At 47.8% G+C, this 105,868-nt stretch overlaps 2 protein-coding genes across 2 annotated transcripts in view; both read left to right on the top strand.

Annotated features, from left to right (window-relative positions):
* Nucleotides 1-1,645, top strand: part of RBX1 (ring-box 1) — a 3,964-nt gene extending 2,319 nt beyond the window's left edge. Inside the window, exons 3-5 of the mRNA XM_078605014.1 lie at nucleotides 100-170; nucleotides 598-683; nucleotides 1,460-1,645. Coding sequence (XP_078461140.1) covers nucleotides 100-170; nucleotides 598-683; nucleotides 1,460-1,472 — 170 coding nt within the window. The 3' untranslated portion in view covers nucleotides 1,473-1,645. The remainder of the gene's footprint in view (nucleotides 1-99; nucleotides 171-597; nucleotides 684-1,459) is intronic.
* A 9,869-nt stretch (nucleotides 1,646-11,514) lies between these two features.
* Nucleotides 11,515-88,191, top strand: ADCY9 (adenylate cyclase 9). Its single transcript, XM_078605015.1, has 12 exons — nucleotides 11,515-11,750; nucleotides 13,782-15,477; nucleotides 52,920-53,077; nucleotides 55,906-56,088; nucleotides 57,240-57,407; nucleotides 63,104-63,312; nucleotides 65,344-65,446; nucleotides 67,578-67,783; nucleotides 70,345-70,504; nucleotides 74,281-74,444; nucleotides 75,792-76,581; nucleotides 77,197-88,191. The coding sequence occupies exons 2-12, from the start codon at nucleotides 13,788-13,790 to the stop codon at nucleotides 78,025-78,027; spliced, it is 4,662 nt and encodes a 1,553-aa protein (XP_078461141.1). The 5' UTR covers nucleotides 11,515-11,750; nucleotides 13,782-13,787; the 3' UTR covers nucleotides 78,028-88,191.
* Nucleotides 88,192-105,868: the final 17,677 nt, after the last annotated feature.

Here is a 105,868-nt window from a genome sequence, read left to right on the forward strand (position 1 = left end):
TTTCCATGAACGAGTAAAACCTTGATTTATGAAATAAAATTGAGCAGTAATGGAAAGATGTTGTCCTCTCTGAATATTCCCTTTTTTGTTGCACCACAGGCATCGAGTGTCAGGCGAACCAAGCATCAGCCACCTCGGAGGAATGTACAGTGGCTTGGGGCGTCTGCAATGTAAGCTTCTTTTCTCGGCATCTAACTGGCTTATGGAAGCTTACCTTGATAACTGCTGACAATTTGTTTGTCTAATTTAGGTTTTTTTTTGGTTATCAATTTGCAAATAATTTGGCGATCACTTGAAAAGTGAATAGGTTAGTCTTCTCGATAGATCTGTTCTCCACCTGAGGACGGCTACTTTGGTTGTGGCCGAAACGTCGTGAGAATTATTTCATTCTGTTTTATTTTAATTATTTTATTATTTACATTCTACGTGACTTTACCGAAATAACCAAGAAGATGAATCCCTGCAGTCACGAAAGCTTTAAATTGAAATGAATATGTTTGCTTAATGTTGGTTAGCTGTATCAACCTTGGCAAATTAAAATATACAATGTGGAGATTGCTGGGTGACGGTCGTTGTTGTCTGTGTTGGTTTTTTCAGCATGCATTCCACTTCCACTGCATCTCACGCTGGCTTAAAACCCGGCAGGTCTGTCCCCTCGACAATCGTGAGTGGGAATTCCAGAAGTGAGTAACGGCGTACACCAATTAGATTTGCGACACAATATACAAAAATTAAGAACAGCGCACCTTACAAAAGTAAAGCGGTTTAACAAAAATGGTTGCAAGTACCAATCACTGGACGGCAAGGATGCATGTTATACGATATGCATGCCACAGGTGTAATTATGCATCATAGATATAATATTGATTCTTCAGATAATTATATATGCATCATTATTACGTGTAAACATTGATGTCTTTCGGTATGTGCTGATGATCAAATAACGAGGAATATGCCCAATCCTGTCAGATGTTGGACGCTAAATCGGGTTGAGCCTGGATAATACTTGGATGAGTGAGCACTTTGCACAAAACAGGTGTAGTAGGGATTGTGAGCAGGAGAGGACAGTGTGGCAAAATACATTGTTCTGTATCTCCCCCCAACTCCATCGGTGTGCACTGAACAGAGTGGTCAAGTATGAAGAAACAACCCAATATGACTGATGACGTAGGGATACCGTCATCCAGCAGTGGCTTGACAAAACGGGCTGTACATGTGCATATTTTGTATGTAATGGGTTCACTTCATCCCTCCAGCCACCGGAGGCTCCTACAGTCACAACAATGTGGATTCTTGAATCATGACCCTGAATTGAATCGTGACTAATCATGAAACATTGTTCAGTCACGAGGTGGGGGGGGGGGTAAATCATTAAACTCATTAGGCGTACATGCATGCATATGTACAAAATTCTGGTGCCTTTCCTGACTGCCACCCTGTTGTACCTCCCTGTGCCTAGGTATGGACATTAAACTTCATTCGCCCAAGGATGCCCTCCCTTCATGAAGCACTGTCCTTCGCCACCCTGCTCTTCAGTTTTTTTTTTATTGTTACTTGTTGGAAGTGTGTTTATGCCTGTGTTGCTGTTTTCTGGCAGAAGTAGATTGATGTTTGGCATGATTTCAATAAAGTTATGTGGATTCTGTTGATGCTTTCTTGCCTGCCATAAATGGTCTGAGAAGGTATGTCCAATTCCATGTCAAAAGCAGCCGGGAATATCTACTGTAATTTCTACCTTGTAAAACAAGCAATGCACTTGACTTTGAGCAACAGTTTATCGGTGGTTGAAAGAAGAGACTGCTTGATTGAGTTTTTATTAGACAATTGCTTAGAAGTCTCAACGTCAATCGGCCAACAATAAACAAAACTATTAAAGTTGCAGTAACTGTTAACATGTGTCTTGAATTAACCTCTGAATAAGAGATGAGTGAATGTCATGCGCTTGACTCTATTCATTTTGCTGTGCGTGGTTGTAATGAAGTTAAACAACGCTTACTCTTAACCTTAAATTCACACCGCACCAGACCCTCTGTTTGCCACTGGTGGATGCGAGTACGACATAGAGGTAGTTGGCCAACTCAACGTTAGCCTTTTACTGGTAGGAACCTCCTGGTTACACCAGCCCACAGGGGATTATTGTGTCCGTCCGTCGTGCAGGGAGGGGCTGGGTGGAGAGGGCTGAGTGGGGAGGGGCTGGTCACCCCGTAGTGCCCTTATAAAACTCAACGTTTAACCTACTCACGCCAGCTTGTGCCCGCCCTCAGTCGGGCATATTTGCGGAATACACCACGCCGCAATTGACCGAGCAACCCAACGTTCCTACCAGCTCCCTCCACAGGAATGTGTTCCCAAATATTGCTCACAACATACCATAGTGGTACCATCTGGCACCACGATAAGAATGGGGGTTATTTTGACTGATCTATGGGTGTGGTCTATGGATGGCTCCCCACTGGTTAGTCACATGTATCCTGATCAAGTAATTGCTGTTCACTACGAGAATTGGAGGCTGCTGAAAAACCGGGAGCTTTCCTATCAGTCTCACCGTATGAAACACCGGCGCGGGTGCTTTGTCATCAAACACTGTAACCCTCGGTTCTACACTATGAGTGGCTGTCGAGAGGATGGATGCGTTCCCAAACCTGCGCATCCACGGAATGGGTTGACTGGAATTTTTTCACGAGCTGCACAGTGCCGTGCAGAAGCTGCCTGCCATGTCACTCCACATGAAGCTTCCACAGGTCTTGGGAACAATCGTGCCATTTCTGTGCTTGTGAAGCGTCGTCCCTTTCCATAAACATGCCTACTTTGAAACATTTAGACTAGCTTCGAGTTGATCCATCCTCTGAACTGGTTTGTGAGGAATGCAGAGATCCTTGAAAGATCGAGACAGTCCCGTTAATGGGCTGCGCTTCGGCCACGATGTGTTTGGATTATAGAGCCAACATGCCCCTCGCCAAAGAAGCTTCTGTTTTGCTGGAGAGAGGGGGCGAAATAGGATATAAAAGAGATGGGCTGATGTGGTGCAAAGTGTTTTGAATGTGTGATTGAACTTGCCGACGTCTGATACGAATGATGTCAAGAACGGCCTCTGTCGAGGAGGCTTGTTGAAGATGCGACTGGGCATTTGGGAGCAGGCGCCCTCCAGCAACAACGGTAAGCAGAGTTCATTTTTTTTATTTAAAGCTTTCGTGACTGCAGGGATTCATATTCTTGGTTCTTTCGATAAAGTCACGTAGAAGGGAAATAATAAAAATATAAAACTAAATTATCACGACGTTTCGATTGCAACACAAGCAATCATCAGGTGTGAAAACCACACTTCAAATTTTCTTGCTGTGGTTTTCACACCTGATGACGATTGCTTGTGTTGCAATCGAAACGTCGTGAGAATTTTATTGTTTTATAATTTTATTGTTTCCCTTCTACGTGACTTTACCGAAAGAACCAAGAATAGAGTTCATATTTATAAGAATGAGCAGCAGCGCATCGGGTGGATGAAAACGATTTGACAGTGTGTGCTGTGCCTAGCAGTCCTCTTAGATAAATCCATATTAGTGGTGTCGTGTTATCTATATTAAGCCTTTAGCCTCAAAGTGCGTCTCTGAATGCCAAGCCTGGCACAATTGATGCAGTGACATCACCGATTAGTGGCGAATGCCAGTTGCTTTATTTGAACACACGCGCAAAGTTATCTAAGGAGACTTCTAATGTTGCCGAGGGCGGTGTTCTGATTGAGTGCTGCTCAGACAGCTTCAGCAGGAGCGGCGAATCACTCAGATGTTTGGCCATGAACAGCAGGTTATAAGTGGCTGGTCTGGTTCAACTTGACTTGAAATGTCACCACACGTTTTATGATGATTCCAACAAAAGAAAAAAAAGATGCGCACAAGTGGAGGTTTGGCAATGTTTATGGCCGCGCTTTGTCTTTTTTAGAGTGTGCGATTGATGGTAGTTTAGAGAAAGGCTTCAGCAAATGGCTCAGGATGGTAAGAATTGCATTGAGAGTGGATCATCGATTATTCGGGGGGGGGGGGGGGTGCAGGATTTTCCAAAAAACGCCGGATAAATGTTACATCATTAGTCTTTAAAATAGCTTATTTTTGCACATTCTCGCATGACGTGTTTTTAGGCGTCGTTTTTATTTTTTGTGTTTTCAATTTGTTAACTATGTGAATATTCTTGGTTCTTTCGGTAAAGCCACGTAGATATAAAACTAAAGTTAAAAGCAAAAAGCCCACGACGTTTCGATCGCCACACAAGCAGTCTTTATTTTATTTTATTTCCACCTGAACAAGACCGCTTGTGTGAAACGTCGTGGGTTTTTTGCTTTTAATTTTGATTTTCTATCCACGTGACTTTACCGAAAGAACCAAGAATATGAATTCCTGCAGTCACGAAAGTTTTAAGTCAAAATTTAACTATATAAGAAACTGGCATAAATAAACATGCATATAGGCAGAGGTGGGACAAAGTCATTGTTATGCAAGTCCAAGTCGAGTCGCAAGTCATCAAATTCATGACTCGAGTCTGACTCGAGTCCAAGTCACATGACTCGAGTCCACATCTCATAGGTGGGACAATTGTCATTGTTATGCAAGTCCAAGTCGAGTCGCAAGTCATCAAATTCATGACTCGAGTCTGACTCGAGTCCAAGTCACATGACTCGAGTCCACACCTCTGCATATAGGTAACAAAAAATATATAACCTACTTTTAAAAGTTGCGGCAATTTACCGTACCGTACTTACCACCCCAATCTCGAAGACTGCATGGGGTGATGTGTATACGTGCAGTATTTCCATTGATTAAGTTGTATGTATGTAGTGTATACTGTACTCTATAGATAATATTTAACACTGAAATCAAACGTAGATACTTTTTTCTCACGCTACCTGGTGGTGCCGATTAGCGAACTGGGTCACAGGGGCCGTCCATAAATGACGTCACGCGATTTTGGACGATTTTTTGACCCCCCCCCCCCGTCGTCACACGGCGTCACAAAAAGTCAGACCACCCTCAAATATGACGTCACAAAGCTCTGCCCCCCCAAAAAAAATTAAACATACTTCAAATCTCTTTAAACTATTGTCGTTGTAGTGCGTATTAAATGTGGCGCTGCACTCTGATGTCGTAGGAGAAAATTTTATCAAAAAGTATATTTAATTAAATTGAACGTGTTGTCTATATTTATTTAAAGTTGCGCATTTTGATGTGACGTCACATTTCTCAATCCCCCCCCCTTTGTCACACATCGTTACAAATGTCTGACCCCCCCCCACCCCAGGTGCGTGACGTCATTTATGGACGGCCCCACAGCCTTTGGGGCGGTTGTGCCGAATCGACTCGGGACTGCCAGATTCATTGTTGGAAGCAGCCGGATATAATCGATGATCAATACTCTTAGTTTTTTTTCGGTAAAGTCACGTAGGTAAAACTTTATAATAAAAATAATAGAAATAATAATATAAATTAAATATTGATCAATACTCTTTGGTTCCTTCGGTAAAGTCACGTGGGTAGAAAAATAATCGATCACGACGTTTCGATCGCAACACAATCGTCAGCAGGTGGGACAACCACGGCAAGAAAAAACTGCTGAAGTGATTGCTTGTGTTGCGATCGAAACGTCGTGATCTATTATTTTTCTACCCACGTGACTTTATCGAAAGAACCAAAGAGTATGGATTCCTGCAGTCACGAAAGCTTCAAATCAAGATCGATTATCAACTTTAGCTGAATGTCTCGTTTCTCTAAGCAGGATACGTGACCGCAAGGGGGCGCTCAGAAGTTGCAGGTTTTAACGTAATTTTTGATCTATCGCCCACAGAGTGAACAGAACATTATGATTATAATTCAAATGTTTTGCTAAGCGGTTTACCGTATTTTCTGAATTACAAGACGCTCTGGATTACAAGATACCCCCCCTCAACTTTAACTTTAAATACAGAGTACCTATATCCTTTATTGTTAAATTTGAATAACAGTTCCTATAATCACTGTTACATTGTTTTTATAGCTTTATTTTGGTGATTTCGAAAACGTATGGTTTAGCCATATTTGTTTGTTGTAGTACAGAGTTAGCCTGATAACTTTAATCTAAATTGTCTTATGGTTGTTATTGTTTGACTTGCATCCCACTGGGATTTTTGCACACAGCGTTGATCTGCGGTGTTTTTTTCTGGAAAACTTTGCTGTTTTTTCCTGGATTTTTCTTTTGCGCCTAGTCACTTACAGATGTTTTTTGTTCGTGTTTTTTTTGTTGTTGCGGTTGCACCCGAGTCAAGAGCCGCATGACTCACAGGGCTACACCTAATAAATTAAACTGAAATAATTATAATTACCGACATTCTCCAGATTATAAGACGCACCGCACCCCCATCCCCCTGTATTTGAAATCAAGCATTGGGGAGTGCCTCTTATAATCTGGTAGATGTGTAATCATATTTGTATAAAGTTATAGACACCGGGCGCAAGTTTTGCTACGTGTATTTCCAAGAACTTCAAATGCAGATGATGCAGTAATATGATTCTAACACGAGTTTAAGGGGAAAACATAGTGGGACAACAGCATAAGTTTTTTCATTATGTAAAAATTGGTGTTTTACTGGAGACCAAAACCTGGCTACACTCAAACCTATCCCGCGAAGAATGCATCTTCACTGACCATTACTCGACCGTATTTCATTATTTTGGAGAGAAAAAAAAGACCATTCCACACCCACTTATACCAAAAAGCCATCATTCATATCTTGCACCGCACAGGCAATCGCGTGCAGAACCTTGCCTTAAAAATAAACATGATTTAACACCCCGTGTCGTTTTTATGTTCGCACACCCCAATAAAACATGTACCGATTATCTTCCACGATGGGTCACCCTGTGCCACTGAACAATGGCAGAGTCAACATGGGGCATTGCGACTCTCGTCAGATTACTGGCAACATCGTCACTCATTCTCTGTCAGCTCGGAATTAACAATCTTTATTTACACTGGAGGAATCCGATGAGCTATAAACCTATTTATTTACATATGTCCAGTGGGGGAAGGATTCTTCTGTGCTGGCAAATCACCTCATTCATCTTTCGCAACGACAATTTGACATGTATTCTTTGACTCTGTAAGCCGTAAACTTTATTTGCTTAAAATCATCACCAGACGATTCATAACAAAAACACGTGCACGTTACAGGATGTACATTATATTGTATTCAACAAAAACAATATCGTGTTAGATAGCATCTAAATATAAACGCATCTCAAGACATTTAGCAAAAACAAAATACACAACCTACATTCGGGAAGAATTTGGATGGTGGCGAAGGTAGGCAAAGTTGAGAGACAGACAGACAGAGAGAGAAAGAAAGGGGAGAGAGAGACAGCTGCAGCATACGACACAGCCCAAGCCTCAGGGCAGAGGTCGCAAACGGGTTTTGATTCCTTACCCGTACCCGTACCCGGCCGCACCAGGGTCGCAAACGGGTACGGGTATCGGGTACCTGATTGCGACCTCTGGGATGAAGCCATGTTGCAGGCGCGGGTGGGTTGACTCTAGGAACTTGAATTGTGAGAAGAGACACAAGACGTTGGGAAATGAGTGACAAACGGTTACTCACCATTGACTCACGGTCTACCCGTACCCGGCCGCACCAGGGTCGCAAACGGGTACCCGTACCCGGCCGGGTACGGGTAGCCGGGTATCGGGTAGGGTACGGGTATCGGGTACCCGGTTGCGACCTCTGCCTCAGGGGCAGGCAGGGCAGCAACAACGAGTGACGGCTCGGAGTACCGGAGTCGCACATCGTCCAGGATATTCCCGATCTCGTCAGATCTTCTGAGGCTCAGCAGATTTCGAGGCTGTGCAGTGCTTGAACGGGTGACCACCGTTCACCGGCAGGTTGACAAAGGGCTGCTTTCGTGGGTCACGTGAAAATGGCTTGCGGTTGCCGAACGAATGCATTAATAAGGTTGCGCGCTCATTTACACACAAAGTGTTTTTTGCCACGAATGAACAACACTATCTTGCTCATCTCGTCAAGGAGCATAAACCATCACGCGAACTCCGATCATCCTCACAGCACCGGATTTTCGCTGCTAGCCATTGAACAAAGACGGTGGTCGCCGCATCGCGCGCGTTCAGATGCTTCTGCGGCCGTCTGGAACGTTTTTCCTTTCCGATATTAGGAAGCCACTGAAGCGATGCACTTTTAAATCATCCGGATTGAAAACTAATTTTGTTGGAACTGCTGTTTTGTGTTTAGTTTGTTATATATCCCCCCACACCTTCCGCGCCTCCGATTCGCACGGTTGGCAACGTACGGTGCGAAAGAAGTTCAGCATACATGCGTGGTGGGCAGAAGAAGGCAGAGTGGATCAACATCGTTTAGCACGCACTGACCCACCCGCCCCTATCCCACCTTCACCAACCCGGATTGACCAGCCGTGGGAGAGGTCTCCATTCATCAGCGGATTGACCCACGTGCTGTCCACGTGCACAAATTGTTCAGAACACTTGAACAACTGCACCCGGCCATGGAAGCGCGTGTCTGTTGACACTACTCTCTCTCGAGAGAGTCACAGTCATGGGGATGGCGGGCATCGCCTTAGCCCCGGGACAAATGTGTATTTTTAAAATATTAATATTCCAAACGCCACTGTCACGTTCAAGCCTCCTTGTTCTCCACTATTTGATGAAGATGCTTTGTCGGGACTTGAGTCCCTCGTGACTGCATGCAGATTCTGTAGGGGGGCGGGCGGCTCTCTGTTGATGTTGGGCAGGGCTACAATAATAATAATATAAGGATGGTTTGTATTGTGAGGAGCTAAATATAGAAATAGGTAACACCGAAGGCGTTTATAGAGACGCGGGCAGAATGCGGTCGTTCAATTTTAAAGTGCAAAAATGAATGCACATTGCACAGTCTGTTCCAATTAATCATTGTGCATACACTCCACGCGCATCAGCAATTAACTTGCATGCATTCATCACCATCGGCCTTGGTCAATCCACTGCTGGATGAAGGCCTCCTCCAAGTCGCCGCAATCTCTCACGACCACGCGATGCACCGATCCACCAAACACGAGCTGATTCCGTCGCTCCATCTCCACGGTGGACGTGATTCTCGCGGGTGTGTTCCGTTCCTTTATACAGGAGCAGAACACTCAAATTCAATGTCTGGACATCGAACAGAAAACCATGCTGCATGCATACCGCATGACAGTGTTGTACACACGCAGTATATAAGAATAATAATAACCGTACATTATACCAATGATGCGATGCTAATGTTCGGCATTCTGGTGAAATAATGTGCATCAAACTATTATGAAGTAATTATGCGTCAATGACCATTACTCTCGTCAATCCACTGCTGGATGAGGGTCTATCCACGCCGTCCAGATCGTAAGGGTTGTTTGACCATACCTCACCACGCTGGGCAGCACCGGTTGGTGAAGGCGGACAGCATATACGCGGGGCCATAGGAAGTGCAGTACAACAATGGCATTTTTTTTGCACTGCCCTCTGCTAACAAAGTAACAACGCAACAGTCTCTAAAATGTGTTCCCATGAGCGGTGGCCGCCCATCCAAGCACTGGCCAGGCTAAACCCCGCTTAGCTTCCGAGATATGAAAAGGAAAGGCACATTCCGGGTGATTGCCATAGCCTAACACGGTAATTACAGCCTGTGATTTAACAAAGTGATATGCTTACTACGCGGCTTATTATAACTATACTCAAGAGGGATGTCGTCTGGAATGTCAGGAATGCGTGTACTGTGTTGTGGTTGTCATGTTCAACGTAACCCCGTCATAGCAATGTGGAATTTCCACCACCGGTGTATGCAGGCAGGGCTGGAAACTTCCCTGCGCTCGCTTGAGTCGGAAACTTGGCCTTTCTTTCTCCCCTTTCAGAGTCCAGATCTTGAAGTGTATAAACAATAATTAACGACTCAATCGGATGCGGAAAACACAACTCTGCCAATGACCTAACAACAACAAAACCACCACAAATAACCTGAAACACACAAAGACCGAAACGACACAGCACCCCCACCCCGTAACACGGTAACGACGACGGGCAGTATATAAAGGGGCTGCCCATAAATGACGTCACGCACCTGGGGGGGATCAGACATTTGTGACGAGGGGGGGGGGGGTTTGAGAAAGGTGACGTCACATCAAAATGCGCAACTTTAAATAAATATAGACAACACGTTCTACTTAATTAAACAGACTTTTTAATAAATGTTTTCTCCTACAACATCAGAGTGCAGCGCCACATTAAATACGCCCTACAAAGACAATAGTTTAATGCGATTTGAAGCATGTATTATTTTGAGGGGGGGGGGGGGGGGTCAAAAATCGTCAAAAATCGCGTGACGTCATTTATGGACGGCCCCTAAGTGCAAACATTATCCTTATCCCATACCTGTCAACCCCCTTATCAGTGCCAGACCTTATTATAGACCAATTCAGACCTTATTGGTCACCACGTGCCCTTATAAATCTCAACGTTCATCTTACAAAGTCCCATCACAAGGAAGAAACACAAACAAATATTTTTTTTGGGGGGCCGTCCATAAATGACGTCACGCGATTTTGGACGATTTTGACCCCCCCCTCGTCGCACATGGTCACAAAAAGTCAAACCCCCCTCAAATATGATGTCACAAAGCTCTGCCCCCCCCAAAACCATATTTCCATTTTGAAAATAAAACATGCTTCAGTGATGTGCGTATTTAATGTGGCGCTGCAGTCTGATGTTGTAGGAGTGTTGTTATAACAATTCTATATTTATTTAAAGTTGCGCATTTTGATGTGACGTCACATTTCTCACCCCCCCCCCCTCGTCACACATAGTCACAAATGTCTGACCCCCCTCTCTAGGTGCGTAACGTCATTTATGGACGGCCCCTTGCCCCTATTGAAACGGCTGTACGCCGTATGGACCTGAAAACTCAATTTGGCTGTACCAAGAGTACGGGGTATAAACCGTGCGGGTTGACGCGGTGTGTGAGAAACAAAAATAAGGTTTGAGCGAATGTGGTGGGATCGGTGCATGCGGCAGACGGTTTGTGGTGGAGGGGGTGGTGGGTGAAGGGGGTGGTGGGTGGAGGGTGGGGGTGGTGGGTGGAGGGGGTGTAGGGTGGAGGGTGGGGGTGGTGGGTGGAGGGGGTGGAGGGTGGAGGGTTGGGGTGGAGGGTGGGGGGTTTGGGGCAGGGGTGGGTAAAGGAGGTGGTGGAGGGGGTGGGTGGAGGAGGTGGTGGGTGGAGGAGGGGAGGGGCGGGGGTGGGTGGAGGGGAGTGGAGGGGAGGGGGTGGGTGGAGGAGGGGAGGGGAGGGGCGGGGTGGGTGGAGGGGGAGAGGGGCGGGGTGGGTGGAGGGTGAGGGGCGGGGTGGGTAGAGGGGGTGGAGGGGGTGGGGGTCAGTGCCGCAGCATCGCGCGCGCCGGCGGCGGCGGTGGGGGTCGTGGGGGACGAGGCGAGGAGCGGCAAGAGAGGCCCCCGGGGGCTGGGTGGGTGAAGAGAAGGAGGAGAAGGAGGGGGGTGGAAAGCGAAGACGGACCAACTGCGACGGGTCACGAGCCTGGAAGATTAAATTGTAAAGATACTAAACAACAACAAGGGGCGGAGGAGGGTAAAATAGAGGGGGGAGTAGGTGAAGGCGAGAGAGGGCAAGGCGAGGAGGAGGAATGCCCATGGACTACACGTAGCGGGGAGCCGCGCTCGGCGCAAACCCCTCGCGCCCTCAGGTAAGAGAGAGAGAAGAAGAATAAAACAACATTTACTCACTTAACCACCGCGCGGACATCGAGAGCAATCTTAACAATTATAACAGGGCGCCGCTTGGAACAAAGTTGTGCGAATTTATAAATGAGGAGAGAGCGAGAGACAGACAGAGAGGGAGAGATACCGGGGCTGATGCCGAGCATGAAGGATGAGGAGAGAGATGAGGAGAGAGAGACGGGGAGAGGCAGGGAGGACTGCGCGCTCTGATGTCGAACTTTGCGTCGTCTCTTTCGGACGGCGACTTAACGCGAACGTTTAAGTGAAGAGGCATTGGAGCCTAGATGATGATGTGGCGGTGGTGGCGGTGGTGGTGGGGTGGTTTCCTCGCTCCGCCGTGGCGATTTGACGTAGCGACGTTGTTTGCTCGGCTTTCAACGCGACATTTATTGCGAGCGAGCGCAGTTGAGGCCTTCACCCCCCCCCCGCGAGCCCCCCGTGCTCGGCTAGCGGAGCTGCGGCCCGAGGAGCTCTCTGACCCGGCCAGAGCAACCAGCCGAGGGCGGGGTGGCTCGGGAAGGCGATGTTGAGTGTTTAAGGCGGTGGTAACGAATGATAATGAAATCATATTAATGGTAATTATTACGATGATGATGATGGTAATAATCGCTTTGATGACAAAGTTAAGGCGCTAAATACAATACGTTAAATAATTTAAATAAAACGTTACATTGTGGAACTCTTTTAACCCCGATGTTTGGCATTACAATTTTTGTAAAGTTTTTTATTGTATTGAAAATGTATTTACGTTTTAATGTCGTCGCTTGTTCGCATTGCCATTTAATTTGAATTCTATTCGCGTGAAATGGCACGCTTGCTTCGTCGCATTTTCCCTTTAAATTACTATTCTACGCGCGTATGACGCGCTGTGCGATCGGGTGGTGGTCAAAAAGTTGTGAGAACGATAAAAAAAATCGACAAATAAATTGGAGCTCCAATTAATTAACGTATCGACTCGGAGCACAATCGCGCACAATATTAGTGCATTATAAGGGGTGGGGCATTTTAACTTAATATAATAGTTGTGAAACCGTGTTTTGAAAATAAATATCCCCTAAAAACCTGTTGACCGCGTCACAGAGTATACCGTCGTGGAATTATATACATACTGGAGTGGATATGGTGTTTACTTAATTATATTTGTTTGCTGATTGTTTTTAATTTAAAGCATAGCCTTTTCCCGAAACCTTTGCCGTTCACAAGTTCTCCAGCTAGTTACAACAGTGGCTGGCATTGTAACGATTGTAATTATATGCTTTATGTTGTGCCTAAATGCGAATAGAGTTTACACGTTACATTTGACAACACCGTTCATAGCGTCTCCGTGGAGGACATCGGAGGACAGTGCAACAAAATCCAATGTTGCACTGAACTTCTATGCGTCTTAAGCCCCCACGACCGCATCGCATGGGAGGACCTCATCCAGCAGTAAATTGACGGGTTAACTTAATCACTCCAGCCACTGGAGGCTGCTACATTCACAACAATGTCAACAAAAAATATTCTCGCTGCATGACCCAGCATTTAATCGTGCGGTATCATAGAGGTGTAATATGTACACTGTTGATGCCGCCACGGAGTAATGGTTAGCACACACAAATTTTGCAATCCGGAGATCACTGGTTGAAAATTTAGGAAAAGTTTATTACATCTCCCTCTACCACTTGACACCCAGCAGTATGAATGGGGCTACGCCACGGTCGTTTGGCTTTTGGCAGGTCACGTATCTGGTGATAAAGTAAATGTACAAAGTCGCACATCTTTCGAGACGTCTCCCCAGCATGGAAAACTTTTCCAAATACTCTTTAGAGGGTTTCTCTGTGGCTCCCTCTCGTGAAAGCCTTTCCACCGGTCGTGACATGAGCAAATCATTGCAGGGCTGCACCTTAATTGTACACTGTATAAAATACATTGCAATGTGGTTATTCACTGCAGGTATTAGAGCATTTAGGTGCGTTGTGTTTTATCACACTGTTTGTGTGTGTGTGCGCGTGGAGACAACAATGGCCACGCTGGGCAGTGAGGTCCTGTACGACACGCGGGGCCATGGCGGCGTCTCTGTGAGGCTGACCCGCGCCAGGGTCAGCAGCTGCTGCTCGGGCGACTCGGCCTCGCGACCCGGAGGGCGCCTCCACCGACGCCACCGACGCCACCGCCTGCCCCAGCTGTTTGAGCGTGCCGCCGCCAGCTGGTGGAACCCCAAGTTCGACTCCCTGGAGCTGGAGGCGGCGTGCGAGCAACGCTGCTACCCGCAGACTCGCCGTCGCTTCCGCTATGCCCTGGCCTACGCGTCGGCCGCGTGCCTCCTTCGTGCCCTTACGTACGCGTTGGACTGGGACGCACGCAGGGCGGCGCGCCTCGCCCCCGCGCTCTCCTTCCTGCTGCTGTGCGCCGGGCTGATGGCGCTCACCTTCTTGCGTGCGTATGAGCGGCGGCGCGCCGTGCGCGAAGCGCTCGCCGTGCTCCTCTTCGTGGCTCTGGCTGGTGCCTCCCTGGCGATGGCGGCGGCGCTCGTGCCCACCCGTCCGTTCCTGCCGCCGGACCTGACGCCCGTGGGCAGCTTCGCGGTGTGCGTCGAGGTGCTGCTGCTGCTGTACACGGCCATGCCACTGCCGTTGTATGCGTGCGCGCTGCTCGGGCTCTCCTACTCGGTGCTGTTTGAGGTGGTCGGGCAGCTCTGGAGCACGGGGCTGCTGCTCCCCAACGTCAGTGAAGGTTGGCTGTCACGGGCCCACACGGAGGTGCTGGCAGTCACGGTGGTGGGGAAGGCGTTCCTGCACTTGTGCATCCACGCCATAGGTATCCACATCTTCATTATGTCGCAGGTGCGCTCGCGCAGCACCTTCCTCAAGGTGGGCCAGTCCATCATCCACGGCAAGGAGCTGGAGGTAGAGAAGGCGCTCAAGGAGAAGATGATTCACGCCGTGATGCCTCGCATGATTGCTGATGAACTACTGCGGCAGCAGGGGGACGACGACTCCGAGGTGTCACCCCGGCGCTGTGTCGCCCCTGGCTGCCCGGTCGCCGCCGCTTCTGCAGCGGCAGCAGCAGCAAATTCCTCGGCGTCGGCGCCGACAACCGCTAGCAACCCCGGTCCTCGCAAGAAGAAGAAGGGCTCTATTCCACGGGAGCAGCTGCCCTTCCGCCCGTTTACCATGAAGCGCATGAGCGAGGTGAGCGTGCTCTTCGCTGACATCGTCGGCTTCACCAAGATGAGCGCCAACAAGTCGGCGGCGACGCTCGTGCGCCTCCTCAACGATCTGTTCGGCCGGTTCGACAAGCTGTGCGAAGTGACGGGCTGCGAGAAGATCAGCACGCTCGGGGACTGCTACTACTGCGTGGCGGGCTGCCCCGAGCCGCGAACCGACCACGCCGCTTGCTGCGTTGAGATGGGCCTCGGCATGATTGCTGCCATCGAGCAGTTCTGCCGCGACAACCGCGAGACGGTGGACATGCGTGTGGGCGTGCACACGGGCACCGTGCTGTGCGGCATCCTGGGCATGAAGCGCTTCAAGTTCGACGTGCTCTCCAACGACGTGAACCTCGCCAACATGATGGAGCAGCTGGGCGTCGCGGGCAAGGTGCACGTGTCGGAGGCCACGGCGCTGTGCCTGGACGAGCGCTACACCATGGAGGACGGGCGGCTCTTCGAGCGCATCGGCCCCAATGCGGTGCTCGCAGAGCAGCTGAAAGGTAAGGGCTGGCGCCATGGCCCTCGTCCTACTTTTGCTTTCATTCTCACGGTCGATCGCTTGCCTGTTTTTGTAGCTTTCAATCTCAACTGTTCATGCAAGTTTCGATTTAAAGCTTTCGTGACTGCAGGGATTCATCTTCTTGGTTCTTTCGGTAAAGTCACGTAGAAGGGAAATAATAAAAATAAAACACAATAAAATAAATCTCACGACGTTTCGGCCACAACGCAAGCAGCCGTCTTCAGGTGAAGAACAGGTCTGTCGGAAAGACAGTGTGGGCGAAACGTCGTGAGAATTATTTTATTGTGTTTTATTTTTATTATTGTATTATTTTCCTTCTATGTGACTTTACCGAAAGAACCAAGAAGATGTTCATGCAAGGTTTCTTTTTCATTGTGGTCGCTGAGCATAAGCCCAAATGCCCCAAAAAGGCATGCAGCCAGCAACAAATGGGTGTTACCGAATTGTAGCAGATAAGAGTGAATGTGGATTGAGCAAAGTTGTAACATAAGAGGCTATGGGAAGGTATTTCAAAGTCGAACAGTGCGAGGAAATAAGCGGACAGAGAGACGTGTTGTGACCTGCAGTGTGGTCTTTGAACACAGTATGGATGAGATGAAACGGTGGGTCGGTTAGACCCAAGTCCTCGACATGAGTGGAGAATTCGATGAGTGACGTTCATGGGAACGGCAACCGTGATCGTGCAAGAGAATACGTTATTTGTTTGAATGCGATTTGATGGAATGCAAGGGTTTCATGGTTCGAATATAACATGTTCTTTCACGTTGCATGGGTTTGCCTGATGTAATTTGGATATTAATAGCCCATGTGACGTCATTCTCAAGTGTAGGTTATTGTGTGCAGGTGTCATGGCCCAATATCCTAAACCGCAGGTAATAAAATGGAAACAATTGGTGATTGTTCTCTCGTAATGCACTTGACAGAGTGAGAAGTCTCTTTGCTGAGCTAGGATGGAGGCTAATCGTAGGCTTGGAATAGCCACAATAGTTCAAATACTAGAAGCCGGTATTGATTGATGTGGGAAAACCGTTGCTTAATATTCATACACATACATATTCGAATGTATAAAATCCCATCATAAAACTGAAATTATTTATTGTTTATGAAAGTTATGTACGCAGCACAAATAAATAAAAACATTAAGTGTTTAGGGCGAACATAAAATACAAATGCATATACATAAAGTAGGTTGAATGAGTCATAACAAACAGACACACAAAACTTGATTGAAAACAGTGGTAGCTGGGCGACTTCTTTACACGATGCCCGTGTAAGGATCTAAGCCATTGCCACTGAGGCCCTGACTCAAATATGAGGTTTAAATGCTAGTTAAGGCAGTTGAAACTCCGTGTGTTTCTTTCATTTATTTCTGTAGCCTCCTTCCGAACTATGTGCTTAGTTGAGTGCCATACAAATGAATTTACAATCTGGTAAAGTTTGCATGCTTCCAATTCTTTAAAACTATGTAACCAGTGTTTCAGAGTAAAACCATCAACTCAACACAGGCAGGTGGCCCTTCCTGAAGTTGCTGAGGCTAGTAAGGAACAAAAAAAGCTGTTGACCTTAGGTGAACGCTCGGATGCTTTGAGCCACTGTTCTCATCAAGAGCTCCGTGTTTGTACATCCAGTGACGCTGGTTCAAGTCCAATGTGCAGTGCTCGATTAACTGCCGTGAATGCCTGTACAGTAAAGACAAGGAGAGATGTCCTCTTTGAAGCCCTTACTAAATGGTGAAATCCTGACAAAGGCTGTTGCCTTGAAAGAGAGGGCTGTGTCTGTGTCCATGGAATGAATCGGTACTGCTTAGGTTGCTGGGCTTAAATCTTGCACTCCCAAAGCAAGGAAATAATAATATTTTCTCATCAGTCGTGTTACCAATGACTGGTTTGCAGCAAAACAACCCATCCTAAAATGTAGATTTTCTCACAAACTGACCATATCCCGTTGGCCGTACAGAAACAGGCCTTGGAGCAAGCGAAACACATTTTTTGCTTCCTCAAGTAAGTGGGGATCCCTGCAGAGCAGCTAAGAGAAATTACTGAAGAGTTGCTTGGAAAACTCCAGTGCACACGCAAAGCAGGCCTCGTTTTTGGTTGGCTCAGAGTCGCTCGGCTATTGCAAAAGGGGCTTCTGAAAGCGGAATCGCACGTTGCTTTGTAATCTGGCTGCCGCGTGTTGGCATATTCTTTTTTTAAAAGCCAAATATAAAATAACATTTTAAAAAATTCAGCCAATTGCACCTGGTAGGTCTTTCTTTCCAGGACAGGCAACACTAAGCTATTTGTTGTCTGTACGGGATGACTATTTTAAAAAACAATTGCAAATAGTTTATGAGGATCTGTGCTTGATCAAAAGTGGCAGGACATGTCAGTTGTTGTCGTCTATGTTTCCCATGATGGTTGGCTTGAGCTATTACTCTTCAGTTAGACCAGCTGTGCTGGGGGTGGGTGGGTGGAAGAGCAGGATTCACATGAAGATTAAAACACGGACGTTTTGTGCAAATACAGTACAGGATACAATCCCTCCCCCCTTCAACGATTCAAGTTCATCGGGCTGTGTTGTGTTTTTCTTAAAATGGCCGTTCGCAATAAAAAAAAACACGCTGTGAAATGCAGTTGGAAGACAGCGCAAGATTGTGTTGCTGGTGACGCCTGTCAATCGGTGTCACGCGCGCGTTTCCTGTGCTCGAGGTCATTGGCGGATTGTTGTCCTCCAAAATGGGTCGTAAAAGCGGCCGTGTGTCTCTTGACTCTCCGCTCACTTCCGTTTGATTGGTTGGATTTCGGTCCGTGCATTTGGTTGAGCACGGATCGTCCACCACGTGTGCAGCTCCTCAGTCGTTCACTCATGATGATCACCACCACCACCAGTAACCCTGTTCATGGGCATCGGCTCGCAGCCTTTGTTCGTTTGGTGGTGCCAGTGCGAGATAGGTATTTGAACACGTATAATTGAGACCACGGGGAAAGAATACTATACATTATTTGAACCACGGGGGTACGAAACATGGTATCGCAATATGACACCGCCCGGCAAACACCCCCCTTGCCCGGTTACGGTTAGCATTACAAACTAAACTACCACCAATATAATTTTCTGACTCCGGGGTCAGGACTCTACGTGTGTCAACGTAGTATCTCGGACCAGTACATTTGCACATTTGGACATGCACCCTGCTAGTCCTCCTTGATTCAATGTCTAGTTCAGCTCTGTGATTGTTGAGCATTTTGTCGGTCTCTGGAAGCCTAAGAATCCGCTTCTGTGAAGCGCGCGAGTCAATTGCAGCCAGACGTTACAATTCACGGAGTAATTATTCCGAGTATTTTCACGAGAGCGACTGTAATTGTGTCATTACAGAGTGTGGACTAATTGGTAATGGGCAATGCAATTGCGATTATGCAGGCTTTCTTTGCGTTTGGGAATGGCCGTTGTTCTGTAATTACGTGCATTGCAGCAATTATGCATCTCATACTTAATGTTGGATGTAAATGCTTTCTCGCCCTGCCATAGGTCACGCTCTCGTTAAGCCACGATGACTATTTTGGTAACGCTGGAGTGTGGAATTAAAATGTTAAAGAGCATTTTGAATAACCCGATTATTAATAACAACGAGCCGTTGTGTCATTTCCATGACCGTGTTTTTGCGATTGGCTGTGTTACACCGTGTAGCGGGCTTCGGCACGACACTGGCCGTGTGCCAGAGGTCGCAACCGGGTACCCGATACCCGTACCCTACCCGATACCCGGCTACCCGTACCCGGCCGGGTACGGGTACCCGGCCGGGTACGGGTACCCGTTTGCGACCCTGGTGCGTCCGGGTACGGGTAGGCCGTGAGTCACTGGTGAGTAACCGTTTGTCACTCATTTCCCAACGTCTTGTCTCTTCTCACAATTCAAGTTCCTAGAATCAATCCACCCGCGCCTGCAACATGGCTTCATCCCAGAGGTTGCAATCAGGTACCCGATACCCGTACCCTACCCGATTCCCGGCCGGGTAGGGGTAGGGTACGGGTACGGCCGGGTACGGGTACCCGTTTGCGACCCTGGTGCGGCCGGGTACGGGTAAGGAATCAAAACCCGTTTGCGACCTCTGCCGTGTGCCTTCCGAGTGTAACGCACTCAACTTGTAATCTCGCTTGCCACCACAATTCGCATTCTAGAAGAATCACGCCACTTGCTCTCTGGTGCACCCAGTTCTCTTCTCGCCTTTCGTGGATCAGTAAGTGTAATCCATCGGTAATGTTTCCGTAACAAACTCGTGATATTTTTTGTAATTAATATTTGATTTTCATGGAAGTGTCCGTAAAGGTATCATCTATCATATTATTGGTTCTTTCGGTAAAGTCACGTAGAAGGGAAAAACTTTACCGAAAGAACCAAGAATATGAATCCCTGCAGTCACGAAAGCTTTAAATCAAGATGTATCATCTATCGTTAAAGAATCAAAAATGGACGGCAAGTTTGAACTGCATCCCAGATATCTTTTCAGCATTCCTGACATACTTTACTTTTGTAAACCGACATGTATTCGTGAGCGAAGCATTTATAATAATCGTGCCAGAGATGTCGGGACGCTAGAATCTTGATATGACGTCCGTCGCCAATACCACAGCAGACGCGTGGAGGTTTAGAGGGATGAATCTCGTACGATTAAACCTTCTTGCTACAAGCGTGTGTGTGTGTCAGAGGTCGCAAACGGGTTTTGATTCCTTACCCGTACCCGGCCGCACCAGGGTCGCAAATGGGTACCCGTACCCGTACCCGGCCGGGTACGGGTAGCCGTTCCCTACCCGTACCCGTACCCTACCCGAAATGAGTGACAAACGGTTACTCACCAGTGACTCACGGCCTACCCGTACCCGTACCCGGCCGGGTACGGGTAGCCGGGTATCGGGTAGGGTACGGGTATCGGGTACCCGGTTGCGACCTCTGGTGTGTGTGCACATCGCTTTTTTTCCAACCTAGCTAAAACCGTTGTCACCATTTGTTATTCTCTGATAATGGATGATTCCATTATGAGCACCCTGTAGGTTACACGTGTCACTTGTGCGTAAGCAGTCTTGTATCAGTCGTGAAGCTTCTTCACGTTAAATTAATTTGAAAAGCTTGGACCCACGTGGCTTTAGAGGTGTTTTGGGCTTAGAGCTGTTTATATTTAGTGACGAGTGTGTGCGTTTGTGGTGGTAAATGGATAATGTTATTATTCATTATTGTACACGCGGGAGACTTGCGTTTATGTAGCTATAGTAGACATTGCAGCAATGTCTTCCCAGTAGTATTTTTGAAAAATTATAGACAGTATACAGGAATGTGTAGTATGTAACCTGTAGTTTAAAAACAGCGTCATCAAATATATTGTTTTGACCTTTTCTTAAAAAAAGACAAAAATCATTAACCGTATGCATTAGCACTTAATATGTGTGTGTGTATACGTGCTGAATTTACTCACTCGTCATGTCTACTGTTGTATGTTACATATTTATCTTGAAGCCCACTGTGCAGCCTTCTTATTAGGTTCTCCCATTATTCTGGAAATAGCTTCGGTGTCATCATCTTGAAACGAAGATGGTAGGGAATGAAAGAGAACAAGATCATTGTCTGTAGTTGACTTCCATAGCTTGTTATGACCGTCCACCAGATAATGTGAAATAGCTAATGTTCTAACCATTTTAATTTCATCGTTTTGTTTCGCCAAATATTTTAACAAGCATTGTGCAGTTAATTCGCAAACACATAAACTAAACTAAAACTAATGTTTTTGTATTTTAGCAGGTAAGGCCCACTGGGCTATATTGCTCTTTTTCAGAAGCGGCCCGACCACAAATGATAGCTCAACAAGGTGGCTTATCATGTGGATTTTTTATCAGCCAAATACTCTAAAAGCACGTTTCTTGATGTGGAGGGAAAAACCGAAGGACCCAGAGAAAAATCCACACAACCACGGGGAAAATATGCAAACTCCAAATATGCAGGCGTCAGTGTCAGGATTAAACCCACGACTACCTACATAGCAGGTGAGGGAATTAACATCTTGTCAGAGGTGATGAAAACGGAAAACACATCAGAATATTTATACCCAGGATAGTTGTTGAAGGTAGATCGGAATACAATTAACAAATAAGAGGCAGATAAGATCACATTGAAGTTCCTTTGGAAAACTGAACTTCATGAAAAGCAATGTAACTGTGCAGATTGGCATGCTTCGAGTTACAGGGGAAGAGAAGAAAAGGACAACCTTGGATTTGAGAACATATGCAAAATAAAGACATCATATTGTGAAATAAAATAAGTTTGCTCGGGCAGGACCCGTTACTAGAAGGAATGGTGGCTGGTGGTCGAGACTGAAGGGGGAAATGCAACCGAGATAAACATCAGCCGTGGAGATGGAGCAATAAAATCGCCTCGTGTGCAGGTGCTAGAGGGCTTCTTATTGTATCGCAAGACCATGAGAGAAGGTGACAGCGTGCGGGATGTCCTTCATCCACCCGTGGTTAGATCATGGCCGATTAAGATGGTGTGTACTGTGCATTTAAATACGTACCTAATCACTGCAATGTGCACAATATGGCTAATTGAAAGTGCATGTATTGGTGTATGTGCAACTATTTTGTTATGAAAGCGGTTCATTATAAATAAACAACTTAAGTTGTTTTTTGTTTATTAGAGCCGTGCTTACATCCTCTTGGCCGACCAATCGTGCTTGCTCACGCTTGTGCCCCCGGGCTCTTCATCACGACGTTCCAGGTGCCGTCCTCGCCGTTGTATTTTCAGTAATTAGCGTGTTTGGGCATTCGCTCGTCTTTTCGAAGCGATTGCATCATCATCCAGATACAACCATAGGAAGTCGTTTCCTCGCCCGCCGACACTTGAGCAGAATAAGAAAACATGTTGCAGAGATTGTTTGGCTTAACACAAGTGCATTGCAGTGATTTGGATACCTAAAGTGTGTAATAGTAGATTAGGTTTTTACAAAGAAAAAGCTCTTTACAGAGAAGTGGAATGTCAAGCGCATGTATTATTTTGGTTCGGCAATTAAAATTAATCTAATTAGTCCCTGATCAAGTTGTGGAAGGAAATGTTCGTTTCGGTGTTCCTTTAAATGCTCTTTTATATCCTCTGACTTGGGCATCGAATTACTTAAGTGTAATTCTATATTTTTGAATCTTCCAGATCTTGTGTTTTTTAAATGATGCATACAAAATAGAAATAATGCTTTTTCCGAAATCCCACATTTCAGTCTGGGTTTTTAGTATAACTTACCAGGTAAAAGCCATAAAAAACTGTTGCAGAGAGAAACGTATTCAGTCTGTGGCTTCAGCCCAGCATCTAACTCAAGTTCGTTGACATGTGCATTGGTCTCCTGAGCCATCCAGCTGCCTCCATTATTGTTTTATTATCATTAATAAAGACCAAATGGCTGAAATGTACTCCCGTATAACAGACTATAACCCACATCCGAGCCTCTTTTTTTCCAGGCTCCCAGTGGAGGTCCCGTGCTTTCCCAGATTCGCCCCTGAGGCTTTGTATTTGCTGCCTGCGATTGCGATCGGTAAACAGAACAATATGGGCGATGTGGCCAGGGTTTCCTGGCATTCCTGGGCCGTTCCCTCAGCGGGCACAGCTGCCAAGCCCGCTGCCTCTTCACATCAAAGGGCCTCCAGCGTAGTGGCGCCGCGGCGTGCATGCGCTCGCCTTCTTCCCTCTCCACGGCGAAGGGGGGTCGCCTGACACCCAACGCGGCGCACAGCGGCGGCACGCTTCTCGGCCATGGCCAGGTTCACTCCGGCAGAGAAGGGGCGGGTGAGGGGAGGAGAGGTGCGGGTGTGCCAATCGGCTCGTGTCTCTGCCGGGTGCAGCGCTCTTGTAACCACGTGCCCTGTAGTGTAATGCACAATGCAGTCGCGCAGCCACCCTGAGTGTCTTGGGTGACCCGACACCCTCAAAATGTTTATGTTTGGTTCAGAGTCGCCCATGCAATTTTGTGCTGCTGGCAAAAAGTAAAATTGCTTTCGCGACCAATATTATTCATGATGAGGTTTGTCGGGTTTAGGTCGCGTGAATGTTAATCTGTCATACACTCACCTCCACCCGACAATAGGACAGGCTCAACTTATAAAGTGTAGCCTAATCCCTGGTGCAATGGCCACAGACATGGGGGGGGGGGGGGCGGGCATGGTGGATCACACAGAGATTTGACCTGTCATGGGCCTTCCCCTGAGGAAGTCTTTTGTCAGTTAGTTCTTACTAGCGGGAAGACTTTGCTGTTATTTCCTGGATTTTTCTGTTGCGTGTAGTCACTTTAAGATGTTTCTTGTTCATGTTTTTGTTTGTCGTGGTTGCACCCGAGTCAAGAGCCGCATGGCTCACAAGACTATACCTAATAAATGAACTGAAATTAATGAAAAAAACAATACATCGATTTGTTGAGTCTAAACAACAGTGTCAGCCAAGGGAGGGAAGCGTGTCCAAGAGAACGTTCGCCGTGGAGATGGAGCAATGAAATCGGCTCATCTGCAAGTAATATTGTGTGACTGCAAGAGAGATGGGGACAGCCTTTATCCAGCAATGGTTTGGTCATGGCCGCTGATAATAATAATGATGATAATGTTCAAGACAGAACCCAGTCTTTTGTTGGGGCGTCTTCGTTTGACTCCCTGAGCCTTGGGCATTGCCGTGGAATGCTTAGAACCCCCCACGGAGCGAGTGATGATCGTGCCTTTGCGAGGCATCGTGTGATAACGGTGGGGTCCGCACCACACCCATATCCTGTTTTGGGAGCCTTCGCTGCCACTTGCAGGGCTGAGCCCCCGACCCCGGTACTGTACAACGTGTCTGCCGGCAAGAGCAAGCCGCGCAAGCCAAGGCGGTCAGCGAGCCTCCCTCCCTCTCTCTCTAGGGGCATTATTTTGTGGGTTTGCATGAAAGAAAATAAACTGGTTTAGTGCAACCGTTGCCACGGAACCACTCGTGTGCAATGGAATAATCCACCGTCTCGCAATAATCTCCCGAGCAAGGTTATAGCAACCTGTAGCTGTAGCGCCTTTGTCATATTTGAATCGGTGTTGGGACAGATGAACGTTTTTAAACAGTGTTGGGACAGATCAAAGGTAAACCGTTTTGGGACAGATCAATGGTTAAATGGGTGACCAGCAGGGGAAAATAAATAATGTCTCTGTAGGAAGTGGTGGTTCTTGCTCAGCAGGGATGTATTGTCAGACAGCATAGCAGTTGGGTCGCATGTCACAGATAAAAAAAGTATTTAAAACACTCCACATTCCTCAATAACACGTCCTTAACAAGAAAAAGTATATGAAAGGTGACGTGTGGGGCAATGCCCTTTCTTCACAGCACATGAAGAAGGACCGTTGCCTAAAACGTTGCCTATTATATGCTTATTCATTTCAATGATAATAATAAGGCTTGTTGTGGCACCCACTGGCAATGCAGTATCACCAAATAATTGTTGATTTTTGTAACCGGCTTGGCTGTTTTAAATCCCAGTGGTACGCGCTAAATTCTTTGAAGCTGGTCTGTCTCCGGCAGTTTTCTACATTGGCAGGTGCCCCTTAAAATAAAAAGTAATTCTCACCAGGCTGTATACGTTTTATAGCCTCTCCCATCGGCCGCTGTACAGCAGTGTCCTGCAAAAATAGGTGGCGGATGCACCGTACTCCGTATATATACAATGGGGTTTTTATTGGGATTCCATAAAAATTTAGGGGGAAATATAGAGGAAGAAATTTAAAATCTCTTCTCTGGAAGCTCAAGAATTGAACAGCATGAAAAAACAACCCCCCCCCCCCCCATTTGCCACATTGTAGTCAGCTGCGTCTCCGCACCACGCATAAAATGTCATCATGCGCCAGGCAGGCATCCCCACTTTTCCGTACTCCACTGTGCAGAAACGAACTTGCTTTGCAGTTTATTTGCGATTTTTCACTGAGTGTCGTGCTATTTTGCCCTTCATGAAGGCTTTTTTTGCGTTGAAATAATATTAAAAAGCAATCACAATAATAATTGCAAGTTGTGAATGGGCTAATTCTGATCCTCATGCAAATAACATGGTTTTTATTTATTAAAAAAACGGATATATACCCGGGGGGCAAACTCACCCCCTGGATTAGCACGGCATTTCAAGGACCCGCCAACTCTCTTCATGTCGCACACGCCGAACGCCAGCGGTGTTGTGCGCGAAGATTGACGGTGGAACATCCCTATGTCGTAATCTAGAATTGCCACGACTGCATAGTTTTGGTTCTGGCGTCTTTCCACCGAGGCCCACGAAAGGAAGTAATGTTTTTGCGACCACCCCCGCCCCCCCCCCCGTGCGCCGTCCGTAAATATTTGGATGTTTTGTGCGACGCGGGATGCCTGAGCACGCGCCCCTCGGATGCGAGACTCCATTAAGTGGCTGGACCTTGGCTGCCGGTTGTAGTTTATTTACAAGGGGAATTCTGTGGTTTTTTTGCTCCACTTCCCTGGGACAGGCGCATAGCGGCCCAATGGCAAAAAAACACTTTCGAGCCACTGGCAAACAAATGAAGCCCACCTGTCATGGTACTAAAATATCTCTATTGTTCACCGGGACTGCGAAAAGACGTGTGTATTGCACAGTACGCAAATATACACTTGGCCTCGGCGTGCTGTTTGTCTTAATTGGGTGCACGAGAACAGTACTTACCCTGACAACTCTTAACAAAGATGCAACGTGTAGTTTTTTTTTTACACGTAGGCTTTCGCGAACCAATATTATTCATAAGTGAATTATTTTGTACTTTGTAAACGTGACACTTTTTTTACTGTTTGGCCGTGTCGGGTGGTGGAGGGTCACGACACATTTATAAATAACGCGATCTAACCCAAAAACCTTTATTATGGACGTGTGTTTTGCTTGTATATTGAGTACAATGAGAACCAGATTATATTTCTCGTACTGTATGTCCTGTATATATATCCATATGTTATGTACTTTATGTATGTATGTGCGAGTATTTACCGTGTGCACATGTACGTAAAATGTTCACAATCAGAAACTGTTCTTCATTGCACTGACATTACCTTCTTGTCTCGTGAATAATGTGTACAAGTATACGCGCATGCAGTGTTTATTATGCATGTATGCTCGCTTATGTTTGTCCATTGCGCATGCAGCATGCACTGCAGTACGGTAATATTCGTGTGTGTGTGTCTGTGTGCATGTGCTAGTGACTCAACAAAATCACCATACTCTTTGGTGCTTTCGGTAAAGTCACGTAGAACCAAAGAGTATGGATTCCCGCAGTCACGAAAGCTTCAAATCAAGAATAAAATCACTCTTGGTTGTTTTTTTTCGAGAACGGGAAACATTTAAGAGGCCACGTGTTTCCTTCTACACGGTTCTTACGGTTGGATGCAACCAGGTGTCTTGCTCAATAAAGCCGACTTGGAACAGAAACGTATCTGATTGCAATATAACGGGATGTAGAAACATTTTGACACTTGGGCACTTTCCCTGGTCGATTGTGGGCCACGGCACGCTCCAAATCCTTGAAAGGGCTGCTGTTTGTAAACAATTCCTCTCTCTCAAGCTTGTGTGCGCTCGAGTGACATCACCTGTCATAACATCACGATTTCTAAAGTCAGATCAATCAATTAAAATGCACGTTTTGTGAGCTCGTGAAACTGACCGTGCAGCAATTTCCCCTGCGAGCAAGGGCGCAGAAGTTGACTGCGTCTCACTCGCGCGCCGTTTGCCAATGCCTCTCTTAGGCGCCCATAACCGAAAAGAACAAGGCTGGCATGCGGCTTTGCCACGTGAGATTTTGAGGAAAGCACAACCTCCTCTTTATGATTTCGTGGTGGTGCTGCAGACCTTTCCAACTTGTTCTCGGGTTGTACCGCGTGCTGTCAAAGTGCGAATATTCTCAACATTCCCCTCCACACTGGGAGCTTCTTCACACACCGTGCCGAACAATGCGCGGTACATCCCGAATACACGTCGCCCTCTTATTGAAAAATACTCGTGCTTTGTGTGTGTGTGAGCGCACATGTATGTATTCCTGTGGCTTTGTGAACGTGTGTGTATTCATTCATGCATGGCTAAAGTGTGCACGTAAGTTTATTATAGCAAAAGTAAATGATTAAAATCGAACGAGCAAAATGTTCCAGGGTAGATGAGATTGCCATATGGAGGGCGTTGTAACAATTTAGAAAATGTCCATTAAAATGTGATTATACCCTACATTATTTTAAACGTTCAACTTAAAAGTATGTTTTTGAATTCATAAACATCAGCAGCAATATGCTAATTTGCATGAACCATGTTAAGTTGCTATTTAAATTAGAAACTTAAATATTAACTTAAGCGAGCAAATATCGAGAATAACCGAATAACCGAGCATTCATTCGCCACGAAGTGGTGGTGACGTCACCACAGCGCCTGTGCCAGGCCAGGTGCACTTTGAACCAAGCAAAACACGCACGCACACGTGCACTCGCATGCCACGCGCGCATGTTCAACACACGTCACCTGAAAACCCCTCATTTTATATTTCACCATCCACAAGTTGTCACGTCGCTCGCTGTCATGATGTTTAAAAGAAAAAACTTTAAGACGAAAGAAAGGCTTTGTGCTGTGCTTATCTCTGCGCGGCAGATGCGCGAGAGAGATAAGGGTCAGCAGATGCCTGGATGCGCGTCACTGTCCGAGCGTAAGGAGAGGCCGTGACGTGGGGACGGCCCTGACCCTCGGCACGCACACCTTCCTGTGGCCACGGGAGCTCGAGGAGTGGCTGCACGTGACGCGATCTGATAGCGCGGCCACCGATGGCTCGGCCCCAAAGCTGCCTCTTGTCGGACTTCCACTCCAGCCCGTGTTTCATCATCGTTGTTATTTTCAGTCGTGATTAGTCCCGTTGCTGGATGACGGCCTCATACCACGCCCGGTTGCCGCTCTATGTCTGGGTTCTGAAATGTAACAATTCAATTAACACCTCCATATGAGCTGATTTCATCGCTCGGTCTTCCGGGTGGACATCCTCTCAGATTCGTTTCATTCCCTTGGCTGCTGCTGCTGCTGTGCCACAGTTGTTGACCATCATCACTTTTAGCCATGACGTGTCCTGCTCAAGGTCACTTGCTCTTCTCAACAGTTTTAATTAGATCTTTGCTTTGCGCATTCATCTTTAATCTACGTGTACCTCTTTTTGTCTCAAAAAAATGAAAAGGGTGTTAGACACTCAGGTGTTTGTAGGTGGAGGTACAGCATATAGGTTACAGATAGGATTGAATGGGGCACTGCAGTGGCGAGATGTTAACTACCTCACCTGGTATTCAGGAGGAGGTGGGTTCGATCCTGACCCTAACGTCTGTATATTTGGAGTTTGCGTGTTTTCTCCCCATGGTCGCGTGGATTTTTCTCCGGGTCCTCTGGGTTTAGAGTATTTGGCTGCTGTAAATATCCACATGGCCAGGTCGCTTCTGAAAAAGAGCTTCATAGCTCAGTGGGCCTTACCTGGTTAAATTAAAAAAAGCTCATAGTTTAGTTTAGAATGATTATATTTGTGGAGTCTCCAGTGTTTTGACCTTGTACACATGGGTTTTTGCTGGTCATTCAGGTTTCCTTGCATACATGTGTAAATACAACTTTGATGTGTATTTGTCCCCAGCACAGAGGTCGCAACCGGATACCCGATACCCGTACCCTACCCGATACCCGGCTACCCGTACCTGGCCGGGTACGGGTAGCCGTTTGAGACCCTGGTGCGGCCGGGTACGGGTAGGCCTTGAGTCACTGGTGAGTCACCGTTTGTCACTCATTTCGGGTAGGGTACGGGTACCCATTTGCGACCCTGGTGCGGCCGGGTACGGGTAAGGAATCAAAACCCGTTTGCGACCTCTGCCCCAGCAGCATCCTCCTGAATTCCTTGATAGTCAGTCAACCAATCTTGAGTAAATAACTTTCATGACCTTTAAACCAACTAACAGGCCATTGAGAACACTGAAGTTTTTATTTGAGTTGTGCATAACGCTTCATGAAATATTTAATTCTATTCATGTTTTACAATTAATTTAATAATACTATCTTGCATACAAATACATTCTTCATTTCAGAATTGTATTTGAATAAAACATTATGTCGGCACAGTGCCGTATTTATGTTAGTCATGTAACAATTACTTTGAGGTCACAGTTCAATTCAATAACCGGTTCTGTCATCTTGTCTTTAATATCTCGTTTAAATTAAATAAAAAATTCTTTGGTCTCATTTTTAAAATTGAGTTTGCTCAGTTAGCCCTAATTATTGTAACATGTAAAAGTATTAACATGTATTAACATTTACAAAATCATAAATATAGATTCTTAAACTGAGTAGTGTAAGAAAGGATTATACTTAGAAAACCGGGGCATCATGATGCGCCTTGTAAATACCTAATACAGTAATCCCTCGCCACTTCGCGGTTCAAGTTTCGCGGCCTCAGTGCATCGCGGATTTTTCGAACTGATTTAAAGGCCTCATTATACCTGTGCAGTAACACCATCATCATCGTTCATCATCACATTCATCGAACTGCACAGGTCTGTCATCGTCGTCATTGTCATCGTCATTGTCATCGTCGTCGTCGTCATTACTGGAGTCATTTCTCAAGATACTACTGTCATTGGTGAGTGTAGAACACCATAATACGTATCGTATGAGAGAGAGAGAGAGTGAATGTATAATATTAAGGTTTTATAATTAAATAGATTTAAGTAAAATATATATATAAAGTATAAATATACATATCTTAAACATTCTGGTACCCACACACACATATACGGAAATTCCTAGGGGGCCAATCCTACTTCGCGGATTTTCACTTATCGCGAGGGGTTCCGGTCACCATTAACCGTGATAAACGAGGGATCACTGTAAGACGTTTTAACAGCCATCGTTAATTCTAAATGTTGTCACTTGAAGTATAAATATCACAGCCTCGCCTTGCCTGTCGGCACTCTGGCTTTTAGTTCATTGTGAGTGTCAGCGTTATTATCATTTCGCACCAGTTTTAAAATAGCACTTTTCTGTAAACCGTCTGGAAACTTGTGAAAAATAACAGCAATTACAGTCGGAGCCATCAGGTTCACAAACAACGCAGTCTATTTTTGAAGGCACGCGAACAAAGTGGAATCCCAAAACTAAACATTGTCCTCTACGGGAATGAATCAACTGTTGTGTCACCCAACCAAGGCCTTTCTATGGTTATCCAGGGATCCCAGTACCACATTGTGGGTGCCATTGGCCGTAGTGACTCAGTCCATCGTATCTGTGGGGTAGCTAAAATGAGAACCACCTGGTGAGGCTGCGCCACTTGGGAAAGACAGTCGTGGGGGTTGGTTTTAAAAAAGAAATGACTCTGCGTGTTTTACCCAGGGAAGCTTGAACAAGCCTGAAGGCTTTTTTTCAAGAGGGTCCTGCCAGGTTTTCGCAGTGGGGCACGATGTTGCTGCGGTGCGATCGCACTTGAATAATTTGCGGGTACAATTTTTGAGCATTGGGATGTTTCGCCAATAGCCAGCTACGTTGTGTGTGTTTTTGTTTTTAAGCTATGGGAGGAAACCCGGAGAACTTGGAGGAATCCCATTCAGGGCATAGAAAGGCACCCCGAGTCGACCGAACCCAGAATCTTTTTTCCGTGAGGCACAAGTGTTTATATCACTGCCACCCTGCCAACCTGCCAACCTAATGAAGAAGTGACTGGTCTTCATGTGTATGCTACGTGGGGAGCGTCAACACATCCTCGGTGCTCATTAGAGGAGGCAGGTACTTGAGCTTGCCTTTAACTGCTTAACCAGTTCAATGCGGCACCTTACAATCCACACTTTCTGAGCACATCTTTAACACATTATTTATCTGTCACTCGTGGTATATGCTTGCCCCTAACCGCATACACTCTACTCATTGGTCGTCTATTTCAAATTGCTGCTTTTCCAAAAGCCACGATGAGTCATGTTTGCCACAAAGGTTCTCGTAAAACTGATTTCTCCCGCAATTTATATCGATTGGAGAGGCTTTAAAAAGTTGCGAGCTCGAGTCGGCCAACCGTTTTAATATTTGCTAAATCGTAAATATTGATTGTTGAACTCACGATTCAATGTACGGCATTGTGCATGGATCGTTCGAGAAGGAAAAAAAACTTGACGAAAAAAATACCGACGAGAAATTGAGCACCTCTGCGCATGAATATCCAGACAACTGTAACCCTTGGCATATGTACCCACAAGATCATGCATACGTACACGCATGCACACAACAAGGATCCTGTGTATAGCCTTAACCGACTGGTAGGGCAAGTGCTGTTAGCGAGCACCTATGAAAGCAAACACCATGCCCGGCAACCTGTCTCCCCAGTGATGATGTTTACACATTGCACCAGGTAGATTCAGTTGAGGCTGAGTCGACCCAGGGGAAGCACGGGACTGGTTCAGATATTCGCCACTGTTTTTGGTGGTTGTGAGCAGGAATTGAACTCTGGTCGCCGAGTTCGTAGCGCAGCGTGCTAACCGCTACACTGTTGCTCACCCGCATGCACACGCGCACACACACACCACCACATTGTTTGAGCACAATGTCGGGTGTTAAGAAATCCCTGGGATTGTAGTGGAGTGGTTCCCTGCTGGTCAGCGCTGGCGCATTGCAGTTTACTCGGCGAAAGGCGGCACGCACGCCTCTTATCGTTCACGCGCAAGCTCACCGAGACGCACGCCCCGTCGCCTTCCGAGTAATTCATTCGCATTGCTCGCTGGAAAGAACCCCGGGTGTTATCACAGTGCGTCACCTTATTGGCGTTGGCCCCATCTGCTTAAGGACCATTGTAGACGGTATATATGTACGTATGTTGAACTTCTTTTGCACCCTACTTTGGCAACCGTGCTAATAGCAGGCTGTCTACTAATTCTCAATACGCTTTGCAGTGCTGGTCCAATGCTACGTTTGGAGGAGGTCCGTGTGTGTTCTGTCACCGCTGCAGCAGAGCCGATTCCTTCGCCTCGGTCGGTTTCCCAGTTTGCGCAACGCGGTTGGAGCTAGGTGGAGAAAGTGTCATAAACCACGTGGTTCAAAGCATCAATGGAGCCGTATGAATGGAGTCTCATGCCGTAGAGTTGTATTGGGAATTTTGAGAATAGCGTGCGAGGCCTATACTGTAGGTGTCGATAAAGCGGCCCCATTGACGTGACTACAGAAGTAGTTCTGCCTCGCCATCTGGGGCCATCCTCCGACAGTTTGTTCGCAGCTGATGGCTGTGAGAGATGAATGGACATTTCTTTGCGTTGTCTGCGATGTCAACCGATGACAGCTGCTTCGTCTTCGTTGGCCATGGTGTTGGGGTGCTTCCGTTGATGGCTGAGCAGCCCCCAATCCTCGAGTGGTAAGATTCCTCTCCACTACTCGGCCACACGTTTCTTCTCCATCGGGGCTTCTCGGATGATGCTGGCTTGGTGTTGCCTGAGGCCCCTTGATTTTTTTTATAACGTGGAAAAAGTAACATTTAAAAACAGAGAATACGTGTGTGTGTGCTGTATATAAGTCGTAGAGGGAGCAGCGACGCAGTGGTGAGTGACTGCATGACGAACCCAGCAACTTCAGTTATTTTCCTGACAACAGCTAACATCAGGATGTTGAGATATTTGGATGAGATATTTGAGGTAGTCATGGGCTTACTTCACCACCCCGCACCGACCAGTGTGGTGAGATACGATCAAACAAATCCCAGGCCATGGGTAGGCCTTCAGCCAGCAGTGGATTGGCAATGGCCAGCAAATGATTACGTAGTTTAATTATATCAGTAGCATTACGGTGGTGTCATGATTCACGTTAGTTTACCTTTTCTTTCGTATGATTTGTGTATGAGCGCATGGCCGTTGTGTTGATTTCGAGCGAGGTTGGAATGTTGCGCTGCTGAATCGTGTAAATAACAAGCGTGTGGGTCCTGCAAGCCCCGTGTAGGGAATCAGTAAGGCGCGGTTGTAACATTCACAACATTTATCCCATTTAATGAGGGCACTTTTTTAAAATATGATTACAGTTCGTTAAGCTTTCTTTATACCCCTAAATCACCAGGGCCCCCCCTCCCCCCGAGGGGAGGAGCAAAACAAAGACTGAAGAGGAAACGTTCCCATCGTGAGAGATTATGAAGATTCTCACTGTACGCCACGCGTGCCATGCACGCCCACACGCACGCGTCCGCTTCAATTAGACGGATGGTATTTATGTCTGTAGGGAGACTCAGTAATGTAGCGCCCGTGTGTGCACGATGCAGTGTCAGGTTTCATACCCACCAGTGGCATGGCTATGGAAGAGAGGAATTCCAACACAGGCGGTGGTGGGTGGACATATGAGCCCCGGGGTCTTTAAACACACGTTTACATTTACTTGCTTGTAATGAGAATAAATAAATGAAATGGCCACTCCGTTTTCACGATAATGGTGATGTTAATAATAATTCGTTTTTTTTTCATGTATATAGTGTGCCCTTTACGCCAGGGCATCTAGGAGGGCTTTACGCGGGACAAGCGACTTGCATCGCATCTCATATCAGACGTTTGAAAGGGCACCCATGGTGGCAGTTGTCTTCTGCTGCCACGAAGTTACATGGGTACCTGGTCCTGCTAGTGGCCATTAGTTTGCCAGTAAAGTGATATTGCCAATGTATAATCACAATTGAGTAATTTGTCGGTCGTTTTTTTCACAACTGTCAAATTTGGACCATGATGCCAGCACACAACGGCCCTACTCGTTTTGAATGACATCACGGGATCCTTAAGATCCGCTGTTAAGTAAATGGCACGTATTTAACGGTTAATAAAACCCGCGGGATTAAACAGGGCGGCCGCAGGGCTTGGACCGCGAACCTCTGCGACAAAATAAAAAATGCACTACCGCTGGACATTGTTTTCCCCTCCTTTGGCGATTTATTTATTTTCTTCTTGCCAAGTCTCGAGACTTTAGAAAGCTTTCCTGCATTTCAAGATGTTTGGCCACTTCCACAATGAAAATGGAATGACCAGAGAAGGCTCATCCACTGCGAGGGAAGAACGCTCAAGTGTCGTCACCTTGTTAGTGCTGTGTGAAACCACCCTGCCATTCTGACGCCCACAGAGGTATTGTGGCCTACCGATCTATTAACTGGCACACCCATTTATAGTCTAAACTAAAAAACTATAAGCTATTTTTTACTTTACCAAGTAAGGCCCATTGAGCTATACAGCTCTTTGCAGAAGCAACCTGGCCACAAAGGATAGCGCAACAAAGTGGCTCATCACGTGGAAATACATAGCAGCCAAATACTCTAAACGCATGTTGCTAAATCTGGAGGGAAAAACCGGAGTACCCGGAGAAGAATCTACGCGACACCACGGAGAGAACATACAGACTCCAAATATACAGGCGTCAGGGTCGGGATCGAACCCACAACCTCCTACATACCAGGCGAGGAGGTTAACATATCGCTACTGCTGGGCGGACAAAGATATGGGTTATTAAGGAATCTTTCTCACTGTTTCAACTACCGTGCGGGGAAATCAAATCGAACAAGCAACCGCTGGATTGCTAGTCCAGTTTGCTAACTGTTACAACTCAACAGCATCTTCACAGATAGAGGCAGTTTATGAATTGCCGAGCGTGCAAGCTATTCAATAGCGTGTCACGGATGCTGTTATAATGAGTGCGGTTGGCTACGTACGGTGCGAAAGAAGTTCAACATACATACAGTCCACTCTATGCATGGTCAACGCAACCTTTTCGCAAACAGCTGCTGGGAGGGAGACACCACCCTGGCCACCTTGTGCGACTTCATTCCTGAATTAAAATAATTTCAAGAGAAATGCTTCGGGAATGAATGGGACAGAAATCACGTCTGTTCGTGGTGCGCGTTGCTCTCCCTCTCGCTCCCCTCTTGGCCTGCCACTACATTTATCTGATTTCTCTCACGGAATGCGGAGGCCTGAATGGGCCGCATTGTGCACAATGTTATAAATTTTGGAGATGGGGAAATAAAAATGTAAAAAAAACATCTAAAGTAAGTTGTAAGCACTTGGTTGCAGCACAGGAAAGTTTGTGGCTGCGGCTTATGTAGTGGAAAGGCCGTGAACTTGTTGACAGGCAAACTTGCGCACCGACGCTTTGATGTTTGCAGTTGTAAATTGGACGCTATTGAAATCCCCCGTGTAATGTAACAGGTAATTGGAATATAGCATACGGATATCGTGATTATCAGTAAGTCGTTCCCTTGAATGTGGTTGAAGTGTATGGAGAAAACTCTGCTCGAAAGTAATGCTGAACTGCTCAAGGCAGGCGGTCTCTTGCAGTCCACACCACGTTGTTCTGCTGGCTGTGAGCAGTCTTTGCACAGGTCCAATAGCTGAAAAACATGGACAGATTTCGTAACAGAGCACGTAAGTCTTCATTTCGTACCAACGTCTTCATCTATTGACAGGCACTTCAACAGCAAGTCAATTTCGTTTGTGCGCGTAATTTTGTACAAATGTCACTCCGTGTCTACGTATGTGGATATTAATGAATGCTCTCATACATTCACTTATTCAACCTTTATTATGGATGATATTGGTCGCAAAAGCCTATGTGTTAAACTGACATTCACTTATTCTCTTAATAACCAGGTGAGAGCCCACTGATGACGACATTTTGTTTCTCTAGGGAGATTAGGATAAGATGCACCAGTGTGTGAGCCCAGAGAGTTGGCATCCTTTATGGCCATGTGTGCCCATATTTCGTGATACCTGACATTTTATCTTAGCCCATGTCTTCCCCCAAGGCATCTTGCCCCATCAAGAATTCAAGCATGAACTTGTGAATCATTTAATATGATTGGCTAATGCTCAAAATCTGGCCACGGTGCCTACAAGCAAAGGCCCTGGGGGGGATATTTTGTTTTTCGTCCACACTAATTGAACCTTATGGCGGGACCCTGGGGTCCCATAAGCCCCCGGCTCTCGCGTAAACATATTATTATCTAAACAAAAACTTGGCTCTTTTTCACCAATGGGTTTGAAGGATGGTGGCAAGTGTTGTCTTGTTAAATTATGCCTTTAAAACTGAAAAATACTTACCTGCAGTACCTCTATTTAAAGCGACTATCGAAAAAATGTACACCCCTCTGTCAATCATCGTGTTTCTAAGTGTGAATTTGTGAACACACTTTGTAAACAGTGCGTAAAATAGTACGTGTTTTCTATGCGCTGTTCATATTGTAACAAGCGTTTATACCAATGTTACTCTACAGAGTAGTGGGTCGCAGTTCCTTCTATCTGCATTGATACGAGCAGTATGTGGGGACTATGGCTTAATCGCAAAAAACAACCTATCTGCACAGATGCATACGGACAAGAGAAGTATTATCAAACGGGAGGAATTAACGGTGCAACGTATCTCATCTGTTAAATATCTGCAGGTAATAGGATTGTCATCGATTGATCCTGGCTGCAGACTTTGGAGGCAACACATTTATTCAGTTCCCACACACGGGGTAACTTCCCCTTAACAGAATAACAACCTAAGGTGGTGACCACCCGGCTAACTACACTAGTTACTACGTAACTGCTACTACAGACCGGGACCAATGACTTGGGCCCGGGACCACGTGTTGGAGACTCGTTGAACGGAGATCGTAGACGAAGGGTTTCTTCCAGGATGAACAACAACCTTGGTCCCTCTCGCGACCCGGCTTATATTCTCTCTGTGGCGTGTCCGGCTCCGTCCTTGGCCACGTCCACCTTCCAGAATCCTCGGGAAGGATCTGGGTCCCAATCACGTGACCACCCCCTAGACCCCTCTTGGGGCCCCTTTGTCAACTTAACCGGTCACGTGTCCTCCCGGGTCAACCAGAGTGCCATGACCTCACACAACCCGATCCTTCGGTCGGCACCCACACACCCTGTCCTGTAGGGTCGGCACTGCACTTAAAGCGTGGTGCCATCCAGCGCTATTATTCAGCGCACACCGTGCCCCTCTAGGGCCGGTACTGCACCCACAACATTGTGGTATCCGGCGATGTCACTCCACAGGCAAAATGCACCCTTGCTGTTGGTGTCACATGGGCCATTTCGCTTGATATCACATTTCACAAAGCGAGCGTTGTCGTTCTCTGTAAGCAAGCCGTGCACAGGCAAACACAGCCCATGCTGTGTCAACAATGAAGTGTATATTTGGTTTTCGGTCTTAACAGTTGTAGACATTTATTGGCGTAGCCGGAACAGCAAGCTTACCCAGTTGATTTCGAATGTGCTTCACTTTCTATTTTTAGCTGCAGTGCTGTGGGAACACGCGGATGCTCTTGTTCACGGTCTTTTACACGAGGTTTTATACACACAACGTATTTTTGGCAAAACGTGGAGTGGTGGTGCAGTGGTTAGCAGACTAAGCTTCGCTTAGCCACAGCAAACGTAAGTGGTGATTTATATCTCAACCGGACCCTGGGCCTTCCACACTAAACCACATTGACCAGAGTAGTGAAGTATGGTCAAACAACCCCAATGACTGGCGCACGGCATGCGAAGCCTTCATCCAGTGGTGGATTAACAAATGGCTATACATACCTATTTTATTAACAGTATTATTACGTCGACTTTTTACAAATGTCTTGGTTACGGAAGTGACCATAGTTAGTTGGTCGTAGAATTATTGCAACTCGATGTTCACTTCCATCGTTTGCAGGGGACATCTCAGACCTGCAAAGCCACCCATTGGCTCATGCATTTGGTGCAAAGTGTATTGAGGATTGAAATACAAAATTCTTAATGTAAAGATCTGGAATTAAAATGTAATTCTCATCAAGCCCCATTAGCGGCCAACCCTCTTGGGCCTTTCTTTTGAGCTGCTGTGAATAAGGGCCAATGCCTGAAACGTAATATTTTCAAGCAGTGTTTTGGAAGAATGAGTTGAGTTTTTGTGTTCTTTGGATGTTTACAAATCTCCATGATGCATGGCACCTCCGTGATTGCCTTGCACTGTACTCTCCAGAGGGTATTTTTGCCTATTCATCCACACTGGCCAGAATTTTTTTAAATCTTGCTGCGCTGTTTCAACTTCTGCGCCGGGAAATCTGTCGGACTAGCGACCTCTGAATTGCAAGTCCAGTGTGCTCACCGTTACACCTTGGCACATTCCCAAAAGCCAGTGAATAATAAACATTAAAATGCAATTGATTTATCGAGGAAAGTTCTCATTGAGCTTTCACGCATTACTCTCTTTCAGGATTCTATATTGGGATGTCACGTCAATGCATTTTTTATTCATTAAAAAATAGTCCCCCCCCCCCCCCCGGGTGGTCACATCAAACCTAATGCTGAAGTTGCAAAGCGGCCCCCCGCCCACTTCTCCCGCCCCCCCCCCCCATGTTCCCAGTTGCCTTCGTGAGCCTGGCATCTCGTCCGCGGAGACGGCGCGGTACCCCGTGGCGCCACGCGAGAACGTTGGCTGCCCCCCGGCCTGGAGAGTTGCGGCACACGCGAGCACCGCTCGGTTAATGCGGCGTTTGTGCCCGCAGATATTTGTGGCTCGTGAAGCGGTCTGATCGTGGCACGTGTGTCTTTTTTTTTGGGAGCCGATGGTGGTCAGTGGAGGGGGAGGGGGGGATGGGCGGGAGGTGGCGGGGTATCCGTTTCACCTCAAGCGATGCCCAATGTCACGTGCGGCTGCCCCCCCCTCCCGCCACGTTGCCGGCAGCCACGGGGGGCGTGCGAGGTCGCGTTGTGCAGGGGTCTTCTTGCCGAAATGCATTTCTATCTGTGACGATGCGTAGTCGTCGTCTTCTTCCTTTGCATGGTGAAGAGTTTCGTTCACAATGTTTGTATATATTTTAAAATACAGTTGCTGAGCACAGGCCCGAAAGGGTTCAAACATAAAGAGGCCGACAACAAACAGCGCTATCATCGCCGTCATCGATAAGAGTTGACACGTTTATTGCTTTGAGCAAGATTATTGCAAGGTCTTGGGCAAAGAGAAAGAGTAGAGCGAGAGAAGTGTTTTGTCCTGCGGTGTGCCGGGTGAACACAGCGCGGATGAGAGGAAAGAGGGGTCTTGTAAAGCGAGTCCTCTACATGGATCATGAATCAAGCTCAACTGCTTTATGTTGTTATACGTTCATGTCTAACTTTGGTGAACAGCCAGTGGACAGATTGAGCAACGTCCTTATTAATATGAAGTTTCTGCCAGAAAATGGCCAACATGGGCAGTGGTGTTACGATGCAGACCATGGTTTCAGATTGGTGACCGCAGTCAGACTATGGGCTATTCTTAATTGTCCGTTGGTAACCGTGCGTGCGGATACTTTCCGCGAAGTATGACCAGCGTAGTGGTCAAATAACATTGCGTGCAGAGGCTCTCATACAGCAGTGTATTGCCACCGGGCTATACGTGTTTGCGTAACCTACAGTGCACGTTGTTGTGTGGGGAGCGCTAGTGTAGCGGTTAGCGCGCTGCGCTATGAACCAACCCGGCAACCCGGGTTCGATTCCTGCTCACGGCCAGCACCAGTGACGATTATCTGAACCGGTCATGGGCCTCCCCTAGGTCGACTCAGCCTCAGAATGAGTACCTGGTGCGGTGTGTAAACATCGCCACTGGGGAGACGAAGGCGGTCGGGCGTGGTGCTGGCCACCAACCGCCTCGTGTACCGTTCCGGCCTTCATACGTGCTCGCTAACAGCACTTGGCCCTACAGTCTGTGAAGGCTACATGGGGGATCTTTGTCTTTGTTGTTGCGTGCAAGTATTACCTAGGTAGAATCCCTGTCGGCATTGTACGCGTAAGTGCTTGTGTGTGGTTGCCCATTCCACTGGCCAATATTTGTATAATTGCGTCTTAATGCACACGCGATACATAATGCAAACTGTTGGCTCCAGCACGTGCCAGAGCAGAGTCTGTGGAGGATAATAATTCAAGGGGAACGACTCCGATGGGCGGTGCACATCCCCAGGATTCCCGACCGGACAAAACTCCCAAGGTCACGTCTGCCGGCAGGCGCGAAGAGAGGATGAGAGAGGACTATGGTGCAGACAGGATGTCACTCGTATGTACACTCATTCATTCATCACCAATGCACGATTATCATCACGTCAACATCGCTTTATAGCTATACCTTACATTAAAAAAATCCTAAATCTCACATTGTATTATCAATGTGTTTAGGAGATTAAGAGATGTATGGATGAGCCATCAGAGACACTACTTTGGCAATGGACAATTGGTTATGGAAAAGGCCTCTGGATTTTGCTAGCATTTTGAATGTCCTTATTTGTAGTCCGTGCTCTTTTTTGAAGATACCATGTGCGTGAAGGCATTGTATATTATTAAAACATATAATTATATATTAGCGTCATTGGCTCGGTTAAATTTTTGGCAACATATTCCTTATAAAATTATTCTTTTATGAACTGACAGTCTGGGGTGGTCTTCAACAGAACAAAACAGAAGCACGTGCAAACACTCATTAATGTGCTAAAAACATATTCACATCTAGAGGACTGCAGAACTTGCGCAATTGTTGCTGCCTTCCGACTCGTTTATGGTTCCTCGGCGATTGTGAGAATTTAGCAAACATCTTGAGAAACCCTCAAAGCTGCTCCATACAACGCGTGTTGCTTGCGCCGAGATGGACATGCACAAGTGTTTGTTTTGCTTCATTGACCTAGCTTCAGACTACTATCTAATTATAATTATTGAGTAATATTTGATACACTTAATTGGCACTTTATGTACTGGCAGATAATTCCACAGTCACGGTGCATCATTCATGACACACAAAATATCTTGGTTATGTAATCGGTTAATTTGGGCAATTATTTTTGTCAAAGAGGTGGGAACTAAGCGATGGGTAATTTAAAAGTTATCGACTGTTAAAATTGCGGAGTTCATTTTAACGTTAACACACTACTTTGATCCCTGCACCATATATAAATTACACCCTTGCAATTGTACAATTTCCACCCATCAATACAACAATGCAGGGCCACAGGGCTTCAATCCATAATGTGCTGTAAAGCCAGCAATTAATATGGCTCTTGTGCTGAATTAACTTAGCGGCAAGTGGGTATTATGTCTGGGCTGTAACAGAAGGAGGAGAGGCTGTTGTGGCCCACTGTGGTGTGTGGTGAGTGGGCGGCTGGGTCATGTGAGAGAAGGAAGAGAATTCAAGGAGGTTGAAGAATTGGGGTGGGGTTTTTGCGCATGCATGCGTGTGTGCGTGCATGTGTGTGTGTAGGCGTTTTCCTCCAGTCTGTTAAGCCGACACGGGGTATCTTTGTGTGCCCGTGTGTGCGCGCGTGAGTTGTGGGGAGTGGTGGCGCAGCTGGTTAGCGCCCTGTGCTACAAACCCAGCGGCCCGAGTTCGATTCACACTCACGGCCACCAACACCAGTGACGATTATCTGAACCAGTCCTGGGTCTCTCTCCCTTAGGTCAACTCAGCCTCAAATTAGTACCTGGTGTGGTGTGTAAACATTGCCGCTGGGGAGACAAAGACGTGAATAATAACACTTGCCACAACAGTATGGTAAGGCTATACTGAGGATCTTTGTCTTTGTGTATTGTTGCTGGGAGCGGCACCCTGATGATCTCTGCATGCTGCCGCCACTCCGTTCCATTGCCAGCCATGCACAACGTGGGTAGTCTGTATTGGCTCCGGGCACCCTTTAGTTTGACTAGGCCGGCCTACAATGATATAGTTATCCGTTTTGGCAGAGCATCTATAAGTTCAAGAATCAAGTTAATTTTGTTGAACCTTTTTGGAACTCAAGGGAGTGACCTGAGGGGACAAGTGTTTGAGAGACGGAGGTCATCAGGCACGGTGCTGATGTTTAACATTTCGATTTAAAGCTTCTTTCGTGACTGCAGGGATTCATCTTCTTGGTTCTTTCGGTAAAGTCACGTAGAATGGAGATAATAAAATAATACAAATAAAACATAATAAAATAATACAATTCTCACGACGTTTCGGCCAGCGTTTTTCCGACAGACCTGTTCTTCACCTGAGGACGGCTGCTCGGGTTGTGGCCGAAACGTCGTGAGAATTGTATTATTTTATTATGTTTTATAATACCGAAAGAACCAAGAAGATGTTTAACATCTTAATGGGTGCTCGATAACAATCAAAGCTAGCCAGTGGCATCGTGGCATAGTGGTTCACGCACTGAGCTATGAACCTGGTGTCCTGAGTTCAATTCCTGGCCACGGCTAACATCGCAAACGATTGATACAGATTTTCAGATTAATCTGAACACTCCAAACATTGGGCCTTGATATGAAATTTAAGATGCGTTAAAGCAAAATCATTACTTGTGATTGATCCGTAAATATGATGTCGCAGGAAGTAAGATCTCGCAAATGATGTCACTTCCTTGTTTTCCCCACCAGAAGTGGCATCACCTGGCATCAAGTGGTACCACTTTTATCAACACGAGGCACACGTTAAATTATAAAATGTTCTTATTTCGTATGTCTTATGTAGATACAGAGCTTCAACTGCAATTTCACATTCAGGTGGTCAAGCCAGAACACCGCGTTAGGAGCAGCAGAGTAGTGTATCGCTGTGATGTCTCCTTCGTGTTTATGGGTCGGGCATTGCTTCGTTATTTGTTGTATGGTCTGTTCTGGATGAGCACAGTCGCACGCTGGAGAGTTTTTAATTTTGCATTTGTGCATCAGGTATCCGCATCTGGCATTGTTTGTGTGGATGCGTTTTAGGGGCGACGATTAAGTAATGTAAATTATCCCAAAAAATTCTCCTAAAAAGTTTTCCTTCCAAAAATGCGAAATCCCCCCCCAAAAATCCAAAACTCATCCCGAAAGTCCAGGCAAGCAAAAAAGCACAGTGGAAGCTGCACTTGCCTTGACGGTGAGTGCGTATATGAAAGTCTTGGGGGTTAGCGTACGTCGCCTTGACGGATGGGGCTATTAGAACCCCCCCCCCCATATCCTCCTGCCCTGAACAGGCACGGGCGAGCACGCCACAGGGCCGACTCATCAAGGGCGGCACTTTAAACAAGTGCACGCACACACCCAAAACAGACAAAGACTCCCGTATAGCTAAGTCAAACCACCAGGGAAAGTGCTGTTAGCGAACATTAAATTAAGGCCTTCATGGTGCACGTTGAGGTGGAGTAGCCTTCACATTTGTTACCCCCCAGTGCTGGTATTTACCCAACATACCAAGATACTCTTTTCAGGTTGAGTCAGCCCAAGCGGGGGGGGGGGGGGTTCAGAACTTGTTCAGATATTCACTACTGGTGTTGGCCATGGCCCTAGCTTCAAAATAATGAAGGCATCCCCACACCATATTGGAAATGAGGGTGGTGTTAACTATACTTGACCATGCCGGTCAGTGTGGGTTGGTAAAGGCTGCGGCCCAGGACCGGATCAGACACCTTCTTCTTCCTAGCGTTGTTCCCGCTGTGGCGCAGGGTCCGCTTTTCGGCATTGTCTTCTCCATTTGGCTTGGTCCAGGGCATCTTCGGGGGATGCGTTGACCGTCTTCACGTCTTCCTTTATTCGATCCATCCATCGCTTCTTCGGACGTCCGCGTGGACGGCGGCCCTCTGGCTCAATACGCATGGCAGTCTTGGCCACCGATGACTCTTCACTTCGCATCACATGGCCGTACCACCGAAGCCTTGCCGGATCAGACACCACCTACCATTATTGTCAGCCGTGGCTGGGAATTGAACACAGGTCGCTGTGTCGCTGGGTTCGTAGTCCATGAACCACGGTGCTACTGCACTCTACACACATGCACACATGCACACATGCACACATCAAAGATCCCCCATATAGCCTGAACAGATTGTAGGGGCAAGTGCTGAGGGGGTGGGTGGCCAGCACCACGCCCGATCGCCTTTGTCTCCCTAGTGACAATGTTTACCCACCTCACCAGGTACTCATTTAAGGCTGAGTCGACCTAGGGGAAGCCCGGGACCGGTTCAGATAATCGTCACTGGTGTTGGCCGTGAGCGGGAATCGAACTCGTGTCGCCGGGTTCATAGCGCAGCGCGCTAACCGCTACACTATCGCTCCCCACTATGCACACATACACACATATACACATGCACGCATAAATACACCACCCTAACCCACTGCCCTCGAGAGAGGGGAAACGGCCCAGGACTCACTGCATCCCAACTCCTTCCATCTCCACGTGCCCCTTTGTCCAGCCCTCGCCACCCAGCACAGAGCTCATGTTGCACTTGTGGAGTGTTAGTAAATTATTTTGGGGATGTTGCAGCTGGGATGCATACTCAGTAGCCCATTGGCTGGGCTACTGAGCATGTGTCCATGCACATGTTCACGTGCATGTGCATATGCACATACTCGGTCATAGATGCATGCTAATTCCCTTGCGTGTGCATCCTTTCCTCTGCGAACGTGTCTGTATGTGTGTTATGGTGTTGTATATAAGTGGGGAGCGGTAGTGTAGCATTTAGCGCTGCGCTATGAACCCAGCACCCGAGTTCGATTCCCGCTCATGGCCAACACCAGTGGCAATTACCTGAACCTGTCCTGGGCCTCCACTAGGTCGACTCAGCCTCAAATGAGTACCTGGTGTGGTGTGTAAAAACATCGCTACTGAGGAGACATAGGTGGTCGGGCGTGGTTCTGGCCACCCACCCCTTCGTGTACCTTGCCGGCCTTCATAGGTGCTTGCTAAAAGCACTTGCCTCAACAGTCTGTTAAGGCTTATGTGGGGGATCTTGGTCTTTGTCTTTTTTGGTTGTATACGAGTGCAATTGCACCTGCATGTGCGTGAGGGCGTGCGACTGTCGGTGTGTGTGCACGAGCGAACACGTGCGTGCGTGTGTACCCTTCTCCCCTCCACGCCCAGCTCTCTGGGGAGAGAACAGGGAGTGGTAAGGGTTCAGGGGTCCACGTTGTCCGTGCCACGGTCCGGGAATTGTGAGAATAGCCCCAGCGTGCACGTTCACACAAACACGCCATGTGCCGCTCGCCTATTTTGGGTGTCGCGGCGTCTGTTGTTTATTTGTCCACGTCTCGCTGCACACCCGCCACGGCCACAGCTGCCTGGTCGGCTGGGAAACCTGACGGCACATTGTGAGTGTTCGACAGTGCAAATCCTGCCTGCTTCGCCTTTTCAAATCCAGGGCCCACTAAACATTTGCACTCTGCTGGAAAGTAAAGATGATTGTAATAACAAGAAGATTCATTGAATTTAATCGTCCAGGAAAGTCTCACCGAGTCACAAGACTCGGGACGGGTTCTGCAATTGGGATGTTTGGCCGGGAGCGTTTTTGCATCTGGAAGGAAACAAGGGTACCCAGAGAAAACTCAAGCGCATGACTTCGTAATGCTCAAGAGGGCCACACAGATGGGTTCACAAATACACTTGATCTATTGGCTTTTCCTGGATGCCTTGCAAGCCCCACTGGGTTTTAGAGTTTCACATATCTGAGTGATACACTAACCCTTGCCTCTTGTATACTGGGTCACAAGCAGTCATGCGCCACTCTCATAAGTAGGCATTATTAAGGCTCCGTGATATCATTTATAGAGTGTAGGCCATTTTTTACTCCTGATCTTCTCTTCATTTGTGTGACTGTGGATTCGGATGAGATCTACCTTGTGCTAGGCAAATGAGCAACCACTTTTTAATCTATAATCAGAATATTGATTGATACTGGAGGAATCTCATAATTTATAAAGTAATTTTTCGCAGATGTCTAGTCGGGGCAGATCAGAGTTAGAAAACTAAATTCTTTAAAACAGATTTTGTGTTTAGTTTGTTATCCTTCTTCAGCACCTCCGATTAGCACGGTTAGCTACGTATGGTGCGAAAGAAGTTCAACGTACATGCATATGTTACAAACAACAAACATTGTTTGGGCGAGGAAAATGAGCAACCACTTTTAAATCCGGTGGTGCTGCTTACTACTACTACTGCTGCTAACCACATCTTGTCCTTGGGCTCGGAGAATCGGTGGACCCTCCACGTTCCACATGCAAAATTCATGGGGTGTTGCTGTTGCATTGTGATTTATTAATCGCTCGCGCGTGTTGACCAGCGCGGCCGCCTGTTGAAGGTGTCACTCAAGGTCCGCACCTCTCGCCCCTCGCTGGCTCTGGAGCTTGATTATCTTTGAACCTCGTCGCGAAGAAACCCAGTGTGCTGAGAACAGGGGGAAGACGGCGCCCTGTGTGAATGGTTGGTGGTGCAAATGTATTTTTTGCAAGCAGGGATGTGTAATGTAAACGATCGCATGCAGTGGGTAAGAATATATTTTTTTAGCTTGGATTTAAACAGTGAGACAGCCAGCCGTACATGCAGCCAAGGAGAAGATTGTTTTAGACAACAAGTGCAGCAGAGGAGAAGGCAGGTACCTCAGACTGAGGCACGCACACGATTTTGAGTGGGCCTGTAGCTTTGTTCACGCAAGTAGCGTGCGCACACACACACACGCATGCCGCACACTCCACACCTCTCCCTTACACCCTGCCCATCTGCGGTTCTTACCCACACTTCCGAAATTACGTTTGAGGTGCCTGCTGTTGCAATGGGGCTTCCTGTTTTTTTGGTTTTTACTTTTTGAAAGTGAAGCTCGTGTTCTCAGGGAGCCCAGGAATGGCTCCACGTGGCATGGGTACCACATTGTGTGCGAGTGTGGGAACACGGTGGCACAGGATTGGGTTAAGCCTGGTTCTCTTCCGCCATTAATTGTGTTTGCTCAGTTTCCACGGGCGCTATAAACCCCGTGTTTTACTGGTAGGAACCACCTGGTTACACCAGCCCACAGGGGATTATTGTGTCCGTCCGTCGTGCATCCAAAAATGGGAGGGGTGGGGCTGGCTGGAGAGGGGAGGGTGGGGGGTGGGGCTGGGTGGGGAGGGGCTGGTCACCCCGTGGTGCCCTTATAAAACTCAAAGTTTAACCTACTCACGCCAGCTTGTGCCCGCCCTCAGTCGGGCATATTTGCGGAATACACCACGCCGCCGTTGACCCTGGTCATTGACCGAGCAACCCAACGTTCCTACCAGCTCCCTCCGCAGGAATGTGTTTGTTTTTGTTATGCTGTCGGCAAGGAGATATTATTAGGCCCCTCCGTTTTGAATGCCGTATAAATAGCATGTCGTGGCGTTGTGTCGTTTGTCATATTAACGTGAGAGGCCAATTTTGAGGTGGCAATATTATTAAATCTGCAGGCGAGGACCAAGGCTCCTCGTTGTTGTTGTAATTCAGGAAAAAGATACGTAAATATCTTGCCGTAAATTTAAGGAAAAAGAAATTGCACAACAAATCACGTGTACGTTCACAACGTAATGCCTTACAAAACATTTCTACAAATACGAGACTAAAAGAGGCGCTCGCAAACTGTCTGCAGGTGAACGCTTAATTGCAGACAATTCATTGCTCGCTAAGTGGACAATTGGTCGACCCACAAGGGGTTCAATTCCAATTAAATATTTTACATTTGACTCCATTTACTCCACAAGGGAATAGTGGTGATGTAGCGATTAGTGCCGATATCCGGCTTTGCCTCAAATCACTGGAGAGCTATGTCTAAACCAATCCTGGACCTCCTTTATCGATTCGTACTGACCAGCATTCTGAAGAATAGTCAAACAACCCCTGTGACCAACACGGTATGGGGATGGTTTCATCCAGCAGTGGCTAATGATGATGCTACTATGAGTACATGTACATGAATGCGGGTGTACTTGTATGCGTCGCGTGATTTCCATTACACACAGGCCGGTGACCCGGGTTCAATTGCCTCCTTTTACAAAAATGTCTCACCCGACGTCTAAGTGGCCAGCTAGTGAGCTCGCCGGAGACCGCCACCCGCTGGCGAGGAGTCGGCGCCCACTTAATCATCCCCCGGGGGACAGATGCCCTTCATATTTCCCTGCAGCCCTTATGCTCGGTGAGGGTTACAGCCAGGGGTCAACCCTGCTCACGCAAAGGGCTTGCTCGCAACCGGCGTGGGTGGGGAGGGCCTTCACACACTTTACCCCACCACCACCACGAGCGGACACGTCCGTACACTCTACTATGGTATTGCTGGTGCCACTGGTGGACTGATGGAGGCCTCAGCAGATGAAGTTTCCCCACCCAATGTGTCACTTAAAACCCCCTTTGCTCGGAAAGCAATAACTGTTTGCAGCCCGTGCGGGTGCATTTTGCATCGTGCATTTTGCATCGTGCTTGAATCGACTGGCCTGTAAACACAGATGTTTGTTAATGATTGTCCGAATGTGTTTCCATTCGGTGTCCATTATATAACCATGTGAGAACTCTTTGAGGCTTATATTTTGTCAGGGATACCTGAATGTTTAGTAACTTATAATAAAATAGTTAAGCTGGTTTATATTCAAAAATGCCATGTGGGTGTATGACACCAGCATACAAATGGGCCTGCTCTTGTGAATCATGTCATAGGGTCTTTCGCACCGGCTTCACATCGGATGTTTCCATCATTCCTAGTTGGAGCAGAGCACACAGCATTAGTGTCGGTCTTACCCAGGCATCAGGAAACCCCACTGCATGTTAATCTGCTCTGCAACACCACCTAAAGTTGTCATCGCCGTGATAAAGGACGTGGGTTCTCAGTATATCATGTGTGTTGTGCGGATAGAATGCGTTGTCAGTTTGACACCTAGGCTTTCGCGGCCAATGTCCATGAGAAAAGTTTTTTGTGTTAGATCGCACGAATATAAATGTATCGTTAAACCCGCCACCACCTCACACAGCCAATAAGTGAAGTTTGTCACGTTAACAAAACAAAACCCCCCCAAAAAAACTCTTCTGGAGAATGGCCTGAGGGGGGTAGGGGGAGCGGTCTAATAGTTTAGCCAACATTATCTAGGTATTCCTTCCCCATTGGCATTGGCTTGCACCAGTGGAACATTTGCATAGGAGAAGAGACAGTTTGAGCGCGACGTTTTGCTGGTGATTACAACCAGCTTCATCAGGCGATTTGCAAAATAATCTGTTTGACAAAGGTGGTTGTAATCGCCGGTGAAACGTCGCGTTCAAATCGTAAATGTTGCGGGTTTCCTCTCCAACACACCAGTGTGCTGAAGTAATAACTAAATTAGCACGTTTTGTATACTTGACAAACCTTACAAATTGGCTGTGTCGGCTGGTGGTGGGTTCACGACACATTTATATTTACGCGCTCTAACCTAAAAAAAAGACCCCCTTTATTATGGATATAATATTGGTCGTGAAAGAACTACGTGTTAAACGGCAGAAGACAGCAGTGCAGCGCAGTTGTTGATGAGCAAGTGCAGGTGACGCACCCAGCAGCAATCTCACCCCCCGTAAATTCCCCACCGCCCGTGACGCGCGCGTGCGACTACACAGATCTCGCATGCCCCGGCCGCCCTAACGAAAATACGTCAAAGAAAATAAAGAATAAATGAGAGTGATTCTAAATAAGGTTTTACGAAGAAAAAAAAATCCACATCACGAGCGTGACTCTCTTGGACGGTGGCCTCCTTTTATGGTCACAGGTACTAATAAGGCTGAATAATTCAAAAACATTTGGCAAGCGTTACAGATGTGACCTCTCTTGGCTTGCAGAAGCCTTGGGAACACTGGGCGGCATGCGCCCTCCACGCGGGATGCAGATTCTACATTTGCTGTGGTTCTTTTTGCATCCCACGAACAAATTATGCCAGCTAGCAGCCCCCCCCCCCATATCCCCGCGTCTTTCCATATATATCCATATGTGTGAGATTATTGCAGATATATTTTTTAACTGTTGCTGACTTGGACAAACACAATGCCTCCTCCAATTATATTATCTGACCGCTTTCTCGCAACTTTTGTGAGGCTCTAGACATACAGCGTTTCAAGCACATGGCTCTCGTTGGACGCTGTGCTGTCTCTTGCTGGTACAGCGACCTCGCCGCTGTAAAAGCACCTAACTAATGGCGTGTTTAGTTTACAGAGTCAGCCGTGCGATGACTTTGGTAAACAAGCCATTTCTCCGCATGTTATTGCCGAAACAAGACAAAATGTCCTTCCAATAGCTTGCAATGAGCTCGTACAGCCTGGAATTGCAGGCAGTGTCCTGTTACTGTAACTGAGTGTCCTTGTCCTGGCGCATGCTGTGTAGGCTTCTTTGTGTGGTCTTATTTTAAATAGCGGTGGTGCCGCCCTGTTACCGGTCTAACTGTGTGTGTGTGTGGCGGCCCATCTCCTGGGTCTTGCCTTTGTGCACGTTAACGCGGGTGTATGAATGGTTTGTTTGTTTGAATAGTTAGGTGTGTGTGATGAGTGAATGCAGTGGCAGGAAGGTCGGCAGGTAGGCGGATGTGTTGACGAGAGCAGTGCTCCTTGCGTGCTTTACGTGGCTAAATGGGTACGTGTATAAATTGGTCGATGAAAAAGCATGGGGTGTGTGAGTGAGTCGAGGTACAGTATTGGTGGCATTCACTTGTTGGTGGAGGGATATTTAAGCCTGGCAGATCGCTTCGTCTTGGCGGAGTTAGTGGAAGGAGGCATAAACAGAGCTCTGCCTGGCTTGAATATCCGTCCACGAACCTGTGTATTCATAGTGTAACAATGCATCGGTCCACGTCAATTGAAATTGATTCTTACCGTCACAATGCATGCATGCACGAATGCATTCAATCTTGCATTTAGCAATGTATTATTTTGGATTGTTATACGTTCTATGCAACTAGCTTATTTCCCGTCCAAGGATGTGTGTATATTGCAGTAAATCTGAAACATTCAAAAGAAAAATTGTTCAGCTCATGATTATTAATGAGGGGGGGGTTGCCCCATGTGGAGTGACGTCACCTGCTAATGGTTATTGGGGAGGGGTGCGGCATGTGGAGTGCGCGACCTTCTTGTGCGTTACTGTAAATTTCCATGCGGGCATGAATATTAATGAAGGGGGGGGGCTCTTTTGCAGTGACGTCACGCACGGATGTAGCACTGTGCTGCGTAGATTTAGTTTTTACCGTCACTTTCTGTAAAGAAACGTCATATTAGAAGCGACTTTGCGTAATACATTATTTAATTCAGCTCGACCTTCCTCTACGTTCGTGTAAAAATCCACCCACTCATGAATATTAATGAGGGGGGTGGGCCTCATGTGCAGTGACGTCACATGCGGGACGGACAGACATTTCTGGGTGATTATAGTAGGTAATTAATGTGGACCCTACAGCCACTAGAGGCGCTGCAGTGCACGACAATGCCATGCACTGCCTTCAGCTCGCAGTGCATGAAGCATAGCTGTTGATGATAATGATGATGAATGGAGGTGATCACTGCACAGACGATACAGAACAAACGAGCATCAGGTATTCCTGGCAAAATATAAGCCTCAAAGATTCTCACATGGTTACATAATGGACACCGAATGGAAACACACCCGGACAATCATTAACTCACATATGTGTTCACAAGCCAGTCGATTTAAAGCACGATGCAAAATGTACCCACATGGGCCGCAAACAGTTATACCTTTCCGACCCAAGCGGTTTTAAGTGACACATTGGGTGGGGAAACTTCATCTGCCCACCAGTGGCACCGGCAATTCCTTAGTTGAGTGGCGTTAATAATGGACAAAACATTAATTGATTCTCCAATTGAATCCTGATCCCCCAATGTGGAAGGTGGAGTGGTGAATTGGTACAGAACCAAAGTGATTTTCCGCCTACGTTGAGGAGGTGTTCATCTCCTGTTTACAGCCCTGAGCCAGTGGCGGATATTCGACATTCCTCTGGTGGGGGCAAGTGTATCAATCGGGCAACCACTTGACTTGCTCACAGAGTTATTGGAATTCGTAGCATTGTTCCAGCCCAAGTGCAAAGAACCACAGATAAGCAGGCAGCAGCCACGCGGTGAACCGACACGAACAATTTGTTAAGCTCTGCAGTCCTCTATATATTACCATGGCCATTCTAATAAGTGTTTACATGCGGGAGGAAACCGGACCACCCAGAGAAAACTCACACGTGCGAGGGGGCAATCCTCTATCCCATACAGATAGATTAGATAAAGCCCACGTTTTCTTTTTACCATATTCTCCTGGCAAGCCAGGGTATGGCACCTGAATGCTAACAGGAAGGGAGTTTTACAACATTTGTGTACCTCCACTAACGCTCGCTGCCTCCACAATGCTGGCTCGATCACAGGCCACGTGCATAGCCACCACCGCCCGGCACGCACAGTATTCGCTTGTTAGCCAACTAGACGATGTCTTCATAATCGAGGTTTTTGGGTTAGATCACGTAAATATATGAATGTCGTTAAAACCCGCCACCACCCGACACAGCCAACTAGTAAGGGTTGTCACGTAAACAGAACATGCCAATTCGTCACTAGTACAGCACACCGGTGTGTTGGAGAGCCAAGCCACAACATGTACAAACTGAGTACGTTAGCCAACTAGACGATGCCTGTGTGCGCGCATGCGCGTGCAGGGATGAAGACTTTCCTCATCTCTGGCTACCGGGATGAGGACGCGCGTCCCAGCTGGCGCGAGGGCTCCCAGCCGGTGCTGTCCTCCAGCCAGGGCTGTCTGCTCTACCCGTGGAGCCCACCCTGGGGAGACGAGCCGCTTGCCCTGCATGCACACCAGGTGATGACGGCACGCGCGTGTGTGTCTGTGTGTCAGGGTATGGTGAGTGGTAGTGTAGCGGTTCGCACGCTGCGATTCGAACCTGGCGACCCGAGTTGGATTCCTGCTCACGGCTAACACCAGTAACAAGTATCTGAACCGGTCCTGGGCCTCAAATGAGTACCTGGTGTGGTTTTGTAAACATCACCGCTAGGGAGACAAAGGCGGTCGGGCGTGGTCTTGGCCACTCGCCCCCTCGTGTGCCGTGCCGGCCTTCGGAGGTGCTCGCTAACAGCACCTGCCCAACAGTCTGTTAAGGCTATACGGGGGATCTTTGTCTTTGGTGAGTGGTAGTGTAGCGATTAGCGTGCTGTACTACGAATGCGGCGACCTGGGTTCAATTCCCACTCACGGCCACTACCAGTGACGATTATCTGAACTGATCCTGGGCCTCCCCTAGGTCAACTCCGCCTCAAATGAGTAGCTGGTGCGGTGTGTAGACATTGCCGCTCGGGAGACAAAGACGGCCGGGCGTGGTGCTGGCCACCCACCCCTTCCTGTGACGTTCTGACCTTCAGAGGTGCTTTTCGCTAGCAGCACTTGCTCCAACAGTTTGTTATGGCTACACGGGGATCTTTGTGTTTGCAAGAGTACATTGCGCCCCAGTGGCGAGATGTTATCTGCCTCGCCTGGTATGCAGGAGGTCGTGGGTTCGATCTCGACCCTGACGCCTGAGCTATCATTTGTGGCCAGGTCGCCTCTGAAAAAGAGCTATATAGCTCAGTGGGCCTTAGCTGGTCAAATAAAAATAGTTTAGCTTGAAGTTTACTTCACACTACAAAAACACGGATACCCTCCAGAGATAAAATATCAAAGATCCCCCATAGAGCCTTTCACAAACTGTTGGAGCAAGTGCTGTGAGCGATTATCTATTTATGCCGGTTACTGTAGACGAGAGGCTGGGTGGCCAGCACCATGCCTGGCCGCCTTTGTCTCCTCAGGACTGATGTTTACAGACTGCACCAGATACTTATTTAAGACTGAGTCAAATAATCGCTCCTGGTTTTTGTCACGAGCGGGATTTGAACTTAGGGTCGCTGGGTTCTTAGTGCAAATGCGCAAACCGCTGCATCACTGCTCCTTACAAAAACACGGATACCATAAAGACACACAAACATGCACCACACATCGCAGGTGATGATGACACGATTAGACTTGTACCACACGCTATACATATACACAACAGCCGCAATTTGCCACCGAGTGGCGGTGACATCACCACGGCACCTGTGCCAGGCTAGGTGCACTATACACGGATACCATGCACACATACACACCAAGTAACAACGGCACGCAGGTCGCATTGCGCGCAGCGTACGGCACGCACAAATACACACCGCAATGGCACAACACGCATACCACACGGCACGTTCACACCAAATGCACACCACACTCAAACCACACACATGGACACGGAAACGCAGCACACATAATACCCACACCAGGTCACTCTTGAGTGCGCTCGATCTCGGCAGATTTGGGAAGCTAGGCAGGTTTGAGCCTAGCTTAGGAGGCCACGTGGCAATAGCAGGTGTTGTAGCCTTGGGTTGAAAGGTGGCCGGAGCATCACAGTACAATGGATTATTTCGTCCATCCATATATTCAGAGATGTGGATGTTAACCGCTCGTATGCGTGAGTTTTCTCCAGGTACTCTGGATTCCTCCCATATGAAGCCAAAACACTCTTTAGTGGAATTGACAAAAAATATCCCCATGCAGGGTCCTACTGAAAATGAGTCTTAAGACTTTTGGTGAGCTCTTACTGGATAAATACCATTATTATTAAAAATATTGCAACCAAAAATACAATAACGTTTTGTAGAAACATACCCCAGGTTCCGTGAATGAAGTTGAATGAGAAATAAAGACTTAATAATCACAGGCTTCATGTATTCCATCACAACACTGTAGTGATGCCACTGCAATGACATTATAATGTATTGTAGCCAAAACACGGCGATGTTTAGTTAGTTTATTAGCAAATGCCATCCATGTGACACAAGGTGAACACCCAAAGCAGATAAATATTAAACCAGTGATGTCATGAGAGTCTTGTAATGGCTGACTTGACTGATTATGTACGTGCCAAGGCACGTACATAATTAGAGTTATTACATTTTTGGGTTTCACGTTGAAGAAATCAAACAGCGGCCCTGTTCACAGTACTAAATAATTGGCAAATGGGATAAATACGCGTGTGCATGATTGTGAGATTAAAAGTTACAATCCTGGCCGGATAAACTTAGCCTGTGATCCCTTTGGTAGAATATGAACACTACTTGACGGAGAGCCAATGAAAGACTGGTCACTGTCACAGAGGTCGCAACCGGGTACCCGATACCCGTACCCTACCCGATACCCGGCTACCCGTACCCGGCCGGGTATGGGTACCCGTTTGCGACCGTGGTGCGGCCGGGTACGGGTACGGGTAGGCCGTGAGTCACTGGTGAGTAATCGTTTGTCACTCATTTCCCAACGTCTTGTCTCTTCTCACAATTCAAGTTTCTAGAATCAACTCACCCGCGCCTGCAACATGGCTTCATCCCAGAGGTCGCAATCAGGTACCCGATACCTGTACCCTACCCGTACCCGGCCGGGTACGGATAGGGTACGGGTACGGCCGGGTACGGGTACCCGTTTGCGACCCTGGTGCGGCCGGGTACGGGTAAGGAATCAAAACCCATTTGCGACCTCTGCACTGTCATAAGAATGGAGAGTTTCCACCACCTTTCAATGTTTAACAAGACGCATTTTTTAAGAAGCACGGGTGTCGTCCGTTCTCCCTCTAGGGCGGCTCCCTGCCCTCAAGCCACCTCCTGGAAGACGGCCAGACTCTGGCGGCCGGGGCCCCCGTGGGCCCCACAATACCAGCAGCAGCCGCCGGAGCCGACCAGGACCCCCAGACCGAGGCAGCGCCGGCCACGCGACCCCCCCGGCCGCACTCTGACGGCGCAAACGCACACGGCAGCAAGGCGAGTGCTGACCCCTCCCCCCTTCCCCAGCTGACAGCTGAGTGCACATTGGTAGGTTAACTTAGAGCAATTTAACGCGCAGTAGGCTTTCACGACCAATACTTTCCGAAATGGTGTTTTTTTGGGGGTTAGAGCGCGTAATTATTAATGTGTCGTTAAACCCACCACCACCCGACACAGCCAATTAGTAAGGTTTGTCACGTGAACAGAACGTGGCAATTTGTTACTGGTTGAGCACGCCGGTGTGTTGGAGAGTAAAACCACAACATTTACAATTTGAGTAAGACGATTTGCCAATAATTGCAACGAGCATCATCAGAGCAGAAATGGGGGGGAAACCACGGCTCCTTGGGCTGGACAACGGCCCGCGACTTCATTTCATGCGGCCCATGGCCACAAACGCATTCGGCCACTTTGAAACGGACCGCAAACGTCACCGCAACCTTTGTGGCAGCGCTATTTGACATCACTTATTGCATACTAGAGGGGATATATTTTTGACCTGGAAACGCTGCGTTTCGAATTTTAGTCCACTGAGCTCACTTCAGGTACTGTACTTAAATTTCTCCACACACGCCACACATTGGCCAATCATCCCAGTGGTAAAAAAAAAAGTGGTGTCGAAACTCTTAGGAACGTGGTTTGATCTCTAAATTGCGATAGAGGGATTCCAACTCGTGGCGCAATGCCATGTGCTTCCCAACCAATTTTCTCATTCCCATGTATCTATCAATTAAAGCAGTCTTTTCTCCCCATGCTAGAGGATAGCCTCGGGAAATTGAAGATGACCACTTCTGAGGTCCTTTTAATTGCCTCTTTTCCACACCAGGTGCACGACACTTTTCACAAGTACTCTGCTATAGAAGCATTCACCAGATGGTAATTATAAGTGAAAATGTTGAACTCCTCAGAGCTGGAAATATGCCAAATTAAGCGAAAGCTGCATTTAAGATTACGGGTTTTTGTATGATAACATTGGTGACCGCACTGGGACCTTCACCTTGCAAACCTGAGATCCTTGTTTAATCGCGGGTGGCTTACCGGATCAGCATTTCAGCCGTGCCCGGCTCCGTTCTCTGACCCGGCATTATCCTCTTGAGAGCCACCTGGCTACCTCGGCCACCTCTGATTTGATGCTGTCATGTCGACAGGCGCCGTGTACGCCCAGTGTCTTCTCAAGCAGCAGCGGTGACGGCGGCGGCGGTGGAGGTGGCGGCGGGGGCGGCTGTGGTGGTGCTGCGATCAAGGAGAAAGCGGTGGGGGGGCACAATGGGTGCCAGGACTCCGCGGCCAGCAAGGACCGAGCACTGGGCCCGGAGGTAGCCCCACATCATCTCCTTGTCTCTCTCGTGACAAATGAAGTGCCCGGCACATATGCCTAACGAACGTTTTGGTCTAAATTCCCTCGGTCTTTAATGTGCACATGCACATCCTTTTTGTCCGTGCACTGCTGGAAGAGGGCCTTCCCACGCAATGCGAATCCCGGGGGTTATTTGACCGTACTTCACCACGCTGGGCAGTGCAGGTTGGTGAAAGTGGGGGAAACAGTCGTGGGGAGTATAAAGGTAGATCAAAAATAAATTCTTTAAAACAGTTTTTTGTGTTTAGTTTGTTGTCCTTCCCTCTGACACCTGCGATTACATACGTTAGAGTATCATAATGGACTTTGCTGCACTGCGCTGCACTGCCCGCTAGCTATCCCTGCAAGCTCTCTTCTGACAACTTGTTCGTGCATTGTGGTCACTCGTCCAAACACGATCCCAACTCAATCCCTCAATCTTGCTTGGCTTCCGAGATATGCCGAGAATTTGGGAGCATTCATGGCGTTTTGGTCAGAGGCTGATATTGCATGTCTAATTTTTCAAAGTTAAATAAAGCATTGGCACATCTGAATGTAATTTTAACATTCCAGTCAACAAAGATTTTGATGGGTGATGATTAATTTAATGGATGAAGATTATGGTTGATGAGTGATGGATGGATTGATGATGTCTACACTATCATGTCCATATACTATATACATTGTTATGCACACACATATATACAGTATGTACAAATTTTCCACATACATTGTTGTCATGAGTTTAGAAAAAAAACAAAGGTAATATTCGAGGCAGTCACACTTCAAGCAACCTTATAAGAAGGTCCATTAGCTGAAGCATATTCAAACATTTTAAATGGGCAATGTGCAGCGGACAACATTTCCACCACTTTGTGCTGCATTCACATTCATGCGTTGAGATTATTTAGATTATTTTAGTGCTATAAATGTCCAAATTATGGGCTACTTTGTTGAGCTATCATTTGTGGACCGGTTGCTTCTTAAAAATAAGTTATTTCTTTCTTTGTTTGGGTGATTTGTTTACCTTTCTTGTACTTTGCACTGCTATCGTGTTTTTCTTTTGTTTGTTGTTGTTGTAATGTTCTTACACGGCCCTACTGGACATCTGTGAAAACGAGATTTATAGCTCATCGGATTCCTCCAGTAGAATTAAATATTCTGATTCTGATTTAATTATCAGCATATTCAATAGCATTCAATTTGGTGTCGACTTTCCTGCACTTCCCATTGCTGTCTGTTCGTTCTTACATGTTTGTATGTATTTTTCCCCCCTTTGCTTCTCGTTAAACCGCTGTGCTTGCTGTTTGTGGCTCCGCAACTTTTCGATTTAAAGCTTTCGTGACTGCAGGGATTCATCTTCTTGGTTATTTCGGTAAAGTCACGTAGAAGTGAGGACGGCTGCTTGCGTTGTGGCCGAAACGTCGTGAGAATTAGGTGAGGACGGCTGCTTGCGTTGTGGCCGAAACGTCGTGAGAATTATTTTATTATGTTTTATTTTTATTATTTTATTATTTCCCTTCTACGTGACTTTACCGAAAGAACCAAGAAGATGCTCCGCAACTTCTTCCCCTGCGCACTCTGCTTCGCTCCAATGGTCTTCGTATATTCCTGGGTCATTCCCCTTGGACTTGGCCATCTTACACTGTCCCTCTTGCATTCCATGTCTCCCGGTCTCGCCTCCACTCCCTCACCGGCCTGCGTCTGCCTTATTTGGGCCCCGATTCCTTGTAAGGTCACCGATTATCGTGAAAGCTAATGGGACCATGCGGAGCGCATCGAGCATCAAGAAACACCACTGCACTTGTGGCTCAGAGTGAAGGTGCTGCTGCTGTCACTCTGTACAAATGCAGTATCTCACTGCCCCGTGTTTAAATAAAGAAGCAACCTAAAACAAACAGGTATTACAAACCTGTCAACCCATACGGTTTACCCTTATTTTTGTACAGAGAAATTGAGTTTTCAGGTCCAATACCAGCAAAACAAAAACTGTCTACTTGTTCGTGTTTCTCCCTTGTGATGGGGCTTTGTAGGAGGAACGTTGAGATTTATAAGGGCACGGGGTGATTAATTAGGTCTGAATTGGTCTGTAATAAGGTAGGCACTGATCAGGGGTTGCCAGGTTTAGAATTATCTTGACGTAAAACATGGACTCCCGGGCTCATTGCCTGATGGAGCTCACAGCAAAACGTCATCGAATATTGATGTTAAATTCAGTCAATAAAAATCTGAAGCCACAGGTTAGGTGATTTATTGATCAGAATTTGATCAGTACATTTGGCCTCATATCAATAAAAGTTCTGGAAACGTGAATATCTTTTCAGGTGGTTAGAGAGTTAATGGCAAGAATGTTGGTATAAAACTACCACCACGTGGCCCAACCCAAAAACATATATGGATCAGATCTTATCTTGGAGACATGTATCCAGCAGGGTTGCTGCGATAGCATTTAATTAAATAAGATATTAAATGTCATGATATAACGATCATTGTGATATCTGTTCCCTCGAACTCAAACATTTTATTTCTCAATATCATCGTCTTGTTTTTGTGTCTTGATGTACAATGTTCTGTCTAGTCTCTAACTAAATACATTTATGCAAATGAGAATTTAGTTTGTACAGGACATATGTATTTGTCTGAATATACATGTACAGCCCCCTTTTTGTCACTCCACTGCTAGATCAGGACCTCCCGATGCTGTGCAAGGTCATGGCTGTTATTTGACACTACTTTCACCACGCTTTCCATCGCGGCTTGGTAATTTCGGAGAGCTTTATGTGGGAGCATAGAACTGCAGTACAACAAAGGAATCTGCCCTACACTGACCGTATGTATGTTGAACTTCTTTTGCACCGTACGTAGCCAATCGTGTTACGTAGGCCCACGTAGGCCCGCAGTTCCCCGACTACCTGTGTTGTGCAGGGTGGATGCCTGTTAACGCACTCATCCAGGCTTGACTTTGCATTGCTGTCAAGACATTTGACGACCGGGTGCATTCTGGGTGATTTGGTCATGGATGCCACGGTGGCGAGATGTTATCTCCCTTGGCTCGTACACAGGGGAGGGCCTTGGGTTGGATCCCGACCCTGATGCCTCCATATTTGGAGTTTGTTTGCATGTTTTCCCAGTGGTTGTGTGGATTTTTCTCCGGGTCCTTTGGGTTTTCCCTCCACATTTAGCGTCTGCGTGCATTTAGAGTCTTTGCCTGCCGCTCTCAATGTCTGCTTGACGATCCACTTCGGTGAGCTATCATTTGTGGCCAGGTCTATTCTGAAAATGAGCTTTTGAGCTCAGTGGACCTTACCTGTTAAAATTTAAAATAAAAATTTAACTTTTTTGTTTATATACCTGCCTGCAGACATGCTCAAAATTGTCCTAAGACTGAGGACAGAACATCTGGCTTATATTCTCAGTTCTCATCGCGTAAGAGAACTGCAAACGAATCACCAAATCGCTCGTGTGGGCACCACAACGGACCAAGATTGTGGTGACCATATCGTGACTGGATCACTATTGCACACTGCAACACACACAGTGTTCCAAGCGCGCCATCTACTGGGCAACGAATGTATAGTTGTACAAATGCTGTGGCATCTTCACAGGTAACTGCTGAGGGTACTTGTCCTGTACAAGAAACAGGCCCCTTTATCAATTCACGAGTGGATCAGGGCCTCCCCGCGTTGTGTGGATCGTGGCAGTTACTTAACCATACTTTACCACGCTGGTCAGTGCAGATTGGTGAAGGCAGGGAACGTGGATGTGGATGCATAGAATTATGGTAGAGCATTAAAATCTGCTGAACTGCCCACCACGTAGCCCACAACCCCATTACAACCTGTTTGTGCATGGTGGCGACCCTTCAAAGCACTCACCAGGTTCACCACCTGTTTAGCTTCAGAATTCTGCGTGAATTTGGTCATAGGCGGTTTGGGAACATGAGGAAGCTGATCTTTTGTCAGTGCCATCAGGACATCGAGCCAGAACTGCTGTGGTCTCTGGGTTGAAACACCGGCTCTGGCACAAAATTAAGTGTGGCTGTGACGAAAATCACGCATTTTTTAAAATCCTTTATATTAAGTTCGCTTGCTTGCTTAGGACCGTGCAAATCTTTCGGTCGTTTTTTAACCCACTTCCCGTGATCCAATCGAGCTGACATTTTGCACACAGACTCGTTGTGCGTGACAATGAATTTTCGTGAAAATTTTTTTCCAAAATTTTACACTGTTTAGGGATTTTTTTCAAAATATTTATTTACCAATTGGTTAATGCTGGCACACAATCATCTGACCCATAGGTGGCAGCCATCTCAAGCCAGAGGACGAGAGGACTCTAGCCGCCCCGATGCCACGCATATAAAGGATTTATAGTGAAAAACTTTGTTTTTACGGGTTATACTTGTTTTACTTGTCATAAACCCAATGCTGGGTGAAAGAAGGCCTCCCTACGCTCATACCACCTCCCACCATTGCGTGATGCCACAATATATATCATTGATACACACAACCTGATATTATTGCTCCACTATTCGCTCTCTTGACTGCCGTTCCATCGTTTGTCTCGCTCGTCAGCCATCCTCTCTTCCTGTGATGCGTCACCCGAACTCCAGTCATCCTCGCAGCGGCTTTTGGCTGGCCAGTGAACAAAGACGGTCACTTGCATCGCGCACTTTCGGATGCGCTTCTGCTGCCGTCTGGAACGCTTTTCCTTCTGATATTAGGACGCCACTGGAACTGCGCTTTTTTAAATATAGATTAAAAACTAATGTCTTTAAAACTGATTCTTGTGTTTAGTTTTTTTGTCTTTCCCACGCACCACCGATTAGCATGGTTGGCTACGTATGGTGCGAAAGAAGTTCAAAATACGTACATTCAGACATACAAGTCCACTTCCTCTTGTTTTCACAAATGCGATGCCCCTGATTTTTTTTTCCTATTTGATCTATGTTCAAATTTCCAGGTTTGTTTTGTTTAGCCAGGGAAGAACTGAAGGGACTAGGAGAGTATCATTTGCAAGATTGACCTGAGTCCTCCAAAATGATAAAAGCAAAACAAACGAAATAAAGTACATTTCCGACTCAAATATAAATCAGAGGAGGGAAAAAAACCTATCAAATATGACTTAGAGCAAAAACAACCATAATTAAACCAGCACTCAAACATTAATTAATATTAACATCAATTTACTTTTGCAAATGTTGGCATGGACAAGTGGCTTTTGAAAACCATGAATAATTCAAGTGTGTTTTCTTTTAAGCCTGTGTAATTTATTGATTTTAAACTAAAATACACAAATATTATATTTAATTGGATAACTAAAAAGTACACTATTTACACGTCGCATCACACACAGCATTTCATAACATACGTGACGAGCATTTATGGCATTGCGAACCTGTGCTGCGCTCTGGACCACACTGTTAAATTTCTATCGGTTGTGTTCTTTCCTGAGGCTGCCATTCCATCACTTGTTTTGTCAACAGTCGTCACCCATCCAACAGTGCATCCTACACAAGCCCAAAGTGTGTCAGTCCACACACTGTTGACAAGTGGCCCTTGAAAACATCGGTCCACAAGGCCCATAGATTGGTTGTCTTGTGGCATATTCCTCTTCGTTGCGACCTCGGTAGATCCATCGCACGCCGTGCCTTACCGCGCTGCACTGTGTGCCACACAGCCGCCCTGCAAGGGTCCGCCCAAGGTTCACAACGGGCTGCTGGCCGTCAAGGAAGAGGGAAAACTGGCAAACAGCCGCACGTCGCTCGTCGAAACACTGCAGGAGCGCATGTGCAAGGAGCGCGCGCCCCTGCTGCCCATCAACATGCGCTACAAGCACCTGCTGAGGCAGAGCGACATTCACTTCGTGGAGGTCATCAAGAGCGATCGGTATGACACGCACAACCACTGCCAACAACAGTGGCTTCCACCACCACGGCTCGATCACCCGCCATGGCTGTCTCGATCACTGCCACCATCACCACCGCCAATACCACTATCACTACCACTATCTCTATCACCGCCACTATCAACTGTCACCGCCATCTATACCACCACTGTTGTTATCGCCACCTCAACCATTATCTTCACCATCACCACTATTTTCCACATGAGATTAGTCTCTTGCCTGCCTGGCTAGGCTTATGGCTATTTCTTGCAATAGTTATTGACTTTAGCCACTGCAGTCTCCTGGCGACATTGCTAACAATCCATAAATGTTTATATTACAATGGCCGAAGAATTTGGTCCCATGAGTATTCACGTCACCGGTCCTGATGGAGTGAGCACACCTTGCTAATCACTGGGAATGATACATTCACGTGTTGATCACACTCGATAGACCAGCCCAGGCTCTCACCCCCAACTAATCAATCAATAGCTTACTTCAGCAGCACTTTTATGCCGATGGCACACTTGGAATAAAACTGGTGAGAAAATCGATGAGAGTATAAAAAAGTCATCCAGCAAAATAGTAAGCCACAGATTCTGCCGATAAATGGAGCCTCTGTAACAATCATAACCTCAACTTAAAACACGCGTGAGCAGTCACTTCCCGTCGTCTATATATTAAGGTGTTATCGGCCAATCAATTAGTGTTCACGCATGGGAGGAAACCGGAGCACCCGGAGAAAAACTATCCGTGCGAGGGAGAACCACTGTTCCACACAGAGCCAGCGTATGGCACTTCCTCAACGCCCATGGGAAAGGAGTTTGGCAACGTCGTTTGTGCGATCCGCCAATCTTTGCCTCCGCAGCGCTCGATTACAGAGCGTGCGCCACCAAAGTTCAAAGTTCATTTATTAGGTAGAGCCCTGTGAGCCATTCGGCTCTTGAATCGGGTGCAACCGCAACAAACAAAAACATGAACAAGAAAACATCTTAAAGTGTGCAAACAGAAAATCCAAGAAAAGACAGCAAAATATTGCAGAAAAAATCACCGTACACCAACCCTGTGCAAATATCCCAGTGGGATGCAAGTCAAACAACAATAACCACAAGACAACTTAGATTAAGGTAGGGTAGGGTGGATTAAGGGCAGTGTGTGCTCGACACAGAACCCATTTACAGGTACACCTCAACCGTTGCTAAACAAAAACAAAAACTCCACACTGAAATTCGGAGAGCTTGTATCTGGGAGCATAGAACTACAGTAAATCGTCGATGTTCTCTGACCATTTCACGCAGATTTCGGAAGCCGAGCAAGGTGTGAACCTGGTTAGTGCTTGGAAGAGTGGCCAGCCACCACGCACAAACAAGTTGTCATTGGGCTGGGGGGCTCTGTGGTGGGCAGTTCAGCAAAATTCACTGCCCTACATCCCAAATGCTGGAAAAATTACCTGAAAATTACATAATTGGCATGAGACATAGCAACGGTAACCGCTTACGCGAAAAACATTACAGGAGTGTACCTGAAAAAGAGTGAGACTCGGTGAGACTTTCCTGAGTAAACGGAGATATAGGAAAAAATTGTCCCGAATGTTGAAGAGCTCCTTCGTGAATATGGTAAACTTCTTGAAGCGAAATAGTTTGGGCAGAGTCGAGATGAGAATGTTCACTTGAACATTAATCAGATTTTTCCATTCCAGTTGCCACCGTAAAAAATATATGCCGTTAATGACCCTGTGAAAGAATTCACAAAGTAGACAAATGTGTACCGATATCACCGCTTAAATCCAAAAGTTGAACAATCGGCCATCGATAAGCAAATTTTTTTTTTTAATCACTCCTTGCTTGAACAACAGTAATAATAATACTCACATCTGCACGACACAATAAGATCATGATTATGAAAGGCCAGTCCTGGTTACATAAAGAACGTCGATTGACTGATTGGACAAGCCTGATCTTGACACAGCCACCGAAAGACACCCGTGTGTGTGTGCGTGCGCGCGCGTTTGTCTGTATCCACCCGCTATGCAGACTTATGGAGGACTACTTCTTCAAGCCACCCATCAACAAGCTGAGCTTGCAGTTCCTGGACAAGAACCTGGAGAAGGCGTACCGGGCCAGCTACCAGGAGGAGGTGAGAACAACGGGCATATTCGCCTCTGTAGCGAGGTGTTTACTCCCTCGCCCGGTAGGTGGGAGGGCATGGGTTCGATCCCGACCCTGACACCTGTATATTTGGAGTTTGCATGTTCTCCCCCGTGGATTTTTCTCCCTGTCCTCCAGTTTTTCCCTCCACATTTAGAATCGACGTGCGTTTAGAGTGTTTTGCCGCTATGAATGCCCACATGATGAGCTACTTCGTCGAGCTATCATTTGTGGCCAAGTCGCTTCTCAAAAAGAGCTGTGTAACTCGGTGGACCTTACTTGGTAAAATAAAACAAATTGTTTTCGTTAGTATTCAGATCCAGGATCATGTTTGAAGGAGGGAAAATGCACCTGCGAACCAGCTGTGGAGTGTCGGAGAGCTTTCACTTCACAGCGGGAGTGAAGCGAGGTTCTGCCCTGAGCCCCCATCCTTTTCATCCTGGTGCTGGACGCACCTACGAGAGATAGCACAATGCAGACGACATTGTGCTATGCGGTGAAAGCAGAGGGGTAGTGGAGGATGATTTGAAGATCTGGGTGCAAAAGATTGAAGGGAATTGGTAAGAGGATCATTCGGACAAAAACTCGGTGTATGGTGGCAAATTTCAGTGGAAATAATTCAGAAGGAAGACTGCAAATTGGAAGTGACCAGTTAATGAAGACGAACACGTTTTAGCACCTGGATGCAACGATGTGTGCTGATGGATGAGAACAAGAACAAGGGATGGATGGCTGAAATGGCGACAGATGACTGGTGTAGTATGCGATAAGAGGGGGTCCCAGTTTGGTTGAAGGGAAGAGTGTGGAGTGTATAGTAGTGTATAGTGTAGTGTATAGTACAAGACGGTGTGAGGCCGGTGCTGTTGTATGGGGTCGAGTGCCGGGGCACAAGAAAGAGGGAGGACCAAGCTGTTGCAGTCACAGAGATGAGGATGTTGCGGTGGATGTTGGGTTTAACAAGGAAGGGCAGGGTGAGAAATGAAGAAGTGAGAGGAAGACTCAATGTGTGGTAGACATCACAGAGAAGATGAGAGAGAAAAGGCACATGTGGTTCGGTCATGTGGAGAGACAACAGGAAAATTATGTTGTTCAGAAGGTGCAAGTGATGCAAGTGGAAGGAAAGAGATGAAGAGGAAGGCAGAAGAAGAGGTGGGGCGATGTGGTGCGGACATGGTGACCTGAGGAGCGGAAAGAGAGCTGACGCAGGACAGGGCAGTGTGGAGAAGGTTGGCAAGGACAGGGGACCCCACATGAGTGGGACAAACGGGTGGAAGAAGAAGAGTATTCAGACAGCGAGCACCTGCAGTTTCTTGCTCGCGTCCCTGCTGCCAGAAGGGCCTCCCGCTTCGAGAAATCTCGAAAAGAGCCCCCTCTCTAGTGGGTGTTTTGGCCTACTTTTCCACACTGGCCACACATCTTGGAAGAGGTGCACATACCCACACTTTAGGTCACCCGCACGTGACCTGCCGATGGACTTATCTATGGTGAACCCAATTTTACTCGTGGCTGGACAGAGGTGGGAGAGATCAAAAAAACTTGCCCATTGTTTCAACTGCAGCGCCGGGAGATTGAACTGACGACCTCTGGATTGCGAGTCCAGTACGCTGACCGTTACACCGTGGCGGCATCCCAAGTCTATAATAAAACAAATTTCAGCCCTTTGTCAATCCACGACTGGATGAGGGGCTCACCATGTCTATCGTGGGGGTTGTACGACCACACTTGATCACACTGGTCAGTGTCATTGGTCACAGCTCAGTGTGGGTTGGTGCAGAGGAGTGCAGAACCAGCCGAGACGCAACTCGCCACTGATGTTAGCCGCGGCTGGGATCATAGCGCATTGCTAACCACCACCGCCACTGTTCCATCCCATCTGAGGTCTACGCGGCCTTGAATTATTATCTGGTGCGGCGTATAAATATCTGCACCAAATAGGTTCTCGTTAACGGCACTTTCCTCAGCAATCCCTGCAAAGGGGAGCTTTGTGCTGTCCACACCACCTACTCATTCACCGCGCCAGCCATTAGTACGCGCTCATTCACGGCGCTTGTGGCCAAGAGTCCGTAACCGTCTTGTGCGGCTATAACGGGAGGTCATTGTCCGCTTGTGCCCGCCTGCAGGTGGCTAACGGGCGGCACGTGGATACCTTCGCCAACCCCACGTTCAGCTCGCTGCTGGACGTGCTGCTGTCGTCGCTGGTGTTCGTGCTGGCCTCCCTCGCCTGCCTCCTCGTGCTGCCCCCGTGGCCCGAGGTGCCCCTGCTGCCCATGGTCACCTTCGCCGTTGCCTTCACCCTGCAACTGTTCTGCCTGCTCGTCTCCATACGGTCAGCGTCGCCATGCTGGTCGCATAGCGCTATGAAACTACTCGACTGTAAACTGTTTTAACGCGTAGGCTTTCGATTTAAAGCTTTCGTGACTGCAGGGATTCATCTGCTTGGTTCTTTCGGTAAAGTCACGTGGAAGGGAAATAATAAAATAATAAAAATAACACATAATAATATTGACATAATAAAATACGACATAATAAAATACGATAGTATAATAAAATACGATAGTATTTTATTATGTTTAATATTTATTATTTTATTATTTCCCTTCTACGTGACTTTACCGAAAGAACCAAGAAGATGTAGGCTTTCGTGACCAATATCCATAATACAGGTTTTTTTTTCTGAGATCTAACCCAAGAAACCAGTATTATAAACTGGACTATTTTTTATTTGACCAGGTAAGGCCCACTGAGCTGTACTTGTACACGGCTCTTTTTCACAAGGTGACTTGGCCACAAATGATAGCTCAACGAAGTGGCTTTTTCGCGTGGAAATTTACAGCGGTCAAATACTTTAAACGCACGTTGATTCTAAAGGTGGAGGGAAAAACCAGAGGACTTTGAGAAAAATCCACTCGACCATGGGGCGAAAATGCAAACTCAAAATATACACAGGCATCAAGGTCGAACCCACAACCTCCTGTATACCGAGTGAGATAGTTAACATCTCGCCACCACAGCTTCCTCGTGCGCGCTGCGTGCCGTCGGCTGCTCTAGGACACACAAACGTTGAGGATCTTCAATTCCTGCGTCAATTCATCTTCTAAGGCTCCGTGTTGTTGTTATTCACTTTGTTACCAATTTTCTTTTGGCTTGATTTAGCATTGTTTATTTGAGAACAAAAAATTGCGCGGAAAATTAGTAAGACGGGAAATAAAAACCATACCTCTATTAAAACATGCCACTTACAATCAGGACAAGCCCGTTTGTCAATCCACTGCTGGATTAAGGCCTCCCATGACCATGCGGGTCTTGGGGGTTACTTGACCGTGCATTACCACACTGGTCAATGCGGGCCAGTGAAGGCGGGGAAACATCTAAGCACAGTACAACACTGGATTTTTCTGCCCACAATATAGCCTCGCAGGCTCCTGCCCACAATATAGCCTCGCAGCCGCCTATGACGTTGGTGTGTATGTATGTTGAACACCTTTCGCACCGTACGTAGCTAACCGTGCTATTTGGAGGTGCGGACGAAGGACAAGAAAATAAACACTTCCTGCCCTGCATGGTGGACACCCATATAAGCACTAACAAGGCTCAACTCCTGCTTAGCTTTTGAGATCAGATGGTATCAGGTGCATTTCATGCGATTTCATCGTAGGCTTATCCATTTATGGTGTGGTAAAAAATGAAGGGCACCATGGTGCGAGATGTTAACTACCTCGCCTGGTATGAAGGAGGTTGTCGGTTTGATCCCAACCCTGATGCTGTATATTTGCAGTCTGCATGTTTTCCCCATGGTCGTGTAGATTTTCTCTGGGTCGTCCGGGTTTTCCCTCCACATTTATAAACATGTGTTTAGAGTATTTGGCTGCAATACATTTCCACGTGATCAACAACTTGTGGTTAGGTTATGGCTCAGTGGGCCTTATCTGATAAAATAAAAATAGTTCAGTTTAGGATTGTAGTGGCATGGAATCAAACTGATGTTTGGAGATTGGCGGCAGAGGAGACGAGAGTACTCGTGTTTTTTCTCGAATAAAAGAAAAATATTTTACATCAAATTTGATGTTGAGAAAAAAGCAGGATGGGTAAGTCGGGATTAGGAACTGGTTAAAGACTAGAAGACAGGTTGTTGGGCCCATTATTTGAGAACAGCAGATGAAAAGGCTGCCAAAAAGAGTACAAAGCAAGCGGAACAAGACCAAGAGAAAGACTGCAAATAAGATGGAAGGGGGGTCAGGCTCATTAAGACTTGTAGAGAAGAGGAATCACTCCGGCAATAGTGCAGAGTTTGACGCTTCACCATAAAAGAGAGAGAAATGAGAAGTTAAATATATTTTCATTGGTACAAGTCGATTAATTTCTCCTGCTTCTGTTCAAAAAACAAATGTTACCATTGTTGACTGTCGTCAAGAGCCTTTGTAAAGTTACAGAAGCACAGATCCGCGTCGTTTCTTACACCTCGGCTCTGAGAGTCCTAATTTTAGGCCGCAGGGTGGGAGTGTGATGATGACGCACTATGGGAGGTGGTTGGCCCTACCCGAAGCCAGAGGTCGCAACCGGGTACCTGATACCCATACCCTACCCGATACCTGGCTACCCGTACCCGGCCGGGTACGGGTACGGGTATGGGTAGCCGTTTGCGACCCTGGTGCGGCCGGGTACGGGTACGGGTAGACCTTGAGTCACTGGTGAGTAACTGTTTGTCACTCATTTCGGGTAGGGTATGGGAACGGGTACCCGTACCTGGCCGGGTACGGGTACCCATTTGCGACCCTGGTGCGGCCGGGTACGGGTACGGGTAAGGAATCAAAACCCGTTTGCGACCTCTGCCCGAAGCCCGTGTCGCTGATCCATTGCCGCTGCTCCCTGCTGCCGCCGCTGCTACAGGATGGTGTTCTTCCTGGAACACGTCCTCACGTGCACGCGGCTCGTCATGGAGTTTGTGTCTGGCTGGATCCCGCGCCACCTAATCGGGGCGCTGTACGTGTCTCTGCCGGCCGTCATGGTGCTCACGCACTTCACCTGCCACCTGGACTCACGGCACACGGTGCGTATTGCGTTGGGCACGCGCTGGGCACACACCGGGCATGATTTGAACTTGCAACCTTCCAATTGCGAGCCGCTCGCTCTACCTCTGAGCGACCAGGCCGGTCCAACCCACGGCACACGGTGTGTATTGCGCTGGGCACGCGCTGGGCACGCGCTGGGCACACACCGGGCATGATTTGAACTTGCAACCTTCCAATTGCGAACCGCTCGCTCTACCTCTGAGCAACCAGGCCGGTCCAACTCACAACACACGGTGCGTATTGCGCTGGGCACACACCGGGCATGATTTGAACTTGCAACCTTCCAATTGCGAGCCGCTCGCTCCACCTCTGAGCGACCAGGCCGGTCCAACTCACAACACACGGTGCGTATTGCGCTGGGCACACACCGGGCATGATTTGAACTTGCAACCTTCCAATTGCGAGCCGCTCGCTCCACCTCTGAGCGACCAGGCCGGTCCAACTAAAATAATGTGGTGAAATTACATGTACAGATAACAACGTCTAAATTCAGAGCCTCTACCGTCGCTTTCACAAGATTCACTCTCCTGTTGAGAAGAAAGCAAGTGGATCTTTAAAAGTCAGTCACATGTCTATAAATGGATCACTGTTTTAATGAAACAAATAAGCAGACATTATGCCTCCTTTCCAAATCTGTATCCACATAATACATTTTTTAAGTATGTTTTTCACATCACAATGTCCACATGGGAGTGTTTTGTCAGCATAATGATATGCATGTTGAACTTATTTCACGCAGAACATAGCCAACTGTAATTGGTTGCATACAAGCAAACTCTGGAGCGATTTGAACCTTCAGTAGTTTCTCATTAGCAGTCAGCCTTGCTTGAGCCAATGCTGGTGAGCGAAGTGCCAGATGTTCGTCGGCAAGGGGGTCCCTTCCTCTGAGAATCCACGTATTCATTTTGCTCTGCAGCCTTGTTAATTCGCGCTGCAGTAGCGGGAGTCGGCCACCAGGGGTAGCTCGGTGGGCTTCCGCATCTCTCTTGAGAATGGGAAATCCAAAACTCGGCCCACAGGCCCCAAGCACCACATCCGGGTTTCGTGTTTACAAATTTTTTTTAACTTCTAAACTATCGTTATTTTTCGATTTAAAGCTTTCGTGACTGCAGGGATTCATCTTCTTGGTTCTTTCGGTAAAGTCACGTAGAAGGGAAATAATAAAATAATAAAAATAAAACATAATCAAATAATTCTCACGACGTTTCGGCCACAACGCAAGCAGCCGTCCTCAGGTGAAGAACAGGTCTGTCGGAAAGACAGCGTCTGAATGAATATCGTTATTTTACCAGGTAAGGCCAGCTGAGTTATATAGAACATTTTCAGAAGCGACCTGGCCATAAATGATAGCCCAATGAAGTGGCTTGTCATGTGGAAATGTTATTGCAGACAAATACTCTAAACGCATGATTCTAAATGTGGAAGGAAAAACGGGAGGACCCGAATAAAAATCCACGCGACCACGCGGAGAGAGACATGCAAACTCCAAATTTACAGAGGTCAGGGTTGGGATCGAACCCACAACCTTCTCCATACCAGGCGAGGTAGTTAACATCTCACCACAGCTGCAAGATGTGTTCTAATTATCAGCTGCATGTGCCCTGCCATCATATGCAATTGATGGAGAATATTGGCAGATTGATGAGAATCAGACTGTGGTACAACCCTATAGTGAAAAGTAGGTGGGGGGGGGGAGTAAATGGTAAACTTGAAAACACGGGCACAGTATATACTGGTAGGAACCTCCTGGTTAAACCAGCCCACAGGGGATTATTGTGTCCGTCCGTCCATCGTGCAGGGAGGGGCTAGGTGGGGAGGAAGGGGCTGGGTGTGGAGGGTGGGGCTGGGTGGGGAGGGGCTGGGTGGGGAGGGTGGGGAGGGTGGGGGGTGGTAGGGGTGGGGCTGGGTGGGGAGGGGCTGGTCACCCCGTGGTGCCCTTATAAAACTCAACGTTTAACCTACTCACGCTGGCTAGTGCCCGCCCTCACAGTCAGGCATATTTGCGGAATACACCACGCCGCCGTTGACCCTGGCCATTGACCGAGCAACCCAACGTTCCTACCAGCTCCCTCCGCAGGAATGTGTTATGGTTATGGGTGTTTGCCGAACTGCCGAACTTGTAAATAAAATCCACGCTGCTGTGATATATTGCAGTCACATTAATTGGCAAATGGCTCAGCGGTAGAGTGAGCGGCTCGCAGTTTGAAGGTTGCGAGTACGAATCCTGATTGGACGGTTGAATCAGGCCACCGTCCCTCCAGGGTAAATAAACTAAGTGCGACTTTGTGGGAAAGCCATTACACGGGCCCATTGCCGTACGTATAGACTCACCCCTGTCACAGCAGCGTGGAATTTCTACCTCCGGCTCAGGGATGTTAGTAGGACATGAGCACAGCTCTAAATGCTGATTTTGAGAAAAAAAAATTATTTTGACTTGATAAAAAACGTAGAAGGGGTTGCTGAGAGTACTCAGCGCATGCTTGGAGCGCTTCCCCCACTCGCTCAGAGCACGGCTTCATCTGGGTCTGAGCGCCCGAAAGTGGGGAGGTATTGCCGCTGCACCGCAATCATGCCCGGCCACTGCAGGACCTGCTCTGGTTGCTAGGGCTCCAGGTTGACAGTTTTTTTTTCTTTCTGATAGGTGTAGTGTGCGGGGTTCGGGGCGGGTCACAACTCACTTTTATGATTTCATTACATGGGGCCATTGATTTTGAAGTGAAGTTTTATTCTACATTACCAGTGTATTGGCTTTTACCATTAATTGATATTTACTGTCTTGATTTTGTTCCTTGGGCATTGCTGTTTTTTTTTTAAAGAGCTCGTTTTTTTTATTCCGTAATAACCGTCGAATATTGCGTGTGCGCGTTTAAGATTCCGTGGCAATGTTCGCTGCCACAGACCATTGTGTATCGCAGCTATCCATGGTCGGATCCGTCAAGTTCACAACATTTATAAATTTCCATTTAAAGCTTTCGTGACTGCAGGGATTCATCTTCTTGGTTCTTTCGGTAAAGTCACGTAGAAGGGAAATGATAAAATAATAAAAATGAAAGATAATAAAATAATTCTCACGACGTTTCGGCCACAATGCAAGCAGCCGTCATCAGGTGAAGAACAGGTCTGTCGGAAAGACAGCGTCTGAATGAGACGCTGTCTTTCTGAATGAGACGTTGTCTTTCCGACAGACCTGTTCTTCACCTGAGGACGGCTGCTTACGTTGTGGCCGAAACGTCGTGAGAATTATTTTATGATGTTTTAATTTTATTATTTTATTATTTACCTTCTACGTGACTTTACCGAAAGAACCAAGAAGATGAACATTTCATAAATTAGCAGATTGCGCCCGTGTTCCTTGCCCCCATGCCAAACCTGTGGTGGAACCCTTCGACCCTCATGGCCATGAGACAAAGATGCACCACATTAAAGCTGGCAATAATGGTTTCCATCTCGGCATACACAAAGCCATGGTGCGTCCAACATGGATATGTATCTTTCAACTTCTGCCCTACTGTAACGAGACGAGCCTTGAGTAAATTAGCAGAATAAGTCCATGGTAAGGTACCTGCCCGAGGAAGACCAAGCCTAGAATAAGCCCTGCAAGTGGCCCGTTCTCAGGTAGTCCGAGCTGGGGGTGTGCACGGCGTTTAAGAAGAGACGGGCGATCTGGGTGAATGAGCAGCTGCTGATGAGCGTTTCGGGGGGTTGTGAGGGAACTGACTTGTCCCCCCCCCCCTCCGTCCCTCCCCCTCGGCAGGCTCGCCTGTTCTTCTGCTGCGTCATGATCGTGGGTGTCACTCACTACCTCAATTTCTGCCAGCTGAGCTCGTGGCTGCGCTCCAGCCTGGCGACGGTGGTGGCCGCGCTGCTGCTGCTGCTCATCTACGTGCCCGTGTGCGGGGACAGGCCCTGGGGCGCCGGGTGAGCACGACGTGTGGGCAGCAGAGGTCGCAGACGGGTTTTGATTCCGATTTAAAGCTTTCGTGACTCCAGGGATTCACCTTCTTGGTTCTTTCGGTAAAGTCACGTAGAAGGGAAGTAATAAAATAATAAAAATAAAACATAATAAAATAATTCTCACGACGTTTCGGCCACAACGCAAGCAGCCGTCCTCAGGTGAAGACCAGGTTTGTCGGGGAGACAGCGTCTGAATGAGCAAGCAGCCGTCCTCAGGTCTTCACCTGAGGACGGCTGCTTGCGTTGTGGCCGAAACGTCGTGAGAATTATTTTATTATGTTTTATTTTTATTATTTTATTACTTCCCTTCTACATGACTTTACCGAAAGAACCAAGAAGAGGGTTTTGATTCCTTACCCGTACCCGGCCACACCAGGGTCGCAAACGGGTACCCGTACCTACCCGATACCCGGCTACCCGTACCCGGCCGGGTATCGGGTAGGGTACCCGATTGCGACCTCTGGGATGAAGCTATGTTGCAGGCGCGGGTGGGCTGATTCTAGGAACTTGAATTGTGAGAAGAGACAAGACGTTGGGAAATGAGTGACAAACGGTTACTCACCAGTGACTCACGGCCTACCCGTACCCGTACCCGGCCGCACCAGGGTCGCAAACGGGTACCCGTACCTGGCCGGGTACGGGTAACCAGGTTTCGGGTAGGGTAAGGGTATCGGGTACCCGATTGCGACCTCTGGGATGAAGCCATGTTGCAGGCGCGGGTGGGTTGATTCTAGGAACTTGAATTGTGAGAAGAGACAAGATGTTGGGAAATGAGTGACAAACGGTTACTCACCGGTGACTCACGGCCTACCCGTACCCGTACCCGGCCGCACCATGGTCGCAAACGGGTACGGTTAGCCGGGTATCGGGTAGGGTACGGGTATCGGGTACCCGGTTGTGACCTCTGGCGGGCAGGCCGGTTCGGCCAACACGGACCGTGGCGCGCGCGCAGTTGGCTGTCTTGTCACGTGGGATTTCATTTCGGAAGATAGGACAACGTGTTAGGTCCAATTATTGACATGGAAGTACAGTAAGCGCCTGCCTACTGGCAGAGGTAGCAAAGGAGACTTTTGGTTATTATCGCACAGAATAGGGAGAGAAGAGAGTCATAATTCTGGGTTAAAACAAAGGGGAGTACAAAAACTGAAAGCAGTAGGGGGAAGACTGCAGCTCACTGGAGTAGCAGGAGAGGAGAGGCCTCCCGTTGTGCGGAGAACCATCGGGGTTGACCTCCGATCTGGTCAGTTTGCACTGGCTGGAGGGAAAAGTCTCACGGTTTTGTGCTTTGCCACGTTATTCTCTCCATCGCAGCAATGAGTCCCTGCCGCTGAACGTGAGCGCACCCGTGGTGTCCGTGCCTCTCGCGGCGCTGTCAGCCGCCCAGGGAGGGCACGGCGGCAACAGTGGGAGTGTGCGGGGCTGGGAGCTGGCGGCTGACCTCCTGCTGCTGGTGCTGCTCATCTGGTTCCTGAACCGCGAGTTCGAGGTGGCCTACCGCCTCAACTACCATGGCAACGTCGAGGCAGAGTTGCACCAGCGCAAGATCCAGCACATGAAGAACCAGGCCGATCTGCTGCTGCACAACATCATCCCCGGGCACGTGGCCGACCAGCTGAAGGTGCAGCCGCACTACTCCAAGAACCACGAGGACGTGGGCGTCATCTTCGCGAGCATCGTCAACTTCAGCGAGTTCTACGAGGAGAACTACGAGGGGGGCAAGGAGTGCTACCGCGTGCTGCACGAGCTCATGTCCGACCTGGACCAGCTGCTGGCGCGCGAGCACTACGGGGGCATCGAGAAGATCAAGACCATCGGCGCCACCTACATGGCGGCGTCGGGACTCAACGTGCCGGAGCCGCGTGCGGGTGATGCGCACGCGCACCTGCGCACGCTCTTCGAGTTTGCGCGCGACATGATGAGCATTGTAGAGGACTTCAACAAGGACATGCTGTGGTTCAACTTTCGCCTGCGGATCGGGTTCAACCACGGGCCGCTCACGGCCGGCGTCATCGGCACGACCAAGCCGCTCTACGACATCTGGGGCGATACGGTGAACATCGCCAGCCGCATGGACTCGACGGGCGTCGACTGCCGCATACAGGTGCCACCCACCCCTCCAACTTTGTGTTGCTCGCTGACTCGCTGACTCGCTCACTCGCTGACTCGCTCACTCGCTGACTCGCTCACTCGCTGACTCGTTCACTCGTTCACTCACTGACTCGCTCACTCGCTGACTCGCTCACTCGCTGACTCGCTGACTCGCTCACTCGCTGACTCGCTCACTTGCTGCAACTACTACAGCAGCAGCATCATGTGATTGTGGTCGTTTCCGACACGAGCAATCTTGTAATTCTACAGTGACCACTGCGTTCCCGATTTTGCATTTATAAACGGCCGGTGGTGTGACCAGCACTAATATATGATAGTGAACATATGGGCAAGCATAGGGAGGCGGTGCACAAGAGATGTTTGTTTTTGAATGTTTGAATGCACAGAAATAAGTGCGATACGAGGTGAAATGCGAGTCTGACGGACCCTCAACGCTGTCGGTGGCGATCTCTCCACATCCATACATCGCCCCGTCAGACTTGTCTACAATAAATCCCACGTGTTTCCTGACCGCATGGCACCGTCTCTCTGTTGGACCCTTCGCATTGTGCCCTCGTGCATTCTCCCAACCTCTTCAACGTCGCGTGCCCCCCCCGCCCCCCCGCAGGTGAGCCAGGAAAGCTACCACGTGCTGTGCGACATGGGCTACCAGTTCGACTACCGAGGCACGGTCAACGTGAAGGGCAAGGGCCAGATGAAGACGTACCTGTTCCCGCCCACGGACGGGGGCCATGCCGCGCCGCAGCCTCCGCCGCCGCCGCTGCCGCCGCTGCTGCCCATGACGCCCGACATCCACACGCAGGTGGACGGCAGCATCGGGCGCTCGCCCGCGGAGGAGGAGGCCCACAGCCTCCTGGCGTCGCTGTCGGCGTCCGACGCGTGCATCATCACGTTCTCCGAGTCTCCGCCGCGCGGCGGCGGGGGGGGCGGCGACTCCCCCCGTCGCGCGCTGGCGGGGGGCGTGCGTGGCCAGCGCGCCTCGTCGCTCTCGAGCTTGCCGCACGGCGCAGGTCCCCGCGGGCACCGCCGTGGCTACGCGAGGCCGCCCATCTCCGCCGCCGCCGCCGTCGCCGCCCTCGCGTTCTCCGCGCCGCCTCCTCCCGCCCACAACGGCGTGGGAGCCGATGCGCGCCCCGCCGAGAAGGGGCTGCGGACTCGCAGTCGCACGAGGGAGGACGGCGACGGAGAAGGCGGCGGCGGCGGAGACGCCAGTAGCGATTTGGACGATGGGGGTGGCGCAGTGAAGGACAGCAGCAGAGCGAGCAGCGGAGTGGACAGCGACGAGGGCAGCGAGGAGGAGGAGGAGCTTCCTCCTCCGGGACCGTGTGGTGGCAGAGAGGGCGGCGGCCTCGTACCGGAGTGTCGGCCCAACGGGGTGGAGTGTCGCTTCCCCGCAGAGGCTGAGCGCGCTGGCATGTGCATGCAGGACTCCGTATGAGGCCCGGCCTGGCACAGGTGGTGGTGATGGGTGGTGGCTGTCTCCTGAGGTACACAGGACGACTCTTCAGTTAGGGGTCTCCAGCCAAGACTTTCAACTGCTTAAGTGCCTTGCTGAAGGGAAGCCTGTGTTTGCTTAAGGTTGTTGTTTTCTCGAATGGCTGTGTTCTAACGGCAGGGCAGGCGATTAAAACCCGAATTTCACAATTGTGGTCGTGGGATCTTGGAAAAAACAAGGTGGTGACTTCGTGAAGGGGCATCAGCAGCTGACTGGAAATGGTCTCTTTAATAATTTTTATAATTATTGAAAATATACAAATACGATTGTTTACACAGTTCATGTGTAAGTATTCACCAGGTACAGTAAAGTCCTACTCAAGCTTAGGGTGGAACAAGACCCCGTCAAAACTCAACTTTTAAAATGACGAAACCTGCCAGTGCTAAACATTAATGGAGGAGTTTTCGAGCTTCACCACTAGCAACGTAAATTACCGTTCCTTCGAAATAAAAAAATCCCTAACCCGATTAGAGCCTATGATAGTGACCATTTGTTTTGCTAAAAAAAACCAGGGTCACCATAGCTACGAAGGGGAGCGTTCCTGTGATAAACAACTTAAGTTATGGGTACATTTCGAATACAACATTTGAACTTTGTCACGGGCAGAAAATTGCCCAGACTTTCGAACGACGTCGCGGGGTTCTTAACGATTTCCACCCTTACGTTGTGCAGCGGAGCTTTTAGTAATTTCCCTGACCGGAGTCTAGTGGCGTCACCTCCTTGGCTTGACGGGGGAGACGTTTGCGCCGCCGCTGCCAGGCCGCCAGGCCGCCCAGCTGCCCCATGAATTAAAACTCGAGGCGCGAGCGCCGCGTAAGTAGCGTGACGCGTGTGCTGGCCCCGATAGCACTGAGGGGCAGGTGCAGCTCGGTGCTTAATGTTGCCGGTGCCCCGTCTGTGTTAATGCGGAGACGTACGCACACACACACGCACGCGCGCGTGCGTGCACACGCACCAAAGCCTGTGTGCGGAATGCAGCTTTAAAACAGAAGGGCATTTGCGTAAAAATATATGCATTTTGCGGTCTTTCTTTTTAGCCCGTGGAAGTGGACTGTACATAGTTTACCCATCGCCGCCTTTTGTGGACGGGATGCAGTGCAGTATAAAGGAGCTGTCCGTGGGTGTTTGTGTGTGCGTGTACATGTGTTCATAGATGTGTTTGTGTTGCACTGCATACATACATGCACGTATGTATGCGTGTACGTATGGCGTACTTGTCTACGCACACATCTGCGTGTGTGTTCATCGCGTCTGTACATACCTACGTGTGTTACGTGTATATGTGTGTACATGTATTTGCGAATACGTATCGGTGTAAGTGTGCACGTCACTGTGTACTTGTACGCGCGCATCTTTGTACTCCTATTGAAGCCTCAACAATTGCGCAAGCCTTTCCCCTAATGAAAACAGCAAACAGTGCAAATGTGAGCGGTAGGCCGGCTGCAGCCGCTGAGCAAACGACCAGAGCCAGAGACGCTCCCGTGGGATTCTGGCTCAGTAACCGATGTCTGTACCGCGTGTCAGAATTCACACTTCCGAAGCAATTGTTCTTTTTTTGTGCGTGTGCGAAAACAAGGCTCGCAGTGGCTTTCCCCCCCCCCTCCGTGTGCGCCTTAGTGCTAAGCCTCAGCGAGACGAAACGCTTGGACGGGCACAGTGCTGCTGCTGGGACGCAGTGGTGGACCTTGACATAGCAGAATTACAGACAGCGGCCGCAGTAGAATTGAGGAGGCGTCGTCTGCAGAGCTCCGTGATCGCCAAACACAAGACTTTATGCAACTTTACGAACCAAGAACTGTTGGTTTTGAACTATTTTACCAGAATGCTGCACACATCGGCCAAAAAAAAAATGGTTTGCAGAGCGCGACGCGAACACGTGTACAACTGACCCTGGGCACTTGTGTGGATTTGTGTTTTTTTTTCGTCCTACAGTCGGGACCCTTTGCTTTACTGCTCAGAGCGTTAACATGATGGCAGGTGGGCACCGAGTGGAGAGGGCTCGACTCCTGTATAATTGGCCAGGGTCTGGGCCCCCTCCCCATGCAGTCTTCATCTTGGAAACGAAATTATCGATGGAAATATTTGTCAAGGAGGCGTATTTTATTTGGGTGAACCGATGACTACGAGTGGAGAAAAATCATCAAGCATGACTACGGTGACTACGATTACATCCACTAAAGACCATCGCTTGACTGCCTTTGATGAGACGAAATGAACGAGTCTGAATGAAGGCGCAGACTCAGATAATTTAGTAACATTATGAGAGACTGCAGTGCAGAAGGAAGACCAAAAATGGTAATTGGCTATGTGTGTATTTTGAATGATTGGGCGATCTCATAGTATTGGGTGGAACAAATTGCCACGGCCTTCACGCCAACATTAAACCATGAGCCGACTAGACCAAGAGAATTATTCAATGAAATCCACCGACTTAGACCTGAATAAAACTCCACAGGTTGCCATCGACTAGACACGGAAAACGACCAAAAATAAAATGCTCTTACAAAATGAACACTGCTCCTGTGCCCGCGTCACACCACACCGCGCGCGCCCCAACACCTCGCGTCAGTCCGCATGACTACACCGGATCGATTGGTTGGTGCGTGTCACGCAAGGGCGCAAGGCGAGACTGGTTTGTGGGCAAATCCTGGGCCATGGCGTGAAACCAATGATGTCTTAAATCTCCCGGTTCCTGCATTTTCACTGGATCTTTGAATTTTTTTTCTTTTTCAAATTGCCTCATCCGGCCGCTTGAATTAAAAAAAAAAATTCCCGTAAAGAAGTGAATTTGTCCTATCCTTGTACATTTTTGCGATTGACTGAATTGCTAACTTGGGTTTTTTTTTCACTTGCTTTTTTGTTTAAGAAAAAGTGTGTTGCATGGTATTTAATTTTCTAATTTGCCATTTCATTGGAAGCAACCTTTACCCACGTGCCATGGTCCACGTCCAGAACGCAAGGCAATCCTTTTCGGCAGAGGCGTTTCATTCAGTGGGCGTCGTACGCATCATTGCAAGCAATAAAGCACGATCAAACGTGGAGGATACAGTCCAGATCAGAAAAACTGCTTCTTTCATTGTGTATGACTTTTGGAGACTCTAAAACTTTCGATGGTGACACGGCCAGACAGGCCACTTACCCACAAACCTCTGCTTTGAGCAACCGCCCCCCTCCCCTCCCCCCCCCAAGTTATAATTTTTGCTCTTAAAGTTCTGCAGCAGCCAAACAAGTGTTTGCCATATCCAACCAAATTCTTATTTGGAAAAGGAGTTCCGGTTGATGTCGGCTGCCCCTGTTGAGCGAGTGTGTGTGGGGTAGTGGTGCACTCACGTTATTCCCCTCGTCGTTTCCGGTGAGCTGCAATGTTTTTCTTTTGGGTCTCGCGCGCCACCCGGGTTCGGGACGCAAACGCACTCATGGAAACTCCAGCCCCCCCCCTGCCCCCCCCCCCAGCTGCGCCGTGGCGTTAATCTGTGTGGCATGTGACCACGCACGGCAGGTCTTTGGCTGCATCATCACATGCGATTGCACATCAAACCGTTCACAAGTTCTGACACTATTATGCAATTCTCTTAAATGTGTAATTTAGTATATAAATGTAAAAAGTTTAAAAATATATATATATAAATATATCTTAATGCTTTAAGTAATAATAGGAATCGATGATGAAGTATGTTAATTGTCACAGTTGCACCTGCCCCCCGGGGGGCTGTCATTTTGTGATGTAGCAATACACGACAGTTTTGGTTTGACACCTTGTACATTTTGGGAGACGTTCATCCCAGTCCATATGCAGGCAAGAACACTTGTGTTTTTTTTTTATAATTGGTTGTTGGTGAAGATTATAAAGACACCAGGTGAATCCAGTATTGTGTGTGTGTGGCCAGGCTTACCGTGGACGTGAACTGATCGTTATGGTGTTATCCATGCCACCAATCCTCCCCCCTGATATTCCCATCGGCTGCGCAGAGAGCAGGGGTAGTAGTAGCCTTGTGCACGGCACTGTGGGAGAGAGATGGCGTAAACCGCGTTCGGGGATGATCGTCCCAACTAATTTTATAATTGCCCTGCACATTTTCCCGAATTTAAATTTGCATTACAGCAGGGGGCCCCCCTTAAGCTTTGTCCTGAACTGTTTTGGGGTCATGTTCTCTTCTCATGTTCTCATTTTTGCCAATTTTGCTACCGGTGTTGGCTACCCTGTGAAGTTTGGTTTCATCATCGGAATCTGCTACCAAGTGACTCGCCAGGCATGAAGCAGCTCCGGGTTTAGCGACACATCTGGACTTCCTTCGCATTTTCAAATGTGTGTTTTTTCCCCCCCTTTCCTACCAATTGAAGTGCTTTGTAATGTCTAAGGGCGATGAGGGGGGACCTTCTGGTGTGCAATGTAGGAGCTGCTTCTTTCCGGGATGTATTTCCTCTTGGTATGCACATTTATCGGTTTGGAATTAAACTTTGCTCCGTAACTCACATACGTATCAGGATTGGCAAAAGGTTTAAAAGTACATAACGTGTTTGAAACTTTAAATAAAAAATCTCCATGTGCGTTTGCAGCATATAGCATTAATTTTAGTTTTGTACGCGAAAAGGAGGCATGTAACGATGCATAAATTCCCCGATTAAAATCAAGTCGTACCCTTGCGATAAATACATTGCATTGTGCGTGTTAGAATTATTTACAGTTTATGCAAATGATATGCCAGTCTTACATTCGGGTTAATGGGGCGAACAAAAAACAAAGAACAACAACAAGATATGTAAATAAGGTTATGAAATCTTGACTTTAAGCTTTCATGACTGCAGAAATTCATATTCTTTGGGTCTTTCGGTAAAATATATTTTTTTAAAACCACGATGTTTAGATCGCAACACAAGCGGTCGTCTTGTGTTGCAAACCTGTCTACGTGACTTTACCGAAAGACCTAAAGAATATAAGGTTATGAAAGTCAGATGGCAATTATCAACCTCGAGCCATGACAATTAATTCGATCATCTAGTGGCGGTGGAGGGGGGGTGATGACTCATTACATGCCTAGCGACAAGGAAGCGTTTGCAGGAACCTGCATTAATCTGCAGGTAGCATCAACGTACTGAGTAGCCCTCCTTAGCTTGGTATCCTCATTGTCCTGCCCTCGCACCTCCGATTAGCACGGTATGGCTACGTACGGTGTGAAATAAATTTCGATTTAAAGCTTTCGTGACTGCAGGGATTCATCTTCTTGGTTCTTTCGGTAAAGTCACGTAGAATGGAAATAATAAAATAATAAAAATAAAACATTTAATAATTCTCACGACATATCAAGAGGAATTTAGCATATAAATATGCGAAATTCTTCTTGATATGCAAATGCATTTGTCAAGGCGCTCTTCCCCCTCCAACCCAGCTTAAATATACGCTGCCAAGCCTGGTGGTGTTCATTCAGACGCTGTCTTTCTGACAGACCTGTTCTTCACCTGAGGACGGCTGCTTGCGTTGTGGCCGAAACGTCGTGAGAATTATTTGATTATGTTCTATTTTTATTATTTTATTATTTCCATTCTACGTGACTTTACCGAAAGAACCAAGAAAAAGGTGTGAAATAAGTTCAACATACGTACGTATCACCGTGCAGAAGCAAGCAGGACTCGGCCTCGGCGAAATGCACAGCAGCTTCAAAGTCTTAGAAAGCACAATGCCTATTTGATTTCATCACTGAACAATTGTTCAAAACAAGTCGATTACAGTCACGACATGTTTTTGTTCTTTAACTATACCACCAACAAAATGGTTGCAGCTCAAATGAATCTTTACTTGAGGACGTGTCGTCACATTGCAACTGTCTGTCATCTCAATTCGCGGTGGTGAGATGTTCGCTCTCTTACCTGGTATGCAGGATGTCATGGGTTAGATCCCGACTCTGACGCCTGTATATTTGGAGTTTAAATGTTCTCCCCACGGTCGCGTGGATTGTTCTCCAGGTCCTCCGGGCTTTTCCCTCCACATTTAGAAACAACATGCATTTCCATTATTTGGCTGCTATACATTTCCACACGATAAGCCACTTCGTTGAGCCATTTTTCCTGGCCAGGTCGCTTCTGCAAAAAATCTGCATCGCTCAGTGGGCTTTATGTGTTAAAATACAATTTTGAAAAAAAAAGCAGTTTAGTGTTAAGTCTTGAGCAGTTGATTGTGAGGCTGATACCGTGGTACACCTAGACCTGGAATTCTCGTAGTTATGCACAAAGGGAACGAACACGTCGCCGCACGGCTGCTGGTTTTCTTCTGCCGGGATGTGTGGAAACGTGCAGCTCGCTCTGCCTTTTACAGGCCGATGTGACCCCCCCCCCCCCCCCCATTGTTGTTGGACTTTTGAGGGGGTCACTCCTCGTTCATGTCGACTGTCATCACGCCCAAACAAAATATACGCGTACAGACTTTAGCGCAGTGGTTTCCGCCACGTCGCACCGTTGAAGGCACACGAAGAGATCCTGGCACGTGGTGCGTTTGCAAAACAGGGTTAAAAGGAGATGGCTCTGCATGGCCGCTGGCTCGGATTGGTTTGCAGTATGACCGCGCGCGAACATCGAGATATACGAGGATGTGTACTGCGGTTTGCAGGGATTTTGCTGCTTGTTTCCTGAACCCAGTTGATATTGCAACTAAAATTGTCCCATTCGAAACAAAACCACCGCTTCGTTACGCAGTGAAAGGGGCGCTCAGTGTGCAGTGTTTTCTGAACGATTCTTTTGGATGTGGTTCTCTTTGCCTGTAAGCATGGCTTCATAGCTACACGAAGGTGCTCACCATTCGTTAGCTTACGATAATGTATTAACTGCACACTTGTGAAATCTGTCGGCATACTTTTACGATCGTATTGGAATTTTGTCTGCAAAAAAGTGTGACGGGTTCGTCCGCCGTTAATGTATACGACTATAAACGTCTTAATTAATTTCATTTTTTTTGCAATTAATGCGTTGTACCGTCGAAAAAGGAACAAAAATATACACGCGGAATTCTCACCTTGCCACGGCTGCGTCGCATTGTCAAGGCGCACGTGCCGGTGAGAGCCGGAACTGAACGATTTGCTGGCATTTGGCCACTGCCACAGGACCCCTTTCCGCATCAACAGTGCCCCCGTGTTCACATTGCAGCGCAACTTTGGTGCATGTGTCAAGTGGGGCACAGCATTTACACACACACATACTCGTCTTGAGTGACTGATGTGGAAAGGTTAACTGTTGTGTTTCCAAAGGTGCGGAGGGCTATGCATTATTACCACATGGCTTCATAGTCGTATTTTGGCGTGGCAGACAATACACCGGATTAAATTAAACGCTTTAACCAAAAAAACTTTTCAAAGCGTAAACCCACTTTTTTTTAGGCGCGGTTAAAACATTGCGACGTTTTGAAAGTTTAAACTTGGCTTTACACGAACCGTTTAGTTAAATTGGTCGCGCTAAACAGGTTTGTTTTCCTCTTGTGCGAAAAGGGCTTAGCGACCTTTCCCAGGGTGGGTTATTATTGTTGTCTCGCTTACAGGATTTGGAGGATTGGGAGGATTGCTTCAGCGCTGCCGAGGAAACTCTGTTGAGGAAGCCCCCCGCAATGTCCGACCTTCTGAAGCAGCACCACAGCATGGAAAAATTGCGACGGACAAAATATAAAATTGCCTTTTAGGCTTTAACTCAAGCTGCTGCGAGTGGGCTCCCATGTGTGCGATGGCTTAAACACAAGAACATCGCTCGTCCGTGGCTGCCGAGTCCAGAACCCCTTCGCCTATAGCCATGTGGAGTTCTATGCGAGGGGGGGGGGGCCATGCGCGTTTTGTTTGCGCTAACTGCCCACGTTCTTGCGGGCAATCATCGCAGCCCCCAAATGTCTGTACAGCGGACGGGCTAAAATTGCACTCCCTAAACGTGCAATGCGCAGCGTTCAGAGCGCGCAACACGATTTCCTTAAGCTCTTTGGCCCCTGCGGCTTGCCCGGCTGAGAGTGTTCGTCTTCATGGCGTGCGCGCGACATTGGCGGATGCTGCTGTTGAGCAATCGGTCGTCCATCTGGAGGTGTTGTTTATGGGCATTCCCTGCCCTTCCCAGCTGATGGGTTCTCATTAACTCGGCACGTTGTTTTAGCCGGTGTACGACGTTGATTTTTGGAGTATAACTTTTTTTTCTGCCCCTTTCAAGAGTCTATTACAACCGTTTCCATTTAAAAAATACGCCCGAATTGGACTCTAACGTGTATGAACAACGGTACGATTTCACGAGCATCGGAAATCCTCCACTTGCGAACAAGTGTAGATAAAGGAATGTTTTTTTTTTCTTTTAAAGTTTTCTTTGAAACACATTGCTCTCAAAGTGTACGGAGGCTTTGATGCTAACGTTTTGCCTCGCGATGCCTGTGTATTGTGCGGCGTCTTTGCATGTGTACGGGCGCGGGGCGACAGGGTCGCGTTGGGTTGCAAGAGCATCACCCGCGTGCATTGATTGATAGAACACCCTATGGGTGACACCCTCGTCCACATTCTGGTTCTGTAAAGACCAGGGCACTCGCTCAGGAGCAACTACTTGTGGCATGCAACATTTGGGTCACCCCTGTTCAGTGTTATACAGATGCGTCTGGCCATTGCCGTGGTCAATTTGAAAAGCCTATTAACGAGCGATCGTGTTCCGTTTGTTGTATTGTTGTACGTCTTAGCCACGTCGCCTATAACCGTTTTCAACTCGACGAGCCGGCAACCATTCCACTGTTCCCAGTCCATATCATATTTGGGGGGTGGGGGGGGCATAAATTGTGCATTGCAGAATGAATTGGTTCAGCTCTCTTCCAGCTTAGAGAGCTGTTCGATATTGACCGGTCAGTTGTCGATTGCCATTGATCCACCCTATGTCCAGTCCACATAAAACTGCCGTTGTCCCGGGAGATTGTGGAATAGCCCACGAAGAAAGCATTTGGTAGAATTAGGAACAGCCGAGGGAGCCTTGGTGTGGCAGTGGCACAAGGTTTCCCACGTGTCCAAGAACACACCTCCATGCCGTCGTTGAGATGAAATGACCCCCTGTCTGGGCTTTGTAAAACGCTTCAACATTTTTGCGTGCACATCGACACCCGTAATTTTGTTGTGACGGATAAATCATTCTTCTTGGTTCTTTCGTTAAAGTCACGTAGAAGGGAAGTAATAAAATAATACAAATAAAACATAATAAAACAATTTTATTATGTTTTATTTTTATTATTTTATTTCTTCCCTTCTATGTGACTTTACCGAAAGAACCAAGAAGATGAATCCCTGCAGTCACGAAAGCTTTAAATCGAAAAAGGATAAATCATTGTTCGTGGATGCAACTTAAGTTAGGGGCAAGCAGGAACGTTTTGTAAATTCCAGACTTGGGTGTCCACGAGTAGCGTGCACGGATGCATCCTGGTACATCTGAGATTACCCACCAGGTGTCACACGCCAAACACACAAAATCTGCCATGAAATCTCCTGGGCTCGGCCGTAGATGTGGAAACCAAGTTGACTCTGGCCTGGCTCTGTCGTTCCTCCCCACAATAGCTTCGCTCGCGCCGGGCTAAAATTGCACATGTGCCAAGCCGTTCCATTTAGCTTAACGGCACCATCGAGGTGAGGCTGAAGCCACCTTCATATTTGGCCCAGGTTTCTATTTGAGAAAGAAGCTCTACTACGAAGCTGAACCACGTTCGGACTCGGGTGAAGAGTTGTCTAAGCCCTAACCCGAACAGCGGTTTGATGTATAGAGTAATGAGGCAGCTTGGCCTTGTTTACGGTGAAGAAACTGGAGCAAATAGGAATCTTATCTGAAGCCTCGCGTTGTGTAGCGTATTTGCATGTACAGTTATGCAGACTTAATAACAATGTTGATAATAGATTTATTTTGTATTCATCCAAAGTAAGCTGAGCCTACTTCTATCATCATGCCTTACGTGAATGTGTTCAATACTGTAGCACATTATTCTCAGATATATTTTACCAGTGCCTTTGTTTACTAAGTTAGTCTTTTGTTCTTTTCGGTTTTGTTGTTGTTGCATCGATCATGTGCTTCCGGAATGAGAAAACAATACTATCAGATTTTCTTTACACAATAAAACATTAAACTGAAAAACTTTTGTTTCCAAACATGCACCGGTAACTGTGTTATTTAGTTGCCTGTGGTTGGTTGTTCATGTGGTGGCATCATGGTGGATGTGGTATATAGCCGAACCCAATTTCCATTTATACAGGTAGGAACAATAGGTTCCACACTGCCCACCAGGGATTATTTGTCTGTCTCTCGTGCATATTTGTCTGTCTGTCGTGCACGAATGCGCTGTCCAACCAAGTTCCTACCTGCCCACTCCGAAGGAACGCGTTGGCCTAGCAAAACAGCTGAACCAAGGGTCATTGCTGAAAATATCCGGCTTAAACTTTTGATAGTTTTATTTAGTTAGGCAGCGTTAGAATGATGATGATGATGATAATGTTGTTCAGTTTCCATTCAAATTTCATCTTGATTAAACTTGTCCAGTTTATTCACATAAAATAGTGTGGGTGGGAAAATCAATTAAGGATAAATAGTTCTCCAAACTAAAATGTATTATAATTAATAGTAATTTTGGAGCTCAGCCCTTTTGAACTGTAAGTAACTCATTTATCAATCTAAGTTTGATTAATGATCAATCGATGCGAGAAGAAAACCCCATCGACTGCTCCATAAACACGCAGTCGTTAAGTCGTTACGTGAACTGCAACAATGTTGTGGGCGTATAAACTACCCTGCAGTCAATTACTACGGAACACGTTTTACAAAACATAAATGGATACGTCGTTTTAATGCACAACTGGAAATATCAATATGAATAAAATATATCAATAAAATGTGCACATTGGTAGGTAAACTTATAGCAGTTTAACACGCAGTAGGCTTTCACGACCAATATCCAAAATAGTGTTTTTTTGGGTTAGATCGCGTAAATATAAATGTGTCGTTAAACCCGCCACCACCCGACACAGCCAATTAGTAAGGTTTGTCACGTAAACAAAACGTGCCAATCAGTTACTATTTCGATTTAAAGCTTTCGTGACTGCAGGGATTCATCTTCTTGGTTCTTTCGGTAAAGTTACGTAGAATGGAAATAATAAAATATAATCAAATAATTCTCACGACGTTTCGGCCACAACGCAAGCAGCCGTCCTCAGGTGGAGAGCAGGTCTGTCGAGTAGACAGAGTTTGAATGACACACTCCAGGCTTGGAGCGACTATTTAAGCTGGTTCAGCACGCCGGTGTGTTGGAGAGTAAACCCACAACGTATACAATTCGAGTCCGACGTTTCGCCGTTAATTATAACCAGCCTCATCAGGCGACAGCCAGAGTTGTGGAGAAATCCTCCTCCTGTTTCGGTCTTAGATAGAGGGACACACGTGATGTCGTCACATGTGAGCCAGTCAGATGCGAAGACGAGAGAGGGGAGGGGGGGATGTATGCATTAATTTAAATATCAATTTCGTGCTTGTTCATTCAAAATATGCTTCCAGGGAAAAAATATTTAATACAAAAATATATAGATAAGCAACGTTAATCACAACATCAAGATATTTTGAAAAGCAGACGATATGATTATCGTGGAGGAACGATGTACAGTACAGATCTTTCAAGGATCTGCAAGTTCCTCGCACAATCCAGTCTGGATTAAATCCAGGATGGATCGTAGGCAGGCGAGCCTGAATGATTCGAACTGGCGCAGGTGTTCCATTAGAAGGATGTACTCTTCGTAAGCATAGAGAAGGCAGGGCATAACTGTGGCCGAGAAGACCCAATGCTTCACATGGAGTGACAGATCAGGTAATTTCCACAGCATTTCGCAGCTGATGAAAAGATAATGACGCTCGACTGATTTTGAAACATCTGCTGCCAAACCGGAGCTGGCCATAAGCACACTGCCCAGGTATGATACATTCTCCACTCTCCACAACTGCCCCATGACTCATGGGACCGTTGACGGGCTGGAGTATTTGATGACATAAAATACTCAGGCAGATGCCTAGTTTTGGTGGGGCTGATGCTAAGGCCGCCATCTCTTTGTGACATGCTCCAGGTTCAGCAGCAGAGTCTCCGACTCTTCATCTGCATACAAAACATCAGACTCCGATTGTATATCTATAACACCACATCACCCACATGCTCTCAGTTGGATCTCAAGTGAGGAATTTGCTTTCCCACGCAGTTATACACCACTCGAGCTCGCGATTGCTATTCTAATGACACTGGGTGAATGTTCAGACCTTGCAACGTGTAAACATTTCTAGCTGATGTGCTTGGAATTCTGCATTTCCGTGTTTAGAGTCATTGGTGCTACAGGGGGTCCAGGTGTGTGAGAGGTCTGTCCAACTGCTTACATTGTTAAACCCAACCGGTAATGGACATCCATTGTTATTTCTATGAATACATTAACCCCCGCCCCCTTGGTCTTTGCACCTGATTGACGAGATCACATCTATCCCTCTATTTAAGACCGAAACAGGAGGAGGATTTCTCCACAACTCTGGCTTTCGCCAGATGATGCTGGTTGTAATTACCGGCGAAGCGTCGTACTCGAATTGTCAATAATAAAGGCTTTTGGGTCAGATCGCGTAAGTATAAATGTGTCGCAACCAGTGGCGGCTTCTGCAAAATCTCTCAGGGGGGGCAAATGTCAGGATGATTTATAAGGATAAGGTCCACCCATGCAAATGATAAATTAACAGCTTAAGCATGTGTAATGCGGGCGTAAGCGACCTTCCGGAGGTGACGTCACGGGGGGTGGAGTCATGTGACGTGGGGGGAAGGTTCGGGGCTTTAAGCGGGTAAACCGGAAGGGGAAGTCAGTCGGGGTGTGAGCGGAAAAGAGTGAGGCCACGCGGGCAAGTGTGGAGAGGGGGGGCGCCGACGGCCATCGGGAGCCAACCCCGAAGATAAGAGGAAGCTGCGGAGTGGTGTGCAGCTGGGGAGGAGACAGCCAGGAGGGCTGCGTGTTAGAGGCAGCGGTGTGGCTGCCAGGAGGAGCTGCGGAGAGAGAGAGAGAGGGGGCTGCTTGTTAGAGGCAGCGGTGTGGCTGCCAGGAGGAGCTGCGGAGAGAGAGAGAGAGAGCAAGAAGCTGTGAGAGCTGCGGAGGGAGAAGAGCAGCAGAGAGTACAGCCAAGGGGGGGCTGTGTGAGAGAAACAGCAGCGGAGCTGCTGTTGTGGATCGGGCCGACATTGGAGTCAGCACCGTGGAGAAGCTACAGAGTAAAGACAGCCGTGTGGGTGTACAGCACGAACCGAATAATAAAGGACACTGAGCCAGACATCGTGGTCCAGTCGTTTATTACACTGGTGTCGGAAGTGCAACGGCATGTCGAAACAAGTGAGGAAGAAAGTTAATCCGGCGCCTGCATCGGCTTCTTCGTCCGACGACGACGAACTCCCTCCAACCGCGGATCCTGTTGGGGTGGTGGAGGAGAGCCCGGCTGAGGCGACCACGGGAACGGGAGTGGAGGATGTTGGCGCGGTGGCGGGTCCGTCGACATCATCAGACGCGGATCAACGATGGCAAGCGATGGCGGTACAACTGGAGGCACTTAAGGACGTCCTGGCGCATCTATGCCATCTCGTCGCGCCAGGGACGATGGATGATGCAAGTGGTGCTCCGCGGGCCGCCACGTTGCCTGTCCTGCCGCCGCCATTGCCCACGCGGCAAGAGGCCGCCATTTTGCGCGCTCCGTGGCGCCAAACCGCCATCTTGGCCACGCCGCGGGCCGACGCCATTTTGAATTTGCCATCACAACCACCACCATTGGAAGACGGCGGGAAGAGGAGTCGGAGTCGCCACCTTACAACAGTTAAAGAATTTTCCGTCGGTGGGGACTGGAGCGCGTTCGCCTGCCGCTTCTTGGCGGCGGTACGCACAGCAAGATGGACCGATGCGGAGGCTTTGGAGGTGTTGCCGACTCTCCTGGACGACGAATCTGTCCGATTCTTCCGTTCCATAGCGACCGATAAGAAGGCAACTTTAGGTGGTGTTTTTCAAGAAATGGCCGATGCTTATGAGCCACCAGATGATGCGCATCGGCGATTCGCTCAACGACAACGAGCACCAGAGGAGTCGCCCGTGGCGTTCAGGGGTGCGGTGCTGGAGCTGGCCATGGCAGCTTATCCTGAGACGCCACAGGACCTGCTTGAGCCTCTCATATTAGGGAAAATGTTGGAGCTGTCTCGGGATCTAGGGATCCCCATGCCTGTGTGTGGGCATGAGAAGCTAACTTCCCGGATGGCTGCTAAGTGTCTCGATGCGCAATTCAACCTCCGTCGCTGGAAACAAGTGACGGCGTGGACGGGGGGGCCCGTCAAAGAAGGGGAGGCGTTGGGGTGGAACCCTGCGCAGGCCGTCTATGTTCCGGATGACCGGGGCCCTCAACAACTGACGGCCGCCTCCGCTCCATGGACGGGACGCGGCGGGCCGAGACCGCGCGCGGTGCTACCAGAACGGGGCCGTCAGGAGGCGAGGCCTGCGCTTCGGCGCAACGAGGCCGAATGTTTCCGCTGCGGGCGTAGGGGCCACTACGCCAGAGACTGCTGGGCCCGCTTCCCGGCTCCGCCGCAGCAGGAGGCCTCGGCACCGGTCAAGTCGGCTAAAGATCCTCCGAAACAGGCATGTCGGCACGCACCAGACACTCGGCAAGGCTTTCCACCTCACCCACCACCTGTGTTGCGCGATCCTATTGTTGTTGTTAAAGAAAGGCCATCGACGGGGCCTTTTCATTCAGTTACGCAGTGGCGCAAATTGGCACGGAGAGTTGTCGCGGCCGCTACGGGTTCGTCCACTGTACCGGGGTCCATACAAGGTGTGGACGTGCGCATTTTGGTTGACTCGGGGGCGTCTGCGACTATTATATCGGATGTCATTTTCCATCTGTTGGGCATTCCGTCGGGGGCTGTGCGTCCGGTTTATGGGTCGTGCGTCGCTGCGAACGGGGGTAGCATGGGTATCGTGGGTCAGGTGGATGCTAAGATATCTATTGGGGATGTGTCGGCCTCGGGTGTTGTGTTGATATCGAGATCTTTGGCGGTTCCTTGTTTGTTAGGCACCGATTTTTTGGCTAAGATGCCCATTTTGATCAAAATCAATGAGAATTGTATTGAACTGCCGGGGGGCCGTCAAATCTCGTTCCTGCCGTCGCCCTGGGGGCGACCTGCTTCGGCCGTACAAGTGCAGGCGCTGTCCGTCGCATCTGTGGACATCCCACCTGGTACACAGATGCTTATACCCTTGCGGTATCGGAAGCCCCTGCCTGATCGGCTAGGAGCAGTAGGGGTCTTGTTGTCACCGTCCGCCACGATATCAACCGGGTTGGCGTTAGTGGGGGCACAGACCATCGTCCGGCCGGATCAATTACCGTTTTTACAGGTGCTTAATGCGGGGGGAGAAAACGTCCGTGTCCCGGCCGGTACGGTTGTGGCACATGCCACTACGGCGTTTGCGACCCATGATTGTCCACATAGCCGGGGAGTTGTTGCTGGGGTTTCCGAGCCAAGGAGTTCGGATGATCGTTGGGTTGCTCATTTATGTGACGAAAATTCTTCCCTGTCCATGGAGCAACGTGGTGCGCTGCGTAAATTGTTGTTGACATATTCCGATGTGTTCAGCTCCGATGATTTGGATTTGGGCCGCACTTCCTTGCTTTACCATCACATTGAGACGGGCGATGCTGCCCCTATTCGATTAAATTCGCATCGGATGAGTCCTGCGGAGCGAGAACACGTACGGGGGGCAGTGGAAGACATGTTGGCTGCGGACATTATATCGCCATCTAACAGCCCATGGGGCGCTCCAGTCGTTTTGGTTAAGAAGAAGGATGGCAAATTGCGATTTTGTGTTGATTTCCGCAAATTGAATAAGATATCGGTGGCAGATGCGTACCCCCTGCCGCGTATGGATGACTCCCTCGACGCATTGTCGGGGGCTAAGTTCTTTTCCACACTGGACCTCTCTTCGGGATTTTGGCAGCTTCCCCTTGACGAGTCCTCACGGGAGAAAACCGCATTCCGTACGCCGCAGGGGTTATTTCAATTCAACTGTCTCCCGATGGGATTGAATGCGGCCCCTGCTACATTTCAAAGATTGATGGAGCTCGTTTTGACGGGGTTGCAGTGGGAGACATGTCTTATATATTTGGACGATATCATTGTCTTCAGCCGCACATTCGATGAACATTTGACGCGGCTGGAGACAGTGTTCACGAGGATGCGTTCTGCCAAATTGAAATTCAAACCAAAGAAATGTCACCTACTGCAACGGTCCGTCCGCTATTTGGGGCACATCGTGAGCGCTGAGGGAGTGTCCACGGATCCGGAAAAGACGGCGTGCGTCCGGGATTGGCCGACTCCGGCCACCGTGGGGGATGTTCGGCGGTTTTTGGGATTTGCCTCGTATTACCGAAGATTCGTGCCGGGTTTTGCGACGATTGCGAGGCCTTTGCATCTCCTTACGGGTAAAGGACGGAAGTTTGTTTGGGGACAGCCGGAGGAGGCGGCCTTTCGGAGTCTGCGTGATCTATTGGCCACGGCCCCAACATTGGATTATCCCGATTTCGATCACCCATTCATTCTTGATACGGACGCGAGTGACACAGGTATTGGGGCGGTGTTATCACAGTCTAAAGGGGGTGTAGAGCGTGTCGTGGCGTATGGTAGCCGAGTCTTGTCTCCTGCGGAAACCCGCTACTGTGTCACTCGCAGAGAACTATTGGCGGTTGTTTTTTTCCTACGGCAATTTCGACCATACCTCTACGGTCGTTCTTTTATTGTGCGTACGGATCATGCGGCCTTGCAATATGCCCTTAAAATTGACCAGCCATCCGGACAGTTGGCACGTTGGTTGGACACGCTACAGGAATTTTCCTTCCAAATTCAACATCGGAAGGGAGTGCGCCATGCGAACGCTGACGCACTTTCCAGATTACCGCGGCGCGCCCCTTGTAAATGTGAGTCGGGGATGCATAGGTGTTCGCCGATTCCAAACCCCCCTCAGCCGCTCACGTTGGCCGTCGAGAAGTCGGACACTCCGATGGAACCGGGACCGGCTGACGGGGTTTTGAATCTGCCGCGGTCTGTCTGGATCCGGGAACAGATGATGGATGAGTCATTGGTGTCCTTGCGGAAGCGGTCTGCTAAGGACAATGGGAGTCCGAGTACGGCTGCGGGGCCGCAAACCGCTCTCCGAGATGGTCTGCTTATGTGGCGGGAGGGGTTCCAGGAACGTTGGCGCCTGGTGGTACCAACGTCCTTGCGGTTCGAGTTGATTAGAACCCTCCATTGTGACACTCTCTTACATTTAGGGGTGCAGAAGACCTTGTTGACGTTGCAACGTCATTATTTTTGGCACGGCATGGCGACAGATGTCGTAGGGCACGTGCGCGCGTGCCCTGCGTGTGCACAACGTAAGCCGCCGAAACATCCTTACGTGCCGCCTCTCCAGTCGATTCAGGTGTCTCGAGTCAATGAATTGGTGGCGCTGGACATATTGGGACCTTTTCCACCATCGGCGAGGGGTAATAAATATTTGCTGGTAGGGGTTGAGTACCTCTCCCGTTGGCCGATGGCCTGGCCGTTGCCCGATCAGTCGGCCGCGGCCATTACCGACGCCTTTTTGTTTGGGTATATTATGGATAAGGGGGCGCCTGAGAGACTCCTCACGGACCAGGGCAGGAATTTCTCTTCTAAATTATTGGCGGAAGTGTGCGCGGGCCTTGGGACTAAGAAAGTACGGACATCCCCATACCATCCGCAGACGGATGGTATGGTTGAACGGCTGAACAGGACGTTGTCTGCCATGCTTTGCCATACCGTGAGTGAACAACAATCAGATTGGGATCTGCACATCCCCGGGGTGCTTTCGGCATACAGGATGACGCCTCATGCGGCTACAGGATATTCGCCGTTTTACCTTATGTATGGTCGGGAAAACGTGCCGCCGGTGGATGTGCAATTGGGAACTGGGGTGAAGGGACCTCGTAAACCACTTCCTGAATACATTCAGGACACGGTTCGCCGAGTCACGGAGGCGCGGGAGAATGCCCGCGTGGCTACGGCCAAAGCCCAGGCCCGGAACGAGCGATATGCGCGACGGTCTGAGGGGGAGTGCCCTTGGAAGGTTGGGGACCTAGCCTGGCTTCATTGTCCACAGGTACGTCCGGGGACCTCGCCGAAATTGCACAAACCCTGGCATGGTCCCGTACGCCTCATTGCGGTTCCCAACCCACAGTCAGCACGCGTCCAGATTGGGTCTCGTCGCTGGGTTGTGCATACGTCGCGCTTGAAACCATATGTTGCTCCCTTACATGATGCGTCATCCCCCAATGTTGCCTTGCCGGGGTCTGTTGCTGCTGACTCTCCCCTGCCTGCGTCCATTGATCTCGCTAGAGCGCCTGTCGTACCTGTTCCAGACAGGCCGGCCGTGACATTGCGGGGGACGAGGGGCCCTGCTCGGAGGACGCCTGCCAGGTCTGCGGGACCTTCGAGCCCTGCAGCTCTTCCGACCCAGCTGCGGGCACGGTCACAGGACAAGCCCAAGACTAACTCTTTAGGGACACGGGACGTCGGTGGACTTCCGGCTACGACAGGGGGATTACCCCCTGTCATTCCTCGACTTTCATCGCGTTCCCGTTCTGCGAGTGGGCCGCCGACCGTCCGGGACGGGCCGGCGACCCGCACACGTTCCAAATCGCTTACGTTTCGTTGAATGTTGCTGTCTTGTTATTTTTTTCTTACAGTTGTATTTATTGCATGCTTTTGTACGTTCGTTGATGTTAATTGCGTTGTTGTTGTTCTTGTTGTTACATTATATGCTTAGTGTCCTTTAGGGGGGGAAGCTCGGTTCGCCGCATTACGATTTGCTATTAGTCAGCCGAGGTCGGCTGGGATTTTTCTACGGGGGAGGGTGGTGTAATGCGGGCGTAAGCGACCTTCCGGAGGTGACGTCACGGGGGGTGGAGTCATGTGACGTGGGGGGAAGGTTCGGGGCTTTAAGCGGGTAAACCGGAAGGGGAAGTCAGTCGGGGTGTGAGCGGAAAAGAGTGAGGCCACGCGGGCAAGTGTGGAGAGGGGGGGCGCCGACGGCCATCGGGAGCCAACCCCGAAGATAAGAGGAAGCTGCGGAGTGGTGTGCAGCTGGGGAGGAGACAGCCAGGAGGGCTGCGTGTTAGAGGCAGCGGTGTGGCTGCCAGGAGGAGCTGCGGAGAGAGAGAGAGAGGGGGCTGCTTGTTAGAGGCAGCGGTGTGGCTGCCAGGAGGAGCTGCGGAGAGAGAGAGAGAGAGCAAGAAGCTGTGAGAGCTGCGGAGGGAGAAGAGCAGCAGAGAGTACAGCCAAGGGGGGCTGTGTGAGAGAAACAGCAGCGGAGCTGCTGTTGTGGATCGGGCCGACATTGGAGTCAGCACCGTGGAGAAGCTACAGAGTAAAGACAGCCGTGTGGGTGTACAGCACGAACCGAATAATAAAGGACACTGAGCCAGACATCGTGGTCCAGTCGTTTATTACACATGTAAAGGCAACTTCACTTCTTTAATATTAATGAAAAATAAAGTGACTCTTACAATACATCTTGTTTGTTTCTATACTCACTCAATACAATCCACTCAAGTTTCTTTTATTAAAGATTCCACTAGGTGGCGACAAATAATATTGTTGGATGCAAGGTGCTTACGTATGATGACGTAAGCACGTTAATGCGAGCCCTCCCGGAAGCCATAGAGAATGCATTGCAGCGCCCCCCGTTCGAAAAAAAAACATCTTTGAATGTAAGTCTATGGGAACACTCTGGGCGATTCTCAGCCGGAGTGAAATCGCCCAAAAAGAGGCGGTACTCCACAGAACGTGACATGACGCTGATTGGACTATATCCAGAGGCACAGTGACGGCTAGCGTGACTGTGGTTGAATGACATTGGTGGTGCGTCGCCCAATCGCCCTAATGAAGAAACCGCCCCTGGTCGCAACCCTCCAACAAATGTGTCACGTTAACAAGACGCCAATTGGTTACTTCTTCAGCCCACCGGTGTGTTTGAAGAGTGAATCCACAACATTTAGAATTTGAGTTGTACGACGTTTCGCTGGTAATTACCAGAGGTGGGACAAAGTCATTGTTATGCAAGTCCAAGTCGAGTCGCAAGTCATCAAATTCATGACTCGAGTCTGACTCGAGTCCAAGTCACATGACTCGAGTCCACATCTCATAGGTGGGACAAAGTCATTGTTATGCAAGTCCAAGTCGAGTCGCAAGTCATCAAATTCATGACTCGAGTCTGACTCGAGTCCAAGTCACATGACTCGAGTCCACACCTCTGGTAATTACATCCAGCATCTTCGGGCGATTTGACACATTTTTTATTGATTGGCCGTGTCGGGTGGTGGAGGTTTGCGACACATTTATACTTGTGCGATCGAACCCAAAAGCCTTTATTATGAACTAGCTTGACTACCCGGCTTCTCCCGGGACTTGGATTCACCACGCCCGGCTGCCTTTGTCTCCCCAGTGGCGATGTTCACACACCACACCAGTTACTCGTTTGAGACTGAGTGGACCTAGGGGAGGCCCAGGAGCGGTTGAAATAATCGTCACCGGTGGTGGCCGTGGGCGGGAATCGAACTCAGGTCGCCGGGTTCGTAGCGTAGCGCAGCGCGCTAACCACTACACGACAATGCGTTACGCTTCCACGCGCGCGGGTCACATGACATATGTGACGTCACAGCTCACTTGCCGTGCAAAAAAAATGCATTATTGAGCTCCCCCCCCCCCAAAAACACACAAAAGTCAAATTGTTGCATGGTGTACAGTCTGGAAAGTACCCACATGGCAAATTTCAAGTGTGTTGCATGTTGGGAAGTACGCTAAACATTTTGAACAAACACACATAATCACAACTTTGCCTTTTTTATCTGGAGATAATACTGGTCGCGAAAGCCTGCTACGTGTTAAACTCGAATTGTCAATGTTGTGTGTTTGCTCTCCAACACACCGGTATGCTGAACTAGTAACGAATTGGCTTTTTTGTTTATTTACGTGACAAACCTTCCCAATTGGCCGTGGCGGGTTTAACGACACATTTATATTTACGCGAACTCACCCCAAAAAACCTATTTTGCTTACATTGTCTCACAAACTGATCCATTTTATTCACCCTTTACCCTCTTCCTGTCCATTTTCCCATGCAGAGTAAGTGTTGTCATATTTACAGCTGACCCTGTTAGGACATGCCCAACACATGCCACTTGTCTTCTCTTTAGAATTTCGATTTAAGCTTTCGTGACTGCAGGGATTCATCTTCTTGGTTCTTTCGGTAAAGTCACGTAGAAGGGAAATAATAAAATAATAAAAATCAAACATAATAAAATACAATTATCACGACGTTTCGGCCACAACGCAAGCAGCCGTCCTCAGGTGAAGAACAGGTCTGTCGGAAAGACAACGTCTGAATCTTTACAACTTTCATTGATTCCTGCTTGTCGCCATGGAAGTGGCGCATGGCGAGGTTGAGCCTCCTGGATCTGTTTGGGTAAGACGGCGCCGGCTTCAAAAGTGTCTTGAAAAGTCTCCCGTTTTTGAGCGGCGAGATTGCCGATCAATCACGATCGTTTGGAGAAGCTGAAAAATATCGAGGGCGTGGATGGACTTTGGTGTGTGAGATTGCACCAGTTTCTGCTGAATCAAACGCATCTTCTTAGTTTACAAAATGCTGGGCAAATTGGCATTTATTGTTCATTTGTATTTTCCAGACTCTGGTCAATCGTGTTATGTGGTCAATGATACACACTTGTTTTCTTCTTCTTCGTCTAAAAACAGCTTTCTCTCGTGATGTGTTGTCCTCTAAACTGACCATTCTTGCGTTATCTATTTACTTTTTTGTAAATCCTTTCTGTGCACGTGATGGGACTTGTTCGAACAACAATTCCGCATCCCCTTTTCAATCCGCTGGTGAAGAAGGCCTCGTCATGCACCGTTGTGTCATGGGGAGTTGACTGGACCTCATCACGGTGGTCAGTGTGGGTTGATAGACTTGTCAAAAAGAGGACGAAGATGCGAAGTATGCTTGCTGAATGCAACCGGTTGCGTGGTCAGAGAGTTGAGGGAATGTAATCACGCAAACCCCAACAATATCCGGAGGAAAAATGGTTAACGATCATACCAACAATACTTGTACTGCTAATAGCAGTACAAGCTTGTACTGCTAATAGCAGTACAAGCAAGACTTTTCTTATTACAGGAGGAATATTTCACGCGGGGTTTTCCAGGAAGATAACCGACACAACAGATACAGTACTGTCATGGGGTTTTTTGTATCACTTGAGGGTTTTTTTCTCTCATGCCCTTCACCAACCCCTTCACAGTGTATATACTTTATACTTCATATCGTTGAAGGTTTTTGCCTCACCATAACCTCATCGGCCTAACGCGGTTGCACATTACAGTACTGTAAATACCAGAGATAGGCAGCAGCAACAACAGATTTGACCTGCTTGCGTGAGCTACGACTGATGTGATCGTTCTCCTGCCGTCCACTCGACACGAGCCCTTGAGATGGTGTCCTGCCACCCGATTCCTCCAGGCTACAATAAAATATTGTGCAATTGTTTCCCCGATGGCGGTCTGTTCTCCTATAACGCGGTAGTAGTTGCGTTCCTGAAGAACACCGCATCGTGGAAACATCGCGTTATAATTAATAATATAAAATATAGGGTACAGCACAGTCCGCGATAACACGTGGGATGCGTACGCAGGCTGAGCAAAGACTGAGGCGCGTGGGTAGCATCTCGAAGCATCCAGCAGTATCCCAATGCCTTGTGCGATGATGCTACGCCAAGGCAGCCGTACAACCGCTCATTTCCAACTCGCGCAACGTAGTTCCGTTCGCTCGATCGCGTTATATCTATTCGCCTCCGCGTTATCAAAAAAATGTGTTCCCTAATATATTAATAGCATTATATCCAATTCGCGTTATGAAAAGCTATGGGAGAACAAACTGTACTGTACTACACATGGTGGTTTTCCCTCACTGCAAACTCAAACGTGAGTGTAATGTGGTAAGACGTATTCTCATTCTGTCTTACACATATTCAGCCGTTCCTTGCCAAAATGCCCACGTTGTCAGCCTGTCTTGGGACGCTACTTCTGTGCAAGACAGCTTCCGATTTCATCGCTCGGGCATAATGCAACGCACTGATTTAAAACCACTGTCTAATGTTTGAAGGTCCATCCCCTTCTCCCGGCATCATTGCTTGGGACTGTTTTTTCCCATTGTTTTCAAAGGAGCCGTAACCGTTGTTGATTCTTCGGGTCAACATTATTTATCAAACATTGTTCATCCACACTGGGATTATCCATTATTTGGATCCCTTGAAAATAAGTCATAAAACCCATCAAGTTTCTGCCCAGAAACCGTTATATCGAGTATAAAAGAAGGCGTATATAACGCGTAATTTTACGTCAAAATTTGAGCTGCGTTGCATAACCTTTGCAATTCTTCAAATCAGTTTAGTTTCACTTTCGGAATAGAATAATTATTGAGGCATCATTCTGCTAATTTTTATCCCAATCACTTACCCAGCTTATTTGATGATGTCCATAGCTATTCCATTTGGTCCAGAAGCTGAATCTCTTCATACTGAAAACGGTCGCGATTAATTCCGAGGGAAAATCCTACTTACCTGAAACATCTTCCTCCTCACTCAAGTAATTCGTGTCCTGGTGTGAAATTATTTCAACGACGAAGATCTGCGTACAATTTCTGTACTAGTCTCTTTGGGATTGCTACACCCCAATGGGTTCGCGTCACGTAACGACGATGATGATGATGATCTGTCATGTCACTTGTCGACCCCCCCCCCGACTGGACATCTATGAAAAAGAGCTTCATAGCTCATCGGATTCCTCCAGGATTAATCTTCACTTCCTTGCGTTGATGTTGTTGCCCACTTAATGATAATCTAAGCTTCCAACGCTGCTTCGTAATGCGTCTGAGTCAATCCTCTCTTTTTCCAGTTTCATTAAAAAATAACCCTTATTCTTCAGACACGTGTGAATGAGATCCGGTCAATGTACACACCACGATGAGACCAAGTTCTGCAACACTCAGATGATACTGAATATATGAACCTTATGGCGGTACCCCGGGGTACCACAGTACCCCGGCTCTCGCATAATGTCCGTGATGCAGTAATTTTTAGTTTGTTGATGATCGGCGATGCGGCAATCGACTCATCTCGACGAGCTGTACACGATGCACCACCACGGTGCCACGAGCGTTCAGGGTTTCATCGCAACCGTCCTCGCTGCGTTTCCACATCGTGGAGTGGCACTGATTTCGGATTGATTGGTTACCCTAGTCACGGTGTTGAGTACACCCCTGGGAAAATAGTGTCCCAGAAATAAAACATTTAATTGCCTGGGCCATGTATTATTTCTTACCCCGGGGTACCACCACAAGGATCACATACAGCCCAACAACAGACGAACCCTGCGATCTGCAACCATCCAGTAATACTATATACCAGTGCCCTTCACTCATTTTCAGAGGGTGGGGGGGCCCACTTTCCCTGATAAGACATCATCAGCGTGAAGGCCGGTTACACCACTTGAAACCATTGGGGCTTTGACAGCAGCACGATGATGGTGATGATGGGGGGGGGGGGGGTGTTTTGAGATTTGTGTCTTACCGGGGACCGCACTAAAGGCCATCAGGGACCGCCAGTGGCGCACTGGCCTTGCACTGAAGAACGCGGCTCAATCGCGACAAACTGGAACCCTGCAATCTTTCTCTATTTACAGCTTCTTCAACATGAACCTGAATTCTGCAATGATCCAATATTACCTCCGATATGTGGAGGTAATATTCGTTTCTTATCCGTGAAATAAATATTTCCGATTCACCAAGAATCACCGCTTTGCTTTAATTAAACAAACAGCCCTTCTAAATCACCGCTTTAAAGTTACCAGACATTCGCCACTTGGTTTCTGAATCTTTATTCAGACTGGAGGAATCTGATAAGCTGTGAGGCTCTTTCTAGATTTGACGTTTTCGTGACTGCAAGGATCCATACTCTTTGGTTCTTTCGCTAAAGTCACGTAGGTGAAAAAAAAATACTAATAAAAATAAGAAAAAACATTTTGTAATAACTAAATTAAATCACGACGTTTCGATTGCAACACAAGCAATCATCATCAGGTGTGAAAATCACAGCTAGAATTTTTTTTTACTCACTTTAGTTAAAATTTTTCTAGGTGTGATTTTCACACCTGATGATGATTGCTTGTGTTGCAATCTAAACGTCGTGATTTAATTTAGTTATTTCAAAAAAAAATTCTTATTTTTTATTTTTTCACCTACGTGACTTTACCGAAAGAACCACAAAGAGTACTGTGAGGCTCTTGTTTGTAGATGCCGACGTCTCACGCCAAAGCTCTCCCCAACACCACGAACAAAATCCTTTGCGCTGTCTCCCCTCGCCCTCTGCCCGAGCCCCTCTCTACTCTCGCCACGCTCACTCACTTCGCGAATGCACTCAATTTCGACCATCATCACAATCCCCATCTCATTCCCTTATTTCTTATGTTGCACTCGTTCACACGTGTTTTTAAAAAAAATATTTATCTCTCACTCGCTCTCTTAACACCGTTTCATTCGCTCACACACTAGCTCTCTCTCTCTCTCTGGGTGTCACACTGCGACCCCAATTATCGCTATGGTTCCACACTGGTCTCACTCCTTACTACCACTCCTGTATGCGGTTATCTCTCTCTCTCTCTCTTGCTCTCTCTTCTTTCTGCTCACCTGCCCCACATCTGTTCTTAATCCTGCCTCTAGTCTAGCCTTCCTTCTTCTAAAACTTCCTTTTCCCTGCCCTCTGTCTTCGCTCCCCTCAACTATTCCTTCCCCGAGGTCGTGACACGTGCATTATGGTTACATCTTGTGAATTGCCAATGATCAACTCTCTTTTTTTGCTGTTTGAATGTTCCCACTGCATATGGCATCTTCATCATTCCCCCCTCCCCCTTTCGTTTCTCGTCTTTCTAATGGTTTTAGAGCGTTCTGTACATTCTGTTTTGTTTGAAAAATGTCATCCCTTTTCGTATCAGCTTTAAATCCACACACATGCTGTGATCATTTCATAGCCTATTTTTTATTTTGCCCATCACCGTGCAAGTCATTAAAAGTGGTCACACACATTTCAGCGTTCTGCGACTAGAGTACAGCATATATATTAATCTCTTGATTATAACCTTCACATACACCATGAAAGTCACGTTTAATGTCGACTGTCTTGTTAGCTCTTTGGCATTGTTTAAAAGTGTAAATGGCATGGCACCGGCCTGTGATCAACTTAGTGTGGCGAATCTGACAACAGACTCATGTTTCATTAGTGTGGATATACAAAACAGAGGTCCATATATCTATTATTTATCAGGATCATGTTTTTAACTTGTTCAAAAGTGGGGATAATATCACCCGCATTGACAATGCCACCTGCATTGCATATTCCCTCCGCACAAACCACGCGAGTATTTATTTTACACAATCCCATCAGTCACGGGACCTTCTGAGAGTGCATAATGTCCTACGTGCAAAAAATGTATTTGCTCGAAAGTTTTTTCCGCGTTCGTTTCTGGAATCTCTTTTTGCTGCTCCATCTACAAGCTCAGTCCCATCCCTTTCGCTCCCAATAGGGTATTGGAGTTGGGAGACCATCCAAATATAGGATCACAGAACTTGGGGAATTGTTGGAGATTGAGTGTCATACCTGTCAATCTATACGGTTTACCCGTGTTCGTGTACAGGGAAATTGAGTTTTTAGGTCTAAACAGCGTACAGGCATTTCAATACGGGCACAAAATTAGTTTTGATAATTGTTTTTTTACCCTTTTATCTGGCAACAAAACTGACACCTTTATTACGAGGAGTCATGTTTGCATAGACCACAATACCTGCAGTCATAATGCAAACAAAAAACATAGCTCTGATAATGTATGCGCCTTGTGGCGTCATCTGGTCCAACCCATGTGAGACTAGGCTCTAAGAAAAGCTGTCTCGGGTGTGGACCAATCAACTTCAAGGACAGTGCATACATTATCAGAGTTATGTTTTTTGTTTGCATTATGACTGCAGGTATTGTGGTCTATGCAAACATGACTCCTCGTAAAAAAGGTGTCAGTTTTGTTGCCAGATAAAAGGGTAAAAAACCAATGATCATATTTTTTACTGGCAAATGAGGTACCAATGGTGTAAAATTAGTTTTATTTGTTTGTGTTTCTCCATTATGATAGTACTTTGTAGGATGAACGTTGAGATTCGTAAGGGCACTGGGTGACCAATAAGATCTGAATTGATCTGTAATAAGGTGGGGCACTGATAAGGGGTTGACAATATATGTTACTCGCACCTGTACCAACATTTTTTTTCTGGTACCTCTTAGCCTCATGATATATTTGCACTTTTATTTTTTTGTTTATAATTCACGCGCGCGTGTGTTCCTTTAAAGACCGTTCAATATCCCGTTCTCCGCAACGTTTGATGTGTTGTTGTTGTGTGTTGCTGTGTTCGCGGACCTCCGTTGTGAAATAGCCGGGCAAATGGCTAAGTGGGGTCAAATGGAGTGGAAGAAATGACTTTAAAAAAAACTAGGGTGATACAACTTAACGCTCGAACTTGAGCACCCATCGGTTCAGTAAAATAAAAAGCAACTCTGGCCCGGTTTCGACATTGCAGTGTCTCATCAGCAAGAAGCAAGCGGGCTTGCTTGA

This window comes from Lampetra planeri, chromosome 23, assembly GCF_965212315.1.
Source record: "Lampetra planeri chromosome 23, kcLamPlan1.2.h2, whole genome shotgun sequence".
Lineage (NCBI taxonomy): Eukaryota > Metazoa > Chordata > Hyperoartia > Petromyzontiformes > Petromyzontidae > Lampetra > Lampetra planeri.

Bases quoted from the DNA above. Each gene is read 5' to 3' on its own strand.
- ADCY9 (XM_078605015.1), top strand. From the start codon at position 13,788: ATGGCCACGCTGGGCAGTGAGGTCCTGTACGACACGCGGGGCCATGGC. The intron at 15,478-52,919 runs GTAAGGGCTGGC...ATGCGCGTGCAG, and splicing joins GCTCGCAGAGCAGCTGAAAG to GGATGAAGACTTTCCTCATC. The intron at 63,313-65,343 runs GTATGACACGCA...CCCGCTATGCAG, and splicing joins GAGGTCATCAAGAGCGATCG to ACTTATGGAGGACTACTTCT.